Below are 128393 nucleotides of genomic sequence, written 5' to 3'. Positions count from 1 at the left end.
TGGCATTTGCATTTAAAAATGATATACATTCAATGGTATGTTGCCCTGTGTATCATCTGTATTTCTATTTATCTTTATGTGCATTTGGTACTTTAACTTATGGACAGAACTCTTGTGTTTATGTATGTGTGTATACATGTATAAAATATTTGTCCTTGAATTTGTGCCATACCATGGGCTGTTGTTACAATTGACTTCTGTCTGTGAGAGGTGGACAGAGTAATAATATGGTCGAGTGTATCGTGCTAAATTTGATGAAATACCAAAGAGTGTTGTGGGCCATTATTCTGAAAATAAGTAGGATGAGCTGGTTGTTTTTCAAACTGTTTAGCTACTTTGTTTCAAAATGCCAACAATATATGGAGGAGGGCAGTGAAGAAAGAGGTGGCACTGAGGCTTTTCAGATTCACAGATACCCTCTCATTTATCCGTCTGTTGGTATTCTTTCCAGGAAATTAGCTCCTGAAGTTGAATTGTAAAGTTTTAGTCCGAAAACCATCAAATTCATTACCATTGCTGTTGTTCATATATCACATAGCTTGTATCATATTATACTGGTTTCTTCATGTCATTTAGCTGCATTTGAATGGTGCCATCTAAATATCTAATTTATCCTTGTCATGCAAATAATGGGGTTTTGTCTTAATTGAAACGACCAAGCATTCCTTCCCCTGCTTTTCCAGTACAGTGTGTTGTCAATTTGTCATGTATGGTGCACAACACTCCTGGCATTTCTACATTGAGAAGAGTGTGCTTACAAAGAGGGGATTAATATTCAATGATATGCTAATGGTAAATAGTTCTAGCACTTTATGTACATGTTAAAAGTCTGGTGGATACTTTCACACTGTTCAACATTTGTGTATCTTTTGCTGCTTCTTCACTTTATCTGGAATGATAAACATTACATATTTTTTTTTGCATTTGCTGACATGTAGATTATTGTTGCATAATCTAAGCTACAGGTAGTTAGCCATGTGAATTAAAAAGTAAGACTACTAGGAACTGTGCAATGAAATTGTGATACTGCTTGTAAGATGGAAACTTGGTGTAGATATATTTCATAATTCATAGCATTGTCTATATCTGCAGTGTCTGGAACATTTTGCAATAACTACATGCTGTAAGAGAACAAAGTGGAGATGATCTACTTCCTTTGTTGCCATGGTGATCCTTAAAGTTTTGACAGCCCAGTATAATCAGGATTAGTATTTTAATTCGTAGCAATAGCATTTTTTTTTATGTGCGTGTGTTCTATTTCTTTGTACATGTGAAAGAAGGTTATCACGCATTAGAAATTCTGATATGATATTTGCTAGAAAATCATGTCACAAATTTATTACAATGAAACAATAACAATTTTGCTCTGCATCATGCTTTTTGTTGGGAACCAATCGGCAATTCAGTTATCAAGAAATATTTTTATGTGTGTGCTTCTCTAGTCTAGTTTTGTTTTTATTGTTCCATATTTTAATATGTTATCTCATTCTTTCATATGGCTGTAGCTGCTGGTTGTAAATATCTGTTGATAGATATCTAAGTTTTACTTTGCGAGGAAAAGTATGGACTCTGAGGAGATGTTTGGGTTAAAGGGGAATTCTGTACCTGTTTAAAAATTAGACTGATAAGAAAGAGTAAAATGTTCGAAAGACAACAGTGAAAGTTTTATCATGATCAGGTAAAAATGAAGGAAATTGTGAGAATTCCTCAATATTTTTTGAATAATGCCTTCACCTCACAATTTACCATTGCTTATATCGCATTTCACTGTTGTATTTATACAATTGCACTCTTTCTTATCAGACAAACTATTAACTGGTCCAGAACTCCCCTTTAAGAATTTATGCGAAGTCTGTGCGTAGCATGCATTTTATGTATGCATCATTGAGCAGAATGAGGGGAAGTTTGTTTCTGTGTTGTGGAAACTGATGTAAGTTACTACCTCAGAAAAGTGTGTTTGCATAAAAAGTGATGATGTATTGAAATGATGACATAAGCTGAAGATGGCAAAGAAATGGCTTCTGTAGTGTATCAGATAATTATGTTCCGTTGTTTTTACCGCATGAATTGTTTTTGATGGGTAATAATCATGCTTTTTGATGGACCAATGTGTGAATTACTTAAGAAACTAAGTAATATTCATAATTCAACCATACAAAGACACCACCTTTACCTTTATCACTTCACAGAGTAAATTTGTCGTGTGTTCTTCAGTGACACTAATGAATTGTATAAAACTGTGTGTGAAAAGAGCTAAGAATGTGGGAAAAAATTGTGGATGATCAAATTTTTAGGGAACAATGTTATGGAAGATGTTGAATCTTGTCAAGACAGTGTGACCAAAAATTATGTTTTATGCCTAAAGTGTCATCTGTATAATAACTTGGATATTATATTTTTTCCACTTACCGGTGTTTTCATATTTGCACTATGTGCTATTTTGACCATTTTGAAGGCAGATCACTCTACATCTGCATGTCTTCCTGGTGAAATCATGTCAGTCAATATGCCGAGTTCATATTAGTATTTTATCATTGGGTATTGTTCAGGGGCGGCGCAGCCGTGGGGGCCGTGGGGGGCCGTGTGGAATACATAAGGTGTCATCTCTTTGGGCCCCCACAAGTGGCACTAAAATAGAAATAGATAGAGATCTTGAAGTATGGCGGCGGTAAGGTTAAGTGTTTTCTCTGAAGACCTTTTTTTTTTTTTTTTTATAACACCCGGAAATGGGAGGGGAGAGAATGAGCTGAGGACCTTTTTTTTTGAAAGAGATCACATTTTATAGTTTTGCAATTACATTTTTATAATAAAAAATGGTATAAGTAACCAGTGTCTGCTTTGTGGTATTCTCTGGTGGTGCATGAGATTCAGTGATTTTCTGTATTTAGCTGAACATTAGTGTTATGTCCAGACAATGTAGGCCCATACCCATTTGTGTTCAGTCTAAAACAGGATGTAGGTTGTATGAAGCTGATGGCGAGTATCCACAGTTCCATACAGGCTGTTGAATATGAAGTACAATGATTAAGAGACTTTCACTACAGGTATTGGTGTGATCATGACAAAGCAAAAGATATAGCAGGAAGTGCCATGAACAGCTTTTCTTGTGTGTGTGTGTGTGTGAAATTTCATTCTCATTAATCTGGAAGTTAGCCTACATATTGTATCAAAATAACTATTTAATCTTCACTGCACATGAAGAGTTTGCCTGCAAAATAAGTTAACTCCATCTTGCCAATTTGAGATATTTACAAATAAACCTGATAAGAAAAGCAAATGAAAGAAAATATGGGATATTTCTAATCATAACTTCAAGAACATTACTTCTATATGCAACAATTAAAGTGATGTATCATTGAAATTATTTTTTCTTTTGTCTGTCTGATGATGGACCTATTATATGTTAAAGTGTTGAAATGGCACTTAAACCATTACACACACACAATACGCACACACACACACACACACACACACACACACACACACACACACACACAATACATACACAGAGTATATGCATAATCAATGTGTGTGTATACACCCTCTACAGATGTTGAGATAATTTGATGCTATGCATTATGAGCACCCCATTGCCCGGTGTGAACAGTTGATTCTGGTGTTGTCTGATTTGATGATCCCCCGGGATCAGATATGGCACATGGGGATGCAGGTCCTACACACGATTTCAAGCAAAGATGATCTTAAAAGAATGGTTCAAATTCTGCTCTTCTTCTTCTTCTTCTTCTTCTTCTTCTTCTTCTTCTTCTTGTGGTTAAGTCTGCCTCCTTCAATAAGCTGAAGATTCTTGCAGATCTGTGTTATTTACATTATAATACAGTTAATTTATAGATATTTACAAGCACATAACAAACATGAAGAACAAAGACTAGCCACTGTGATCAACCATTAGTTCTGCTGGTGCACACAGCTTCCCCAAATGTGCTTTCTTTTTTTTTTTTTTTTGCTTGTCAGCTGAAAAACCCCGAAAATGGAAGGGGAGAGCTGAGCTGAGGACCCTTTTTTTTACTTTTTTTTTTTGCTTGTCAGCTGCAGAAACCCGTAAATGGAAGGGGAGAGATGAGCTGAGGACCTTTTTTTTTTTTTTTTTTGTGCTTGTTATAGCTCATGAAACCCGGAAGTGGGCCCCCACACTTCTGAAAATGCTCCACCGGCCCTGTACTAAGAATATAAACATTCATAGTTGAATCTATACCAAGGTAAACTGGTTAGCTGTATCCCTGCGACATTTTGTCCAAAATCCAATCTGCACATGTGAATAATATCTTAGCAAATATCAGGGCCAGTGGAACGGGGGAGGGAGACCCTTTCTCACCATACAGAGGAATACATAGGGTAGGGTACCTATCACCACTTTGTTTGGGCCCCCTCACTTTTTTTACCCTGGAAGTGGCACTAGAAAAAAAAAAATAAAATGAAATTTATAAGTGTGAGCGCCCTTTTCTTTTTTTTTTTTTGTTTTTTGTTTGTCAGGTGAAGAAACCCGGAAGTGGCATCAGAAGCTGCGCTAACCTATTGCGCCCTCTTCCGTCTGTTTGAGAAAGAGAAAATGGATTGTCTGCTTCTTCGACGCTTCCTGACATTTTCCACGTTATTAATGATCCAGTTTTGTCATGCACTATCAGACAAAAATACCTTCCGTGTGTCACTCGACCAAGATGTAGCTACTTTGCATCACTTTTGGAAGAGCACTGGATTTTGGTGCGTATACGGGCAATATTATTCTGATTTGTTGAGTGACTATGTAACGTTGCATCAAGCAAGTTTTGAAATAACAGTCCCATCTATTTGTATTGATGTTATGTATGCGGCGAGCAGGGTAGACCGACCGCGAGTAAACAGTTAACATTCAATTGTAAAATTTAACTTGTAGATCTAAGCCTGTACCTGTAAAGGTCTCTGTTTCGTTTTGGGTCTTTTTTCGTTTTTATTTTTCTTTACATTTCAAGTAAGTGTCTAGATTTAAAAACTTTGAGCTATGTTTAATATAATAATAAACACAAGCAGTGACAAGGTCAAGGAAGGTTAATCAGATCAGAGGCAAAGTAGCTACGTATATGCTACAAAGATAGGCTCCGCCTGTGTTGAAGGCCCCACTTAGTTATAAATTTAGTTGAAATCTATATCAAATTCTATCTGTGATATTCTCAGTAAGTTTTGATGCAGAGGAAATAAGCATAAAATTTTACCTTGGCTGGGCATCTGACATCTGTAAAGAAGCCTAGGGTTCTTTTTTTTTTAAGCCATCTATGCATTGTTTTTAACATAATTTCAGTCCACCAGCTCCCCATCAAGATGACTACAAGTACTTCTTGAGTGAAGATGAGAAACAGAACTTGGCCTTCATTGGATCTGTCCCAAGAAATGGCATCGAGCAAGTCCGAATTCACTGGCTACTTGATCTTGTCAAAGTTGAGTGAGTATCTATCAATTCAGAATATTTTTCACAAGACAAATTTTAGGTAAGGCTGACCATTGTACAGCTAAGATATTTTGTAAAGATAGATTCCGATTCTTTATTATACCACAGATGTGTTATGGTGTCGGCTCAAGTTTAAAACAAGGCAGAATAATTTTTTATGCTTAAATTCACCTCTAAACAATCCTTAAAGAGACAGATTGAATACCTATGGTGGATATCCTTGTCTCCAACTACATCTACATGAATGTTGCAATGAAGTAGTGATCTCTTGTGAACTTTCAATGTAAGCAGTAACTAAGAAGATCAGTTTTTGCAATATTTTTGCTGTATTTACTTTGGTCCTTTTATTTGATGACAATTTCTAATAGGCAATGTGTAGCTATTAATGACCAGATAGCTCTCACAAAATTTGACCTTAGCTGCTTCTCCAAACTCTCTGAAATAGGTCTGTCAGTGGGTCAAAGGTTAATTATAACTTTACTCTGCTGGATGAGATGGTGGCGATATTGCATTCCAATAATCTTCGGCCTGGCTTTGAGCTGATGGGAAACCCATCCGACTGGTACACTGACCTTGAGAATTCCACACAGGTGTATGCTTGGCGAGATTTGGTGCAGAGTTTGGCCCTGAGGTACATAGGTAAGAGACTGCTCTTTCACACAAACTGTCTTGGAAGCTTAGAATGTGAGGAGAATTTTTATTCTGTGTATGTCTTTCATTTAATCAGTTTACATTTTAGTTACCTACTTTGATTTTTTTTATTCTGTTAATGTATCAATGTCAATAATCTTAATAGAAGCGAGTTCTTTAAGCACTGCCCATTGTAATCCTGATTCTGATTTGTGTTCCTAAACTTACATTGTTCTGTTTTATTCTTTTTGTCAGTACTACATATTATGAAACAAATATTTTAAAAAAAAAAGATATTTGCTAATGCACAAATTGGCAATTATGTGCATCAGCAATGAGTGAATGAGATATCTTTGTTAATCAAAACATTCTCTGCAACAAGTAAACCAACAGTGGCCAGGAGGAACTCTCAAGGCATATCTGCTCCCGTATTCAAGACATTATGAAAGATGTAACCGATACTGACATATCACATGATATCTTTTTATTCATGTCAAAAGGTAGCTATGTCAGAGGAGAATCCAGCTGAGATGTATTAAACTCGTTTAACACCACCAGCCTGTCATGTTGTTGCCGTATAACATTTTCATGTTGTCTATGGAATTCCAAGAATTAACATTGTAAATGAAACTTTGCCACCCATCCAGGCTTTGACAGCCATAAAATTGTGTGCATTCACAAGACAGAAACATGAATCACAAAATATGTTCTCACCTTGCTTTTCTTCTCCAATCAGATTTATATGGCCTTGATTATGTCAGCAGCTGGAACTTTGAATCATGGAATGAACCTGATCATCATGACTTTGATACAATGAACTTCACAGCACAAGGTAGTCATCCCCACCCCTCTGATAATCTGAAATCACCTCTTTTTTTTTTTTTTTTTTTTTTAAATGAATGGGGCCATACATATCAATTACAGTTTTGTGAGATGCTATGTATAAGTCTCCATACAGGTATGATCAGCATGTTTTGAAGGGGCAGTTTCCCAGAAATATATGCAAATTTGGCAACTGAAGAAAAATTATGTGAAACGCTGTGAAATTTTGAGGGAAAATCGGACAATCCATTAAAGTTTGGCTAATTTTATTTGCTGTCTTTGCTCAATGGGAGCTCTATACAGCAATTTGTGAAGTCACAATAGTAAATGGTATAAAGAAATATTGAAGGAATTCACCAGTCTAATTTCTTCTTTTAAAAATACACATTCCCTAGACTTGTTACAGAAATGTCCTCAGGTAAACATACATTTTGGAAGAGCTAGTTCAAGTTCAATTTTGATATTTGTTAGTGTCAACTTTATGTCTCCTTCTACTACTCTGCCAGGTTTTCTGAATTATTATGATGCCTGCTCTGAGGGTCTCCTTGCAGCTCACCCCAGCCTGAAGCTTGGGGGTCCAGCAGACAGCATGAGGGAACCTGACCCAAGGCACCCAAAGAAAAGCTGGTCCCTCTTAGACCACTGTGCCAATGGGATCAACTACTTCACAAAGGAAAAGGGAGTTAGGCTAGACTACATTTCACTGCATCTCAAGGTTAGTTTTCAACAGTCTTTTTCTTTCATGAAGCAAGTGTGTTATATCACTTCTCTCATTTGCATTTCTGTTTTGGTACTTTTCTGCTTTGGGCTGCTAGATATATGCTACTCAAGTATGTGCTACTTTTGTTATTTCTTTTCCTTAACCCAAAGATTTTTTCCCCTATCCATGACATTATCTATGTTATATTGTTGCCACTGTTAATGAAGCATTGTGGGAATATGTTTGTCCTCAGGTTGTTATTTTTATGTTTCCCTTCTGTTTAAATGGTTTACTTTACAGCAATACTCTTAATCAATTGATCAATTTATTCCATCCTTAGTAGGTGTCAAATGAGATAGAATACACAGAATTTAATTCTACCATTTCCACATCATTATGTTTTTGTTTTGTTTTTTGTTTGTTTGTTTGCTTGGCTTACATATACAGTTACTTCCAGATGTTGTGTGATTTTTTTCTTGATGGGGTTCCCTTTCCATGTATTTTGTTTTTGAATGTTCATTAGTTAGGCTCATCTTTTTTTTAATAGTCAAATGATGTGAAAGTGGTATGTCTGGTATTCTCCTATTGTCATTTCAGGGAGGTGGGCATTCATCTACTATTATTACTGATGAAATAGCAAAGATTACTGAGATTCTGGAGAAGTACCCACAGTACTCGAAAACTCCATTCTACAATGAGTGAGTAATAGCCTGCTGTCAATACTCCTACCTTCATCGTTATGTAGATTCATGATAGCAAACATAGAACATAAAAGCTTTCCCTTCAAAGCCCATGTAGATGTCTAGAAATATCATCTCAGAAGATTGCAAATGACATTAGAATACCATGTTGCAATATTTCAGACTCAACTGGAGCATTACCTTGTGGTTCAGTTGTCCCTGTTAGTGCCATTTGCAAGCTATGTGTACGAAAAAGAAAGCATTGGACGGAGTGTACACACGCATGCTCAGGATAGTTCTTAATGTGTCGTAGAGTGACTACACTAGATTTCGATTTATATGGTATATTGCCACAAGTGTCTGACGAAAAGTGTGAAAAAAAACAGAAGGATGAGATTAGCGGGACAGTGTGCTCGGCACCCTGAGCCATCTGCCAATTCCCTCGTTCTCTGGGAGCCCAAACAGGAAATTGCAAAAAGAGGAAGAAGTAGGGCCACTTTCATCAGTGTAGTGAAGAAGGACGCAGGCCTTGATATCATTAATGCACTAAGGACAGCCATGTTAGATAGACAGGTTTGGAGGTCCATCTTTGTTCATGGAACCCGAGATGGCATAGACTGAAGCTGATACATGCCCTCAGATTAGTAGTAGTTGTAGTAGTAGTATCAATGTTTCAGGCTTTCTGCTGGGTGGTCCTAAGAAGGTCACCCTTTATGTGCCCAGGGTGAGCTTCACATGCCAAGCTTTTTCATCAACATTCTGTAGTCCATCAAAAATTGACCTAATCATAAATTACCAAACCCACTGGGGTGTAGCAACGTGCCTCTGTCTAAAAATAAGGCCATGGTTACTCAATATCTTTTTTTTATTGACAATTACTTTCCAGACATCTGTGGCAATCACCAAAGAAAGCACTCCAGTGTTTGTGCAAATCGGTGAATAAAGTATTTTAGGGTCGATTCAGTGTCTGTAAAATAAAGTAATTTAATCCTTGGCACACATGGATGTGTTTGCTTTTTGCATTCATGTTTTTTATCTTGGTATTAAGGGATGGATCTTTATAGAAGATATCATAACTCAAGCAAAAAGATTATGATATGCTTTGCTATTGATCCCTTCTCAGTGAGGGAGATCCTCTGGTAGGGTGGAGCAAGCCGGAGTGGTGGAGAGCTGATACCACGTATGCAGCTGTTGTCGCCAAGGTAAGTTCATGTTCTCTTCCAGTAGACCAGTAATAACCTTTCTGTCAAATTGCAGAGCTTCTCTGCTTTAAATCAACAGCCTTTTGTCTTACTTTTTCTCTCTTTTTTTTTTTTGAATGTATCCCTTTAAAAAGACAGAGAGGTTGCCTTCACACCATGTCAAAGATATTCAAAACCTTGGCCATGTCCATTGTGTCATTCAATTAAGTTGCTATGTTGTTAGATTTTCTTTATTTTTCTGAACAAGAAAATGTTCATTTTGTTATGATGGCGGATGTATGGGATTACGGTATCCAAACAATATGATTTGAGCAGATTTATCAAGAATGTGGTCCCCCCCCCCCCCATAAAAAAAGAAGATGTCATGACCGTGGTAATATTTGGTGACTGTGATGAAGACCAATTGTAATTAAATGGGATAGGGGCTTGGCCAAGATGCAATGTGCTCTTCCATTTCAATGCCACATTACTCACATGTTTGAACAGTCTTAGCAGTGGTATTATCTGTTTGGTCTTGCTTTAGCATTCTTTTGAGATGTCTCTGGCTATTTACGTCTCCAGTTCAAACCAAATTGTTCTCAGTGAAAGAAAAACCATCAGCAGGGGTTGGACGTCTTCATTCATCTCACCATTTCCATCTAACCTTTAACCCCAGGTCATAGTTCAGCACCAGGACCAAGTAATCAGGCAGCATCCAGACTTCCTGTTCACTCTCCTCAGCAACGACAATGGCTTCCTCAATTTCTACCCCAGTTACTTCGATCAGCGTACCCTGGTGGCCCGCTTCCAGATGAATAAGACCACGCCCCCTAGTGTCCAGACAGTCAAGAAGCCAGTGCTTAGCGTGATGGGGCTACTCTCTCTGCTTGGGGAGAAGCAGGTTCTGGTAACTAATGTCACAAGCGGCCAGCAAGGTTAGTTCCTATGAAGAAGGTTCCCTCAATTGTATGCATCATGGGAATGAGTATATTTAGAAGAGAAACCTGCTCATCAAATGTAATCCTTTGAGGTTAAAAGTGCTAATCACCTTGAACTGCATCAGTCCCCTATGATACCATATCCTGGCAATACTTCTTTGACTGTTCATTCACCTTTTCCCATAACACTGTTCAGTGTCAATTTCTTAATACACATACCGGTACTTTTTTAAAGAATTACTATGTGATTAATGATACAATTTTTGTATGTTTCTGTCAGTCTATTGTAGAATTAATCTTGAATTTGAGTGTAATCTAGTGTATTTGAAATAGGAGGTATTGACTGGAATGTTTATTTTCCCATGAGGAAGCTTGAACATTCAGCATGCTTTCAGTTGGGGAAGACATGCTGTATTTAACAGCTTTTCCCCAATTTCTTGCCTTTTTTCCCCATTTCAAGCCAATGCATTATGGAGTGATTTAGGAGTCCTGGCCTCTCTTCATACTCCGTCACAGATGTCAAATTCAGATAGGTAGGAATGATATTCCAGTTGACCTTCAGATAACTGATCATAATACATAATGTTTATAGAAGGAATAATTCAACTGAACTCCTGCAGAGCTTACATGAAACTAAGTGAAGAGAGCCTAATGCCATTACATTGCCCACAATTTTCATTCAGTGAATAGATTTAAAGCAGACTTTTTTAAGGGCAGATGCTAACCCAAGTTTTCCCTTGCATCGCTGTGGATCCCATACAGATCTTTTCAATTTCTTTTTGAATTGCAGCATTTTCATATCTTTGTGTTTGCCTGGAAATACACGTTTCTATGACAGCATTCATAATATAATGACAGCAATATGGTTTGGTTAAAAGTTGGAGGATTCACAATTTTATCATAATGGCACAAGCAGCAAGGATATTATAGCACTAAACAAATTCAGTGAGTCAACATGATGTGTTACATGCCTTGGAGCTCTAGGATATCTGAATCTAGAATTAACTTGGGGAATGCCCAGTTCTCAGTGATATTTCATGATGCTCGTGAACCTTTTGCAAATCTCTGTTTTCTTCTGAGCTGATACAAGATATATACTCAGATTAGTGTATGTTTATCCTCTTGGCAATGAAATGGCATACTTCCTTCTTCCTGCATTGCTATTATATACCATAATGACATTCAACAGAAATCACTCAGAATTATGTATTTGTTAGTTTGTGAATGTGTGCGTGTATATTCAGTTTGTATGTTCTTCTTATTCCGTAGCTGGCAAGCAGCAATCCTGATATTCAACAGCGCAGACACTACTAATGTGACAGGCAGGGACCGTGTCCAGCTTCAAATCACTGGGATTAAGTCGCCTATTTTCTCCAACACTATAGGTAAGCCAGTGAGACATGTACCCATCAAGGCCTTAAGAGTGCTTTCTTTTGAGTTATCATGGACAGTCAGATTTTGTTTGTTGTTCATTTTGCAACAGAGCAAAAGAAAAGCACAGAAAATTTGGAAAGAGCAAGTACAGTGTATCTTCAAAGTAGCCATTCAGAAAGTTTCTGATATACTGCAGTGTTCCATGCACTTCTGCAGACTGCAACTTTTCCACTTCTGCTTTTATTTTGGTTCATGGTGTTATGCAATAGAAAAGAACTGTTTTCAGAGGTAGACAACAATTCAACATATTTGGTCATTGTACTTTATTTGCTGCCATACCAAGGGGAAAGTTTAGACTCAAACTGCCCTTGTACAGGCAACTGTAAACACTGAAAGTTCTACCTTGCCTAACTGTACAACAAGTACTTTTTGAGTGATATTTCAGTTATTGTCCCGATTTGAGTTAATAGAGTGTGTAATGCTATGATCGAATGCTTCTTGAATTTGTCATCATCAAGTCCTAGTAGGAGCTGTTACCTTGGAAAACATTAATGAGGTTCTATTTTCACAGTAGGCCTTAATAATTCCATCTGATATGACACTTTGATCTGTAGGTCATTGGGAATCAATAAATAATGACTAAACAATTGAATAAAGCATGCATAATAGAAGATCGAGTAGCAAAATATGAAGTCGCTAAACATTCATTCCTTGTTGAACTTCACCCACCTCCTCCTCCCCCCATACACTGTAGACAGTACTGGCGACATTGTTTACACTGAGTACATCCTAAACAATACACATGGCAATCCAGCAGGAGTCTGGACACAATTTAAATCTCCAGTCTACCCAACTCGAGAGCAGTTCAAGAAGATCAGGCAAAACCAGGTTTGTATCTTTGTGATACCTTCATTCATGATGTATTTGTAGTCCTCATATGTAAATTACACAAAGCCTTTGGCATTGACAGACTGGTAATGATGATTTAGAATATTCCTCCTACTTTTAGAGATACTGAATCATTGATTTTTTATGGCCTGTTTGCAGATTTGAATATCATGTAATGGCTTGTGGAAAGCAATTCAATTTAACTGACCTTGCTAAAGCATTCCACAGTGTCTTATTGATGCGTAAAATGTAATTGCTTTATAAATTGACAGAATAGCATGCATCCCCTCACTGAGGATTTGTTCAAAAGCTTATGCAGGAAGTGATTTGAAGCCAGAGGTCATTTTATCGCATGCAGCAGGAGCGGATCCAGGAATTCTGTAAAAGGGGGTGGGGGGGGGGGGGGCGCAACTAATATTTGTGGTGCCACGCAGTCCGGGTTTCATTTCATTTTTTTCTTTTTACTTCTTTTGTTTTTAATGAAAAATAAAGGGGGGGCGTGCGCTGGTTGCGCCTCCCTCTGGATTTGCCACTGTGCAGGCATTATAGTTGGCGTGTTTAACATCAAAATTTGAGATTGCCATTACAAGGTGGATAAAAGCACCAAATTTAGAGAGATAATCCCTCAGGACACACTCGTTAATATTAATGTAGGATCCCTCTAGAATTTTTCATTTGTATGGCATAAATGCTGAATTTCACTTTCCAGAAATTTTCGCGAGCATGAAATCGTTGCAAATTTCACAGGGAGCCAACATCCGCGAAAGCAAAATGCTTGTGATTTTACGCAATGCATTGAATACCGGTGACAATTCGCGAAAGTTTCATGCTGTGAAAAAAGCTAAGGGCTCCTACTCTAATATCAATGAGTAGGTCTTGAGGGGTCATCTCTCCAAATTTGGTGCATTTATTTTATGCCTTGTAACAGTAATTTCACTATGCAACCTGACTGTTGTGTTATTGTTCAGTCTGACATAGAGTAATGCCATCTTAGTGCTGTTATGCAACATGAATCTTCTGTTCTGCAGTGCATTAGATAACAATTAGGTAACAATACGGTAATGCCTTTTGAGAATGTCAGAAGAGATACATATGTGGTATATGAGTGAGCTGTCTTCAATGTCCCTAACATTAATCTTAGGTGAACTGTTTCTCCATTGAAAGTAGACCATCATCAGTGGGGACCCTACGACTATTTCCAAGCCGTTTCTTTTATCTATAATTTATACTAATGTAAGTATAGCTGCTGTCGTAATAGAGTTTTGATGTGTCTGTGCAACACAGGAACCGGTTCGCATCAGTGGTCCAAAGTCGGTCACAGGACCAAGTTTGACCCTTGACCTGTCTATTAGCAAGCCGGGAGTCACATTGCTACACATCTGTGCAAAGCCAGACAAAGTACCAGAAAAGGTGATAACAATAATTGTGATCTTTTCCATAGGCATTATTTCTTGACTATGAGTGATGTTGGAATTTCATAGAGCAGTTACTATTATTTATTCGGAGTTGAAATAGCTCACTGGTAAATAGATAATTGCTTCAACATTATTTTGACAGTTACTATTCAGAGATTCTTCGTGTTCATTGTATGCTGATTATGCGGGTTATAACGAAAATTCAACGTATTTTCATTTTTCTGGCATAATGCAAGCACTTTACTTTCCTCTTTTTAGAAAACAGGGGGAATGATATTAACCTTAACATATGTTAGTAATAAGTCAAGGGAATGTGTACTTTTCACAAGAAATTAGATTTTGTGGAATTCTCTATATATTTTCTTTGTACTGTTTTTCCATATACGATGTCTGAATGAAACTTCAAAAATTTATAACGTTTGAACAGATTGTCCGATTTTCTCTGATGTGTTCTACTAATATTGCAGCGTTCACTCAGTCCACATGTATATTTGCGTTTCATTCCCCTTAAATAGCTTGTTGCCATCTCTATTCTCCATTTCATCTACCTTAGCAGGCCAAACAAAAATGTCAAACACTTGAGAAATTGATATCTGGAGTTGACTGCAAATTCACTATCTTTTGTCATAGGTGACGAGTTTGCGTCTGCATCGCTACACAGCATCTGATGTCCTTGTCATCTGGGATGATAGCGCCATCTCCTGTCGATGCATTCTGACCTATCAGGTGGAACACGCCATCCAAGGTTCACAGGGGCCATATCAACAGATAAACAACGTCGACCTCATATTCACCACATTTGTGTATTCACCAGATGAACGGAAGAATACAGGTATATGTGTATTGAGCATTCTTCCAAAAATTATATTTTAAAGTTATTTTTGCCAGGTACTTCTACTTTGATTGTCCATGTTGTGTTGTTACTGTTGTGTCTTTGATGAGCATAATGTTTTCCCAATGTATATAGTGAATGTAAATATGCATGTATGGCTGCATTTACAGATTTTTCCTCAAAGGCAAATGGTCAAAGTATTTCATTATTACCAAAAGAAGTGCTGAAAGTGTGACATTTGTTACAATAAACTTGTCAAAACTTGTCTAGGTGGTAAGACTTGTGAGATGTTCAGAATTTAGGGAAGATAGTATCTTGCCCTTAGGTCAAAATAATGATAATGCAGTAATTGCTAATCATTACATATTGTCTTTGCTATTTTTTAATTGGTGTAATTGTCTAAACCCATTACTTGAACTTTAAGGAAACACTGATGCATATCATGTATTACATTGATATATTGTGGCTTCGAAGTGTAGTACCGTATATGCCTTACATTTCTTTAGTGTAATATTTCCTGAACTGGGACTTGGAAGACAATTTTGCGAGTGGTCGCCGTTGCGATTAAGAACCACTAGGACAAAGAAATTGTTTATTATTCCTCTTCAAGAGAAAAAAATAGTAATTTCCCACATTGGTGGTAGTGTACAGCCCATTTGACTTGCAACATTCCTAAAATCAAAATGCTGCAAAATTGACTTCAAAAACAGTATTGAAGCATTGGAAATGTGTGTGGTCATTAGGATCATTATTACTGTATTATTCTTTGGACAGGAACAGGCAAAGGATCAGCTTTGGATGGATGGTATAGAGTGAGAGCTGTGGACTACTGGAATCAACCGGGGCCATACTCGACACCAGTCCAGCTTTAGAATGCATGAGCCTTTTTATCGAAGCAAATGAAATCTACAGGTTAACTGACAAATATGAATGTATGAATGTATCCTCTAAACTTGTGTCTTTTTACACTTGCAACAGTAAATGCTTTCATACTGCAATTGAAATTCTAATGATGCTACTGCAGTGTGCTACAGAATGAGAGTACCACCATGGTTCTTCCATGGTTACAATTGCAAATTTACATAAAACGGCACAATTTACCATTTAACCTTGGTGTCGTAGTCCCATCTTGGCCCTAACATGGTTATCTTTATTCCTCCATTGCAAGGTATCTGATCGTAATACATGTACCTTCTTGATGAGGGATTAAGTAGGTAAAACTATCATATCTAAGGACATAAACATCAATTGGGGTTTGGGACTATGAATCTGGGCAATCTTCTTCAAGAGTTTGGAGTCTCATCCATTGTACTACCATGTTCTCACATATAAAAGTTGAAATTGTACCTTCCGAACTTCGTTCAGTCTCTGCCTGAAAATCAGTGTCATTGAAATGGTTTTACAGTCAACCTTGGAAAAAAAAAAAAAAAAACTTGCCTAAGTTGAATCTATTTGGACTAAAGAAATAGCTTTGACTTAGAGACAATTCGACTTATGAGGGATTAGAATATGATATAAAGAGAAGAGATCTTAAAAAGACCCTCGACTTAGGCGATCATTCGACTTATGTGAGGTCGACTTAAGCAAGGTTGACTGTACATAACTTATTGAGGGACAATTACCTCAGTTAATGTTTATTCATAACTTTTCACAATGATTTTGTAGCAAGATCATAGTTTCAGATATATGATGCAATTTGAGTTCAGGGAAAATATTATTATTTTGTACAGTACATGCTAACTCATCACTTGAAATCACAAGGGTATGAACACTATGCAAAGTCTTTGAAGTTGGCACCCTTCCTCTTATGCAACAACAAAAGTCATGGAAATATGCTACCACATGTATGACAAATGGGATTGAGAAATTATATTATAGGATGATTTTAGATCGCTGTATTTTTGTGTTACTGTTTACATGTGTATTGTCAACTTTCTGCTGTCACTGCAGATTTGTGGGGCCAGTAAATGTGCACTGTTTGACAGTAAAATGTTATTGAAACAATGTTCTATTCTTGCCCAAGACAAATTCACTTAGGCCTACTTAAATCTGCTCACCTATTTTGGAATGTCAAAAGAGAGAATGATTAGCTATTGTGGCGTACCTAGATACCCTGGTAACTCAGAAGGCATACAAGTAGCCAACTACATTGATGTTTATTTGTACTCACTTATCCAACACACTTTGTATGTTTAAAGAACTGCATTACCTCAATCTATGCATCTCACTTTGGACAGTTTAAAATATGTGCAATACAATATTTTCTCTGTGTATCCCACAGGATTAGTTGACAAACCTCTATCCAGTGTCTCAATGAAACAGCAAAAAGAAGCAAATGAAAAAAAAAAATCTTGCAGTACTGTCAATGTCTTCTTAACACCTTTTTATGTTAATTCGTATGATGATGTTGTCCATCACATTTCTAACAGACCAGACAATATTTTTGTTATCATTGGGAAGTGGGATGTTGGAGCATAATTGAGGCTGTACTATAGTGAGAAATATATGCAATTTACTGAATATTTGTATATCTTTATTTTATATTACTGTACCATTAAAAAATCTAATATGATGAATCTCTGCAGATCTCCTCTGTGGCCTTTTGATTTTTATACTTACAAATGTTGGTATAAAGGTGTGCCAAAAAGCAATTTGAAGTGGTAAATGAATGTACTGTATTATTTTAAATGAATGTTTTGAGGGTTTTTTGTTTTTTGGGGTTTTTTTTTTAACATGTGTATCACTGTGATCATATACAATAACACATCGTAACCCAAACGGAAATACATTCATTGTACATGGTTTGCAACTAAGAAACAGCTGAATATTTAACCTGGAGTTGGTGTTGAATCTACATGTATGTATGCAGCAGTTCTTAATTGTAGTGTTGCTATTAAAGTACCGTTAGGTAAACTATCTGTACATATAAAATACTCATTAGAAAATTACATGAGACCATATTTCAACTATTTTTTTTTCTGCATCAAATTCCATAAAAAAGAAAACAAACACACAAAGTAACTGCCCAATGAGTTGCAGTGATTGCAGCTAGTGTGGAAACAACCATCCAGCTGTGTGTGGTTGCCACAGTACATGGAAGTAATAAAACTGAGTACAAAACTTCAAACAAAAACATGTTTTGAATATCACACATGATTATGATTCAAACTGTCAATGACACTCTTTTTGTAACATTGAGGTCAGTATTTAATGATTAATCCATTCATCTTCATAAGTTGTTGAGAACTCAGTTGTCACATGTTGTTTTGAGTGAAGTACGTAAAATGTATCTCACTATAGTTTGATAATACTTTAGTGAAGTGATGATACATCAGTTCAGAAACTGCAACAAGAGGCCATCAGATTTCATTTCAATAGAATGTGCAAGTATTCTGTGAATGGTAAGGACATGATAAAAAGGGAATCAGGCATTTTCCTGCTTTTAGTTCTTTCTTAGTACAGTTTAGTCAGGTAGACCTTGATGGGAATCAACCTTTGGCAAGAAAAGTTAAGATATTATTGTTTGATTTATTAGAAAGAGGTAAGGTTGATACATGTAAAAACATTTCTTCTAAGTGCTCTCTTGTCAAGTTGGTCACTTTCAACCTGACAAACTGCATATCCGAGTTATGTAATAGGGAAATCGATCGCAAACTTTTTGATTAGACTCTCTTCAGTATACAGGGAATATATGCAACAAGAGATAGATATGAGAAAGTTTGTTCAGTGGGGCATGAACCAATCTGCGAGTTTAGCCATCATCCTTCTCCTCCATATCATTATAAAACAGTTGTATTAGCCCTAAGTTTAGAAGACTTGACAAACATATAAGCCATCATAGGCATCATGAAATTGCATGTATGACTTTATATATCTCATGTGCTTATGAACAAAATATATTTTTGATTAGAAAGGAATTGTCCATCATGTGATGGACAATTCCTTTCTAATCAAAAAAAAAAAATCTCCTTGAAAGTGGTATATAGCAGAGCTTCAAACTTACATGAATGGGAAAAAAAAAATCAGAAACACTGCAGAAAATTTGAGTAACTAGTTTTCATTCAATAGGCCTACCATTTTTTTTTTTTAAATTATGGAGGAATCTGACAATAGGTCTACCATGGACTGACAAGGGTTGAAATCAGGAATTTCTCCTTAACTTCAAATGTTTTAACCAGACCGAAAGATCTGAATAAAATATTATGCTCATCTTTAAATTGAAAAAGCCAATTATACTGAAGATGCCGGTATAGACAAGGCCTACACTTTCCCGTTTCACACTCCCTAACAGTTGTGCGTATTTTGCCTTGCTTTGATAATGACAGTTTTTAGCATCGAGAGTGTACTCTGTTAAAGTCACATTTATTTTATTTTAGTATTCATCTGTGAAATTATAGCATTTGAGTAAAAGTTCCTTGGGTTTTCCTTCCGTTGCACCGTCCGTCTAAAAAGAGAGAAAGGGAGAAACAACACGAGAGCTAGCCATGCGCTAAAACATGATATATTCGCGGCATGAAATTTTCGCGAATTGGAGCCGAGAGCCTTTTTTTTTTTTTTAGGCGTTAAATTTTCGCAAACTGCCACAGGCATTCAATGCATAATACTGAGTAGTGTAGACAAAAACTTTCGCGTGCATTGTAATTTCGCACGCGAACATTCCTAGTTTTACAGAGTAACTACTCATAGTCCCAAAGTCGCGCGATATGGAACAATGATATCCATAATCCATCCGACAAAAGGCTAGTAGGTCATTATGCGGGAATCATTTAGGCTTATCATAATGGGAGTTACTGAGTTTTGTGACTGATATGAGAGCTACCGGTAGGCCCATACCGCGTACCGAATTACCGATCGAGGGTAACCGTCGAGGCACCGGCCTACTGTATGCCTAGTGACATAGTGAGCTTTTTTCCCGCCACTTGTCTTCTGTTTACAGTGATGCAAACCGCGGGAACTTTTAGTCGGTTCGTGATTGGTCAAAGTTGTTTCGTAGGCGTGGCTGTAGATGTAAACCTACCGATGATTGGACAGATTGCGACGCGATAGATCTTCGTGGTTGATCAACATCTATCGCGTGTGTGATGTGATGATGCCCCCATCATTCGAAGAGCTACAGTAGTCTAGAGAAGCACGATATTGCAAAACGCTCAACGTTGACCTGATTGTGGTAAGTCACTAAATAAAGTGGTACTTTTCTACCTGGTATTAATTATCTGAATTACCTATGGCTATGATGACGCCAAGTGAATAGGGGGTCATTCAACGGATCCAATCTCGACTTGACTAATTGAGCCTGAACTCGAGTTCTGTGATGTTCTATTACGTGTTACTGGTACTTAAACTATATCCACGCCACGGGTACCGGGTGGTGTCTAACGTTAAAATGCAATCTGAGTGAATGAGAAGATCTAACGTTAGATTCTATACTACTGTTTCCAGTGATCATTGAGCTCAACATTTAGACTTAAAAGGCATTAGGCTAACTGTTGAGGTACTATGATTTGATTAGAAGGTCTACTTTTACCTTTTTATTCACATCTAATTCAGTTATCAGACGTCAGGGCAGACAATTGATTTTGTTCTCTAAGGACAAAAAAAAAAAAAATTGCAGGTGCATTCCATTGAAAACGGTCAACGGACAATGGATTTAACGTTAGACTAGGCCAGATATTAGTAAAGTGTTGACCAACCAAGTTTCACAAGCCGGTCAGTGGGCTCATCACTCAGCACTGACCTTTCTAACACGTATTTAACGGCTACTATTAATAAATAGAAACTCTAACCATGTTAACAGGTCTAAGTAGTGACACTAACGTTAGCACTACAGAACAGAACTTGGCTAGGACACTACACTAGGTAGCCTGCTGCTTTGACCGAAAGATCGGTCTGTATCTGTCCGTCGGGGAATGTTCCGCGGAGACTGCGTCTGGCTTCACGGATCCCCTCCGTATACAGACCGAAGTCAATGATTGCGGCTCCTGTGTGGAGCAGTCGCGCACAGATCAGACGTTACGATAAACCAAATTTCAGACAGCTTTTGTACATTCAAACAAGTATGACATGACATGACACATTATGCAGCAATATTTGGGATAAATTTCTCACATTGTGCAATCGAAATACTCACATAACCTCGGTTATAATGCAGAAATTTTATCGATATCGCAACATCGCCGTTCGCGAGCAGTAAGTCGCCATTTTGAATCTGTAACAATTGCTAAGCCAATCACATGCGAGGTACGTGTTTTAGTAAAACAAACACGTAGAAACTACCTCGCATGTGATTGGCTAATAGATTCATAGTGTATGTTTCTGCAGTTTGAATGTGACGACGCGACAGGCTGTGTTTTACGTTGAAAATTCTCCTAAAATGTTGAATTATTAATCTGGTGAGTGTAACGTATTCTTGAAAAAATAAATTCACCATACAAGCTTAAATTTGCCGACCTAGGGCCGTGAATTAGATGCAATCGAGAAGGGTGAGGTACCTCACCCAATTTTCCATAGAGACAGTGGTTAAGAACATCCACACAGCAATGGGTACTGCAACCTTCCGTCTGTCTACGGAGGACAGCGTTAATGGCAAAATATATAAGAGTCCTCCGGACAGACGGATCTTTCTGTCTACCTGCTGCTGTGCTGGAGATGGTAGTTTAGTCTGATCAGTTGATTGGCTGCTCCTGAAAGATGGATTAATGTAATGGACCAAATCTGTATTTTGCATTGCAGACTGACGGAAATCAGGCAACTAGCTGCTAGTTAGAGTGTGTCTACCCAAGAAACAGAAGAGGCAGCCATGTTCTACGCACACGACATTCTACAGAAGAGAGGAGGGAAGTTTGGTGTCATTTGGTAAGAAACAAAATGGTAGGATGATACAATTTGTAACCTAACGGTTAGATCTATAAAAAAGAATGATAGGCCTATGTAATGTTAGTTATGCAAAGCTTATGATTTAGGTCTACTTTTTAGGATGATTTTCTTTTGGAGTGGAATGTATGTTTTTTTGGGTTTTTTTTTTTGGGGGGGGGGATTCTTTCAGATTACCACATACAGTTGGTTCAACTATAACGTAAGAACTCTATTCTTGTTTTAACTGTGTTGATATAGATCTGTGGGAAGCTTAGTCTCAGGGTTGGATTTTGTCTCTTATGTTTTCTAGATAGCATATGTTTCAGATTGTCTTGGTTGTTTGATGTTTGTAGAGGTTCTACACTTCTATGACACTTTTTGTCCCGTCCATCTGTCCCTGACATTGTCTTCACCTTTTTGTCACTGCTCTTGCCACAATATCTTAGGATTGCTGCTACCAAGGGAGTCTCTCTTACAAAGCGGGACTACTGCAGTGTGTGTGTTCCAAAATCCTGGTGAGTTTTGTTTTGTTTTGTTTTGTTTTGTTTTTTATGTGATACTGCAAACTACAGCTATAGATAGTAAAAAGAATTATAACCATACCTAAAGAGATAAAAATTTATTTTCTGTCTATGTTTTTTCCAGGACTCTGTAAATTGCTAAACTTTTCCAATACCCTGTGAATGGTCTATGTAATAATTAAGAATAAGAGGAAACCATTAGAAAACACTTAATATTTCCAGAGGAAACTCATGTATGGAAACTTTTTATTGATTAAACTGGTGCAGTGTTCGTAGGATGAGATTTTAATGATTTCATATCTAAGCCTGATGACTGTAACAATGAAACCATTTTATAATTCTAACTTTCTTCACTGTTTTGTTTTCATTTTTTTTTACATGCTGTTCCTTCAACAGCGAAGACATCATCAATTACATCACCCTCAGAGCTCCGCCCATCGGACCTAAGGGGTCCCGCCCACGTTTCTCCCTCTACCTGTCTTCACAACTGATGGTGGGCGTGGCCAGGGTCTTTGAGAAGCAGTTCAGTTACTTCATTGGTCAGTTCACACAAACTTCAGGACACACAGCATCAGAAGCATTCAGATACTTATTTGCAATGAACTATGTTCTGTATAACCAGGTGTATGTGTTCAGTCAGTGTCCATAAGCTCTTGCGGCTATGCATTTCTCATGCTTGATTAATCTTTCTGCAGTTTAAAAGATATCTGAGTGTCTTCATAAGATCTTTGTCGTCATTCTCTCTACAGAGCAACACATTGACACATTTCGTAAAATTTTGTAAACCTGGAGACAGTATGTGTGAAGTATTTCTGTATATGTCCAGATTGTTATTCAACAAGCACTACATCTACAATAGTCCAATCTGACTTACCATCAAGATCTCAGAATAGATATGATCCCATGTTTGACATTTCAGTTGATGTTCATGAACTCCACAAACGCACTTGTCGTCTGACCACGGGGAGCTTTGAAGATCCCCTCTCCACTCACATTCAGCTGAAGAAATCCGCAAGGTTAGTCACTTGCTTAGATATCTCACCACCACCATTACTTTCTTCACCATGCAGAATGACTTTTAAAACCGAAGAAAATGAAATGTCCCATTAACCAAGATTTAGGTTCAATTATTCTTACGAGCTTTTATTTTGTTTCACTTGCATTGCTGTTTCAAAAGATATTGCAATATGCTGATGCAAATTCTTGAATATTTCCAGAAATATTCCCATCCAAATTATTCTGTCTTCAAATGGTATTTCTTTTGGTAACAGATATTGTTTCTGTGAATAACCAGTAAAAGACCATTTTGTGGAAAATTAAAAACTATAAAACCTCTGTCTGTATCTGATTTCTTTATCAGAAAATATCAATGTGAGAATTTTTGTTTCAAAATCCCACTGATATTTATGCAGATCTCTGATCACACATCTCTGATTTGTTACCAAAAGCATACCTAGCCCTGTTTCCGATGCCATGTATGCAGGGCTTGATGCTAACTTTATTGTCTGGTGGCTTCTTCAGGACACTAAAATCTTTAAATCTGAAATTGTGGTGGCCCAAAAAAGATATACAGTGGACTCCCATTATAACGAAGTGCTCGGTACCGGCAGTTTTCTTTCCTTGTAACCAAACAAACAAACAATAAAGAACACAGAGCTGATAATGTTGGAATCTAAATTTTTATTTTGTTGTAACTGGAATTTGTTGTAACCGTGTTCGTTATAACGGGAGTGCACTGTATAGTGTCCCAAAATAAAAGCAAAAGTAACAATCCATTTATAATCTTAGTTGCCCAATCAGGCCACCAAAAGGCACATTTGATGGCCTGACACTAATCTTTAGTGGCCTCGTGCCACCATTAATGTTGAGCCCTCCCATACACACACACACTTCAGAGAAAGTTCAGTGTGTTTGCTTGTTTTTCCTGCTCAAAGAACTATTTTGTCTTCTCTTTGCTATAATCCATCAGGTCGGGTAATTTCTGCACCATGCCAGAATCCGCGTTGTTTCATGATGAAGAGTTTGGGGTCATGCGTGGGTCACTCGACGTCAGCCCTGACCCATTACTCCTGCCAGAAATTGTGAGTTCTGAAAGACTGCCTACTACGATGTGTGTTGATACGCACATGCAGACACGCAAAAAATGCACACAGTACTCTACATGCGCATATAGTATACACAAAAAGGCATGCAATACTCTAAAAGCTGTTATTTTCGTGTACAGAACTATTCATGAATGAGGAGATCACAGACAGATTCGCGATATGTTGTTTTGTCTCAGAGGCTATCGTAGGTGCATGCCACTTTACTGTACATGGTGATATTTTCACGTGTTGAATTTATGAAAATTAAACCCTCACAAAAAAAGCAGCTTTTAAGGTACTCTGTACATTTTGTTTTGTTTTGTTTTTTTGTTTTGTTTTGTTGTTTTTTTTAAGGGAGGGGGAAAATTGAGCTATGGTATCATAGAGGAAACTCTTCATTTGACAAATTTTGGATCTACATCTCTTGACAGGGAGTTGATAGTAAGTTTTCTGGGTCGTACTTGGAGGTGTTGATAACTTCCCTATAATTCTTATTTAATCTAACTTAGTTTTTCAATAACAATGTGGGGAGACAACTTCTCTTTCACTTCTTGACATAAATCAAAAACTCCTTTCAGGGGAAAGCCAGTGTAACAAGTGCAATAGATAATAAATGCAGCCCGACCTCAGTTATTGGCCCTGTTGGGACCAGTGGCCATCCGAATAGGTGATACTGCAGACCTCTCAACCATTCTGAATTTGGAGGAGAGAATCGGAAATTTGACCATTCCCAGCTCTCGTTTCACTAGGAGTTTCCTATTTTTCTTGATAATTTTTACCACACACTCTATTGGAACAGTTCTTTCCATCCTACTTTTGAGCCATATCATCCTTACTTTTCAATCAGAAAGGTTGGGAGGTCTGGATCCTGTTTGATAACTAAGTTATGCTCAAGTACAACACTATCAGGTTGCGTTAAGGATATACAGAGGACTGTATCAATGGACTTTGGTGATACAATGATCTACTTGGTATTTTTATGTGTTGCACTTGAAATGACGTTTAAATAAAATAAGATATGACTATAAATACCCCCTGGTTTGTGTAGCCAATCTACCTTTGAAACATTCTCTTGCAGTGTTTTTGTTTAACTCCTCAGAGATGAATAAAAGTGAGTCCATAGAAATGAATAGATTGAAAATAACCAGTACTTAAAAAGCTTAACATATATGTGAGATCCCGATGTCTTTCTTACTGTGCAGGAGCTGATATCTGTCAGTCCCTATCGTGCTGCTAAACTCTCAACTTCTCTACTGGAACTCAGCCCCTCTCAGATGGAGAAACTTGGTAGGCCTATTAAGAAGTCAAAAATATGTTGTGGTTGTCGCTGTTATGTTCTATTTTTTTTTAATTTCAACTTTAGTAAAGTCCGGTTTAATTGATAATCATTTACCAAAATAATTTCTGGACATTGCTTACAAAACTCAGTCATGTTTAACATCACAGTAGGTGTAAATTTTTGTATGTTTCACACAGTTTTGTTGATGATGTGTTGTTCATGTGTTGTTGTTGTTTTTTTTTTTTTGGGGGGGGGGGGGGTTTTCCATACTGTTGGAAGGAAACCTCCCATAGCTTGATCTTTGGTTGCACTTTGCAAGGAGTAAGAGGTCTAGATCCCTCATATCAATGAACTCCTGGATTGTATTCAAGTAAAGCTTTAGGGTCTACCATAAATATTGTACACGATGTTTTCCTGGATTTGGCTTATGGTGAGAAATACCTCACAGGAGATATATTTGTTGTAAATAGATTATGTTGCCTGCACTAGATATGCAGCATTCACTGAACTATGAGTAACATCTCCATTTCTATGTTTCTTATCTATTTCTTGATATGTCTATAGTGATAGAAAGCCCATCACACATTGTATCCAGTGCAGCCGAGATCAGCTTGAAAGAAGAAACCTCACATGAAGAGGAGGAAATTCAGGTAATCCTTGTATCATAGACATGCTAGCTATATATGGTGAGGACGTCTTAACTAAAGAAAAGTGTGCAATTTTCTTAGAGTTCTGTTTTCCTGCTCTGTGTTGGCATTAATATGACATTTGATACAATGTTGCACCATGAATTCTCTTTTCCATTTGTATCAAGCATCATGTATCATACATGATACATACATACATATACAAACAATGCATTTATTGTTTTATTTCATTGTACTTGTACCTAGAGAAAAATGGTGAAATTAGTCAAAGATCAGCTCAGAATAAAAAGAAGTGAAGGAAAAATGTGGTCAGCAGATTTGTACATTCTAATACATCTGTTACCTGAAGAAGGTTGAGGAAATGAAAAGTTTTGCAACTAGCACACAAATGTCACAATTTCAGACCTTTTACTCTAAAAGTTCACTGAAGTCTATGGCTTATAGTAAAAATGTGAAATTTGTTACTGAGAGGCCTGTAACTGTTTTCAAATATGAAAATGTTACATAAGATTTCGATGAATTAATCAACATGAAAATAGAGTAGTTTCGGAGATCTAGGGGTAGAACATTGTTCTTAGATAGATTATGGCCATTTTCAACATGAAATCAGGCCATATCTCAAGGTAGCATGAAGCAGCATCTAAAAGGGGCCTACTTCATATGAAAATAAGCATTTGTATATATGCTCATGTATTACATAAGAATTTATATAGATATGATACCAGTATATATGTCTGCATGTGTATACATATATACAGAGAGATTTAAAAAATGTAGGCCCTATGCTATGCATGAGTGTGCATTCATATGGATTTATATAGTATATCGGCAATATTCCTTCAGATTGACTCAAGCTGTGAAGTGGAAAATTAAATATGATACTAGACTTGGAAACTTGATCTGACTGATGCCCCGTGATAGGTACCAGAGGTTGATCTTCCCCCACTGGATGGCATCCCAGACATCATGTCCGAAATGGAGGAGCAGCAGATGAGAGACAGGGAGGATGAGATGGTGGAAGAGTCAAGAGAGGACTCAAAACAAGACAGAAACAGGTCTGTCAAAAACTCACTGCTACAAATCTATGCTGTATGTCTATAAGGGAGCCATAATCCATTTGGAAACAAGGATTATGATAATGATAGTAGTAGTAGTAGCAGTAGTAATAGTAGTAGCAGTAGTAATAGTAGTAGTAGTAGTAGCAGTAGTAATAGTAGTAGTAGTAGTATTAGTAGCAGTAGTAATAGTAGTAGTAGTATTAGCAGTAGTAATAGTAATGATAATTATAATAATACTACTAAAAGTTTATCACCATTAATGATGATAATCATAATAATTGAGAAATATTGTTCATGATGCTGATGGCTAATACATGACAGCAATAATGATGATGATTATTACCTTTAACTGGGCCTTCGAATCTTGCAGCTTTCAAGCCAATCGCTCACAGTTGACTGAATATAAAGAGGCTACTGCTTGAAACTTGAAATTTATTATTTTAAATAGTTGAGAGTCTGAGCTTCATGGACTATTTGGCTGAGTAGAAATTGTAGGAATAGATTTTTGCATTTGGGTATTTATAGGAATCTTAGCAGTGGACAGAGCACATGGATTTTTTGGATTCATTTGTACTGGCGACAGAGGGGGTAGATTACTCTGAATATTAGTTGATGTGTTGCTCCACAAACTTGACCATCTTCATTGTGCTGCAGAGATGACCAGCTGTGGGCCCTGGATGAACAAACGGGTGAAATCCTCCTCTCCCCGACCACCAAAGGCTCCCCCGGAGGGTTCCTTGCACAGCAGGCCATCCTGTCACCAATCCCATCTCAAGAGGAGCTCATGCCATCCCCAGAGAGGGCAGAGTTGGTAGGAGATGCTGATGTTCAGATGGAGGAAGTGGAGACGGGAAAAGCCACTTCGCCCGACAAGCACAAAGATCGTGGACTGGTCACTCCCTCAGCTGGAGCTGTGAGTATTAACTTCCCATCAAGATGAATATTTATTCTTGATTTGCAGATCTGCATACACTATGAACAATAGCCTTATCATAAGAGGGGTGACGAATTGAAAGCAATAAGTTTTTTATCCCTGTTTGATTCCAGGTCATGCTTCCAATCCTTCGCCTCTCGCCCATTGATTCCGTCACCCCAAGTCCAGCTCACCGAAGAGGACGCAAGCGTCGCCTTGTGTTTGCTGACACCACAACGCAGCTCAGCAAGAAGGATATCCGCCACAACATGGAGACCGCAGCCAGCCTTAATCGGACGGAGGTTAGATCTTCCTCACGTTTGATGGTCATGATCTTGGTGATGTTTCCTCAGTATTCATGTCATCAGGGCATATATATTTTTCATTCATGTAAGAAAGTCTTGCTTCACTGCTCTTTGTCCTCAGCATTGATTCATAGCTTTATATAGACAGCAGTTGAGTTCTGGATGGCATGACAAGTGAAAAATGATAGCCTTGGTAAAGGATAAGTACCGTTTAGCCATGTGGTATTCCGTAATAACTCACCACATATCTATTAGAAAATACTTTTTATAACTCTACTAATCAAATGAAATTCAGGAAAAAAAATAACTTGAGGCAAAGAACAGCATGACCTCTCGTATGAGCAGCAATCTCAATTTTGAAATGTACAACAATAATACAAAGCTGACATGATTTTCTTTTTTTATTATAAATGAACATCTCGTGATATTGCAGTCTGTAGCTACCATCACCTATCCATCTGCTAAGGAGCTGTTTGAGGAACCAGCAAGAAAGGGTAAGCAATGCCTTCTTTCACATCAATGTTTTTAATGACCTATAGTGTGGTTTGACTAATTGGCTATTATAACAACTCCTGGTTTGGCATTGAAAAATTAGAAGAAAAAAGATACATGAATCCAGAGACTCCAACCCTAAGCACCTTCTGATCTGGAGATTCTCCCGCCTGAAACCCCTAGCAAACGGGAGACTCCAACTTGATGTGCGCGAAGCGCATATCACGAGCGCAAAGTTCCTTGCGGCCGGGGTCCAGGGCCTGCTTGGGCCCTAGAAGCTCTAATATAGGGTTCTTGATGCTCTCTCGTGCTATCTAAGGCTTATTTTCAACATACGAAGACAAAAAGTAAGAAATCATTTCAAACGGGAGACACTGAGCCAGGGCAGGAGAAATTCAATCTTAAACGGGAGAACGGGAGATTTTGCAAAAGTGGGCTTTCAGCGGGAGATCTCCCGTCGAAAGCGGGAGAGTTGGAGTCTCTGTGAATCGCTTGAATTGCTTGTATGCTTATACAGCGTATTGTGTCTTCAGACAGTTTTTAGTTGAAACTATGTTGAAATGTTTCTAACAACCAATAATCAACTGATGCAATAGTTTCAGTAGAATTGCCCTTCTATGAATATGGCCATTTGCTTATTCAGAAGTTAAGGCTGGTAATGTTCACGAGTAATCTGTAATTGAGCAAAGTATTATCATCAAGAATCTATGTAATCCATTGCCCATGACTGTATATCAGTTGAAATTGAGGCATCCTGGCTCAGCTCGATATTATAGGACCATTGTATCTCATGCTTGCGGTCCCAGATTTGAGTTAGCTGGCTCATCAGCAGCGTGCAGTTACACCCTCTAGCGAGGCACTTTATCCTCATTGCATAGTCCATTGAAGGGGAATTAAGCCATTGATCCTGTGGTAGATTGCTCACTATTATTTAGTGGCTTCTTAGTGGCCATGGTTACAAAATCCAAACATAGTCCATAAAATGTCAACTCCAGTTAAAGAACAGTTGATATACATCAGCAAAAAAAAGGTACTCTCTAGTAGGGTCGACACTTGGGATTTTTTATTTTTTTAAATCGCTCAGCACTGAAGCGAAATCCCACACTGCATCAGTTGTGGAAGTCTCGTGCCCAGCTGCGGCAGGCCATTGTAGACCCAGAGACAGAGGACTTGGACGCTCCGGCCTGGAGTACGGCCTACATGAGATCCCCAGTCATCCAGCATGGATCCACCACAGAAACCACCAGTGTGGAGGAGGAAAAGAAGGAGGAGGAGGAGGATGACGAAAGGATGGAACTCGTCAAATCAGTGCCAGAGGTGATTCAACACTTTCTGTTGTGTGTGTTTACTGGAAAATACAATGCACTACCGTTTTAACGAACACGGTTATAACAAAATTCTCATTACATCAAAGTAAAAAATCAGGTTGCAAAATTATCCTCTATATACCTTTATATACTTTACTGTTCGGCTATAACGAAATCTCGATATAATGAAAGAAAACCTCTGGTCCCAAGGACTTTGTTATAAAGGGAGTGCAATGTATATAGACATTGTACAGATGTCCTGTGAAAAGTGAGTGCCTTGTTGTCACAATCATAAGAGTTGTCATTAGTTATACAGAGCCTTTAACCACTGTACAATGGTGCTCAATACTCTTTACAAATTTACAGCCAGTGAGGCTGCAACTTTATGGTAGCAACATGCTGATAAATCCAACATCATGAATATTCAGCTTCCTTTCATCACCTAAACATAGAAGAAAGAAGCATTGCAGATTAAGGGTTTTAATCAAGAAAATAAATGGTGGGGCAGTAGGGCTTTGAACCTTGGACCTTCTCACTGAAAGCTCAGAGCACAATCCACAAGACCACAGCTCCTCTTTGACGTATTGACTCATTTACCATAGAAAAACAAGTCATGAAATATAACAATACAACTATATCTTGCTCAATTTAATGTATACACTTCTCTATAATCTATATAAACTCTTCATTTTTTTTGTTCTTCCCTAAGATCTTGCGTCATGAGATCTCGGCTAGTCCAGAGCGTCTGAGAGACATCTCCCTGGAAACCAGCCAACCACGGGCTAAGCTGGAGGAAACACCCCAGTCCTTTGTCATATCTGGTAGGGTTCTTCATGTTTGCAACCTTATCAATATACATCCCCTAAGAGTGAGGGGCAGTTAGCATATGCAGCCAAATATGCTTTTGATGTGAACTTAACTTGCGGATTACTGTATACGCCATATATTTTGCGAGTCCAAATTTTCGCGAATCGGGAATTCCCGACGATTTCGCGAGTGATTAAATTGGCGATCGTGGAGTCCTGTGCTTAACAGAGAAATGTACACATGTACGTCACATCCACATCGGGATCAGAGTCAATATTTTCGTGTGTCTTTAATTTCGCGAATAGCACCTGACTCGTGAAATTAGCGAAAATAAAAACCTCACGAAATATTCGGCGAATACAGTAATTGAAACAGACAGTAGTTGAGTTACAGTACAGGCTGGATCACTTGGTAAGCATCACTGCTTCACACACCTACTTTATAGCCCATGCTTCAAACTTTGGCAGAGAGACCAGTTCTTTGCACATACACATACGCACCTTCCATGCTGCAAAGGAGAAAGTCTTTTGTCTCATGGATATTACGTGCAGCTCTCCGGTGTTTTATAGAGCATAATTATACCTCTATGTGTACATTTGGTGTAATCTATCTCATCAATCCTATGTAAGTAAATGGAGAGTGCAATATATAGCCACATCACATGTCTTTCTGGTTAAGACAACAAATATTAAAGTAATTAATCAGTATGTTGATGAAAGTTATTATTCATCCAGTCGATGTAGATTTGAGACGAATTATGCCAGATGAAGCTGATTGTGATTAATCAGCGAAACGTTGCCAAAAACGTAAGTTAAATTCCAGTTCTTCGATTCATAATTCGTCTCAAATAATTAATCAGTAATTCATAAACAATCAATGGAAGTATGCCTTCAAAGCAACTTTATATAGCCACAAAGCTATATGGATTGTTAGGCTTTTTGCATTGACTAGGACAAATGAAACACATTCAAGTAACTGATATGATCCAAATCATAAATTGATGCCTCTTCCTCATCTTCACATACAGACACCAGCCGGCTGTCGGAATCAAGGGATAGCTCTAGACAGAAGAGTTTTCACTCCGACACATCTCTTCAGAGGTTAGAGACCCCCCGAGGAAAGGCTTACCCAATTCTTATCTTGTATTAAAACGTTTGCCAATGAATGATGTGGTTGACATTGTTATCTTGTCTTTGGGAAAAAGCACTCAAAACAATGACAGCAATGTGTTTGCCTAAATTGGTCCATCTCATGCCTCCAAACTCATGCAGAAGCTGTCCTGGCTCTCTTGTTTGATTTGTTTTGATAGAATTTGTAGAATTTCGTCAAATTTCATTTGAGGGTTAAGTATGAAAGGTCATATAACTGATCTAACCATTTATAAGGAGCATGATAGGCATTTGTGTCAAATACCTCTACATGTACCTTTGAAGTCCAGGTCATATCCAACAGGAGTTTGATGTAACACATCAGTAGATTTGTGAGATGTACTTTTTGGCAGATGTTATGAGATACAAATTTGGGAAGTATATGATCAGGGTATGATTTTATGATTTTGTATATCATGCTGTAAATCATCCTGTGCAAATTAGTAACAGCAGTGGAGAATAAAAGGGTTTGAGTGATATGTAGTGACAGTTGGATGCACACCTCAAACTACATGGATGAAGTACAGCAGGAATCAAAACAAAATCCAGTATTTCCTTTAATACCGGTATTTGCATTTGCTTTAAATACTGTAAAAGTGGAAATTTTCGCGGTGTTGAAATTTTGGCGCATTTGACGCAACCAGAAACTAGCGCAAAAATAGAAGCACACAAATATTTTTGCTTGCCATATGTTTCAGTAGTCGATGTCTTGATTCAGCAGAATTAAAAACACACGAAACTCATCTTACCTGGCTGAGCGCGAAAAACTACTCATGCGAAAATATCCACTTTTACAGTACAGCTCAAACTGAAAGTTATGATGCAGAAGATGACTTGTCACTTAAATTTCCAAACTGGCACACTCCAGTTTAACTTGTACTTGTGATACTAGAGAAATCTTGAGGCTTTCTTGCATTAATTTGTGAATGTTGCAGTTCCATTCAAAGATTGAACTTGATATATTTTTTTTGTGACTGGTTGGATCCCCTCTGCAACAGAGGCCAGCTCCGCCCCACAGGGGACAGCATCAAAGAAGTGGAAGAGGCCATTCCAGAGGAATTGCTTGACCTTGGGGAGCTTCCATTGTTGCCAGAGGAGGAATTAGTCGCCGTGGAACCCTTGGAGGGACTGGGGGCACCCACCGTGACGGAGACCAGCACCTCGGAGGATGAGGAGGGAAGGAAGAGGAGGAAAGAGAAGAAAAGAGTCGAGGAGATCATCCCACATGACAGTGTGCTAAGGTTTGTTGGACATTGCAGTGTTAGAATAACAGTGCGTTTTGTTAATGAACACAGTTTTAACAAAATTTAGTTGTAATTCACGAAGTGAAAATTAATGTCCCAAAATCATTACTGTAAAGCAGGACATTTCGAGGCATGAAATTTTTCCAAATTGCTTCTGGCATTCAATGCATATAGTGGGGACAAGAACTTTCGCAGGCATTTTATGTCTTGGTTCTCGCAAAATTTGCAAAATTGAAATGCACAGGAACATTTCTGGTTTTACAGTATCTATATCTTTCTATACTTCATTTTTTCAGCTATAATGAAATTTCCTTATAATGAAAGAAAATTCAAGGATACAAGGACTTTGCTATAACGTTAATCACATGTATACTAGTGCTGATACAGGACATAGAGTGACAATATTTATTATACTGCACAAGTATTGCCACCAATAAGAAGTACATGCTGGGCGAATACATAACAGTAATGGTACTACTTGATAACTGTAATAACAAGAAAACTTGGCACAGTAATAGCTGTGATCTTAATGATTGAAATTGGTATTGATCTGGTAACTGCAACAATAATTCTTGCTGATATTAATTCATATCTGTGGAACTATCACATCGTTTCTGAATGCCTGATGTCATTGCTTTTCACTGCAACTGCAATATAAATTGAGTTGCTTGTATCAATGGCATAAACACTTTCAAAAAAAAAATAAATGAAGATGTCATGTGCATGTATTGAAGTGCAACACAGTAAAAGCTATGCAAAGAATACTGGTACCCTGAGAGAAGCCACAGAATTTGTTCATAAACTGAGACTGTAATTGCATTCCCACTGACAAATTCTGAATTTTTGGGAAAGCATGTAATAGATAAATTGCTATATCTGTGTTTTAAAGACTCATTGTCAGAATCAGTAGCTTTATGTCAGTAAAATCTACGTTTTATCTGGCGTGCACTCTTTAGTTGGTACAATTCATCAGTCAGAAGCAGTAATTAGATTTGTACATTTGAAAAATGGGTCATGATTCTCATTTGCTGCCTTTCAGGGGGATCGGAGAACTGACAGCAGAATACGGTCAAATCACATTCAAGGATCTGGTTCCCGTAACGACATATCGCTCGGTGGCTGCAAAGATCTTCGCTGTGTGCCTTGGTAAGTCTAGAGATGATTTATCAAAAAGATCAACAAAGAAGTTCACAGAATTAACATATCATGTATCATGTATATAGGATGAATGCCCCATGACATTTGAAGTGTTAAAACAGAAACAAATAAAATTGCACTAATTTGTTATTATGTAACTATATCTGTGGACTCTTTGTTTGAAGTTTTGTTTTCTCCATTGCTTCATAGGAAGATGAATGGTAAAAATTGATACACCTTTGTTAACAAAGTAGCAAAGCAGAAGCTGTACTTGTCATGAATCTGATACACATTTTATTCAGCATAATGAAATGCATTCATGCATGCAGCCATGCTTGGAGACCTGATTAGGTCTTGAAGGAGAGGTATAGATTGCACAGTTCTAAGTCAAATTGATCAAGGCTCATTATTTGGTTGAGATATTGTGTAAGTCGAATCTAAAGGGATAAAAGAGGGAAAGCCTTGACTTCGGCCCAAGTAGTTTTTGGGAAACCAGGCCAAAGATAAAGGAAAGTTTTTCTTCCATTACATCAGTCATATTACAGAGGACATGATGAGTATGTATGGGAATAATTGATATTGACTGAAATTTTATGAGAGCTCTAGTTTCCCTGCATACTAGTACTGAGTATGATATTGCTTGTGAATGCTATGAAGGCCTGTATTTACAACAAAATTGTTTGAAAAGGTCATCACACCCAGACATATACAATTTCTTCCAAGTCATGATACACCAAATATACATGACTGTACAATATCTTTATCTTTCCTCTCCTGTCTGTAGAGTATGCAGCAATGGGATTGATCACAGTGCACCAAGAAAAACCTTTCGCTGACATCTACATCGGAAGAGGGAGGAACTTCTGATCATTCAGAAGGAATCGTTTCATCAATCTACATCCACCTCTGGAGTGTGGGCTCCCAGTATCACTGCTACTAAAGTTGCTGTTAAAAAAAAAAATCAAAAAAAATCATAAGTCTGATATATGATTCTTCCATTATCGAATGTCTTGCCAGTAATTTTCAGGGAGGTCCAGCAACCAATTATGACATCAGACATGATGAAAAAATTTCCACACTGAATCCTGAGAATGAGGGGTTGGAAATGAACTGAAGAGCCCAGGTTTATCTTAGAGCCACTGAGTACTGCCTATGTGGAAGAAAATCCTGATATGATGAGAAACATTTTTCATTAAAGGCAATATTGGCAGTTGTAGTCGGATTTTTAGTACAAACAGACAGGACCAAAAGAAGCACATAGCAATTATCTAATGAAAGTGTCCGTGCATCAATCTGATAAGCAATTTGTTAATATTGTAATTCTGTGCAGTTGAATCTAATTTTAGATTATTTCATTGGGATTATGTCTCTGACTGTAAGCTGTGATATATAATCTTTTTACAGAAATAATCAATTGTACAATGATTTTTTTTTTAAATCATAGCAAATTGTGCATGGTATCATTGGCCTAATCTTCACAAACAGAAGAGCCAGGTTGCACGGAGAAAACCTTTAATAAAATCAGGCATTCAAACGGATTTTTGGGAAAAATCAACAAAGATAAGGTTCAAATTATTGTTAGACTTTGCAGCATATTTTATGCACTTACTTGTTCTCTGTTCTACTGCAGTACGTTGTGATGTCTGTTAAGTCAAGCTGTGTTCTTAGCACATGTCTTACATCATATCTCTGTCATATTCAATGGTTTGACTGGTTAACGGTTTATTGCCATATGCCATGTTTTGCATGTTTCCAGCATGTTCATATTGTGTCTAACTAAGGTGATTTGAGATACTTTGAAGCAAAAAAAAAAAAAAAAGAATGAAAAGAAAAAAAGGGTCTTTACAAATACTGAAATTTTGTTACGGAGAAGTAGGTGTGGGTGATGATGGTATAGTCGGTGTGTGTGTGGAGTGGGGGTGGGGGGGGGGGGGGGGGGGGGGGGGGGGGGGGGTGGGGACTTGTTCATGTTTGCATTTCCAAGAGATTTCTTTGCCACAATGTGAATGTTAGTAGGCTCTATTCTCTCTATACACCTCCCTCTCCTCTCACTCCAGATATCCCTCTCACACTCTCTCTTTCTCTGTCTTTTGGCACGACTATCAACATCTCTGTACCATGCTCTAAGAGGATTTACTCTTGTAACTTTGTAAGTTTGTTGTTTTTGATCAATACATTACTGAGTACCCCATTGAAGACGTCCCGAGAATACTCGGGCAGGTGTCTATGGGAAATGTGTTTTATAGCAAAATTAGTCCGTCCTCAACGGGTTAACAGCTTTAAAATGGGAAACCTTATGAGTTTATCGTTAGTCTACACAGCTGCTGTAGCTAGTGAGAAAATCTTACCTTGGAATATTGTAATTTCTTGGAATTTGAAATTTGTCAGTGCAAGTGAAATTCAAGAGAATATATCTCATAAAGTAACTTATGTATGAGTGATACAATATTAGGCAAATCTATTCAATTCTAGTGCATATTCAACTTCTTAATGTTTCCAACACAACCTAATTTTGACATTTTCATTCTTTATGGCCTGGAATACATAGTAACATGACGTGTGTAAACCTGTGTTCTAAATGTTATTCCTGTGTGGCAGGTTCACTTGATGTATTGTTTTCATGTGATGAGAGGATTTTGAACAAGTTTTGTAAATTATTGACATTTTAGACAGATTAGATGTTTTGATTCATATTCATCTGTTCATGTACATAAGAAGTTTTACAAGGTTCATGATTAATGCCTCAAATTTATTCCTATTAAATTTTTAGAGAGATATTGGAAACAGACCTGTCTGCGATGTGATTCACTACGTCTTCACTTGTGTGAGCATTGTCGTTAAAAGATTTCTTCATGACTGTGTAAACTGAGCCTGAAACCATATTTGTCACACCACTTCACTTCAAACATTTAGCTTTCCATAATCTCAAAATTACTTAAAACCTCCATACTCTGACTAGCTTTCCTTCCTAGTACATTTTGTTCATGGTTTCTCAGAATATTTTGAATGGTTGGAACAGAGAATAAAGCCCTGGTAGCCCTGGTAAGGGCTGAAATAGACATTAATAAAGTTTGAGTATTGGTGAAGTCAGACAAGGTCAAGGGTCAAAAGGTCAATAAACTTAACACTGAAAAACACTACTGTAAAAGTGGAGATTTTTGCAGTGTTGAAATTTATGCTTATTTTGTGTAACCAGAAACTAGTGCGAAAATAAATAGTCTGGGTGCCAAAGCCACTTTTTGGGCCTAACCTTGTTTTACCGTCCACCCAATGTGTTTTGATGGCTTTACCCTATTTCGGGGGTGCTGAATCCGAATCTGGATGATGCAACTCTTGCATCCTTGAGCGTTTTTAGATATTCAAGATGGCCGCCAAAATGGCCGCCAAAACCGGAAATTCCCACGTATTTCCTTCTAAATGGTGAGATATTAAAAACAATTGATGGATTTACCCTATTTCGAGGGTGCTGAATCCGAATCTGGATGATGCAACTCTTGCATCCTTGAGGATTTTGAGATATTCAAGATGACCGCCAAAATGGCCGCCAAAAGCGGAAATTCCCACGTATTTCCTTCTAAAAGGTGAGATATTGAAAACAATCGATGGTTTTACCCTATTTCGAGGGTGCTGAATCCGAATCCGGATGATGCAACTCTTGCATCCTTGAGGATTTTGAGATATTCAAGATGGCCGCCAAAATGGCCACCAAAACCGAAAATTCCCACGTATTTCCTTCTAATTGTTGTGAAATCGGAAATAATTGATGATTCTCCCTATTTGGAAGATGCTGAATCCAAATCTGGATGATGCAACTCATGCATACACGAAGTTTTTGAGATATTCAAGATGGCCGCCAAAATGGCTGTCAAAATGGCCGCCAATTAAAACCGGAAATTCCCATGTATTTCCTTCTGAATGGTGAGAAATTGAAAACAATTGATGGATCTACCATATTTCTATGGTGTTGAATCCGAGTCTGGATGATGCAAACCTTGCATCCTTGAGGGTATTGAGATATTTAAGATGGCCGCCAAAATGGCCGCCAATCAAAACCGGAAATTTCTATGTATTAGCTTTTAAATGGTGAGAAATAGAAAACAGTTGATGATTTTACCCTATTTCGAGGGTGCTGAATCCGAATCTGGATGATGCACCTCGAGATAGTCAAGATGGCCGCCAAAATGGCCGCCGAAACGGAAACTCCAATGTATTTCCTTCTTATAAATGGTGAGAAATTGATGGTTTTCGTCAATGGCACAGTTTGAACTTGCTGTATATACAGTGAAACCAGCTCTACTGGATATCTTTGAGTTGGTACGATACAAGTGTGCCAGCAATTAACCCTTCAAGACTACAGATGCGGTTGAATAATTGCAAGATTACACTGTTTCCTCCACATATAATGGATAAGTTTTGAACACTAACAATTAATGGACAAGACATGTTCATCTAAATCATATTGTGATAGTGATGTAGAGAAGTGTACTGAAATTACCCAACATTACCTGCCTTAATCCATGAGCAGTTTTAATCTCTTTATCCATGAACACTCAAATTGGTTATTTGGTTTATATTGGTGGTCTTGATGACATTGATGAAGACACGAGTGGGAAATTTTTATTGTTATGCTTCAATTTTTTCTTCAATATGATGTAACATTATGTATGTGTATATGTATATAATTATGTATATATAATCTATTACAAACACACACGAGGGGACGTACAAATCACCAGGTAACGCGCCGTGAAAAAAAAAACTAAATAAAAATCAAACAACAACATGGAAGGTAATAGTTGATAATCCAGTACTTATGAATATCATAATCGCGCAGAGTGCTTTTGAAATTACCCTTATTGATATCTGCTATATAGTGGTCATGGATGCAACCATTTCCAATGACCTAATCAGAATATGCGACAAGTTTCACAAGAATACGAGGCGAGACTCGTCAGAATACAAGACAAGTTTCAACACCAAATACCAACATGCCATAATTTAATTTTGCTCTATTGATAGCCGAAAAGGATTAACTTTACATCTATGGAGCCATATTATTGGCGACCACAAGCATTATTTCATAACAATTATGCATAAAGACATTTTCAGTCGTATCTTTCTTTGCGTTTGTACGTTTCAGTATGATGTCAATATCACTTTTTTTTCCAGTACGTGTTAAAGTTCCGTTTGAGACATATCGGAATGTCTCAGTATATTACAATACCATTGTGACAGTCATTTTGACTGTCAATAAATTTTGGCTGATTTGACAAATTCGCTCAACTGAGTTGAATTCAAGAATACGAATTATTGGTTTTCACCCTGCATGGGTTTAATATCCCGCTTCGCGTTGGAGCACAATACTGCACCATTTCAGTATAAGAACATGTTAAGGAGTTTCTGTTCATACAGGACATTTATAGATGTCCGAAAACCTTCAAAGACCTTCAGCACCCTCGAAATAGGGTAAGACCATCAATTTATTTTAAAATTTTTACCATTAAGAAAAAATATATTAACATTGGAATTTCTGCCACTTATTTTGGCTGTCATCTTGGACGTCTAAAAACCCTAAAGACTGGACGAATTTCAACAACCAAGTTTCGAGGGTGCTGAATAGGGCCTAAAATTTACCAATTTTTGACAGTTATTTTGGCGGTCATCTTGGACATCTCAAAACCCTTAAAAAAGAACACGAAAGTTGCATCAACCAGGTTCGGATTCAGCACTCTCGAAATAGAGTAAAACCGCCAATTGTTTTCAATTTTACACCATTTAGAAGGTAATATAGGGCTTACATGGAAATTTTCGTTTTTGACAGCCATTTAGGGGCCATTCTGGCGGCCATCTTTATTATCTCAAAACCCTCAAGGAAGTAAGAGCTTTATACTGGAGCTTCAAATTCAGCAAACTCAAAATAGTGTAAAACCACCAACTGTTTTATATTTTACACCATTTAGAAGGAAATAGGGGGTCTACATATGAATTTCCGTTTTTCGCGGTCATTTTTGGCGACCATCTTTATCATCTCAAAACCCTTAAGGATGCAAGAGTTGTATCCTGAGCTTCGGATTCAGCACACTCAAAATAAGATAAAAACTAGCAATTGCTTTCAAATTGTCACCATTTAGAAGGAAATACATGGGAACTTCCGTTTTGGGCGGCCATTTTAACGGCCATATTGAATATCTCAAAATCTTCAACAATGCAGGGGTTGCACCATCTAGATTCTGATTCAGCACCCTCGAAATAGGGTAAAACCATCAATTGTTTTCAATTTCTCACCATTTAGAAGGAGATACGTGGGAATTTTCGGTTTTGGTGGCCATTTTGGCGGCCATATTGAATATCTCAAAATCTTCAAGGATGTAAGAGTTGCATCATCCAGATTCGGATTCAGCACCCTCGAAATAGGGTAAAACCATCAATTGTTTTCAACATCTCACTATTTAGAAGGAAATACGTGGGAATTTCCTTTTTTAATTGGCGGCCATTTTGGCGGCCATCTTGAATATCTCTAAAACTTCATGGATGCAAGAGTTGCATCATCCAGATTCGGATTCAGCACCCTCGAAATAGGGTAAAACCATCAATTATTTTTAATTTCTCAACATGTAGAAGGAAATACGTGAGAATTTCCGGTTTTAATTGGCGGCCATTTTGGCGGCCATCTTGAATATCTCTAAAACTTCATGGATGCAAGAGTTGCATCATCCAGATTCGGATTCAGCACCCTCGAAATAGGGTAAAACCATCAATTGTTTTTAATTTCTCAACAGTTAGAAGGAAATACATGGGAATTTCCGGTTTTGATTGGCGGCCATTTTGGCGGCCATCTTAAATATCTCAAAAACTTCAAGGATGCAAGAGTTGCATCATCCAGATTCGGATTCAGCACCTTCCAAATAGGGAGAATCATCAATTCTTTTCAATTTCACACCACTTAGAAAGAAATACGTGGGAATTTTCGGTTTTGGTGGCCATTTTGGCGGCCATCTTGAATATCTCAAAACCCTCAAGGATGTAGGAGTTGCATCATCCGGATTCGGATTCAGCACCCTCGACATAGGGTAAAACCATCACTTGTTTTCAATATATCACCATTTAGAAGGAAATACGTGGGAATTTCTGGTTTTGGCGGCCATCTTGGCGGCCATCTTGAATATCTCAAAACCCTCAAGGATGCAAGAGTTGCATCATCCGGATTCGGATTCAGCATCCCCGAAATAGGGTAAAACCATCAAAAAACATTGGGTGGACGGTAAAACAAGGTTCAGCCTCTGGCACCCAGACTAAAAAGCACACAGATATTTTTGCTTGCCATATGTTCCAGTGATTGATGTCTTGATTCCGCGGAATTAACACACAAAACTCATCTTACATGGCAGAGCGCGAAGAATTAGTCCCGCGAAAATAATCCACTTTTACAGTACATATATATTTCACATCCAAATATGTATGAAGGTATGGGATTATTGGTGTCTCATCATATTCTCTCCTCTCTTGAGCAGCAAGATATCTGAATTCATGTTCTCCTCAGCACACCACTGATTTCTCTGGCAAAACACAAAGAGTCCGAGAAACATTTGGCAAATAATGCCTCTGGCGACACTTCGTGGCGGAGGCATAAAAACAAAGAGTCAGAGAAACAATGTGGATCATCATTGCAATATCAATGTTTTATTTTTTGTTAGCATTTGTTTACATATCATGAAAATGGCTAATATGCACTGGAATTTTTTCCGCATCAGTAATAAACGCATTTTTTTTTCCTTTTTCCTTTCAGTTCCTGTATTTTCTAAACCACACTACAAATTTATCGAGGGACAGAAGAAAACTTCGAGCAGAACTCGTCTCGGCGATTCCCTGATCTTGCTATGACCCAGGAGAACCAACAGGATCCGCATTTCCGTCACTTCACAGATACAATCCTTGCATTTTCTTCACGCAACAAGTAACAGAAAAATATATAAATGTTAACACACTTCGACCACACCCAAAATGGCAAAATTTTCCATGCCACTGGTAACAATCCTCCGTTCTCTTCAACTTCCTGCATAGCACAAAATGACAGCTGTCAGAAAACGACAAGTCCCACCATAACACTTCTGAAGTACTCCAACACAATGCAATCATTGCTTTCATACTCTACATGTTCAAATTTTTCATTAAATAATAAGATGCAAACATTTTATACTTTTTCTTCTTTTCGAACATTTCCTTTTAAAATCCACCCCACTTCACAAAATAAGAATAACTGTTTTTAAAAGTTGCTTCCAAAGTTAAGGGTTTTTTTTTTCTTCCATTACTTTACTCTCGTCACATATTTAAATTCTCAAAAAAATCATGCACTTTTCATGTAAAAAATAATAAATACCAAACGAATTCCTCAGTCTCATTACTGAGTGATGCCAGATTGTAAGCCACTGCGAAAACTTCAAATTCAAAATCGAGCCCGCATGAATAAAGTTGCATACATCCCGCAAACACACACTGCCATCTTTGCAAAAGACAACCTCACATCACGGATCAAACTGTACAGTCCAACACAAATCCATCACTTTTCTTCCATGAAGTCCTTTCTGTTTATTGTAAATCTCGGGAGGTTATAGACATTTACCTTGCACTCTTCTCGGAGAAGCCTTGCCGATCTAAATCTTCAAGTCAATGAATTGCTCCTGGTCATCTATTCTTTTTCTGCGCGATTTCTTTGACAGTAAAAGTGGGTTGATCAGATATTTGGAAAGCAGTAACAAAGAAAGGTCTATCACCCCATACGACAATGCAAGCAGCCGTATACTGCGTTTTGTAACCAGTAACTGCAAAATTACTTCAAACTGTTGCATACATCACTATATGGTCTAGTGCAGCCCAAGTTCCAGATGCCACACCACATGAGATGCTATCTGCAGTATATTCTTTTTTTCACGTAACAGGCAGCACACCACACCCTGGCAACATTCACAAGCTCTGCTTACCAATGGTTTGAGTTCTTCCAAACTTCCCTCTATTTTTTTTAGTCCCCCCCCCCCTCCAAAAAAAAAAAAGGTACAAGTATTCTAATCAAAGCACAACTTGAATGCATTGGCTTCAAGCACTGTTACGTAAAGGGAGATAAAAGGAAGAAATAAAAAAAGAAATCCAGTTGTCACAAAGTTCAGTGCACATGTGTATTCACATACACTTAACATTCAAATGGAACATCAATTTTCCCTACTGCAAATACGAAGTCCCATTGAGCACTCAAACCTGGTCTTGTGAGTGTGAGAATCAAGATTTGTCCTTGCCGGTGATTTCATTCCTTTTAATTCTTCTTCCTTTCAGTTCTTCTTCCTTTCAGTGAAACTGCCATCATTCCCACAAGCATCCTCTCATACTTTACTGTTTCTCCATTCCTACCCTGTCATGACATCAACTCATCATCATCAATTCCACGTATCATTGCAGGCTTTGTCTGTTGGTAACATCTTCATCTCTGCAATATTTTTTTTTTTTTTGTGCCTTCACACAACACAAACACAGGGCACACCCATTTGCAATCTTCTGGACTGTGATTGTTATGGGACATGTCTATCTGACTTGCAAGCTAGGAGACTGAAGGTTACCTGTTGAAAAATCCTTAAAGTTCCCTTCCGTGAAACTCTTTTTACCACAAAATTCATGTTACACTTACAATTACCACAGTAATTCGCCAAAGTGCTCCACCAAAAGTGTATAACTGCACTATTGTCAAGTTTTTGGTGTTGATCCTCAATTTCAAATGTCATTGCAAACTAATCTCTTTGGCCATGCGCAAGTAATTCATAGAGACAAACGGTGCTTACATTCATCTTGACAGTGATAAACATCCTATTCAGACTTCTAACACTGTTGATAGCAACATCCACGCAATTAGGCAGCTTTGTATTAATTTCTTGAGGCCTGTAATCTTTCGATTTGTATGAGCAGACACAAAAGTCACATCTAATCAGATAAGAACCCAAATCATATGCAAGTGTTGTGTATGTTACGGGAGTTTAGAGTTCTTTGTGTCACGGTGGACGTGGAATGGTAACACTCGGGGGCTGGGCTCAGTGGGCCTGTAGGCTGCTCTTCTTCAGCGCTAGGTCCTTGACATTGAAGACCACTTTCTCTTTGTGCTGCTGGGGAGTGGAGGCCAGGCAGAATCTGATAGAGAAAGAATGAAGAAAGAGAGATGAAAAAAAAGTGAACATCTTCCTTAGTTTGGTTCTCTCCATCACACACAGATTGCTCACAACATAACCTTTTTGATCTATGAAGACTGCTTCAGCAGAGCACAAGAAATGAGATACTTGCTGACTCGTTACTGCCCTGGAATGTTTTCATCCTCGTAGTTAATGAAACTGACTCTTGCAGAGGGAGCAAGCGGGGTTGTATTGTGGCATTTTGTAAAGTGTAAACAATATGCTAAAATAGTTCAAAATCATCCAAGGAATAACTTCCACACTTGAAATTCAATATGGCCAGCCTCCAAATCATTTCCTGGCATGAATGCTAAGTTTATTCAGTGTATTCAACAACAACAACAACAAAAAAAAAAAAATCTGGCACATATCCACAGAACTTTCCACATCTTGATCTGATATGACTTTGGGACAAAATCTTTCAGCATCCAGTGACAGTCGGCCTTATTAAGCACGACGGCCTCTATTCACACATCAAATTGAGTGAGATTCAGAGATGCAACCAGGGAGACACTTCTGTGTTACAAGAAGTATATTAAAAATACCTCTGAAGTCGGGGAGACTTTGTGATCTTTGTCAAAATGTAAAGAGATTGTCTCTTGTTTTTGTCTTTTCAGGAAGCCTCCTGTATGATCATACAGACTTGGCAGCTCTCGTGTAGGATGTCTTCATAATTGAATACTTCCACAAAGCAAATGCTCACGTAAAAGACAGGGTCCAGATCAATTTGTTACTCAGAAAACTGGCAAACAGGTTGGCTAAATTTGCAAGAAAATGTTCTAGGTTTTTGAGAGACTTGTTTTATTGCTTGGGCAAACATTATTTAGGAATTCTGAGAATTCTCACCTCTTGAATGCCTCCAATTCTCTCTCTGTCTCATCCATTTCGTTCATGTCCACATTCTCTTTTGGGAGAAAGATCTCATCTGTTGAAAGAAGAGGCACAAACGCTTGTTAAATTACATCTGGGTTGAGAGGCGGAAGCGTGCAACATTCACAGATTTCATGCAGGGTTTTATTCCCTTCTGGTTCAGAACTACCATATATCATAACAATTTACTTCTATCTCTAGACATTTTTTGAGAGCTTGGCATGTGAGAATTTAACCCTTAGAAGTCTGAACACCTGGGGTAGCATATATTTCAACAAGACAGAAAATATGACTGCCTGCCCGGTTGTCAAACAACGCCAAGGTCATACGATATACAATTAAGTCACTAAAACAATTCCTTTACAATGAATTCTTACAGCCACAGAAAGTTTGAGGTATCCCACCCATTCAGGGTTCATATGAAAGACTAAACATGCTTGTCTAAAGTCAATATTACTAGCATCTTCATTGGATTCTAACTGAAGAATATTCAGGTCTGTCATGACCTTCTAAGACAGAGAAGTCAAGATTAAGGATTCTAGTGCTCTTAACCTGCTGATGATTTCATTTTGCCTTTCCTGTATTTTGAGATGAGATGAATACTCACCGATGGATGCATTGGGGTTGTCAGAGGAGTTCTTCTTCTTCTTCCTCCTCTTGCTAGTGGTGCCGTTGCCATTGGATACAGCAGTCCCATTGGTCAGTGGTTCCTGGCTGCTTCCATTCTGTGAAGGCTGCACGTCCAGCTTGGTGTGATGGTTATTTTCAAGTTTCTTGCCCGCGGACTTTGCCTGTATTGCATCCCCCTTCTGCTGCACCTGCTCCCTGGTGGTGTTTGACAGGGAGCCAGTGCTCGCCCTCTTGGCAACGGTGGCATGTCCCGTCTTATGGTTGTGCATGTTTGTGCCATTCTGGGAACCTTGTCCCTGCAGAGATTTGACGGCGTTGGCCTTCCTCTGTTGAGGGTCATCACTCCTGGCAACGCCGATGCCATTCTGCTTGTTTTTACCATTACTGTTCTTAGTGCTGACAACGTTGGAACGGTGATTGTCGCCAGCACTGCCGTTGAGACGCTTTTCCTGGGCAGCAACAGTCTTCCACGTACTGCTCTCCTCTACTTTGGTGGACTTGTCACCCTTCTCCCTCTGTGCCTGCTGCTGCTTCTGCTGCTGTGGCTGTGCCAGGGGCTTGGGTGGCTCCTGTTGCCCCACTTGTTTGGTTCCGTTGCTCCTCTCGCGCCTCACTTGGGACTTGATGCACTCTTGGTTCTGGATCCTTTCCTGCTCCTCCTTCGCCCGGTCCACAGCCATCGATAAATCAACCGCCTGGACTAACGACGGTCCTTGCTTTCCTGCCCCATTCTGCTTTCCTTTGGACTTGCTCTCCAAATTCCTCGTGCCTGCATTTGAGGGCGTGCCGGCGTCGCTCGACGACTGGGGCGCGGTCAAACCTGTACCTTTCACTTTTTTCTTGGAATTGTCTGTTTTGGCTTTACCCTGACTTTCCAGTGATGGTGCAGATGGGGCTGGTTTGGTCTTGGAGGATGCAGCTGATGGTCTTGGCAATGCCGAGGATGTGGTTGGTGTGGTAGATGACGAGGCTGTAGGCTGGTGGAGAGATGCTACCACAGGTTGGTGAGGTGCAGCCTGCTTCGCTGCTTGGTGTTGCGGAAGTGGTGATGGTGCCTCTGTCTGTTGTTGCTGCTGCTGCTGCTGTAGTTTGCAGTTGGTGTTGTGACGTACAGCATCCAGCTGCTTCTCTCTCGTCACCTCTACATGGTGGTGATGGTGATGGTGGTGATGGTGGTGGAGAGACACTGGAACATGGACTGGGTTTTTGTGACCATTGTCGGGCACATGCTTAGCTTTCTCCTCAGCCTGTGACAAAGAGAGACATTTAAAATTTACAGACATGAGAGTTCATATCGCATGATGTAATGGACATGTATTTTTCATGCAAGTTATTCAGGGAATCAAATTGGGCAAGTGCTTAAATATTAATCAAGTCTTAAAGAATCAATCACGTCTAATCAATCAAGTGTAGCTGAGCATGTTGTACATTATCATGCCATTCCCTCTTTTAGGGTGCAAAACACTCCACACCTCAGACAGGAAATGAACACAATACACACACATTCCCACTTCACACCCATCAAACAGCATGGTGATGTGGTGCATCCCATACGCATACATGTTAGAACAAAAGGCAAAACAGGTTTATCCCAATCACCCTGGCACATTAAGTCATTCCAGATGTACATCGTTACATTGGCAGTATAACCAGTGGAGAGTGGTCAGCGCAGAATTCCATGACACTCACAAAGTCTCTACATCAACAAGACACTCTTCCTGATGTATGCGCATGTGAAAACTGTAAGACTCGTCTCATGATATTAAGTAGAATTCCATACTAAATGGGTATTTGTCCATGGTCTCCTGTAACTCACCTTTCTCTGTCTCTGCCTCTGCCGCTTGGCCGCCTTAGAGTTACTCTTGCTCTTTTTGGCGCCCTCAATGAACGAGAGCAAATCCTCCACAGTGCGGTCGTCGTTCTGCAGCAGTTCCGTGGCCGGTGGAGGCCTGACGGGTTCGTGAGAGGGTGAATGGTCCTTGGGTTGCTATGTGGAGAAATTGGTGAGAAAGTATGACTTAACATCTGTACCTTTGTATTTCAGAACAATCTTCCAAGAATTTAATGTCTGGCTGTTAACCCATCTTTACCACAGAAGATAATCATATAAATATACAGTGTATATAGATATCATAATTCTAATCTGTATACAAAAGGAGTCAAGACATATATACTTAGAAGTTGTCCTTTCCTGTTTGGGCATCAGTACTACAAGAAACCTACATATTGAATAGATATTGAAGCCCTGTGAAGAATATCAATCGAGCCCTTGATGAGTTGATGCATGGAGCTTTAAAAGGAGAAACACTTCCACACATCTGATGGGCTGCTGTTGAACAATATGCTGTGAGCTGTGAGCTAAGGTGACATTGGATTCTATCAGTAAAATCTTAAAGGCTCTTCAATCTCTACTCTGCTTGTGAATGCACATTGCACTTCCATTGAGAACTGCCCTCATGATCGAAATTTCTATTACTCCTCACATGGACACTCAAGGAGTCAAAGACTTGTGTCAATTCAGAACCCATGGTTATTGAACGCAAAATTTCTAGTTGGCACGTGGCATCACGCAGTACAAATTATCCATGAGATGGTGCCTCCGAGAGCTCCCTAGACTTCAGTGCATCACTCCCATGACTCATTTACCTTTCTCTCCCTCAGCCTCAGCCGGAGTCTGTCCCTGATTTCAGTGTAGTTCCGACTCGTTGGTGCAGGTTGGGGCTGCAAGAGGGTAGAGCATTAAAGGATGTGTTAGTAACAACTCTCTGATAAACTGAATAACATACATCTACCCAGATCTTCCCAAATTACATTACATTAAGTTATTTGATGTGCTAATTATCATTTCTTAAAAGAAGGTATACGTGACATGGCTCATTTCTAACAGGAAACACTGTTTTATTCCAATGCCTGTCTGTTTTATGACACTAAAAATTGCACCGACAAGTGGGCTTCCGATGATATATTGTAAAACCAGAAATTTTGCATGCGTGAAACTCTTGCCAATTTTGCAAAGAAAGATTCATAAAAGTAAATTCGTAAAAGTAAAATGCATGTGAAAGGTTTTTCCTACATAATGCATTGAATGCCAGTGGCAATTTGCAAAAGTTTCATTCCATGAAAAAGGCCGTCGGCTCAAAATCGTTTCATTCGGCAAATGTTTCCAGTTTTCAAGTAAGCCACAAATTTCTTTCTCTCCGTTGATATCTGTGTAAGACTTCCCTGTACGGGACCACTACAGTAGGTTGAGCCATGTTGCCGGAAATATGACGCAACCAACAAGTAACACACAGACACTAACGCTGAGTGAGACACATAGCTGTGCAATGTGATTTCCATCTTGGATTAAATGGAAATTTATGCAGTGAAGTTGAATAGCCACTAACTCAAACATTCGACTTTGGGGACAATTTGGTGACAATACATTGAAGAATGGCGGAGTCAAGAAGCATGCCAGTGAACCACTTGATTCTGATGACACATTTACACAGGTCTGGTAAGCTTTGAGAAAGATATGACAACATACACCAGCCGAGTTCAGAATATTGCACAGTTGTTTGAGGACAAGAAGGGTGCAGAGTCATCCACGCCACTTTACTTTCATTACTACTCTCGTCCCTACACCTCACCGTCCCCATCCCACTCCCTCACCACCACCGTAACAAAAAGGGACAGCTACAACTGAAGAGTCTGGTATCACTCATGGTTTGCCAATGGGCACACACAAGGATGGCCAGATAATTTATCAATACAATTGCCTCACACCATTTTTACTTCGTTAGAACAATATTTGATAGTGGGCAATGACCAAAGACGCAACCTACCCCTTGCCCGAAGAATTCACAGTAGCAGCATTCGCAGTGCTTGGACTCTCGTTCTCTGGTGGTGCTGGAGGCGTTGGAGTCTTTGTCATCGTGGATGTCCTCCTCCTGGGTGTAGTTTGGAGTCTCGTAGTCTGGCTCACTGCTGTGGGTGGGAAAGAGCACGAAGGACGGGATCAAGATATTTTAATCTGGGTTCATTGCGTCAAATCCTTGGGCAGCCCATGAAAGCCCAGTGAGATACATCATCAGTTCTACAGAGGTTTGCCCAACAAGGTCTGCTTAAGCACTCTCTACCTTAACATAGAAAAACACAAAAGTAACTATTTTCTGATTGAACAGAATATGACAATTTTATTCTGACTAATATACATAGCTTTGGAGAAAAAATAAGAATCCTCCCTGCTGGCCAAACCTGACGTGTGACTATCAAGAGTTCTGCTCTGAAAAACATGCAAACCACAAAACTTGAGCAGACAGTTTTAATCCAATTACATTGAGCTCTGGTCATTTTTGCAAATGAAATTACTTGTCTGAAAATTGTTGATAGTAAACTGACTATTCTGGTAATAACAGAAGAATCTGCACTTCAGGAAACTAATTTATTTTGATGCAGGAGAATCTTCCTTCTTCCACTTCTGTGCTCAAGCAATATATCATCATTACAATTTGCAGGCGACAATCATGAAATACTTATGGACCATCCCACTCTTATAGACATTTATTTGAACAAAGATCTCTACAGAAAGTTTTTAGTAACATCAAACACAAATTTCTTTTGGATGTGGGCAGGAGACAGTGGGGAGAATGCCTTACCTGCACACACTAGCCGAGGTTGGGGTGCTGTTGGCGGTCTGCATGGAGCTACTACATAACCCTGCACCCGAGCCCAGTATGCTGGAGGAGTGAGAGATGGGGTTGTGGTGGGAACACGGCTGAAGCTGCTGCTCGCTCAGGTAATCTGCATGACATCAAAGAACCAACAAACATCAGTAAAAATGTTTGCAGATCATTCATGCTAAGTCGTCTCATGTTCAGCAACAGACATTGTGCACATGAAAATGGACAGCTGTTGACAGAAGACTGCAGTTTGTATTCTGGGCAAATACTGTAAAGCAAGATATTTCGTGTCATGAAATGTTTGCGAATAGGAGCCGGTGGCTTTTTCGCAGCATGAAATTTTCTCGAATTGCCACAGGCATTCAATGCATATAGTGTAGACAAGAACGTTTGCGTGTAATTCAATTTTACGAATCTTGGCTCTCGCGAAATTAAAATGCACGCTAACATTTCTGGTTTTAAAGTAACCTATCCTGTAGTTGTTGCTGTTTCCCAACAATTAAACATCCATTCTGGGTGCAGTATAACCTTGTAAAAGATGCAGGACATGAACTCACCAGGTACCCTGATGACTGGCTCCGCAGGGAGTGCTTCTTCCCCACTCAGACTCTTCTTCTTCTTTCCCCCACTGGGTGCCTGTTGCTGCTGCTGTTGGAGGTGGTGTACATCAGCCATATGAATGCCAGCATTCTGCAGCTGCAGCCCCGCCCCCGGAGCTGCCAACATGTTGGGCGTCACCAACCCCTGCTGGGTCAGTACACCCTGGCTGAACTGCTGCGCCAGCGCCTCGGAAGTGAGTGAGCCTGCAGCTATCGCATCAGCCTCCTGCAGTAAGGGTGGGAAGAACCGGTTGTTGTTTGGTATCTTGGGTACTGTGGGGAGATTGTGCTTGGCACATAGCTCCTGCGCCTGCCCAAGGATCTTCCCTTTCCCGATGCCGTCGTTGTGCAGTTGTTGGCCGTGTGGCAGCCGGTGCTGCTTCGTCCACTCGCTGAGGGGTAGCGAAGAGATGCTGCCCATCACTCCACTGGAGTCGTGAGCATGCTTCCTGCCCTTCTCCTCCTTAGTTGCCTTGCTCTCCGCCTCGTGATGTGCCTGGTGTACTGATGCTTGCTTGGACTGGAGTGTGGCCTTGACACTCTGGACGAGGTCAGGCGCATCCTCATGGCTGTAGTGGGCATGGGAGTGTGAGTGGGAGTGCAGAACCATCTTCGCACTCTCGTAGGCACTGTTCCAGTCACTGTAGGCCTGGAGGCCGTCCGTGGTATCCAGGTTGAGCTGGAATGCTTGCTGGGAGTGGTTGGGAATCTTGGTGGGCTTCTGGGAAGCCATGTTATAGAGGTGTGGGTGGATGAGAGGGTGTTTGGCAGTGATGCCGTGATGACTGAGGTCTAGTGGTTGGTGGTTTGGGAGGTTTGGATAGAAGAGGTACGAGGGCTTGTTGGGCAGGGTATTCTTGTCCCCAATGTTGGCCGTCATTGTGGTAGTAGCAGGGAGATGAGAACTGAGGTTGGCAGTACAGGCGTGACACTCACAGGGTCGACTATTGGAAATGTAAGAGTCCTGCACAAAGAAACCCAGCAAATAATAGCAGTCAAAACCCCTGAAGTAAAAACAAATATGGCCTTACTCTATTCAACAATACATTTCTTTGAAATTGAGAGGTTTATCTACAGATGTGAGAAATCCTTTGGCTGGCATAAAAACACACCCTTGCACAGGTTTCACTGCAGGAAGTATTGACAACCTCTTGCATGAATGATCAACAAGAAAACATCTTTTCACTGATATGGAAACTTTTTAAGATAGATTTGTAAATGCGAAGACAGATTTGTATTGACTGGTTACCTGAATATTTAAGTTCTAAATATGTAGTGATACTAATTTTGGAAAGGGTACAAAGACACAATGTGGATTTGCAATAATCATCAGCTAAATTTCATGCCTTCATTGGTCAAAATTACAGTCACTCTAGAGAGACCAAGATTATGCATTTCCATTAACATGATCATGAACATGATAAATCTGTGATGATTATTTCCATAAGTATACAATTTTTAAAACTCACTGAAATCCCAACTGGGCGGCTTAATACATTCTGTAATTGTGTTGGGGACCACAAGTTAATCTTCTTGGACATAAAAATTCCTCAGATTGTGCCACAACTACAACATCTGCTTGAGATTGCCTCACTTGTTCAAGAATTCTGGAGTTGTATCGAGAGAAATTCTCTGGCAGAAAAAAGTGACAATCAAAAGCTTGAAATGCAGAGACGCACTGGTCCCCACATAAAATTAATCACAAATTTTAAATGAAAAGTGGCATTAAAGGCCTGGTAGCATGGGGATTCATGGGTGGCCCATTTCATTCACTGCCCACTGGGATACATTTAAAAACCAAGAATAGCACTGGTCAGTAAATATGTGCATCAAAGCATGCGCTCATCTGTAATGGTCGACTCCAGTCAATTCTTTGGCTGTGTGTATTGATACACAGAGATTAGTAAACTAGATATATCGCTACGGCGACTGATATGCCTCCGCCATAATGCATGGTTCTCCTAAAAGGTCTATACACTGTAGTACAATGTCTTGACAATGTGTGATGACAGTTTCACACAATTGGCAAAATATTAAAATGACAGGTTTGACACAAATGTGCTGAATGTTCACTTTCCTAGAACTAGCTTCAATTGGATAAATGATTAAAATGTCAGAGTGCAGGTATTTGGGGAACTGATGATTTTTACTTGACTTTTGACCCTTTTATAAGTTTATGCATTGAGTAATTTTCAAGGTATTGAGAAAAAGTATAATATCAGTATCAAATGGGAAAATAGCATTATCTAAACCTGGCCTTTGACCTTTGACCACACAGTTCCAAAGAGAATCACTGTTAGGTTGAACATGCATAAATATGTAAGTTTCATGACGATACCTTGAGTTACTTTTGAGATATGGAGGAAAAAGTGCAATTCAGCACTTTCACTTGACCTTTGACCTTTTGGCAAGAAACTTCCCACAAAATATATATTGGGTAATACATGCATACATCAAGTTTTAAAAAAAACCTTCAGGCATTGCATAAATATAAGGAAAGTAGTGATATTTTGAGGAGTTGACCTTGACATTTGACCCCCTGACCTTTGAACCATGACCCCCAACTTCCCTAGATAATCACTGCCCATTGGAACAAGCATATATACTACGTTCCATGAAGACACCTTGAACCATTTGCGAGATATGGAGAAATACATGAATTTTCAACCTTTTTTTTTCACAAAATAACCTGTGACCTTTGACCTTTGACCCAATGACCGTAAAATCCAAACAAAGTATTATCCCCCCAGGATATACCCTCATACCAAGTTTGATGTAAAACCACCACACGGTTCTTGAGATATCGACAAAAACAAAACGGGACGGACATACGGACATACGGACGGACGGACGGACGACCCGAAAACATAATGCCTCCGGCCACTTCGTTGGCGGAGGCATAAAAAGGTGTATACAATTTGTTCCGGAGATTCTCGAATATATCCAAGTCAAACTAGCCTTCCCAGTCCATGGTATCCCTACTCTACCTGGGGGGTTTCATAAAGCTGTTCTTAAAGTTACGAATGACTTACGAACAACTGGTGATCAGTTCCTGTGCTTAATTATTGAAATTCTGATAAGTATAGCACATCAGAAGTGATCACCAGTCATTCGTAACTTTGAGAACAGCTTTATGAAACACCCCCCAGGTCTTTTAACTCTTCCATACATGACCAAACTATCTTGCATGGCATGCAAACTTTGATCAGCATTGTGGAGGACAGGGCTGGTGGCTCACCTTTTTCAAGTCCCCACCACCAGTCTGCCTCTCCCCGACTTGCCCCGGGGAAGCCGCTCGGCAGTCTGGCCTGCCCCTCCCTCTTGACTGGTTCTGGCCATGCCGTCTCTCCCCATCCTCGTCATCTTCCTCCTCCTCGAAGGCGTTCTCGTGGGACGGTGAAGGGGACGACTCTGAGTCGAGGTCGTCGGAGTCATCCGAGTCTTCGCTCCGCGGAGAACAGAAGCTGTATCGTGAGTGAACAAGGTGATACAACTACTCTCTTATCTGCTCTTTCAACACCCTTAAAGGTCCTGTTTACCTTTGGGAGCAGTGATTGAAAAAATGTTCAAGATATCACATTTGATGCATAATTGTAGGTCTGTCGTGTCACAAAACATCCTACCATACAAAAGTTTTGAAATAAAGCCTAAAATATAAGGAGATATCAGTATTTTTCTCACTAAACCATAACTGTAGACGGTTTATAGTCTGGAAACATTTTTATTATAACTATTGTTCACATTTTGTGTATTTAACAATACTTATCATCGGTTATGCGGATGTAAATTTTTACAGTGGTTGTTTCTAGCCATTTCTCACATTTTAGATTTATTTTAAAGCAATAATGCTGCATTTTTGTTTCTTCTGCAAATGGTAAATTATGCCTTTAACAGAATGGCGAGTTGTATACATCTCCAAGAATTTGCCACTCGCCGTAATTTCGTTCAATACATATGAACTATGAAGTTTATCACCAGAATGACACTCAGTAACCTCTCTGCAGCATAGCATTTCTTGTTTTTAGAATACACAAATTGTACATCTTTATCTGCTCACAGCTGTTCTTTTTTCAAACGCTGTATGTGTAATGCGGTCTCTTTCATTTCCACTAATAGAAAACACACAATCACAAAATTGATAACGATAAATGAATTAAAAAAAAAAACACCTAAAGTAATTATCTCTCACATTGCAGAAAGCAGTAAGCTCATCATAAGCGTTACACTCCATTTGCTATAGGGGTGATTTGGCATATTTTGGCTCCTACATGTGTGGATCCACTGAATCGGAGATGGCTAACTCACCCCGACGAGATGAGATCGTTCCGAGAGAAGATGGGGATGACTTCCTCGCTATCCTCCTGAGAGGAGCACTCGGAGGAGGTTGTGGAAGACAGGTCGGGGGGATTGATGGACTGGAAAAACGTGTCCAGGGTCGACAGCTGACCGCCGGGAGCCGCCTCGGTCAGCCGCTTGAGGCCAATCTCCTCGTAGAGGTCGGGGGTGAAGAGGCTGGACGTTATGCGATTCAGGCTGCAGTCATCACATAGGCACCTTGGTGAGAGAAGAGAGACAGAGAGCGGTTAGTTCTTGACTGCAAAAACTTTTGACTGTTTACTCATGACCAAACATAACACAACATGATGAGAGGGGCCTGCCTTGACATAAATAAGCACCGATTAATCAGTGTTTTCATAGTAGCCATGATAAAAAAGCATGGGTATACATACTTGGGCTTGATTCCAGCCAATAATCCAGTGAATATGATGCCTGTCCAGTCATTAGGAAATCGTTGGTTCGAATCCAGCCTGAGTATGTATGCTTATGATTTTTTTTATTATGCCTACTACTAAAACACTGATTAATCAGTGCTAATTCACATTGATGAAGGGCAGTTTGTCAATCAATTGCAAGAAGAACAACCTGATGCAAGAATTCATAAATTCCTGGATCTGCCCCTGGTAATAATAATGCAGAGAGCACTGAAACAGTCTAGATGAAGTTAACATCTAGGTATCACAATGTATAAACTGGTTGCCATTGGACAAATAGCAGTCTAGCATATATGAATATACTTCTTCTTCAGTATTAAAATGACATTCCTTTAGAACTTCTCTTGTTTGATAAAAATTCCTCTAAGTACACTTTGAAGACAAAATGCTTAGGAGGTATCACGAGAATATCAAATCGAGGGATCTCATGCCCCAAAAACCTAAAGGAGTCCAGGTAGTTGACACTCACTTCTATCAATGTATGCAATTTCACTTCCTGATTGCAAACTCACTTTTTCTTGGTTGAGCCCTTGTGGTTCATCGTGGCGTCGTGCGAGCTGCCTCCGTTTCCCATGTGACCAATCAGAGCTGAGTGACTGTGAAACATGCTCCTGCTGTTTGCAGCCTTGGAGGCATCAGAGAAGAGCGGGCACGATTTGGATGACGACACACCCACATCCCACGAACGGTTCAGTGCATCCTTCCCTTTATACAATTCCTGTTTTGAGTCACACACAAAAAATAAAATCACATAAATTTACAGCAATGTGCGAGGCATACCTATATAAGAGACAAACCGTTCTTCAATGTCTAGCACTGAGCCCTCTGAAACTTTTAATATCCTACCCTTGCATGCTCAAATCATTCTACAATGAGTAAAATTTATATCACATATGCATAGCCTATTTGGCACACTACATACAACGTACTAACACAACATTGCAGGCAGTACAAACGTTAAAATAATAGGCTAATACCTGAACCTTGAGCGAGTACCAAAGTGTGATGTCATAGCAATTCATCGCCATGAGAACTGGTTCTTAACAATCTAACCTAGCCCAAATATCTGTGAGCACTATTGCTGCTAACCATGCTCACACCTGGTTCCAACCAAAGCTAAAACAAAAGATTGTGACATCATCCCTTTGGTACACTCTACTATACAGTTCAGCTATGTACATGCAAGTAAGAAACTCGTCAAAAATTTTGAGTCCAAGTTCAGATTTTTCCCATCCACGTAATATTCATTCAAACAGGAGTGCCACAAGAGGTAGCTTTTAATCTGCAAATCATGGAATATTCTTTTCGAATCTTCAGAGCTGACAGCTACGAAATATGGCAAAATGCCACTAATATCAGGACAATAAGGATAGAGATTACTGAAAGGCAACAATGTTGATAAATTCAGCTGTCATAAAGATGAATGTAAATGTTGTTTGGGGAAGAAATCAAAAGATTTCTCACTAACTAGAGGCAAGTTAATGGCTGTACAGTCAACCGGAATGTCTCTGCATTCTCATTTGTTCATCATATATATCACCAAAGTATGGCCTTTCATCAAGATGCAAAAATGAACAAAGTACAGTAGCCTTCGACTTAACCACTGCGACTTACACGGCAAATAATCATTCATTTTTCACTACCCTGCCTGCCAAATCACATTATCACTAAACGTTTCCACCTGAAAAATGGCTGGAAATGACCTCTTGTGGTGAAAGTACAGTAACCATTGCTTTGACCTAAAACCCTAACAACCTATGTAGGTAATATGTTTGTACCTTTTTCTAACAAATCATATTACCAATGAAAGTTCCCAACTGAAGTTGCAGCTGAATAATGTAATTTCTAGCCAGAGTTTCAGTGACCTTTGATCTTTGACCTTCAGGGATTGTGCACCATGTTCAATTAGCACAGAAACTTTATGTGTACCATACCTGGACCTGGTATCACAAAAACACACTGAATAGGCTTTTTTCTTCCTACATGAGACCAACGTCTGGGTGGGACGGACGGACAGATAAAGGAATGTTTCTGTTACCCCTCTCGGTAGGGAGTAATTCCAATATTGATAAGCTTTTCCCATATCATATGAAAGGGATGGTATAGTTTTGGTTGAGATGGAGCTTCAGGTTTCCAAATTTTTTGTGAGATGAGGAAACTTCTTACGAAATATAAAAGAGCATGTAATTCTTAGAGGAATTCAAAGTTTATTCGATGAAAATTGGTTTTGAAATGCCTGAGATATCCATAAAGAGCGATCCTAATAAAAGGTGGGACCCATCTTTTATTAGGATCCCATTGTTTCACTTTGTTTTTGGATATCTAAGCCATTTCAAGACCAACTGTCATAAAATAATTTTTGAATTCCTCTTAGAATAAATGTATGCTCTTTAACATGTCATCAGTGTTTTCTTAGTATCTCACACAAAGTTAAAAACTCAATCCTCATCTGCACCAATACTATACCCTCCCTTTAATAAAGATGTGGGGAAAGGGGTGAAAGAACTGAGATAGCGCACCTGTTCGTCGGTATAATCCTCGATGAGCTGCTGGCAGTCCCTCCACACCACGCCTACCACCGACATATCATTGTCAAACTGAAGATACCTATTACAAGAAGAGTCGGAGAGAAGAGAGTGGAGGAGCCGTCATCAGCACACACATTCAGTGCATGATCCTGCTACAGCTTCCCAAATACATTGTATACTTCATGAGCATAAAAATTTGTGAATTAGGACTTCCATAATCATGATTTTCATATACTCTCATGGAAATCATGGACCACGAGCATTGTTCTTTTTTCAAGAGCGAGAGAAAGCAATTTCCTATATTGGAGATGATAAACATTATATTTGTGTTGGAGGGATGCAGTATTTTGGCATATTGTTATTTCAGGAATATCACTCACAACTCATGAAATTCATAGAAATATGGCCACCATGAAATATATGGCGTATTGACCGATTCTGTGACGCGCTATGTGTATTTTTAAAATGGGCAGCGCCATTACGCGGTGTCTTAGCCGACCCCCCCCCCCTCCCCTCTCCCCCACCCCTCTACCTACGTTAGCACGCGCGCAGAATGAAAAACTGATGCATGGTTGCTTTAGCCAATGGGCGTCTCGTACTGAGTGCGCGAATGCTTGCTTAGTGCGCGAACCTTTGTTACAAGTGCGCGATAAACATGTTGCCCGGGGGTGGGGGAGAGCAGGGGGGTCAGCTGAGACACCTCATGGCTGCGCCCAGTGCCATAAAATGTCTGCTGCCCTCAACGAACCCGAATTGGTCAATACCCGTATTCACATTGCATTCTTGACCAAAATAAAACTATCTATTACTTATTCCAAATAGAATTATACTATGTCTTGAAGGGGGAAAAAAATTATCAGTGACACCAGTTTGATAACACTTGGGCCATGGGACATTTAAAACAACAGAGTTTTGCTTGTAGGAGTAAAAGTGACAATTCTTGAAGAAGACCCTTCGGTCACAGTTCATGTATGACACTACATAGTCAGAACATGTCCTGCCAACCTTGCTACATTTTGGAGCCTGACAAGTCACAAACATACCCTACTCCACATCTGCACTGGGCAATCATTCAGAGCCATCTTGACCCCCTTTTTTCTACTCACCTCTGGAGGAGGCTAGCGTAGCTCTCCTCCAAGTATGGCTCCTTCTGATTGGCCACGGCCCTCAGCTGCTTGATGAGCGTGCCCAGGTTGTCATGGAGACCAGGCTCCATGTAGATGAGCGAGTGAAACAGGTGCTTGTTGTGGAGCGGCCATGTCAGGTTAAACTTGTGCAGGTGTTCCTTTTCCTGAAAGGGTACACAACAATGGTATTTACATCAAGAAGCAAGACACAGCCAAATGCTGTACATAACCACACCAAAACAAGGCTTATTTTGTTCTGTGATATTAAAGGGTTGACCCTAGTTTGCTAAAACTAAGGAAATACTTCAAACAGAAATGGGTTCCTTGTAAAAGAAAATGATGAATCCTTGCCATTATCATCATCCAAGTACTGCCAGAGAGGCATTTTATGAAGCATTCTGTCAGATATTTTATTTCTGATAGCCTGTTATAAGCTACTGAAATCTTTACACCTGATAAGCTAAGAGCACATTTGCTTCCTGAAATGTTTCCCAGGTATCCACTCATACACCTAGGTCACAAGGGCTGGAGTTCATAATGCATCCTTGGACAGAATGTAGGCTTGGCTAAGATTCCAACCAAGGGTCTGTGAGATGGGTGAATGAGTGCACCACCTAATTGACCATATCCCAGTCCTCCCTTCCATGTATGGGGTCATAGGAGCTTCGTAATATGACTGCTAGCTCAATGCCACTCACCAGTTCTTCGAGAATAGCCAGAAGGGTCTGGGCGGCCGAGCACAGGGCCGCGTACTCCTCCAGGAGCATGGTGATGAACTGCTTGGCCAGGGGCGGGGTGCGGAAGCCCCCTTCCAGCTGCTTGAGGAGACGCTCCCGCATCTCCTTGATGAAGTCCTCCACCTCGGCTTCCAGGCAGAGGTAGAGGAGGTGTGGGTCGTGGGCGCACAGCCGGTGCACCAGCTCCTTCATGCGTGGAAGACTCAGCTTGGTGGTGCTCTCCTCACCTGCACATTGGATTTGGGTTGCCAATATCAGATATATATAATTCATCCACCACATTAATGATGACATGAAGACACCCACATCTCATCCACTTGAGTGGCTCAGTAACAAGTAAGTTTCCCCTGAACATGCACCGAGATTAGTAAACACTCTGAAAAAGTGTGAGGAATATTGCACAATTTAAAGATTTTTTTTTTTTTTTTTTAGTTTTGGTTAATTCTGTATGCTATCTTCTCTTGATGGGAACACTTCAACAATATGCGATGTTACAGTAGTAAAACAATATATAAAAACAAAAAGAAACAAAAAATACAGAAGGAACCCTTTTCTTCAATTTTTCAAAGTGTTACACAAATTTAAATGCAGTTTATCTGCCTACCATGAAAAGAATTTGAAGGCAATATCATGATATGGGCTGGCCTTGAGGGGATACAACATTTACGATATTACGATTCTATGAGGGCAATGTCGTATTCCCCGAATGTAGCCCATCCATATCATTATTATTACCAATTTTAAACGTCTTGAGCAATATTAGAATTTAGTGCTAGGTTAACAGTTTACATATTCCATATAACATATTTCCACTCAGTCCCAGTTCGAGCTCTACACCACTGCGCTGCATCCATACCATGCATGCACACATACACAGTTTAGGCAAGCCGCGGCATGCATACGTGTACGGTGCACACAGTCACACAGAAGACAGCTGCAGTGATTGTCTCCTTTTTAACGTGCTAACATATGAGAAATTGCCCCCTGTCGCGAAACTCTCATCAACCACAAACCTTCATCATCCAGTGCTCAAGTGCCCGGATGCTATATTCCCCTCTCTCTTTAAAACATGGAAATCCCTTAGGCTTTCGTACAAAGAAGAATACAAGAAATATGGCTTTTTCTCACAGCTGGCACTTAATATAAGGGGAAACGATTTTGCAAAACCACAGCTCAGATGTCTGATGTGGGTAACAATATCTCTTTCTCATCCAGGTGATATTTCACAGCTGTTCCATCCAGTTCTCACAGGTTGTGTAACAAATACCAGAAGTTTCTTACCACAGGCCTAGCACTAAATAGAAAGGTATAACAATGACCACATCCTACTTTCTGTTTTGACACAACTTTCTTAACATCCTTTCCATAAACATTTGAAAATCTTGATTGGAGTAGTTTACTGCAGTCTTTCATTATGCTGCGTGTATATTTGGTGGCTGTTACACAAATAACATAATTGAGAAATTCCATACAGTATGGACTACAATGCTCTATCCATCACTTGTAGCTAGAATCATCATCATGCATGAATTGCAATAGGAACAATGGATGGAATGCAATGAAGTGAAGCCATGTGTTCCTCACCTGTGAGGGAGGTACCGGCCTCCCAGTACACACATCGAACCAAATGACTCAGCTCTGTCCAACACTCCCCAAGCTGCTGGCGCGAATGCTCCTGCTCCGCTGCGATCTCCCTCCGCTCCCGGCACGGCTCGCACTGGCACGGTCCATCACCTATGCCTCCTGCAACAGCACTGCCTCCTCCTCCTACTCCTCCCCCACTCCCAGCCCCACTTCCCACCTTGCTGGTCACAACTGAGGACACAGAGTCCCCTGCCCCAGGGGACGTACTAAATGTCACATCAAAATTCTGCAGACCGGGGTACAGTGGGAGTGTAGGTGGTAGCAGAAGCTCCTGCGATGTGGACAAATTCAAAAACAGGAAACACCATATTATCGTATCATAATGTGAACATTTAGTCTTACGAATTATGTTGCTAAATGATGATTTATTGATGAGGATTAATACCATAATATCCTGTTCCTATTCAAATTCAGTTCAAATTTGAATCAAAATAGCAGAATGCAATACATCAGCTCAATCAACTACACTGTATTTATTCAGAATGTACAATACCAACCTAAGTCATCATACTCAATGCTCTTTGTATGGATAAAGTCTATTTCTCGGACTATGTAATTAATATAAACGAGTATATTATTACGCAATAGAATCAAATTTAAAAAGAGTCACATCTTTCTCATACTGTCTACAACAGAGCTGTATAGTATCACTTTATTTCATTTAAATGTGCTAATAAAGCCAGATTCCTTCATAGAAGTACATGTAAATAATGCATAGAGCCAGTGTTAGTGATGCTTTGCATCATTACGATACAGAACACTTATCACTGGAGTACCATAAGCTACAACAGATATGATGATCTGGTCTTGTTTACTTTAAAATCAGCTCAGTATAACAATTTGCAAATGCATTTCACCACAACTCATCATACATTCTATGTTCAAGAGCTGCTACTTACACAGTGATGGGGGGAAAAAAATCTGAAAAGAAAAACTTTCAGCCTCTGATTTTTAAGTAAATCCATGAAGTCACCCTTATGTGGATATCACTGTTGGATAGCTTTGGCAATATTGATTTAAAGCACCCTAAAATTCAAGGTCTCTTCATACCTATAAATATACATGCACACACAAAATATATATATAGAACCACAAACTCAATACAAGGTCAAAATGACCATTTGTCTGACACTAAAGGAAATTATTCCCACCACAGAGCTATTCAAAAGTGCAGTACAACTTCACAGGAAAGAATGAGGAATTCAGGATATAGAATCATACATCACTGACCAAACTTCATAACAGTTTGAAGGAAAATACAGCACAAGCTTTACTCAAACCATTCACCATTTCACATGACATGATTTTGGGAGAATTCACACATGGAGGCATGCTCAGAAACATGATTGATTAAGCCGGTAATTATACCAAGTACTTGTATGTACCTTGCACCCTTGCACTAAAGCACTTACAGATGGTATCAACCATTATGGAAAGACGTATTTGAAGTTTGCATCAATATTCGAGCACGAGTTCTGTGAAATTCAGTGACCTTTGGAGTCAATGCCATTAAAGTGTGTGCCATTTTTCTAGTGAGTCTAATTTGTCACAAACCGGGACTTCCCAACACTTAAGCGTGTGGTTAAAGTAGCGATTGTGGAGTACAACCTGAATGGAGAAATGTATACATGTATGTCACATGTATGTCCGGCTCAGAGCTGATTTGTGTGTGTTTTTGAATTTGCAAAAATAAAAACCGTGTGAAATATTCAATGTTTACAGTAACCCATAAAAACTGGGGACTGGGGGAAGTTTGCTGTAGAAAGTATTACCTTGTCCATTGTTAAAAAGGAACCTGTATTTCACAGCTATTGGAGGAAGACTAGATGGAAGCATGGAGCTACAAACGTTTGTAGCTCCATGATGGAAGCGACCAAATTAATTAAATATGCACAAATTCAGATAGAAATTTACAAAAATTTGCCGATAAGAGAGGGAAACAACAACTTGAATCTTCTTAATGATGTCATTTAATAGTCGACTACAACATTAGGAAAACATGAGACTCCTCTATAATTCTGCAACTGTAACAATCAAACGCACAACACAAGGCTCATCGAAAGATAATTTCACCACTTTACCTTATGAAACACTAAATGGATAGTTTGAAAACAAATAATAAAAAGATGAAGCACTAAAAATGGTTTGATGGGATAAGGAACACAGAAGAAAGGGTCAAACACTCACCCCTAAGGTTGAAGGATCAAAGCTCTTAGTACCAGCATCGCCCTGTTGTACAGTCCGCTGACAGTTTGGACACAACCACAACGGCATCTGTGAAATGAGATACATTAGTCTTATTTCACATTTAGTTTTCACTTCAAATCCACTATGAATGACTGTACATAGAAACTTACTTCAAATACAGATGCAATGTATAAACAAGTGTTTAAAATGAGTTTTGTAAAACTGATTTTTAAAAGATATATTCTTAATGATTAATTCTCTGTTTTTACAGAGTGTACGGACTACAATAGAAGCTATGAATAACATAACCAACAAATATTGTGACATGTAAAGGCATAATGCCTTGCTGATACAATGGTATCCCAAATTATTTGCCATACTTTAAAACATGATTTCAAAAACACTCTAATGGACCAATTCCATTAAAAAAATTGATTTTAATTTGGCATCGTGTGAAATTGTGATGCTTACCATGAAAATTTATACATACTACAGTCTACCATGTGAGAAAGTTTTCTTTCTTGAGGTGTGAGAAAGTTTTCTTTCTTGAGGTATGCAAAGTTACAGCCTTGTTTGCTTTGCTTTACTGTTGAGATCATTCGTTTTATGCAGTCCCTAGAAACATTGCCTGGCCTGACAACCAGCATTTACACTGTGGCTTACTAACTCATCTGCAAAAGCATCTTGTCCCTACTACAGTATTTATAAGATGCGTGTCTTTGAGAATTAGATGCAAGTAGCTGTTATTCTTAGCTCAGAATTTTTAGCACATACAGTAATTTGTACAGGGGCTTCTTGATACTTCTAACTTTGTGTGTTTTCAGAAATGCTAATCAAGAGCAAGTCATCAATATGGATGATGGCGGAACACTACCCAAACACATTATAGCACTGATTAGAAGTGATGCATGATCTTCAAACATCTGCGTCCAATCTGGATGTGGGAGGGGGGAAGGGCTTCACAGGCAACAAAAAGGGCACGTTTTCAAATGATCCCCCAATTTTCCTGTTACTCTCTGGCCAAACAAGCTGCAGCTTCCTGCTTATGGCTTGCTCTCACGACTGTCAAAACCCTCATAGCTAGTCTTCCACTTCAGACTCGAATCTTGTAAAGTGCCAGAAGGTCATGTCTGTGACTGGTGCTTTGCCTCTGTGATTCTTTTCTCTTTTATCTGAAATCATATCATCCTTAACAGACATCTAATTAGTGTTTGTAATTAATAAAATCTTTGAATATCTTTTCTTGTTCACTATTGGAGATCTGCAGCCATTCCATATCAGACTACATACACATTAAAGCACTGCAATGCACTGGATATTCACTTCCTATTAGTCAGCCCCATCCAGATTTGGTGAAAAAGGTTTTCATTAGTTTGCAATAATAAAAAGATGCTACAACATACACATCAGTTGCTGATAGTGAGCACCTGTTTTCAGCTACTATTTGTATCAAGATATATTTGTTAGCTGTCATGCTAATCTATACAAAAAGTACGAAATAGTAGATGGCTGTGTCATAATAATTTGTTTCTCACAACATTTGGAGTTCTGACCTGATGACTACCTGGTATGTACACACAGCCACAGTGCCCCTTAATCATTGGGTCACCATTCGTGGACTCATTTGTATGAATATGGCCGAATGAAACAAGTACAGTGTAATTCTACTTTTCTACACCATCTGCTACTGAACAGAGTGTAGTCCATGTAGAAGACAATGAGACTTGATTATGCAATTTCCATGCATGCATATACTGGTTTATAGTGAACACCCTCACAGTACATACTGTATACGCCGAATATTTCGCGAGGTTTTTATTTTCGCGAATTTTGCGAGTCAGGTGCTATTCGCGAAATTAAAGACGCGCGAAAATATTGACTCTGATCCTGATGTGAATGTGACGTACGCGTGTACACTTCTTCGTTCAGTACAGGACTACATGATCGCGAATTTAACCACTCACGAAATCGTCGGGAATTCCCGATTCGCGAAAATTTAGACTCGCGAAATATATGGCGCATACAGAACTGTTCACTGTCTTCATCATTTGTTATGCTGATTGCCAACTTCTCCTTGGGTGAACGACAATCTTACTAAGTCAATGTGAGGTTCAAATCTCAAATATCACTCTTCCAGTGACTGTCCGGTTCAGACTTATGGTCTCTGTCTATTACACACATCCCCGCTGTTTTCCCCTTTCTTTACCACTCAATTGAATGAATGAACCTCTCAATTCCTTTTATAATAGAGGATTGACTTACACTAAGCGTCATTATCACTACACTGCATTATACCATCTGCTGATCCTTTGTTAATAAACTACAGCTAGAGAGACAGTGCTTACATGTGTGGAGTGTGGCTGCCTGTTGTTCTCCTTCTCGTCGCCAGACCCTAGAGGGATGCGGTTGCCGGGCAGGTCAGGGCGCTCCTGGTGACACAGCACGCAGTGGTCTCGGTCCAGGTAGGGGTTGTGGCTACGTGGCATCTGACTCAATGGCTGCACAAATGGAAATGAAACAGAAGTTGGTCAAATCAACTACAGAGCAAAATATAATAATGATAATGATAATAATGAAATCATGTTACTCGTTCACTATGAAATGAAATTTTGTTTACAAGGTGGGAATAGAAGACTAATCCTTAACCAGCAATATAATATAAAGATATTTTTATCATGTTTACATGTCATTGTAACTGTTCAAACAATCATCAGTCTCATGCTTCTCTTTAAAACAAAACAAGAATGGACAAATCCACTTTCCATTCCCATCTCCCACATCCAACCCCCCCCCCAAAAAAAAAAGTAAAGAAAAATGCACAATATTCAAAAGTTTTGGAATGCACAATATGAGACACGAGGCACTGAAATATATTGCTGCATCGTGCCTTTAACATCCATGAAACCTCTACATCTAAACAATTAGACTGATTTCACTGACCAGTCCTCTGTTGATTTTGTATTTTTGTTGCATTCTACATAAATACATTGTATAGATGCACTGCCACATACTGATAATGCAGTAATCATAAACAAACCATCAAATATTTGAACTTAAGCAACTGTTCTCAAAGGATATGAGTTTAAAACACATTTGACATGCCATCGGGGTGCCAAAAGCAAAGTACATGTATCATTTTGCATGTGTGAACATTGCACAAGGCAAACACGGTGAGGCAAGACAGGGGACCATGTATGAAAGGCTGTCACTCATAATCATGTACTGTACTACCCCCTCGTATTCTCTGACTTCCGTGCCCACTAATGACTTTCTTCACAACTAATACATGTTTGCATCAAAGACATATTCTGCTAAAAGTCTTATTCAACAAGGGGGTAAAAAAATAGACATGCCTTCCAGAACCAAAATATCCTGATTCTCTGTCACCTCCCTCCCACACATGCACACACACACATGCACACAAAAGGGGGGGGGGGGGGTCAAGAAGAGAGGAAAAAAAAAGTTCAACACTTTGGCACAATGTTGATTCATCCTCATCTCACCAAAAGAGAGAGAAAAAAAAAGAATATGTGCTTGCCAAACAGGAAATTGTCTGGAGGTGACAATTTTAAAGGTATGAATCAGATCTCAATGTCAATACATTAAAAAACATTATCAATAATTCACTAGGCATACCCAATGTGTTATATTTAGAAGAGGTAATTAAAGGCACTTGTATTGAATATAAAACTACATAAAACTGTGAACATGCAGCATACATCATAAGATTGATTATATAATGCATGTGCTTGGGAAAATTATACTGTCATGTGGGGCGTCATTTCTGTTCAAAGAGCATTCAAAATGTCTTTTAAAAAATTAACTTATTCATCCTTCATTGTCTTGAAATGGTCCTGTTCATACTTAAAGAAAATTCTACTGGGCCCATTTCAGAGATCTTCAGGTGTGTATGATTTGCAGAAGATACAATTTTCATGTATCATTTAATATTTCATAACGAAAACTATTCACATGACACTATTATCTCTGTATGGAGCACCAAATTTGTCCAAAAAAAAATTACAACAAAATATTACACGTTTACTGGAACCTATCCAGTTCTCTGAGAAGCTGACCTGGTGTTAGTCTGTATCATACTACAAGAATACAATGTTGTTTGTTTGTTGTTGTTGTTTTTTTTTGCACAGCAAAACAGTCAAATTCAGAGTTTATGTTTCTTAGATACAATTTATATAGGGCCTAGATACCAGGTAAGACAGACTTACATAATTATTCTCCATGACATCTTGAACATTTACTTCTAGAATTCCAGAAATTCTATGACTAAATCAATTTGTTTTGTTTTGATCTGTACATGCCCCTTTTTTTTGAACCATCACAAACATCCCCCCCCCCCCCACAGGAATCACCACGGTACCAACCAATGACTGGTTATTGCCATTCCATTAGTTATCAAAGTGATTGGTACAAGCAAGTCTTTTAGGAAATGGGGCCTACACCATCGATCTGGCCACAAATTTTCATCCCCTAAAATAGCACCTTAACATTTCTTTTAGCTGGTATTCGGAAATGTTTTTTTTTTTAGCAATCTTTAATGCATAATGCCTGTCATACTATTAACCCGTTGAAGACTACTGTAAAACATGATATATTCGCGGCATGAAATTTTCGCGAATTGGAGCTGACAGCCTTTTTCGTGGCATGAAATTTTCGCGAAGTGCCACTGGCGTTCAATGCATATAATGTAAACAAGAACTTTCGCGTGCATTTTAATTTCGCAAATCTTAGCGCTCGCGAAATTCGCGAAATTAAAGTGCACGCGAAAATTCCTCGTTTTACAGTAGTCCTCAGTATACTCGGGTGTGTGTCTATGGGAAAAGAGTGTTATAGCAAAATCAGTCCATCCTAAACAGGTTAAACACAGTCATTGAGTAATCACTGGCTGGTGATATGCTACACCCATGTAGCTTATATAATACTTTCTTTATCATTTAGATACATTTCAATCTTATTTCCACCGTAGAGTATGCAAGAGATATCGAGAGATAGAGACAGAGTGAGTGAGTGAGTGAGTGTGTGTGTGTGTGTGTGTGTGTGTGTGTTTTCTATGATAAAACCCAAGGTCCTTGAGCAATTACGTGGGAATAAATCCGTATAACAATCTAGAAATATCCTTCTTTCCACAACCACACCTCAGCACTTTATATTCAATTATCACAAATAAATGCTATGACTAGTCATCATGATTATTAAACAGTATCACAGGCCATGGGTATGCCATAAGAGTGCAAAGCCCGTCTCAAAATTCAATTTCGACTCTGTCGATCATTCAAGGAAGGCTATGCACTAGCCCAAAATAACCAAGGAGAATATATGCAAACACAAGCTAATTATCCACTTGAAAAAAAAAAGAAGATAAAATAAGTGTGTGTATGGTAAAGCCTTGTAATAATTGATGAGGAGTCACTGCGATAGTGTAAAAGGGTAAAGCAGAACACGTAGATCCATGGCATTTACCGTCCTCACCACCAGAAATGGAAGGGTGTCGGAGAGAGCTGGGGCTGGCTGCAACAAGGCCCCTGTGACATTTCCACAAAGACCACCCCTGCCAGCCGCCTGCCTCTACTCTACTCTATGTTATTCATATCATTATGGCTGCGTTCAATCGTCTATCCTCATTCACACTGAATCTTTTTCCCTCACACTGGATTTTTCTCCCCACGCACTGAAAATGTCACAGTCAAATACGCTAATCATTTGGCACGGATATAATTAGCCACATTTTGTGAATTACAAAGCAAAGGGAATGAAAAAAAAAAAAACTCACGATGAGAGTTTACCACCATCCTTGAGGCAAAAACACACAAACAAGTGGAACTTATAACACATGAATGTTTGAGTTGTGATCACACCCACATTAGAATACATGGGGCATGTACATTGTACATATGCACCAGTGGGAAAGTCAGTGGCTGAAAAAAGATTGCCGAAATTAATGTTTGTTGTTGTTTTTTTCATTTATAATCTCCAAATATTTTTTAATCATGACTGCTGATTAATTTTTAGATTTAAAAGAACAGCAACAAATACCACTAAAAATTGCAAATACTCATTCATTAAAAAAAAAATTAAAATCTTACTAATTTCATTTATGTGTATTCAATTTTCCACAGCCAACTTGGGTGAATATTGCAAGAGTTTGAAGTATGTATGTTGTACACTTTAAGAGAAGAAAAACAAGTCAAGTTTCAGTAATAAACTATTTGAAACAAAATGTCAAATTTATTCTGAATGGCTGATGATTCATATTCCTAGAATTCCAAATTGCAAACTGACAAAAAATTTACTACATTCTTTGATTACTGATTTAAGCAAGTAGAAAGGCCTAGAATATTTCAATACTGCAAAGAGTGTGAGGGACAAAAAAAAAAGAAAGTTTTTTTCCTCTCTCTAGAAACAAATTCTAAGATGTATGGGGCAGCTGCTGGCAGTTGTAACCTTGACTTTCAAGCAGTTTTCTTAGATAATGCATACCTGCAGTTCTGATACAACTGTAATTTGGCTTGCCACAAGGCTGCAAATTATACAATTCACTTTACAGTCTGAACTCACAACTACAATAACCAGGGCAAAGATCAATGCCAGCTTTTCACATTCACTACCAGTGACTACAGAGGCATATACCGTTTGAAAATCAATACAGACTACAGTACAGTTAATATAGCACAGTACTGACAATGTATACTGCACGCTGATGACTTAACTGCCAGAAAGATTTGATGAGATGTGTGGAAAACTGCAAGTAATTCTGTGTAACCTAAGAGTAGTGACCAGGCCAAATATTTTGCGAGGCTTTTATTTTCGCAAATTTTGTTATTCATAAATTCAAAAACGCACAAAAATATCAAATCTCATTCAGACATGGATGGACATGCCAGCATATATTTCTCCATTCAGTACTGTACTCCACGATCGCAAATTTAACTGTTTGCAGAATTGTTGTGAAGTCCCTATTTGAAAAAAAAAAAAAAAGACTTGCTAGATATATTGTGTATACAGTACCCTGTATGTTAAATTATGAGTCATTGGACCTCAGAGTCTTCACAGAGATACAGGGTATGTACAATTTTCCTTTTCTAACAACAAAAACCTGGAAAACACTGTTTGTTAGCAACTATTCGGAAAAAAAAAAACAGCTGTGCCTCAGCAATTATCCATAATCTTCTCTATCATACTCCAGAAAAATCAAACCGGCTGAGGTAAACAGTAAAATACATGTATATATATATATCATTCAATCGTATGATGCTTTATGTACTTTGTGGTTATGACAAATTGCTGTTTCTGTAAAGATGTAAAAATTGTCAAATTCCAAAACTTGTCTTATTTCATGCAGATTTGCTGAAATCTTTACTGCTTAGGTTTGGTTTGGTTTTTTTGGCTGATTTTACATGCTTTACCAATGTCACCTTGAACATCGCGTGGACTTTCCCTTTAACAATTCAGGTCCCCCAATAACAGGAATCACCTTGAGACAGAGGCCTTGAAGTCAGGGGTGAACAGACAAATTTTTTTTTTTCTTAAAGAGGCTGACACAAATGAGATCACATCAAGATGTAGTCATTGTCAAAGCAATAGCATTGCATAACCATGGCCTCTTTAAATACTGCAGACTTCCATCTTTAATGGGAGCCTCTTTGGCCGGAAATACTTTTTTGCGCGGATGGTCAGACTGCTAAATTGCCCATCATCCGAGCAAAATATTTTGAAGTCTCGAACATGAGCATGCATTTACAATATGGTGTAAGAGATGTGAGAAACAAAGGTGATCGAATCTGCGGAGGAAATGGATACACTCTCCAATAGTTTCACTTTGTCTGTACCTCACCATGTCTTCATGCAATGCAGTCTTTGTGTTCAAACTCCTCCTTTTTGCCATACCACTGAGGACATCATGTTAACTGGAAAAACAGTCAGCGAGAATTAGCTGTCAGAGGGCAGAACGGCGATTTCACGACTTTCACATTTCTTGGTGTTACCAAACAGGAAAGTTACCACACGGCCCTCGCAGTGGAGCAGGGTTTATTGTTGCAAGTCTGCGCAAGCTGGTGAATGGAAAGACGGCGGGGTCACCATGCAAGGGCAATTAGCGGTTGTCATCCGCAAACAACCTATCGATTTAGCACGGACGGATGGTGCTCAAATTCTGGCAAACAACATTTTTATTTCTGATAGGAGACTTCTGACAAAATATTAATCCTGCAGAGAAGATTTGAAAGTAGTCACAAAGGAGATGAAACTGTACATGTACAGTAAGTGTTTCTTATTGACAATTGGCAGAGATCCCACTATTCGTGCAGTAGTATCATGAAGAATACACAGTTAAAAATATGTCACCTTCTACACATCCTTATCGAAGAAAAAATACACGCAAAAAGAATAACTAATGGTTTACTGCAGCAGTCTCACACATATGAACATCTGTGTGTAGTCTAATCAATGTCAAGTGTGGGTATGTATGTGTCTGTGTGTATGCTTAGAATCATCGGCCCAAAGTCACAAAGGTGGTTTAAATCAGATCACGGTTTCAATTTAATTCAAGGACCAAAAACAAGCGCTGAATAGAAGCAATTTTCACATGCACGTATCAGCTCACATTCATTATTGGACGCCTGTTACCATGCACAATCTGTCACATACATTTAATACACAGACAAAATTTGCATAATCCATGGGCAAAATTTAGACTACCTCTGTGAAATCGGGCCATAATGTTTGAATACACAAGGTCTATTTTCATTACTGAGTGCCTGGATCTTTCTGCACAACCCCACTTCAAAAATTTAGAATGATCTATTGCTAATGACTCTGAAAGTAAAGTGAAAATGCACGCTATACACTGTACCTTTCGTACAAGGATATCAACTTCATCGTAACTGCGACTGCTGATCAAAGCAGATGTGTTGCGATGCTTTTACCGCAACGGATGGCCCAGATACTATACTCTTGGTCATTTCCCACAAATACCTCCAGTTCTGATTTAATACAAATTCTCAGGAACCATGCAAACCAACGCTGCATCAAAATTCATTACAACTTGTCTTAAATGTGTTCAGGAGTGGAAAATACATTGTACACTTGGTTGGACTACCTGGTACATATTACGAGCTATACTATAAACATAATATAAAATGTGCGCATTGTTGATAATAATAATAATAATTAACAGTGCTTAGAATAGCACATTAAATACATAAACACATAATGCATGTGTCCCTATGCCCTCAAATAACTCATACAAGGTCTGTCTGTCTTTACAGCAAAGGGCTGGTATAATATCAATAGCAGCAACAGAGCATATCATGTTCATAATCCTTCATTTTAAAAAATGTGTGCCCATGGATTGGTCAGGGATGCCCTGAGTAACACAGAATAGTTCCTCCTTCACTTCCGTAGTGACCATAATGCATCACGATATGTGTAATGTCGGCATTTTTGCAAAAAAAAAAAAAAAAAAAAGGTGCAATTTCATTTAATCGTAATGTCATGGTTTTACAAGAAAGCTGCACAATTATGGAAAACTCTGATGCTATACATTTCAATTACCTTACAATGGGTCTGCTTACTACAACGTATAAGCAAATATCCACATTATGACTGTCATATACGTGTATGTGTGGTGAAATCTCATGGCAAATATTCAAAACTACTGTAACCAATCCTGAGCTGCAGTTTGATTGTGGGAACTTATGAGTCTTTGGATTTTGTGCAGTTCTGGATTTCATGTTTATAATGTAGGCCTACTCACTACACAGCACAGACTTTGAGTGGCAACTTTAAAATAACTATAAACATGATGTAGGGCCTAAAATAGAAAATCACATGATAAATATGGATGTGCACAATGTACATTGGAATGAAATGGTATAAAGTAAGGAAATTTTTGACCCACTTCTCCTTTCAATGTTTAAAAAAAAAGTTTTGTTTTTTTTTTAACGTAGGCCTAGATACAGATATAAATGATATGAACCACATCCTGATGTGCTCCAGTAAAAATCTGAATCACCTTTTGGTGACTCCATGGTACTATTTTCTTTTCAGACTGTGTCACTCAGAAAAAGAGAATAGGCCTACTCTGTAGTCACATCAAACAATCTGTAATTTATACCACGGCAGGTGCAGTCTCTTTGCCTAGCTATCATTAGTATCAATACTGATATAAAATCTGAATTGCAGTTTCTATTACCAACTGGTTACTTGATGCATACCAATACATGCAGGTCAAATCTTATTAATTTTTCATTTCATTCCATTCATGCATGCGAAACTTCTTTTTTTGTTTCAACCCATAAAAGAGAGAGCTATTCAAGGTCCTCAACGACCATATAGAAAGTGAAGATCTAATTTAAAATCAAAACAATGGTTAGTCATTGATTAAAAGTGGTTTAACCTGTATAACAAGTGTTTGGAACTTCAAGACTGTACTGGAGTCCATGATGTACACATCCAAGGTCAAAAGCCCAGCATGAACCAAGTTTTGGTTTCAAGGATCCTGCTCACACAGCAGGGTGTATACATGTATACCTATGTTGACTTGACCAGACATGGGGGAGGTCAAATTCCTACCCTCCCTGTTGGTAGACAGGAATTCAAGCAGCACTCCCTTTCATGTACAAATGTACTGCTTGCCAGAAGTAATATCACATACCAAATTCAACTAACATCAGTAAAAATGTTAGGATGGGATCTACGAATACTGCGATCCTAGTTCTAGAATCAATTATTTAAAATGCTGCTAGGACTTCTGGCTGTTGAATGCAGTCATAACAGTGCCAGGGGAGCAAATAGATTGGCCAAGATAAATTGTGATCACATCATAACCTGCATTTCCTACAACAAGGTTGGGCCTACCTGAAGATAGAAAAGAAGAAGAAGAAAAAAAAAAAGACAGCCCAAAGGGTCAAAACTGTAGGTATTTCAAGCTGTCGAAAGACAACATATGATACAATTTTGAATAGCCTGTCCCAATAATGAATCCCAAGTGGGTGGACACCATACTGTAGGTAAAGTTTGTATCTCTGTAATCAGAAAGCACACTGGTGCAAGTATGATATTAGGCCTACACTGGTCAAAAAAATAGGCCCTACCCTATAAACTATAGTAAACAACAACCAATACTGATGATTTCCTTTCAGTAACAGTTTTATTGTACAATTCTCATTATGTTAATAATCTACATTATATGAATTAACAATAAGCCCCAAGACCAATAACAAAGCATGTATCATCACACATTCTCATTTCAGCTATCCACATCACTAAAATGGTGTATTACACTGTACATCAGAATAAACCCAATCTCATTCAAATACAAATTATCTCAATCCCTTGAAAGATTTCTAAGTCAATCTCAAACGCAGCTCTACAAAGTAAGCTACAATGTAACTCTGATCTCTGCAACATAGGAAATGATGTACGATACAATAGGCCTGCATGTTGTACATATATTGTACTGTCTTGTACTACAATTTCAGAATGCTGCACCAACAATAAAAATGTTTTTCTTCTTCTCTATTTCATTTCCAAATGTGCCCCATTCACAATTTTGTAAGATCACAAATTTTTCTAGTGGGTCATATACATACCTGTACATACTGTACCAGTATCACAGGATGATGTCTTGTTATGTCCAAACTACCTTCTTTGTTGTCTATTCAATCCATTTCCTTTACAAGCACCCATAGCAATTACTATGATAGAAACTCCTATTTATTGGGCTTCCCCTGTTTTATAAAAATGGCTCTCTTGTAGGGAGTGCACTTGCTCGAGGGAATTCCCTCTACTCAAAACTATCTGAACATACATTGTAGGCTACACACATCGCCATATGATTGGGTGTGCATGTATTTCCTTACAGGGAATTCCCTAGAAACCAACTAAACATAGCAGTCTATTGACTGTTGTATACTAAGATTATACAATACATCACATTGTACTGTAGTTGCTGAAAGGGGGATTGTACAGCCTGCATTAAAGAGGGTACATATTCCTTTGTTTTTGCTGCTATTCCTGATAATAATTAAACTTGTAGAAACTAGAATGTACTTGTATACTGCTATGACAGCTAGCTACATGCACTCAGAGCAGGAAAGAGAGAGACCAAATGCATACCACAGAACTCAGTAAATGCCTGGTACAGGCCATTACTACTTTGTAGGACTTGTGTCAATACCCTTGCAAACAAGCAACACACATGGAGCTCAGGCTACTACTAGCAGAACTAAAGGGGGGGGGGGGTATTTGGAAGGGTGGCTGTGAAACCATACTGAACCCTGAGCTCCACAGTACAACAGAGAATGCAGTCATATAAATGTAAGCACACACACAAAAGCACACACACACACACACATACACACACACACACATACACACTGCTCCATCAAGAGGAATGTCTGTGTCAAAGACTGCTATGTGTGTGTAGCCCTTGGGAGTAAGAGGAGTGTGTGTTCGTGTGTATGTGTGCATTGTCAGGTCGTGGGAAATCGTGATCAGGGCTCACAGTGTGACTATACTCAGTGTCAGACTGGCACAACACAGTGCAGGGTTCGTTTACTGCCTAGCCATTCTCTACATTATATCTCACTTGCAGTCAGTGCCTAAAAAGCTATTCAGTGGTTAACAACATCCTACATATTGGCAACAGTCTCTACTTGTGCATGATAACTTCCTAAGGCATTTCCTGGTCACACTTTTGTCAATGAAACTGCAGTTGATGATGTTGCCTAGTTCGATAGCCCTACTGTACATGTAGGCCTACTTTATCTTGTGAATGCCTTCTACCAAGAGGATGTAGTCGTCTGTAATGTTAAACGGACAAAAATCATTCAATCATTTTTCTTTTCATTTTCGTTGTTGAAAATGTAGCTGTGGAACACTATGTAGCATCAGGGGTGCACCATCCTCCCCCCCCCCCTTTTGGCAACAATATATGTCATAATATCCACTCCCTCTCACTCTAAACTCTCGCTCAAGGTTGGCAACCCTGCTGTACCTCCATTACATGGACATCATGCAATTTGTTGACCAAACCCAATGGACTGACTCAAATGTCACACAAAATTTATGAATACTGTAAAACATGATATATTTGCGGCATGAATTTTTCGCGAAATTGGAGCCAATGGCCTTTTTTGCAGCATGAAATTTTCGTGAACTGCCACTGGCATTCAATGCATAGAGTGTAAACAAGAACTTTCGCGTGCATTTTAATTTTGTGAATCTTGGCGCTCGCGAAATTCGCGAAATTAAAATGCACGCGAACATTCCTCGTTTTTAGAGTAGGTGATACTCATATTCTAATAGACTCGGTCATTTATTTATGTTATGATATCTATTCATTACTATTTTTGTACACCAAGTGAAAATAAGTTTTAACGGATAAATATCCGTAAAGTTCCGTGTATAAGACGCACCCGTGTATAAGACGCACCCCTACTTTCGGACCTAAAATATAAAAAAAATAAAAAAACACGAAAATTTCCACGCAAATATTGCGTGTGTCATACATATTATTTCAGCTCAAAATTTCCTTAGAATGGAGCATGTATTTGCTCTATTTTTCGTTTCCTTTTATACTTTCTTTTATCGGTATTCATCGGACATCGGCAAAATATGGAAGACGCAAAATGCGAGACATGTCTCGGTACTCACTTGCTATTGTTTCGCCTTTCAATCGTGGTACATGTGTCATGCATATCGTACTCATGAGTGTACAGTACGATCTTTGCTGTCATATACTGTATACGCTATATATTTCGCGGGGGTTTTATTTTCGCGAATTTCGCGAGTCAGGAGCTATTCGCGAAATTAACAACACGCGAAAATATTACCTTCCAAAATGAATCCCTTGCCTTGATGATACGAACATTTCAGTACTAAAATACCATGTCACGGCTTACCAAACAGACCATACTGGCTAAGCTTGTTTACGCACGTCCACGTCTACTTACGAATACTGTAGAGAGCCAATCCATTATCGCAAGGGGACCACTCGTCAGAAATCTAGCGTGATGGACTTAACCACTTCAAAAATGTTGAATTCTAACTTACTAGTTCACAGAGTTTGGCAAGTCTTTTTCTTGCAGTATATAACTAGTATCATTCTTATATGCTAGTAAGTTGAAAATTCACACTTTCTTTGCCACTTCATATCTTCTCTGGTCCCCCAATCGCGAATTTAACCACTCGCGAAAATGTGTGACATCGGCAATTCGCGAAAATTTATGTACGCGAAAATTATAGCGTATACAGTATAGCAGAGGGTGTCTCGCATATTGACGCATGTCATACTGGAAGGTTCATTACGAAAAATAAGAAAAACATCAACAAGTGTAACAGAGGGATCATACGGCGAGACGTACGGTGCGTACGGTAATTACACTCACTGTTGTTTCGCCCTGGATTACCAGTAACATGACAGTGTCTCTTGTACCATGCTTGTATGCACAGTGCTAGCCTTTTGCAAAAGGCAGCTCGCTATAATTTCAGCACACGCACACAGAGAGCAATGGACTTGCACACACAGCGCGCAACGGGCAAGCGCGCTATGATCCGATCGCTGTGTGCACGCGAGTCCATTGCAAAAGCCTCTCTGCAGCTGCATGCCTTTGCCAAAGGCTTGCTACATTGTAGCTAGCTAGCTAGCAGTGTAGCTATGCTATCCTAGCTGGCCTCGTGAAATGAAGAGCAAACGAACGACATGGATATGCATGCATGCTTCACACATCGTTCATATTTACGGTGACATAGTGTCGATCCTACTCCGTATTTTACAGCTTTTGTCTATGGCCATATTGATACTAGTACATTGGTAAGTTTTACGGTATCGATAATTTAGTAATGATACCTGTACATCGCGTATTCCAGCTACTAGGTTGGCTGTTGGTAGCTTGGTAGACTGACATTGGTAGCATACAGCAGCAGTGCTGTTACAGCTGTTGTCTATGGCCAGATTGATACATCGTTATTGCACAAGGCAGATCGTAAGTTTATCTCGTATTTGCAGCTTTTGTGTGTGTCCAGATTGAAAGATCGCTCATTTATCCGTAAGTTTGAGTGATTGCTTACCTTCCAAATGTCGATGGGCATACATGGCCCCAAGTTGGCCTTATAAAATTGGGTGTACATGATGGATTTTTTTCCGTGATTCGACTGTACCCGTGTATACGACGCACCCCCGATTTTCAATGTTTTCCGACGAAAAAATAGTGCGTCTTATACACGGAACTTTACGGCAATTTGTTACATTTTGTATCCAATTTCTTTTATCTGTGTACGGCCCTACATATCTAACAAAACCTCAATTACATTTTTGTTTTTCCATGAATTTTAGATTATCGTTATATATTAACTTTAATTCTGTGTGTAGTAATTACCTTTATATCATTTTCACATGTACAAATACCTTTTAGTTTACCTTTTATCTTTACCAAGTTAGATTTATTTGCTTTTATCATAGGTTTGAATTACTGTTATTTTAGAGTATTGCAATATCAACTTGTACAAATGATTCTAATTGTAAACATGTACAATTCAGCCATTGGCTGCAAGATATGATTTTGATAAAACCTGTATTAAATTGAATCCAATATAGAAGAATCAAGCTACATTATCTACAACTTACATAAAAACTGACTAGACATGATGAACTGAAGTGACACATTGTACAATGTACTCATCTGGACTCCCAGCATACAACTATAGTTGCACTGTACACTGTAGCTCAATATTGGAGAAAAGAAAAAAATTAATGCCCCAGCCCTCCCTTGTTTAAAGGAGACGTCCGGATGATTTTCAGATTTTTTAATTTGAACAACTATAAATTAATTATACAGAGGACAGAGTTTTAGAATTTGTGATAATTGGGATGAAGAATAAGAATATTTTCAAAATTTGGAACAAATCGCAATGAACAAGGATGACGACATGGCAGAGTCACCATAAGAATGCATGAGCTGGGGCGCAAGGAAGCAGAACAAAAGAAGAAGGCATGCATAGATTATACACAGGTGAACTCGCAAGCAAGCGGTATTGTAATGGAATTACTCTGCTACATTTCTGAAATATGTGAACCTCCTATGTCATCATCCTTGTTCAGTGTAATTTGTTTAAGGTTTTTCAATGTATTGTTTCTCTGCTCAAGAATCACAATAAATTCCACAAATCTATACATGGAGTTGTTGATTTATGTACTACATGATGTGAAATTATGAAAATCGTCTGGAATGTCCCTTTAACTTAAGGAAAAAGATATGAAGAAGGGACTATACGAGTGACTAATATTGTAATTTCAGTTACACAATTTGTTTTGAACTCTCTTTATAGTACATGTAGCCTCAGAGAGGTGAGCTGGTAGATTGGTAAACTGATACGGTTTACATGCATCTTCTGTCAAAATCTGCCATAAGGTACACAGGCATACAAAGTCTTTCATATCTCACAATGTGTGATTACAGGTATACAATGTATGTCTTGGCAATTGCTTATGCACACACACACATCATATGCAACATACACATTGCACATACAGACTAGCACTCAAGCAGTTTAAATGCACAAAGGCTGAGCAATCATTCACAGCACAGCACATGCATAGTACAGACAAGCTGTTCATCAGGCCCAAACACATCTATCTATCACACACTTCACTGCTCCTGAGGCACCAAAGTCACCCAGTTCTCTGACCACTTTCCAGGGAAAACGAGGTGTTCCATACACAAGGAAACAACATGGCATATGTATTGTACCATCACAAAAATGACTTTGAAATCACAATCGATAGGCATACCATCCTTGTTTCATGATGAAACCTGCTATTACAAAACCCCACATGCAGCACTCACACGCATCAATACCGGTAACTATGATGTCTCACAACATGCACTTTAACCGAAACAGCATTTCAAGTTACACTGTATTCTTCTTTTTTCCTAATTCCCAACGTGCAATACTTTTGCGCCATTATTGCCTCTTCTCAAAGATAATCACATCGTCATCCTGTTTATTTCTTGATGTGCTGTCTCAGCAGACTCTTTATAACGCAAGTAAATGTAGGTTCATGTGAACATTTTGGTAGAATACATTCCATTGTATGTACAAATGTAAGTACTATTGTAACATTACAACACAGCTACCCATTGTGGAAGAGGACTTCATGGTTGCTTGGTTTTGGTTGATTTTTTTCCTCTTTAGTGTATAGGATAACTCAATATATAGGGCCTAGTATATTTTTGTTTCCACGTATGTGTGTTTTTTTTTCATATGATTTACTGAATATCCATTTACATTGGTATAGATTTTTACTTCTTACCAAATTCTTGTTCTCCTTTTTTTCTGCAATAAGATATATCAATGGGATTCACATAATGTGGCCTTTAAAAAGAAAAGAAAAAGAATAGTTACTGCTCACACAATTTCAATCATCTGTTCCTTGTGTCATTATTGACTCTTCCTGAAAATTTCATTGAAATCCATACATAACTTTTGAGTTACTTTGCAAACAGACAGACAGACAAACACCACAAAAAATATACCTCCTTCGTGGAGGTAATAAGCAAATTTACCTTCAAAGAAAGATTGATAAGGAATGTATTCCATGGTACAAGACTACTCATGGGGAGCACTTGGAAGGCATTTATTAGATGCAAAAACCACATCATGGTCACCCAGTAATATACGGCAACACACAGTGCCCAACAGACCATCCGTTGGAGCATGCCGTGTACTGTAGATTCAACCCAGGAAGTGGAAAGAAGAGGTTTCCACCTGCCTGATTCAGCAGAGATACACTCATCAAGACATCACTCTCACCACTCTTTGTACATTAAAGGTGAAACATACATTTTCATACACCTGCACAAACTGTCAATATTTGCTCTAAAATGGACACATAAAAGTGCATTCAAACAAATGTGTGAGATAATGCCGTGATAACAAAATTTTAGTTGGGTAGGTATATGTAGATGAAAATTTGAAATATTAGCTTTTAAAAACGGTACACGAACTGTATTGGAATCTGAGAACTATTCACTTGTGGTTGCTACGTCATGTTTTATAACTGACTATTGATAACTAACAAAAGTATCCATCGATCTTCTGTGCGAGTATAAATCGCATGCAGTTTGTTGGTAAATACATTTGCTAGGGCATGATACATTGTAGATCATTATGAAACATTCTACAAACCCACTGCTGAACAGGAAGGGGTCTCCAGGAACAAAAGTCAAGTATACTTTATTCTCATTAATTTTCACTATTTATCTCAAAATATTCCAAAACATATCATTAACCTGGCAAATTGCCGCAGCCTGACAAGTTTCTTGGTACTTGTAGACCCTTTTGACATGTTGCAAGCAACTTCCAAATGTTGTAAGATGAATTTGAGCCCTTCTGAGAACCGTTTTACCTTCTATTCATCATTTTGTAGCACCACACCAAAAGTGCAGGAGTACTTACGTGTACACAACTGATGTGATCGAATGAAAAAGATATCATGGATCTCACCACACCACTTATTGCAAGACTACACTGTACTGCAATGCCCTACTCTTTCTTCCTACCATACCAATGATGTACATTAGAACAGGAAACTTAGAGCCTCCTGTCCAATAGTGACGATGCGTTGTTACTTGTAGCAACCCTACTACACAAATGTTTGTGCACAAGGCATTGTTTGATGTCCACAGTACTTGCCTATAAGTACAATACGCATGTCCCAACGCCAGTGTCAACAATAATTAAGTAGGCCTACAGGTGTGTGTAACATGCCATGGTTATAAATCCTACTAATTTCACACAGGCTTGAAAGACACCTGAAGTGTAAAACATTTCCTTCTTCTTTTTTTCTTCTTCTTTTTTCTTCTTTGCCTCCAAGAGCCTACATCTTCCTTCCTTTATGCAAGACAGCTTTGTCTTTTTCATGTCACCACCCTCTTCATGCAGCAATGTCTACCATACTCAATATGGATACACAAGTTCAAGTAGAACTCCACTCTATGCTTTAGTTCACTTTACCCAGGATGTAAGCTCAAACAGGCCTGGGCCCTGTTTCACTAACATGGGAACTACAGCTTGTATATCGAGCCGAACAATGAACCTAAAGTTGGGACAAATTCAGATAAGAGCTAGTTGTGTAGTTGGGAAGGATACATAGACATTCAATATGTATTGTACATGTAGAATGTGGCACGGTAGGCACAATATACTGTTCCCAGTGACTTGTTGAAACAGTTCCTAACATCTGAGGACTGACTGATCCCAAAATTGTCCCTAAGATCAGTTGAATTGAACTTGGGACTGATTACAGTGCTAAATAGTGAAACAGCCCCCAGAGATACTGTATATGCCATATATTTCGCAAGTCTAATTTTTCGCAAATCGGGAATTCCCGACTATTTCGCGAGTGGTTAAATTTGCGATCGTGGAGTCCTGTACACTGAACGGAGAAGTGTAAACCCGTAAGTCACATTCATATCGGGATCAGAGTCAACATTTTCGTGTGTCTTTAATTTCGCAAATAGCACCCGACTTGTGAAATTTGCGAAAATAAAAACCTCACGAAATATTCGCCGTATACAGCAGTTATCAAAATAGAACCCCCCCCCCCCAACAAAAAGGAAAAGATGATAATAGAGTATCAACAAGCTATACATATATATTGTTACAAATACTAATGTACATCATGTATCATCAGTCACACTCACAACTTCTTCACTCAATCCCATCAATGTCTCGATTCAATCTGGTATTGTGAAAGGTTTAATTACGTTTTGCACTGCAACAAACTGTACCTGTACTTGTGACATTTGTTTGGAGAAAGGTAGCTGCAAATCAACAACAACAAAAAAGGGGGAACATTTGTCTTACAGTGTGACTGAAGTTATGTTTATATGCAAGAAGTGTAAATTACAATCATGGAACAGTGGACTGGTTTAGTAAAGAAAACGGATGAACGAGCTGACACCATGTCAAATACTGTAGGTACCGATTATAATCACATACATGTATTTGTGAAAACACATTATTCACGAAAATGCACTTGTAGATTCCTTTCTTCTTTTTTTGGGGGGGGGGGTTCTTTTTGTTTATAACTGTCATGACAATCATAAAAGCTTTACGGTATTCCTTTTAGATTGTAAAATTAGATGAAAGCTATTGTGATAATTCAAGATGATTCTACAGCTAACCAAGGCGTCTATTATAGTCAAGACCTGACCAGGTGTAAGCCTGCAAGAAACCCTCGCACTAATACTCTGCATACTCAGAGCTCTATGTCTGAACAAATGACAAACCAATCAGAGTATGAGAGCAGCCATGTCAGAGGAGTTTGATCAAGCTGCACTGTGCAGGGTTCTCATGTGACTAAGGGATGAACACAGCTTGTTTAAAGTGAACTCACTTTTAAATCACCTGCTAGCCTGTTCTAACTGTCATATTCTTGCCTATCCCTCACACCACAACAAGCAAGTACAGTGAAAAATCTACACAAATTTGAAGTTGACCACAAAATGGTTTCCACACCTAATGCATTGTATTCTCAAATGCTTGCTCACATAACAGAAGATACTGTTTTATGAGTATGGTAAACAGGATATCTAAGAACTGGAATTACATGTAGAACACCCCAAACCCCTCGAAATTCTCCAGTAATAAATGTGGCATTATTTCAAAGACATCAGTCAAAACGAGGATGCTTAAAGATTAAAGGATAAGTTCACCTTCATAAACATAATGATTGAGAGAATGTAGCGATATTAGTAGAACACATCATTGAAAGTTTGAGGAAAATCAGACAATCCGTTCAAAAGTTATGAATTTTTGAAGTTTTTGTGCAGTACCCGCTGGATGAGAAGACTACTGCAGTGTATGAATAACTTAGATGTCACATGCGTACAACAATATAAGGAAAATATAAAGAGAATTTCACAAAATTCCATCTTTTGAAAAAAGTACACATTCCCATGACTCGTTACCGACAAATGTTATGGGTAATATCATTCCCCCTGCCTTTAGAAAGAGGCAAGTCAAGTGCTCTTTTATTATGCGAAAAAAGTGAAAGTATGTTGAATTTTCTTTTACATTTCTTTATACTGTTGTACGCATATGACTCACAAGCTGTATTAGTCTCCTCATCCAGCGGTTCCAACACAAAAATTTAAAAAATTCATAACTTTTGCATCGATTGTCCAATTTTCCTCAAACTTTCACTGATGTGTTCTACTAATATTGTTGCATTTTCTCAATCCTTATGTTTATGAAGGTGAACTTGTCCTTTAAGTTCATCATGGAAAAAAAAGAAAAAAAAAATCAAAAGTGATTTTCCCACAGGCATTATGAATGATGTGTATTTCATCATAATCATCTTCACTTATTCAAGTACATCTGTATGTCCTGGCACATATTGTATGGCGATTAACATTTTGAGATAGTGTAGATTTCCTCTTGCTTGTCAAAGTAATACTTTGAAAATGTTGCCGAACAATATCTCTAATGTAGATTTTCTCTGCAAATCACTTCCTCCTTAAAAAAAAAAAAAAATGATAATGAATACAATCATGAAAATCTTAAAGACATTTTTTTCTTGAGACTTGAGTCAGAGACACTTTAAGACACACAACATTCAACATATTTCTGTTTGCTTCATTTTCCTCTAAAGAAAAAAAAAAGAAAGAATGTGTGTGTGTGTGTGTGTGTGTGTGTGTACTTTGCATGTAGAAATATGTGATTCTTTTGAACGACCTTCAATTATAAGCTATGTAGCTCAAGCGCCTCATAACAACAAGCAAAACACACAAAACCACAAACGAATCAAAACCAGAGTGACCTATCTTGTACCAGTTTAGAGTCCCCCAAAACATGGCACAAACTCCGCAAGTTGTGCCGTGTTTACCCCAGCTGATGGGGACTCTACATGGTCATGGCACAAAGCACAAGTCTAGGGTGAGTCTGGCGTAAGTCCGAGGTAAAGATTGCGCTACACAGCCTAGCACGAGTCTAGCACAACCTCCAAGGGTTGTGCTAAACTTGTGCTAGATGAGGCCTGAGGGGACTCTAAACTGTCTCGGGTGAGATGGCACACACTTCCTGTGACCAGCGCTGTATGTGGCGGAGTGCTCATACAGTATGTACACACAAGAAACTGCCCACTTCTCTCGAGGAGAAACGTGTGCCCACTTGTTTCCATAGAAACGTATACCAACCTCATGCCAGACAACCAGGGGACTCTATACAGGGGTCTCTCAGAAAAAGCAAATATGGTACTTTTAAAGTCATGAAGAACTAGAAGCAATGAAGATAGAAGCAAGAGCTGTAAGAAACAGCTAGATTGTACAATTGTTTAGTATAGCTAGATAAAGCTACATATTTAAGAATTCTCCTGATATTTTCACTGATCAGTTATCAGCTGAACAAAACTGAACAAAGGGACTTGCCGGCAAAATATGCCCAATTCAAATAAAATTGAAAAATTTGTCCTACAGGGCAAATGAAAGATAACTCATAGTTTGGACGGGGCAGAGGAGGCAATGGGAATAAGTGTTTCATTATGTAACAGGAAAGTGTCATTCTTGCTTGCCCCACAAATCAATATTGTTTCTCAAACTCAAGCAAGAGCACAGATTTTCTCTTTTAATTTCCATGCCATGTCATACTAATAGGTATACTAATAGATTCCTGGCAGTCTCACAACTTATGGTACACAGTGCCTCTCACCTGAGGAATGTTGTCCAAGTCCAACTCAGAAAGGGTATTAGAAGCAGGCATGGATGACATCATCTAATCAATTAAGATGTAAGATAATTGAAAGGACCAATAAGTTCATGCAAACAATAGAATACTAGGGAATAATCATTTGGTAATACAATCTTACAAAAATAAAGAAAAATAATGATCAGTATACTGTGCAATCTTCCTAGAGTAAAGTAATTCACAAAGAGTTTTAGCAATTTATAACTGCATACACAATGTACTTGCACAAATGTCCAAATATGTGAGCCATCACTGAAACATGTTTCAATACCCAACTCAAAACGCATTTGCAAAGGCCTTTTGGATCGCGTTTCTCGAGTTGTTGCGTTTATCATCTCCATCGTGAGTCAAGAGGAAGGCAGCACCAGTGCGCTGTTTGACCCCTAGGAGCAGAAGTCATGTAGTTGGCATGGGCAGGTCCGAGATACAAACGCCTTTCAAAACAACCTGCATAAAAATTTATCATCTCTACAGAAAAGCATTTCTGGCTCAAACTCATTCGAGATTGCACTTTATCCCATGTTTCAGAAAGCCGTTTCTAACCCCATATGGTAATCAAACCATCTTTGCGTTTATCATCTGCCCAAATCTTCCTGAAAGTCTTTTGGAAACCTTAATTCTATGCCAGAAGTGAGTTGATTTCCAATCCAAACGCACCCTTTCAGAAGTGTGGGTTTCAAATATCCAGTCATTTCACATTTACACAACCTTTGAGCAGTTATGAACAAACAGCTTCAGCAAATGTCTTCTTAGCTTCCCAATATACGATACAAGATTTGGTTCAAATTGATGAGAGTGATTGAAATACATGTAAGCTACAACCGCAACTGTCAGACTGTAGCAAGTACTGTATGTGTACGATATGTACAATGTACATCCTGTGGGGATTTTTGGTGCAATTTGGGTTTGCAGATTTTGAGATATTGACATGGATATGAAAGTATATCGATTGATTAGCAGTAATATATAGCAGTTTAGCACCACCTACACTGTACACTGACATAAAGAAAGCAAGCCGCCCATTTATACAAGTAATTAGATCTAACATTTTTAGACCATAACGATGTCCAAAATTTGACAAACTAATCGACTACCGGTACCGGGTACATGTAAAAACCTAACCGCACCAGCTACCCCAACCCGTACAGAGTCGGGGTCGCATGGCAGCCCTATGGCTATCGAAGAAACGCCTGATATGGCGTAGCATTTTGGTGACCAGAGACCAAAATACAGGGTTTTACATTGAAAATCACTGCCGTACTGTTAGATAAGATACTTACAATCAGAGCCGCTGAAATCAATTTACAATACGATCTGTTTTAAGAGCCCAGTGAAAGATTTTATGCGAGGTTTTAGTCTTTCCGCACTTCGTATCATAGTACAACTTACACAGTGCATGCGCCAACAGCCTTGCTGTCGATCGGGTATGGAGAAAACGTAGCACATATTATAATACACAATGTATGCCTGTGGAAAAAAAAAACAGGACGGCTTGCTGAGAACTGACATGAATATTCATTCGCGCATGCGCAGATCATTTTATTTACGTGATATGTTCAAAATGGCGATTCGCATCTTGTGGAGATGTTCTCAAAGATGATGACTATTAATCTTGTATTCGGAGATTAATGGCGAGTGATACTATAGATCTAGTTGCCTATAGATTCTAATATTCAACAATAGGATATTACAACATATGGCTTTTCGTTGCAAATCCAAGTGTCGTTTTGAACGATGAGTTGTTTACTGAATTGCAAGCATCACAGTGTACTTGATTACCTCCCTAATTTGCCTACAAGTCTTCGTTCGGGGCGCCGTTACTGCATGGTTACACTACACTGTCACTAGTCTTACAAATACAACTACAAATTACATTGTAAGTTACAGCGCGGCGCCCCGCGCCGGGGTTAGTAAAAACCACGCTTTTGTGCGCAGTTGAATATTGGCACGAACCTTGGTGCGGGTTTTTTTACAAATGTTATGAAGGATGACCAACTTATCAACGAAGTCCAAGACATGGCCAGGCCGTGTCATGATGTCATGGACACGGGTCATGGACTGGCATGGAGTTGACCGTTTTCTAACATTGGATTTGTAGATGTAACAATGCATTATCCACTCATAGTACTATACTTTTTCTACATGTACACCTTCTTCATACGGTATAGTTTTATAATTTTCAGTGTATCTGTCTGCCTGGATCAAATGCATTTTTGCTGAATGAATGTTTAAATTTGTAAACAAGTTCACTTGCCACATTCATGCACTCACACATGACACGTTCAATCAATAGGACACACACGCACGCAGAGCCAAGACAACGCAACTCCACACACACGCTCGCCCCTTACCTGGCCATCTGTCTTCGCAGACGGTGCACTACTAACGTTAATCGCGTTGCCATTGCTGCTAACAGGGCGAGAATTGGCCTTTCCACCACCCCGTTTATTTCGCCTTCTTTTGGATCGCCTACTGTCATTTGAACTCATTTTTAAATCCAAATTTCTTCGGTCACTAATCAGTCACCACCAGCGACTCACTGGACATTAAAATATACCGGGTTAAACCGTGTATTTTAATAACACTTTCCGAACATGCGAGGCACTCCTATACATTCTCTCCAATATGGCAGCCTAAGGTTAGCCTGACATCCAGGCTGTAACACTAAATATTGATAACAGCAGGCCGTTGTTTAGTGCAATGACACGGTGTAATTCCTGCCTGGTACGCAGTCTTTCAATATTGTCAAACGAACAGACAAAATGCAAAAACAATAACAACAACAACAACAACAACAACAACAACAACAACAACAACAAAGAAAATGCATGTGATCAGCGATATGGGTTTCCACCCTCATTTTACATACTTCAATATCATAAAATGTAATTGCTGTAATTGCTATGGATCAATATTGTATTTTTAATTGGTATATGTTGTATTCTTTATTTGGTATATATTTGTTTTTGTTTGCCATTTTCTTATTTGTTGAAATGTTTGAATATGTATATGCATGTAAATATATGATATCTTTTCATTTTTGAAGCGCCATGAGCACTGAAAAGTGGACCTGTGCGCTATACATACAAGTAGCCACTATTATTATTATTATTATTATTATTATTATTATAAAATGTCCTGTATTTGGCGAAGACAGTTATGGTTTGCATAATAACAGATCTTGCTCCTTCACTTTAGAATTTGTACAGACAAGCCTCTCGGGAAATTATCATCTGTAAAGACAAAAGTCGAGTTGTATCATCATTAGGGCCATTTATTTGACTTATTTAAATAGGTATTTTACTCTCTTATAGTAAGTTTCCTCATGTCACTCAAGTAAAAACTGTTATGTGATACACAAAATATCAGAAAAGAACAAATAGGCTATTATCATCATTTTGTGTGTGAACCTGTCGAAACAAGCATAGGCATATAGGCCCGCAATCATGTGATCGGCATAGGGTTTAACTTTATCAAAGAGATATAGGTAGGGCTAGGCCCACACACTACATGCATACATCACACAGAAGCCTACATTGCTACATTATAGGCCTAACGTTAGAGATGCATTGTATGTACACATGTGTAGACACGCATACACAGGCCCTACATGCATACACACACATACACACATACAAACATAGCTAGTTACATACATACATACATACATACATACATACATACATACATACATACATACATACATACATACTGTAACGATACACACCAACATGTCCCCTCTAACAAGAGGCAAAACACTCTGTCCCTCGGATATAGGACATAATGGAGGTCCCGTGTATGAGAGAGTCACAACTCATGCACGTAAAAGATCCCGCTTCATTCATCCATCGCAAAGAGCAGGGTGTCTCACCCGGTGAAGTGGTCCCCACCTCACATCCAACTGGACCCCATGGAAGACCAGCTTAAAGGGACTGTACAGTACTGGTTGAGGTAGGGATTCATGTTTTGAACATTATGAAAAATTATGAAAAGCCTCTTATGAAATATGAAAGAGCATGTAATTTTAATAAGGATTCAACGTTTATTTGATGAAAATTGGTTTTCAAATGGCTGAGATATCCAAAAAAGTGCTAACAATGATAAAAGGCGACATGCCCCAACTTTATTAGGATATCTTTGTTTCACCTTGTTTTTGGATATCTCAGCCATTTCAAAACCGATTTTCATCGAATAAACTTTTGATACCCCTTACAACTGCATGCTCTTTGACATCTCATATGTAGTTTCTGAATATCTCGCAAAACGTTAAAGGGATCGTACAGTTTTGGTTGAGACCTAATTTCAGGTTTTTAATATTTTTTGGTGAGATAGTGAGAAACCTTTTACGAAATATGAAAGAGTATGTAATTCTTTGAGGAATTCAACTTTTATTTGATGAAAATTGGTTTTGAAATGGCTATGATAGCCAAAAAAGAGCGATTCTGATAAAGTGTGGGACCCACACTTTATTACGATCGCTTTGTTTTAATTTGTTTTTGGGTGTTTCAGTAATTCCAAACCCGATTTTCATCAAATAAACTTTGAATTCCTCTTAAAATGGTATGATCTGAACTCTATCATAAGTGTTTTCTTGGTATCTCACAAAAAGTTAAAAGCCCAATTCTCATCGCCACCAATACTGTACCATCCCTTTAAAAGCTAAATCTTCACCACGACCAGAACTGTACACACCACACCGTTTTAACGTAGCTGAATATGGGCTATCCAGCCATCTTCTTAGATGGAAATGAACAAACAAACAAACAAACATACATACATCCATACACATACATAGGCCTACTTTATAAAGAAGGAAGTTCGAAGCGCATAACAATAGTTATGATTGTGGAAACAGAGACTATCAAATCTACTTCATCGCTGCCACCGATGTTATTGATGTTTTTTCCATGTAATAAGCTTTAAAGAACGGGGACGGGTATCAGCGAAATAAATTGGGCCCCCAATCGGTATCGACCATCGACTCAACGTAACGTCAGGGGAATGTGCTAGATATACTGCGTTCCTCGAAAGGCATGGAAATGCATTTATTGCTGCTGCTCGTACTCGGTAATATCTGTACACCACACACAATCTTGCCTTTGCGATCATTATCATTCTCTTCTGTTACTGATTTAGTTCTTCAAATTTGCGTTATAATATCTAAATGTTCTTTTCTATGACTTCGCAAACAAGAAATCATGATCCTCGTATCAAATCATTCTGCAGTAATTCTTTAAATAACTTAGCAGTGCATGCCTAAAGGGAAATATATGTTGCCACATTGTTATGACTATAGATCGCATAATGATCTTCATGATCATTGTTGAGTGTATACGAACTATAAGAGTTTAATAATCACTTCATGTAGTTTGCATAATAATCGTTACGGATATGATTGAGTCATGACAACGTGTGAAGTTTTCTTGTTTGTTCAAGTATGATTCAACGGTGCCAGGTAAAAATGGCAGAGGTAAAAATGGCAGGGGTAAAAATGGCAGGGGTAAAAATGGCAGAGGTAAAAATGGCAGAGGTAAAAATGGCAGAGGTAAAAATGGCAGGGGTAAAAATGGCAGGGGTAAAAATGGCAGAGGTAAAAATGGCAGGGGTAAAAATGGCAGTGGTAAAAATGGCAGGGGTAAAAATGGCAGGGGTAAAAATGGCCGGGGTAAAAATGGCAGGGGTAAAAATGGCCGGGGTAAAAATGGCAGGGGTAAAAATGGCAGAGGTAAAAATGGCAGAGGTAAAAATGGCAGGGGTAAAAATGGCAGAGGTAAAAATGGCAGGGGTAAAAATGGCAGAGGTAAAAATGGCAGAGGTAAAATGGCAGAGGTAAAATGTCAGAAGTAATGAGAGCGATTTCGTCAGATATAAACGTATGAAGAGGTCTTGAATGATATCCTAGTCAGAGCAAAATGTATTTCTCGAATTAACAAATCCAAATTGCAGATTTGAAGAATATTGATTTAATTATGTTTTAAAAAGATTAGAGCACTCTCATTATTCTGAGTTTGATTCAAGTGCAGTGGCGTAATCTGTCTGTGTGCAGAGAAATAATAAACCAGCTAAGAGCCTAGTAGGCCTATGGGAAATTATTTTCATTATTCAGTAATATTGTTATTATTATTATTATTATTATTATTATTATTATTATTATTATCATTTATCATTATAAGGGCGTTCCAACAATGATGCAAAACCCTTAAACAGTATAATCCTACGTTGTTTCGCCCAATGAAGTTATCACACACACACACACACACACACACACACACACACACACGAACCCACTTTTGGTATAAACATATACGCAGATATACATACTCTCACATACACACTCTAACACAAACGAATTCCGCTCACGTCCAGGCTAGTATATTGTCATTACTTTTCATTTTTTTGAACTGTTTAGTGTAAAGAAGTGAAGGAGACATAGTCGAAGCAAACCACTAATTTTTCACCTGTTCAATATTATTTTCTCACATTCAGGTTTCGTAGGAGCCTGTTTATCTCACAAGGCCTGATCACGACATAATGTAGAAGTAAAAATACAAAACGCAAAAAATAAACTACAGCAGATGTATCGGCAGACATAAGTAAACTCTTGCAAAATATTCTATTACATTGTTCAAGTATCACATGGCGCAAAAATAAATAAGCTCTTGCAAAATATTTTATTACATTGTTCAAGCATCACATGGCGCAAAAACAAATATCTCGAAGTTTAATGAACACTTTGTAGTCACTTTACAAACTTATGCCTATTAAAACTGGAGACGAACTTTAGCAATAAACTGTTCTAGTGAGAGTAAAAACTGATAGTTTGCCACGGGATTTCTTTCAATCATTGTTGAATGAATCCGCAGGCGAAAAAAATGGAAATGTTTGATGCCTTTCAAACTTAGCTGTTGCTCCAAAGTCATATTCCATTATGTTATCAACATGGTGTGTTGCTAAAGATTGGTAGATTCAGCCACCGAAAATGACGTTGTTCCCTCCTATTGCAACAACAGTAAGAAAATCCAATCCAACCCCATCCAGGTATAGATTGAAATCACCGCCTATGACACTATGATCGCGATTCAATTTACACAGGGATCGCTGAAGCTCTGCAAGACTCTCTTTACATGTGCCGCGGGGAGAAATGTAACACTGCCCTTTTAAATTTCTCCCAGTGGTAACAGAAACAGTAAAAGATCCCTGCCAATTTTTCATACCTGCATGTCTGTTATCAAGCAATTTTATTTTCAGAAGTTTGCACACTTTTTAAAATACTTATTAACCTAGTATAGGACCTACCAGATCTAAAGTAAGTTTGATATTTTACGGACAAGATACCTATAGAGCTGTATAATATTTTAATATGTCCATTTTAGGTGTATACCGAGGCTCATCTTTTACTGATATAATTGGATTGTTGCCTGGCCGAGCATTTTTCAAGTTACATGAGTGTCCCATATTTCTCCCCGTGTCCCATTTCTCCCCGGTCTCCCTGTGCTTTATTTCAGGAGAAGGCACGAAAAGCGCGTATTGCGAGAAAGGTGTCAGAAACATGAAGAAAAAAAAATTCTCTGTCACTTTTACCTCGTCCTCTTGCATTTCAACGACTAAATTTTTATCAATGGCATGTTTTATCTCTAGCATTTTGACCACTGACATTTCGACCACTGACAACTCTACCTCTGACATTTTTACCACATAATTATTTACCTCTGCCATTTTTACCGCTGCCATTTTTACCTCTGCCATTTTTACCTCTGCCATTTTTACCTCTGCCATTTTTACCCCTGCCATTTTTACCCCTGCCATTTTTACCCCTGCCATTTTTACCTCTGCCATTTTTACCTCTGCCATTTTTACCTCTGCCATTTTTACCCCTGCCATTTTTACCCCTGCCATTTTTACCTCTGCCATTTTTACCTCTGCCATTTTTACCCCTGCCACTTTTACCCCTGCCATTTTTACCCCTGCCATTTTTACCTCTGCCATTTTTACACCGAACCAAATGTATATGTTGGCTTTTGGATTTCACTCTCTCAATCCAAGTCAACGTTATATGGAGTAATATGTTGCACTCAAAAGTGATAGTTATAATGACAATGATAATGATAGGGCCTAATGATAATCACAATGTCGATCATCATAATAACAATGATTATAATGATGATAATAGCAATATTCATGATAATATAATAATAATAATAATAATAATAATAATAATAATAATAATAATGATAACAGAAAAGGTGACGAAACACTTTCTTACATTGAGAATGAGAATGGATTGTAATTCACATAAGTCAGAAGTCCATATTCGAGAAGAAACTTACACAAATATTAAACGAAAATGTCATGATAAAACTTTCGCCATAAATGTGAAATTTAGGAAGTAAGTAATATCTAAGCTTCAGGAAAACCTCCAATCTATCAAAAAGTTGCTTTGGAGTCAAAAGGGGCATGGGCTTGGCTCGCCACTACTAGTATTGGATAAGCAGTTTTCAAGAGCTTTTATTTATTTATTTACTTTTTTTTTGCTACACTGCTATAACAAGTTCCTGTGTTAACAGACGTGACACTGACGGCGATCACGTGGTCATTAGGCGCGGTCAGACTGGCAAAAGATCGAGAAGTTTAAGATCGCGAAGTCTTCGCGATCTTTTGTCATGCGGTCACACTGGCAGTCAAACTTCTGTGGATCGAGAAGTTTGGGTCATCGGTGCGCGCGCGCAAGAAAGAAAAAAGAGCGCGCCTTCTGATGACTAGTGATTGTGACATAACAATGCACGCTTGTACATGACAATGGCCTCGCGCTTCGGAGACACTGCCCGCAAGCATGCAGGTGGTGGACTGGTCACGTGACGCAGATCGCGAATTTCTCGCGGTCACACTGGCAAAAGATCGAGAAGTTTGGAGGGAGTAGTGGGAAAAATTCCTAGTTGACGTGGGAAGTTTCGTGAGAAGTTTTGCGGGAAGTTTTGCGGGAAGTTTGCGGTCACACTGGCAAAACTTGGTCACACTGGCAAATCTTTTGCCAGTCTGACGGCGCCTTCTCTCTCTCCCCTCTGTCTGTCTTTCCCTCCATCTCTCCCTCCCACTCTCTCTAGTCTGCCCCCCCCCCCCCACTCTCTGAAACGTTGTCTAATGTGTGTTTCCATGGATCTGGTGTGCAGATCAAGTACAATATTCAACAAATCAATTACATGTGTATTTTTTTGAGAGATAGAGAATCCAGTAAAACCCTCTTGGATATATGGCAAGATAGTTATTCATAAGTCAATAGGATATCAAATGACAAAAGAGTTATTTATTAGTCAAGAGACCTATTATGAGACTGGTTAACCCTCTATAAACGAAACACGAATTAACCTGCCATTATACGTTTGATTATAAAGGCCTACTTCTTCTAATGAGACATGATGTAATGAAAGTGGGCTGCAATGACGAGTGATTCAGAAGATTATTTTGATTAACTTTGATTTCTTTTGTGCATAAAATGAATGTTGACTTCTTCTCTTCTCTCCAACTTGAATGTTTATTTTTGTTTATTAATGTCAATTGTTCTATAAGGCTCACTGATTACTAAAGTGTAAAAATGGTCTTCATTAAAACTACTTGAAATAGAGTGTGAGTTTTCTCCGTTGGATGATCTGTACTTCTGTACATGTATTTACAGCATTTGGTTTCGAATTTTCTTTAGATAACGTAAGGATGCATGCAGTGGGAGGGCTGGCTAGAATTGAAAATGACCCGGTTTTAGCGTGGGGATGAGAATGAACAGCTTTAATAGGCCCTATCACTTTTTTGGTGCCACTTCATGTCAATCGGCTGACAAGGGGGGGGGGGGGGATGGGTCCCCTCTCAACGATAGGGAGAGTTTTTCTTTTTTTAATATTCGTTGGTCATCGTGCGATTTCATAAAAGGGGCACGACCCCTTTCATTTTTTCTTTTATAAAAAGAAAACAAATTAAAGAGGGCGCCCCCGTGCCCCCCCTCCGTGCCCCCCCACCCCCCCCCCCCCCCCCCCCCCGATCCGCCACCGACGTAATAGTTTTAGCTTGTGAGATCGACAAAAATGAGAAAAAAGGCAGAGCAGAGTGTTGTTGTAGGTCCATGGTTGACCCCAGTCTGTGCTCCGTCCCTTTTTACTTGGTGCGATATTTTGCCAGTTGCGACAAACCAAGCTCGGGGGGGGGGGGGGGGGGGGGGGGGCAATTTTTCTGATTGCGACAATCGTGAGACTGCGCGCCGCCCGCTATCGCGCATCGCAATCCTCGGGTGTCTTGTCACGCCCTCTTACGGCTTGTCGCGTACACTGAATCACCGCTAGTAAAAAGAGTCCAGAAGCTAGACTAAGTTGACCCTGCTCTAGCACAAGGAATGAATGTTAGCATTCAAAACTTAGCACTTCACAATTTGGTGCATAAGCAATATTCTGTCCAAGTACTAATTTGATATTTAGCATATCCACAACAACACTGAAAACCGTCTGAGTGTGCGGTACTACTAGGCCAGCTGGGTCGTGTTGTGTAGCTAGCTGCAGCGCAAGGGCCTAGGGTGCGCTTCCAGAATTACCTTGGCGAAGCAAGTGTTTAGCCGAAGGAAGAATCCAGCGGCTCTCAACAATTTCGTTACGATGGAGAGGGTATGTTCGTTTTTTAAGTTTATATTTCATTACATGGAAGCACGACTTACAACATTACTTCTAGAGTACTAGATAGATCATGTTGCCCGTCTGTTTGATTTCTTTTAAAACCATTTCGGACCACCTGATTGCCTGATTGACAGCAATCAGAAAATTGACGTAAAATGAATGAAGTGAAGGAATGAATGAAGGCAAGTGACTAGTGTAGTGTTGTGCTAGCATGCCATACTAGTAGTAGTTGCAAATTGCACTGCAGTAGATTGTAATGTCTACAGCATGCATGTTAGCAGTGTGGTAATTATTCCTCATCTGTTGAATGATCTTTCAAGTTTCCTGAGCATTGCTGAAGTCCCAGACAGACTTTAGATAGCAGAATAGTCTAACTGTCTGTGGTCAAGATAATGGTAGATTAATATAGGTCTAGGTAATGTAGTTCTAGTCTACTGTGGCATCCTTTGTAAGGTTATCTAGCAATTAGACTGACACAGTGAGAGCCCTTCCCACGCACAGGAACAGAGGGCTAATCAACCAAGTATCCAAGTATAATTAGGATACCCATGCATTACTATTTGCTAATGACCAGTAGACGATGCTACAAGTTGCAAATATCAAATAAATAGAGTTCTATGTTAGAGTTAATATGTAACGCAAACAACAATATGTGAAATACTGATATACTACATATAATGCAATTATTATATTAAGTATTATACTAGGGTCTAACCTGTTAGTAATAGCAACTAGAGTTTGCAAGAATCTTCAAGATCCAACAGTCGCAGGCAAAGATAGCTTCACTTGGACTGACCACCATATCACATTACAAATCCACTTTGGATTACTTCCAATTGTTGTGCATGCAAAAAGAAAGGAAAACAATTTTGAAAGTTTCGTCTCTGAATTTTTGTAGGATTCATGAGGCACCCTTTCCAAATATTGTGTAAACATATTGTAAAATGTGATATTGTTGATAATTACTTTTGATAGCGACCATTTTGCATGTATTTGTAGGAGACGGTAAATCTATGTGATACATATTTTTTGTGTGGTCTCTGTAATTTGCAGCCACTACCATTCACGAGAAAGCGTCGGCACTCGTCCCGCCAAGGCGCCAGCACGAGCCAGGATGAGGAAGAACAGCCCCCTCGCTCACGCCTGCGGACCGGAAGGGCTGCCTCGCGGACAAGCTCTAGCTCCATTGAAATTGTGGACGTTCTACCTGATAATTCAGATGGTAAAAATGCGCCAGCTGCAGACCCTTTCTGTGATTGCACAGACATGCAATGCAGTGAAATCTGTGATGTTTTCATGCATGCAGCACACACTGAGTGCTAGTCCATGCATTGGTAGTGAATGCAGAAATACTGCAGTGAAGTATAACATTAGATCTTGAAAATGCTCAGATTTTATCATTAGATGTCATATACATCTAGGTGATGCTCTCTATCAAGTTTTTTTATTTGTTTGTTTGTTGTTGCTTTTTTGGGGGGGGGTATTACAGAATACTAGGGCAGTTCGTCATTTTTTTTTTTTTTTCACAAGGGCTTCCATTTGTTCTTTGGTGAAATGACATCTGACTTTCTTTTGTAACCAACTATTGGATTGGTAAACTATCATTTAGATTATTCTTACAGACATTTGACTTTTCCCTTCCTTATCCATGTGCCTGGCTAAAAGGCACACAAACTTTCATTTTTCATGTACCTGTATATTTATATGAGGGAAAAAATGATTGCATTAAAATGGTACTATTGGTGGGGTTTTTTTTTTTTTTTGTAGGTTTGTTTCAAATATATGCCTGGAATAATGCTTAGTTTCCTAGTTTGCATATTTGGCTTTACTGTTAGTTTTGTGCTGTCCCTATTGCATTAAGAATGGCAGCTGATATTTTATTTGAATATCGTACATCAGGTCATGAGATATATAATACTGTAGATATCAAAAGTTGATCTTATATGGTTGTTTTGAGTAATGATCATACCTGCCACAGGTTTCAGATTTTTGTATGGTGTTATACATTTTTTTTTTTTTTTTTGAGACCAGTGCCACATGAAGTGTGCAGAGGTAACATTCTATACTTGAAAGCCACTTTTCCCCCCACATTTTTTCACCCATCTTCGTCTTCTCATACTGGTGAAAGTTTTGCTCAGTTTTGTATCTGCGTGCATTGTATTTGTCATTCTTGTCCGCACAGTAACCATTGACCTGTCTGCGCCGGTGTCCGTATGCGTTGTGGACTTGACAGACGAGCAGGAAACGGCACGGAACCCGGGCTTGAGACGTGCCATCCCAGAGGATGTGGTGGATCTGACAGACATCCCAGACAACCAGACACATACAGACAGAGGTAGCTCATAACCCAGACAAAATGCATGTGATAATTAGTCGTCATATATAACATATTTCTGAGCATCTTGTAACATGCTCAATTCTCTCTATTGCATCCTTCGTCGCGAGAGGTCCAGTCTGTACAATACGTGCAGCAGCCACGGGCAGGGTGTATATGCAGTAACCCTACCTAATTTTTTCCTTTTTTATCATGACTAAAACATTGTCACTTCACAATAGAAATGCATTTTCAGAGCTTATAACTGTGATATTTCTTTTCCCTACATGTAACAATTGGTGAGAAAATCTACAAAACTATGCTAGTGAGGAGATAGAGATATTTTTCCATGTTTGTCGTGTACAATCAAATAAACTCATGCTGTGCACCGGCACAGTATCGTCATTACATTGTTTCTGAAATTGAATAGCGCCACTGCTGTTCAAGTTTTTACAGAACATGCAATGGGGAGAAGTGAGATCACAACCTTGTGTGATAGTGTCAGCATGTCTTGATTGCTCAGAGTACACTGCAGTGCTTTGTTGGAATAGAGTTTATGTGTCATAGCCTGTGCTTACTGTAAAAATATATATATTCCACTATGGTCTTGTCTTGCGCAAATTTCACAAGTCAACTGATATTCACTTAAATGAACAACCTACCAAAATATTGCCTCCTGACACCCATGTGCAATGTGTATTGTCTCTGAAGTTGGAAAATGCTCATTTTACTTCTTTAATAGGGATGGTGCTCTAATCCCATTCCTGTGGATCTCAGTTGCAAATTTTACTGTTCTTGAAATTGTTTGAAGTTGCGAACTATTGTGCTCGAATACTGTAAAGGCATAAGTTTTTGCGGTACATTAATTTTCTTGTATTTCGCGCTACTTCTGGCTAGTGCAAATTCAAAACCCGCATAGATATCTTCAAAATTTTCTCTGCACAGTTTGAATGGGATGACAATTGTGCATCGCGAATTCAAGAACCTGTGAATATATTTTTGAGCCGCTCAGCACAGAAAATTAATCATGCGAAAATCAATCAACGTTTACAATCTATGGTGTAAACAGTATTCCTTTGTCTCCTCGTTGATTCCATTTGAATTCCTTCTCATCATTTCTGGAGAGTTGGAATTCAACATTCTGGACTGTTTGAAGTCAGCGTATTGCCAAAGCTTTGTTCCTCTGACTGCTTGTGTTACTTTCAAATCGGACATTACGTTCTACTGTACCTTGAAAGCATGTTGATGATTTTTACTGTTAGTCTGTTTCCCTTTTGACTCAAAAAAGTATCAAGCATTGCATGGCTTTTTTCATTGTAGTGAAGTGCATCAATAAACCTCCCTTGTGCAGCCAGTTATATATCCCAACCCCCAATTTTTTTTTAAATTATTTTTCTTTTTTTTTAAAGATTCTAATGTTAGCGTATTCCTGAAATTACAAAACAGCACAAAAACACAACTCAACGTATAAAGTAATTTAGTGGCTCTTATTGTATCTCAGGGTCACTGCCTCATGTTTGCAATTTCAATGTCATCACAAAATCATGTACCATTAAGTCTGACTATATTTCATCAACTTTCATCTAGTTTAATAGATTTCATCCATGTTTGAAAACTAACTAACATTTTACAATAATGCCTGGTCTGCCTGCTGCTTGAACGAAGGCGATAAAAAAGTATGTAATACGTATGACATAAAGTTTGTAGAAAATTAGTCCTATTTGTAATAATCAGCTCTAAATTACAAATGACAATATTACACTTGTCTAGACAATGTCATCTGGATGCTGTAGTGAATGTGCTAGAGTAATTTCTTAATGTCTAATGACCCACTACCTTTCTGCAGTAAACCATAGAAAAGGGTGATAGGGGGATAGCTGCAAGTCCAACTGCAACATTTTCTCACTTTCAAGACACCATTGTTTGTATTCAAAGGAAGCTTTGAAGTTTCACCCCAACTTGATTTAATTTGTCAAGCAAGTTCAGAATTTTCCCATATTTAATCCAATTTTGTGTCCGAGAATATCTCTTAATTGTCTCTCCTCATGCAGTTGACATTTTGCTTGTTCAGAATGGTATCATATTCATTTCAAAATTGACTTAATGCATCAACATAGATATCACGTTTTGTCATGTAGACTTAAAAAAGCCCCCAGCTCTGTTCATGGGGAATTTCTTTTTACCCATTTCATGATAAATCATTGATTTGGGAAACTACAAAAATGACATCATGTTAACGGTAATTCATTGGCACACATATTTAAAAATTTTCAATCATTCATCAGTGAATGGATGTACAAAGATTAGCTGTTGATGTTTTTGTCCCCGCCGAACGAGTTCGAGCAGGGGACTATGAAACGGGCTCCGTACGTGTGTGTGTCCGTGTGTCTGTGTGTCCGTCTGTCCGTCTGTCCGTCCGTGCGTCCGTGTGTGATCAAAATGTTCAAAATGCTACTCCTTCGCCATTTCTAACCCGATTTTGATTCTGTTTGCTTTATATGATAGCACTACATGGGAGCTTTGAAAGTTCTATACAGAATTTCAGTTGTGACCTTTGACCTTGACCTTTGACCTATATTGTACATTTTGCTTCAAAATGCTACTCCTTCGCCATTTCTAACCCGATTTTGATTCCGCTTGCTTTATATGATGGCACTAGGTGAGGGCTTCAAAACTTTTACACAGAATTTTGACCTTTGACTTCTTTGACCTTTGACCTTGATTTTTGACCTATATTGTACATTGCCTACAAAATGCTACTCCTTCGCCATTTCTAACCCAATTTTGATTCCATTTGCTTTATGTGATGGCACTAGGTGAGGGCTTCAAAAATTGTACACAGAATTTTGACCTTTGACTTCTTTGACCTTTGACCTTGATTTTTATACCTATATTGTACATTGGCTACAAAATGCTACTCCTTCGCCATTTCTAACCCGATTTCGATTCCGTTTGCTTTATGTGATGGCACTAGGTGAGGGCTTCAAAACTTCTACATAGAATTTTGACCTTTGACTTCTTTGACCTTTGACCTTGATCTTTTTACCTATATTGTACATTTTGCTACTAAATGCTACTTTCGGCGGGGACATATATTACGCACCGCGTAATTTCTACTTTTCCTTGTTGTGTCTTTTCTCCCACCTTCTTTCACATTGAAAAGCGCCCCCAAGGAGGAGGAGTAGGAGAGGGCGGCCAGCGAGGAACTCACAACGCTCCAGCATCATCCCCATCCTCAGCGACGACAGCGATGAGGAGAATGACATCATGGTCCTCCCCGAAATCAACATCTGCAATAGCCACCGGAGGTACGACACCACTGCAATAGCTTGGCTCCTGAAGATGCATGGTTGTGATATGGCACAATTATGATGTTATCATATCATAATATATAGTGTCATAGGATACATGTTAAAGAATGTGAAAATCCTTTACCCAAAAGAATGTAAACGACTTCCCGACAATAATGTTTAGTGAAAGAAAGATATCATTAAGAGGGGTGAAGGTTCTGGTGCGAGTTTCTTCACTTTGTCTCCCTCTACAAATTAAATTTGTTAAGATCGCAACTGCTGATCTGTAAATTAACAAACATGTAGGAAAAATAGAACCAGTGGGACTCGAACCTGTCATCTACTGCTTTCCAGGCAGCGACACTACCACCAGGCTGTCCCTGGTTGCCAGCAGTGACACAATATCTTTCTTTCATTTAATATGCCTTGTCCGCCTTAGACTACTTAACATAACAATGTCGGAATTTCGGAGCTTGGGTATTTGTTCAATGTTTATCGTGTCACTGCCGGCAACCAGGGACAGCCTGGTGGTAGTGTCGCTGCCCGGAAAGCAGTAGATGACAGGTTCGAGTCCCACTAGTTCCTTTTTTCCGACATGTTTGTTAATTTACAGATCAGCAGTTGCGATCTTAACAAATTCAATTTGTAGAGGGAGACAAAGTGAAGAAACTCGCACCAGAATGTTTAGTTCTTGTTCTACTCTCTCATCATCATCATCGTCCAGTTTTGATCCAGGTTTGTCCCCGATAGCAGGGGTGGCCAGATTCTACTCACTCTCACAGCCAGCAAGCGCTCTCACATCTTCTGGCAATTCTGTCTGATTTAGGGGTTTTCCTTTGTCAAGCAAATCTTTCCAAGTTCCTCTTCCATCTGTCTCTTCCATGTCTTCTTCAGTAGTCCTTGCTTTTGTGGCTCATTTGCATTAAACTCTGGCACTTTTCTTGGGTCTAGGTCAATTACCCCCTCGACTATTACGCCAGACCCTTCCCCTGCCCCTAATCCTAATCCTGAGCCTAATCCTAACCTAACCCCAATCTGTACTCTAACCATATCATTAAGGGGGGGGGGGGGTAATTGTCCTCGGGGGATAATTGCCCTGATACGCTTTCCTCAGAATATGATCATCATCATTCCTCGGTACATAACATGACTTGTTCTATTCAAATTAATGAATTCGTGCATCAAGTTGTTGGTGTGGGGTTTTTCTTGGTCAGTCATATGTGACCCTGCACCTCAAAACAAACAAAAAGTCGCCAGACATGCATTTTTAGTTAAGACCGTATTCTGAAAGAGCAGACTTTAAGCTGTAAAATGATGTATAACTCAAATCAAATGGACTCTCCTAACCTATCTAAATATTGGAAAGAAAGCACAAACTCAGGAAAAGTGTAAACTGAGAAAAGAGGCTCTGAAGTACAGTGTCTATTCAAGCGCTTAATCTTTACCAAACCGTGCTGGCTGTGCGATGAATGGGACAAAAAACAGGAAGTAAACCACCAGAGTAACAACAATGAAGGGATTATCACATTAAACTGAAATCAAGCATGCCTCATTAACACATTCTGTCCATAATTAATGCCAACTTTCAAACAGTAGCACTATCCTCTCAAAAGTTATTAGAGTTGAAAGTGAAGAGTGTAGACAAGGTTTTTCAGAAATGAAAAAGGGATTCTAAAGACACACCTAATCACACTATTCTACCAAAAATGTTCAAGATAAACTGCTAAAAAAACACACTTTCCTGCCCGTTTTATGATACCAAATTTTAGCATAATGTAAAAGAAGTCCCGCTCTTTCAGAAAATATGAAAAAGTCAAGTTCGGCTAGGTTGACCCATTTCACTTATTTTCAGTCCTCACGCAAAATCAGTGTGTGCGACTTTATGTTCGTTTTGAGGTGCACGGTCACATATGAATTTACCTTGAATTTACCTTGAATTGCCACACCTCCATCTTCATGTCGATAGATTGCAAAGTGTGGCAGGGTTTAGGGGGCTTCGTAGCCCATTAGTATTAACCCAAGTTGGACAGTTTCTTTTTGAATGTGAGGAGTGTCTGTGAATTTGATGACATCTTCTGGGAGTTTGTTCCAACTGTCTACCACTCTCAGGCTGAAAAAGTGTTTTCTTGAGTCCAATCCAGGGCATGTCTTGGCAAGTTTCTGACTTGTTCTACTCTGTCTTTTGGGTTTTTATCTAATTCCTTGTAAATTTGTTACTGTTTTGTTTTCAGGCAAAGGGAGGAAGGGACACTTAATAACACAGATGCTGCTCACTTAAGACACAACGGAACCACACCCAACAAGAGAGCCATCACATGTCCAATTTGCATGGAGGACGAAAATTCAGTAAGACATCATCTCTTCCTCCCTTTCAGAATTTTCCCTTTCTGTGTGTCACATGATGCAATTTTTGGTACACTGGGGTACCAAATAGAAATCCATCATTTCGTTGAATTTTTTTATTCCTTAGAGCTGTAATTACGATTAAAAAAGAATAGAAAAGGAAAAGAATTCACAACAGGGCTGAATAGGCATTCCCATCATTATCACCGACTGCTAAAATTTGGCATGGCAGTATGTAACTGTACATCTTATGAACATGAGATGGTACTACACAACTGCATAAACCAAGGGTGTTACAATACCCCAGGTAGTGGCGTGGTGCATCATATACAGTGTACTATTACCACCTTATATAGTCTCCATTCTAAGTGTACCATCCACTAGAGGTCATTCCATTGCTAACACTAAATTGACCTTCAGATTCTTTTGTTCCTTTTTTTGTCTAAAGGATCTGATATTATTCCAGTACAGGGATTTTTTTTTTTTTTTTTTTTTTTTTGGGGGGGGGGGGGGGGAGGAGTGACAATAATCTTGCGATCATGTTGGTTGGTGGCTTTGGTTTATGGGTTGATGGAAATGACATCCCCTTTTTTCAATGAAAGTTGACTCATTGAGTGTACTGATGAAGAAAAAGAATGTGGTAACATGAGTCCATCTGAAATCAAGTGGTTGACTACAAAGGGCTTGGAATAAATGGTTAGGAAGGTATGAACTACCCCCATGAATCTGTCTAAACCAAGTGAATTGATTTGCTACTCAGTAGTCTTCATCAAGGTCATATCATGATCTGCTCTTCTTTTCTTGGATTTGTTCAGCCAATATTTGACCTAGTTGTAAAGTTAACAAGCCCAGTAAGGCATAACAATGTGCCTCAGTCCAACAGGAAGTCCATATTGACACACAATAAGGATTAGGGGGATCACATAATCTCTATTTACTGACAGTTACTTTCCAGACATCTGTGCCAGTTGGTGAAGACAGCATTCCAGCGTGTTTGCCAGTTGGTGACCGAAGCACATTACGGGTTAACTATAACCTTTATGAGTCTCACAAGGGTGTTACCCGCAGTAGATTACTGTGACAAAAGGAGTACTCAACTGACTCTTTTGAATTAGATAATTTGTCTATTATATATGTTCACAAAGCAAAAGGTAAAAAATACTTTTGGGAGCTGCCACATATGATTCTTTCAAATCAAATGAAAGCGGAATACAAATCATTCAGAGACAGAACAAAGGGTACAATGATTGCATTAAAGGCCTGAAGACAAATACTTGGCCTATTCATTTTTTTTTTTAAGCAATAAAGGTGGAGTATGAATGCACTTAAAGTGTAAATGTTACTCAGATCCTATTAAAGGCATTGTTTACCATTTGCAGATTAAACAAAAACCCAGATTTAGTGCTTTAAAATAGTTATAAGATGTGAGTTAGGGATAGAAACAACCAGTGTAAAAAAGGTAATCAGTATAATCATTGTTAAGTATTGTTAAATATACAAAATGTGAAAAAGATTGTTCCTGGACTGAACCGTCTGTAGGTATGGTTTAGTGACAAAAATAGTAATATCTCCTTGTACATTGTATTTTAGGCGTTATTGCAAAAAAATTTTATGGTAGGATGTTTTGTGATACAACTGACCTACACATATGCATCAAATGTGATAACTCGAACATTTTTGAAATCACTGCTCCCAAAGGTGAACAGAACCTTTAAGGATTTAAGAAGGTACCATAGAAAACAACCCAATCTGTGAGGTTACAGTCCCAACATACAGTTGGCAAGCCCATACACAGTTTGCTAGCTTTAGTGGGCTTGCTAACACTACAACTTGGTCAGGGTGTTGAATGGCTTACTGAATGCTCAGTCCTTATGATAACTGATGATATAGTTTTTCTCACTTTCTTTGCATATTATTATATACCTCTGTGTCTGTGTAGTGAAGGCCCTCACTTGTGTTACATTGATGTTCATTTTAAAAGTTTATGAAAAGTTCATCTCCATCTCTCCCCCCCCCCCAAGAAAAAATGGAATAAAAATTGACAGAATGGTGAAAGTTTCATCACAATCGAACAATATGCAATGTGAATGCTGCCATCTATTGCTCAGTTATACCCAGTGTCATTTGTCTGTCTGGCCGTTGAAGTGTGAAGTGTCATCCTAGTCATGCAGGCTGCATAGTTTACACTGTCCCATAATGGTTCTCTGTTTTTGGTACAGTACATTGAAGAACATTCAGAAACAATTGCACCAGCTAACACCAAACAGATTTTTATGGGGGGGGGGGGGGGGAGGGTGAACTCCTGTGCCGTCAATATACTTTACATGGGAGGGAATTAGGGAATGTAAAAAGAAAAAAATGTAGTCTGTACATGCCCTGAATGAAGCATGACTGCTGCCATCTGTTGTTCAGATGATACTAGTGTCTGCTTTTCAAAGCATGGACATATAACCTGCAATGATCCATGTACCCAGAGAACACTCATGTGCAAGCTAGTAAAGGAGCTTGTGTAAGTGACTGACAGACACACAAACATACACACACACACTGACAAGAAAGAAGGACAATGCCTTTCACTTGTCACCAAGCGCTCCAAGTTGGTCTCAGTCAAGTGACCCCTCACCAGAAAATTTGATGGCTTTATCAGGTGCCAAAGGAGGACATCTCCTCTTGTTATACCTTGTAGTGTGGTGCACCCACGATAGGAATGGAATAGTGGTCCAGGTCAAGTGGTTGATAGAAGTGGGACATGTATGAAACTGGGTCATGTGTAACTTAAGGTCATATGGTCATTCCTGATATTGAGCCATGGATTGTGTGATATTGGGTCATACAGCATCAAACCAAAAATGGGCCACATATCTGCCAAATGTCAATCTAGTCGCTGTAGTGTGTTTTGCATTAGGTCTGTTGTGCTTGACTAATGAACTCGGGGCATGGTAGATCCACTGTGTCAAATGTGTGAGATTCATAGCTTAACAGATACTGTACATTCACAAAGAACTCTCATTCCAGCAACATAATGCATGGTATTGATTATAAACTAAATGATTCACTGATATGCACTTCTAAACAATGATAGTATGTGATGTTCCGTACGTAATGTGGGTGGTGTCTGGTGGTAACTTGACTGGATAGCTCACCAGGTAGGGGAGTGAGTGTACTGTAGTAGGTTCAGGTTTGATCCCACTGACTGACTTTCCATCATACTTAATGTTATAAAATATGTTTTGAATTTGTTTAGGGATATTGTTATGTTTTAGAAGTATGATTTGATCATTTAGTCACATCAGATCATTAGAATGTGTACATTACATAAATTTCATTGACAATATGGGCAAAAAAAAATATCATTTTGCCCAAGCTTTCATCAAAGTTATTCAAAGCTGGAACAGTTTATTCTCAGATTCTATCATTTTTGAGAAAAAAAAATGAAAATAAATAAAAATAATCTTTTGGATGCCATATGTATATAAAAAAATCTCTTTTGTAGTGATATAATTCCATTTCTTTTCACTCCTGTATTGACACTCTGCCCACTCTTTTAGAGAGCCAGTCTTGTATGCTGGTTTAGTGTGTAATTGAGGACGCCATTGAGTAGGCAAGTGCAATGTTATAAGTGGTGTTGAAGGTATTTTGGTCATTTCTGTGCTAGACCTATGTCTTGAGATGTTAATGTAGACTATACCCTGTGAGAAAAGAAAAGTGGAATTGAAAGGAGAAGTAGTGCTGCAAAAAAAAGATAAAACCTTTAAAAAAATAAAAAACTGTTTGTGAATTTTTAATAGTAAAATCTTCCTAAAGTTGGAGCATATGAGTGTCAGTAGGTGTCAAGTTATGTAACATGGCATGTTGAGAGCAGCTCAAAGTAGGACGCCCTCTGTTGATCACAGTAGGGGAGCTTCTCTTTTGTCTAGTGTCACATTCATGGGAAGTCTATGTCACGTCTCAACTGACGAGCATGGGATGGGATGGAATGGGATGGCACATCGCAAGTGTCAAGAGGAGAAGCGCAGAATTTCTTGAGTTCCCGTCTGAAATAGACGCGCCTGACACCGCGCTCAATCACGCCACCAGCCCGGAGCCATCTTTTAGCTGTCTCGTCTTGGCACTTTGCCCCCTTCCTCCGGTGTAGACTCTCGTCTGGCATGAAGTCCCCAAGGTGTGAAGTGAACTATAGTCGAAGCCGTCCTGGTGCGACATTCCGACATTCCAGGGAGTGATATGTTGTCAATTATGAGGGAAGATGCGTTCAAGCAGCAGGAAATTCTGAGGGATGGGCGTTTGGCGTAACCATGCTGTACGAGTCAATTTTCTATGGGATATCCTTCCACTGCATGCAGAGTATGCTAAATGTAATTGACATATCTAGCCACCTTTTAATATTTGTCTCTCAGTCTCCAATTGAGATAACAGTAACATAAGAAAGATTTTGCATAGTCATGCAAAGTAGTTTTATGCCATCGTAATGAGTGAAAAAAAGACTTAGATCGTGAAATGCTCTGGCTTCGAAAACCAGGGTTAGACTTTGTGTTTCGTATCTACTGACAGTGCCTCAGCTTGTAGCAGCATGGAGAAGCATTTAGCGTGAACATTAGACGTGTGGGCACAGCCCTGGTTAATGTTAATTTCAGACACGTGTTACAGCTGATAATCCGATTCTATATGGTCACTGTGGTCATTGCTGAAGTAATTTGATGCCTGGACAGCACTGGCTCGGCTCTGTATGAGCACTAATCGTGTCCAAGCATGTCCGCAGCATCACCTAAATTCTGGTATTCTGGGTACACATAGGACTGCTATAGCTGAAGCATGAAATTAATATTCCTCGTGAAAGGCCTTGATCTCATGTTGAACATGACTCGCATCACTCCTTGATGCTGCCCTCGTCTGGCAAATTAAGACCAATGGACGCCTGGTGTCGGATCGCTTTATTCCCACCCCGGCCCAGATGCTCCATGGCGGGTAGGCCAAGGTGTTGCAATGGAGGGGCTGCATCCCGCGACCCATCAATCAATCTGTCGCAGAGTCGGTCTCATCATTGGCACTTTGGGGAACGGGTCTGGGGGGTGTGGGAGGCAGGAGCCTGATGTCCTGGCCTTCGTCAAGTCTGGACCAAGGGAATGGTTGGGAGGTGACAAGTGCGAATGGAAGCAAAGGTCAAGGTTACATCCTACAGTAATCCTTCTCTACTTGCCAAGGCAGCTAACTGGTTAGAGGTGCAGGCAAGGTGCAAGCAAGATATTTTTAGAGTCACTGTCAATAACATTGGGGCTATCTTTTCTTCTTTTTGTTAAAGGAGATACTGTATACCTTACACAAACCCTTCCAACGTAGATACAAAGTGTCTTCAAAAGAAGGCTCTTTGCTTCTGATTATATTTAAGCTAAGAAAATGAAATGTGACAATATTTTGGAGATTTCTATTTTTTGGTGGTTTTATATAGATGTGAACCTGAAAAGCATGTTCACTGCAACCTCCCTTTTGCAGGATGAATATTACGATTGATACTATTTGTTTATAAATGTCATCTGCTTTTGTACACAATTACTACCTGGAAATTGGAAGTTGGCTTTGTTTGGCATGCGAATCAAGCTCTGCAATGAAGTCTATGTTCATTTTTTCTTTGAAACAAAATCTACACGAAATATTTAATGTGTGGGACTTAAACACATCATTTGACATTCAAGTCATTTAACCTTGAACTGCTTTTAGCTTAGCTCAAATGATGTAGTAGGTACATCAGATGGAGAAGTGTATTCTTATCACCAGCTCGTCTTGCTTCCAGCGACATGGAAGCTGACATTGGCAGATACTGCTTAAACTATCAGATGGTTTTGTCGTCTTGTTAAGAGATGGTGCTATGACGTATGGGTTGAATTTATTGTGATGTCAAAATATCATGTGTCAACGTACTTTAGTGAAGTTTGTGAGTGATGTTGTTTTTGTCTTTTGTTCAGGCGAAGAACAGTATGAATAACCTTGTATGCCCAGTGCCAGTTTGTATTTTCATGTTGAACGAGTGTTCTAGTCTACATGACATGGAATTCCTGGGACATGCGACCTATTACTCTAGAAGTGTCAATTTTCGTGGTGTTGAACTTTTTGCACATTTCGTGTAACCAGAAGCTAGCGCAAAAATAGAAGCGTGTGAATATTTTTGCTTTGTATGAACCACTATTAAATGTCTTGATGTTGCCAAATTAAAAATACACAAAATTCATCTTTCCCAGCCCAGGGCAAAATAATTACTCACGCTAAAATATCCACTTTTACAGTACAGTCGCTTATTCAAGCAGACGACATATGTGAGCAATCACAAGTAGACTCGTGCACAGCTTTTTTTTCCCCCTTCATTGACAGCAGACATCCCACTCTAGTTGTGGATGCACTATTTACCATCTAAACATTGCAATCCTTCCCCCACAGTACGCTGGTATGGTGACAGGGAGGTGTGTGAACATGCAAGTATGTGTACAATATCAATGGGAGCACTTAGCGTAATCTTCCGTCACAAGCAGATTATGTGACAAACGAATGACACTGCTGTAGCAAGAAACACTGGTGCAGTGCCGTGAGAGAGACCCACAATGCAATTTTCATTTTGAACCGTGAACTCTACCAGACATTTTGTTTCCAAACCGTGGATAACTTCATTTTAATGTAGAAGATTTATAAAGAGGAATGAAACAATAACCTAAGAATTCAGTTTTGCTCTATATTTATAGTGTGCACATGTAACACCACAGAATTGATTAATGAGTGCTTATATGTCTGTCTGTTAAAACAGAAATTAGATGTGATAAGTACTATGTTAGTCTTTTTTTTCAGACAGTTAACTGCATACTTCCTTGTGTGATCTTTCTTTGGCGGTTTAAAGTCTGATTTCTCATAATGCATTGTTAAAGAAAGGAGTATTTCAATAACCATTAAAATTAGCACACATACAGCACAGATGCCTGCATACAGACAGGTGTAATCCAGCCTCAATGCTTACACTTCTAGCATTAGTGTGGACAGAAGGGGTAACTGCCCGACTAGGTTATCATTGAATGGGCTCGCTATTTACATTGCATTAAGACAGATTTGCCTGATCCCCCTGGCTTGACCAACATCTGACGACTTCAATCAGGCCGTGTCAGGCCAGCGGGCAGCCAGCGGGCAGGCAGGCAGGCGGCGGGCGGATGCAGTGAAAGTCTCACAGTTTAGAACACTGTGTGCATGCACAACTTCTTGCTTGGAATTCAAGCCCTTTTTCAGTCTCCCTTGTCGTAGTTGAGTCTGGATTAGTCTTCATTTACCAGGCTTTTGCTGCGTGTCCACAAGAGACTGTGGCTTTCTTGAACTTGGGTACATTTTTAACCTGTTGAAGACTAGTTCCCCCCCCCCCCCCCCATACTTGGGCTTCGGGCAGGTAACAATGGAAAATAAGTGTTATAGCAAAATCAGCTCATCCTCAATGGGTTAAAGTTGTAGAATGTGTCTTCAGTTGGCACATTCTTTATGTCGTTGCCATGGGAACTGCTTGACTGACATTGTTTAAAAGTATGTAGGATATACTGCACAGGCATGCTCTATGGATTTCGTATGGTTTTTTTTTTTTCTTTTGTGAGGAATACTTCAATTAAACATCAAAGGACAAGAGAAAGTGAAACCGAATGCTTTTGCTTCTGAAGATCCTTAGGGTTGAGCGGTGGATCAATGGATAATTTGAGAATATGTAAGTGGTTTTGAAGTCACAAGTCATGGGGCAAAATCACAGGCTAGTAAAAAGCATGATATTATACATTGTATTACAACATGCAATGAAACTGATTGAACTAGTACTCTCTGATAAGTTAGCTCCTGTGTTTAATCTTGCATCTAGATCAGGTAGAGATTATTATCAAAACCTTGGACAAATCATGAAGTGTAGCAATTATTCAGCAATTTTAGAAATACAGCATGGAATTTTAGCAAACTTGGTATAATGTTGTATTATACCAAGTGTTATGTTACATTACAATTTTGCGCCCCTCTGAGAATTATTTTTTACTTTTAATCACTGAACCATTATGACTTCTCATCCACAGCAGCTCCTCATAAAGTCAATAGATGCATGTCTGGGGATGAATCTTTGATGTAAATCTCTTTTTTTTTCTTTATATTGATGTGCCTGTCTTTTTTGTGCCTTTCTTTTGTGGTCTGATCAGAGTAATATCTACCTTTAATCTCCAGTATGTCACCAGCCTTTCAGTATGTGTGCCATCTGTTTACACTATTTTTACTTGATGCGATTCTTGATCCTCTGCATGTAGCTGCAACCCAAAACCTTTTTATGGCATACAGCCTCATGTCAGAGTGGGTGTGATTGCAGAATTATTTCAGGAGCAGAGATTTGATGTGCCGTCATGTAAACAGTCAGAATTGGATTTTGTAATAAAGGCTGGGAGAAGTAGATATGTCCCATTTCATTCAAGTCGTATAAACATCTTCCTTGTGAGGGCCTTTGGCAAAAGTTATTAACCTTTATACTCTATTTTGTCTTACCACAATACCCTGATGAAGTTGCAGACATCGAAAAGAAAAAACAAAACAACAACAACAACAACAACAAACAAACGAAACTCTATTTAAGGTGATCAAGTTGAAAGACAGGAAATTTGATGTTTAAAATAAATCATTAATTTGATATCCTAACTACTTTTTGTGTGAAACAAGAAACTTATTTCTTAAAGCATATTATTTCAAGCTGATTTTCCTCAAAACTGTGCACACTTGATAGCCAGCTTTCTTACTTTTTCTTTGTTAGCTTTTAGGGCGTAAAGTGAAAAGAAATCAGCATATCATTGACAGCAGTAACATCAGAGATATTTTATAAAGCTAAAATCAGAAAAGGTGTGTGGCAACTTTATCAGGTTTAATAGTGATGCATCACAGATCCACTAGCTCAGAGAAAGTTTCCTTTTGCAGACTAGTTGTGTATACTGTTGATACCATATTCACAATTGACCACTTTTCAGCAGTTATACAATGTAAGTTCCATTGTAACTGACAGTTACATGCAGCTGCATTTCATGTCAGCATGATTTCAAGTAAAAATGTCAGACCTATCAACTAAGAATTGAGGGAAAGTTGACCTTCTACTTACATGCAATGTGTGTACTGGTAATTTGAAGTCTCTAATATTTGTTTGAAATCTTTGCATACAGTGTATTTTGATGGTATCATGCTGTTAAAGTTGTACAATTTGTACGTCTGTTTTAATTCATGAGACATACAAGATCTGTGCCCTTTCTGTACCATTATATCCTTTGCCAATCTTCTGTCAGCAATGAAATTAACTTAAGGTGGTAAACCTGTACAAAGCTGTCCAAAGAGTCAAATATAACCATTCCATGCAAGGGCTTCTTTTTATTCATATATAAAAGTACATAGATGTATGCAATGGAAGTACACATAGTTTTGACCTGAACATCCCTGTGTGGTTGAAGATGGGGAGCACCAAACACATCAACAGATGCCTCTATCCACAGTCTCACTCCAGTGTATCACTTTGGCTGCTGACACATTTCCATCAACCCCACATTTGTCAGTCGTCCCATTTGCCCGGCCCTTCCTTGTCTTCTACTATTCACAATACACTTGCCCCTCCCCATCCCCCCCCCCCCCCCCCATCCCCCTCTCCTCTTCTCTTCCTCCACCTCCCCCATTAAGGCATCCCAGTCTTCTTTTGCTGGTTACATGGTGATGTGTTTCTTGGCCCGGCCTGGGTATTCAGAAGGGCATAGCAGCTGTGTCCCAGGTGCTACCCAAACCACAACCCCAAGAAGAAGAAGACGGATTATCCCAAATAGATTTCTCCTTGAAGTAGTGGGCATACATGCCATGATGGAGCCAAGCTCTGATTGCTCCTCCCCTCAACCCATCCTTCCTCCCCCCTCCCCCCCCCCCCCCCCCCCCCCCAAAGAAGAAGATAGTATGGAAAATACTAAAAGAAGGAAGATGAGGGAGTTGTTATGCCGGACTGGTTTTGGAATGAAGGTAGCTACGATGCCAGTAAGTCTGCATTCTTGTCTAGAGAATGAGGTCACGACAATTAGAGAATGTTTCAGCTTGGTCTCGGAGTCCTGGATTCAAAGTGGACAGGGTTGCTTTCCTACTACATGTACTGTGCTATTCATCCAATGTTCATATCAGCAGTAGATATGGAAAGGGGGATGTGTGGGAATGAGGTATTTTCCCAGAACTTTGTGAAATATATATATCAGTTTGATATTGTGGGATATATGCAGCATGAAGGAATCGATGCATTATAATTGTCATCATTTTATATTGAACAGACATTTGCTGTATCCTGAAAGTTTTGCATTGGGTCATAATCTGACAAAATAATAGTGGCTACATGTATAGCGCACAGATCCACCTTTCAGTGCTCATGGTTCTTCGAAACCATTGCTATCATATTAAAATTTTGCAATCATATCATTAAAATTATGTGTTTTAGATACCAATATTAGAATATCAATTTCAAGATTGACCTAATGATATCAATTGAATCTTTGACAGTCAATGAAAATGGGATGGGCAACATGATGTATGAAGAGGAAATCTTTCAGCTGGACTAGTTGAACCCCTGTATGAATGAAGGAAATTGGAGACTTGACTTAGAGATTTGGTTTGAATTCAGTGACACAAAGCTGGTTTTGACTGTCATTCAGTGGTGGTCTTCATCCAAGCTACATCCAGCCCCTGAATGCTCATCATGCATTTCTCCTGACCTTGGGGACTTGAAGCAACGTGTTTACGTCGAATATCACATTCAATAGTACATGCGATATACCTCAATAGCTGAGCCGCGAATGACGGATCGGTCTGTGGCATGTCAAGCCCTCTTCACCGCAGTCAAGACATGACAACGTCCGTCAAAAAAAATAGTCACTGTACCCCCTTCTCGTCCCCTGCACTTTGTCAACCTCCGGGACCCGAGTTCAAAGTAAATCATTCTCCAATCGGCTCGTGTAATCGCAGCGCGGCCAGTCAGATCAAAGTACCGTCTGGCCGGCTTATGGTGCGGCATAGGTGTGCAAATTAGATTGTGGCTTGTCGTCAGGCTGTCTCGCTTCACTCACGAGAAAGTGTGACATTCTCGGCAAATGTCAGCATGGCAGGGCAACGCTTGGAATAGGAAGAGAGAGACACCAACAGAGAGAGACAGAGGCAGAAAAAGAGAGAGGGGGAGAGGGAGAGAAGGACTGAGAGAGAGGGATAGATAGAATGTAGGGGAATAGATCAAGAGAGAGAGAGAAAGGTAGACTGATTAGTCACTGAGAGGAAGGGAGAGATAGGAAAAGGTAAAAATAATAATTTCAAAGGTTAAAGGTCCTGTTTACCTTTGGGAACAGTGATTTATAAAATTTTCAAGATATGACATTAATGCATATGTGTAGGTCTGTTGTACCACAAAACATCCTATCATATACTTTTTGCAATAAAACCTAAGATATAAGGAGATATCTGTTATTTTCTCAATAAACTGTAACTTTAGACGGTTTAGTCTGGAAACATAAATTATTCTAACTATTGTTCACATTTTGTATTTTTAACAATACTTAACATTGATTTTACAGATTCAAATTTTTACAGGGGTTGTTTCTATCACTAACTCACATTTTAGAAGTAATTTAAAGCACTAATGCTGAGTTTTTGTTTCATGTGCAAATGGTAAATTATGCCTTTAAGCTAAGGTTTGTAGACTGATTTAGAGAGGAACTCTTTTCAGTTATTATTCATACTGTTAAGGTCCCTAAAACATCTGTTTTGTGACTGGAAGCTGTTCTTGTAGATGGTTCATACAGGTATTAAAGCCACGAGCTTAGGTGTTTGTTCTGTTGCATCACTTTTATGTGTGGTATTGTCATGTTTTTTCCTCATCTTAGAATTTAATCGGTATAAAATCAGTTTCGCTGTATTTGAACTTTTCACCTGCTTGGAATCATTTGTTGATAACGAGCAACAGAAAGGGCTCAAATCTAGCTCACTTGTAGATCATCAGGTTTCCCTTTAAATCAGTCAACTTGACTTGCTGAAAATGTTTTGGACTGAAGTTAAGATATTTGCTGACACATGCTACAGAATGTTGTAGCCAGAGGAGAACATTGCATTCCATATGTGCAAAAGCATTTTAAAGGGACGCAGTCCTCACGAAATTTAAAAAAATATGTTGTTGTTGGTACCTCCAATGAACTACTTTCATCAAAAACAAACTTTCATATCACCAAATAAGCTCGTACATTTAGGTTAAAAAAGTGTGACTCTGCAAATGAGCAAGTCTTGGCGGAGAGTCATACGTCATCGATGCACAACTCTTTCCAGAGGTGTTCTGCTCGTCATCCCTAGTTATTTATAAATACATGTTTGCTATTTATTTTTATATTAATTGTATATATAAATAAGCTTGAAATATTTTGTTTGAAATAATAAAACCACATATTGTCACATTTTATGAAAAAATCAGATATGATCATTTTGAACACTTAAATTGGTTTTCTGAGGCACGGCTGTCAACTTGAGAGTAGGGCATCAATGACGTTGCACCTTTTGGCAGGCTCTTACACGATCGCTTGCAGGAATTATTCTTTAAAAATCGTGTCCGGAGACAATTTTTGATGTCCACGCGTATAAATTGGTGAAAGGTTATATTTTTTACTCTTCTTAATTATCAGTACAGTGAAAATCTCAGGACTGCTTCCCTTTAAGAATAAGTAAATAGATGGAATTAAACATCTTCTAAAGCCATTTGAATATTGTTCATCTAACAGAGCACACAGTTAACCTCTTTAAAGCCTTATTGGTCTTGTGATTGTAATATGGAGTTTGTAATTTTCCACACATCTCTAATCTAACCTTTATCTGATGAAAGGCATTGTGTTCATGACTGTGCTGTTGACATGTCAAGAAATTAATATCCTTTCACATTCTCGACGGCGAGGTGATTAGATTCCTTCGGGCAAATTTATTGTATTTAGGCCTTGCCTTTTTCTTAGAGGAAAAATGACAGAATCCATGCATGTGATGTGATGTGAACATGACTATGAAAACAATCAAATGTCACCCGAGAATGACATGATATATGCCTGATATTCAACAGCCCGAAGACATAAAACATCGCAAACACATCACAATCTGACTCGTGGCCATAGCTGGATATTGAGATTGATTTAAAAAAAAGAAAAATGATGGTAGAAGGGTGTAGCTGCTTGAATTGTACCTTGGATCTCAAGGGAGATGAGTAAAAAAATGGGGAGCATTTTTTAATCACTTTGTGTATTTTTGTTTTTAGCAATATCCTGTGACATCAAAAGAACAAGACTTTTGCTGAGTATCATGTATGTAGCCAAAGTTGAGGATAATGTGTGTGTGTGGGGGGGGGGGATGTTACCAAGAATCATTCAACACTTACAGCTCCCCGCTACAGTCCAAGTAGTGGGAGTTTGTGGAATTAAATGGCTAATGACAGGTACAGCTGATGATTAAAAAGCATCATTTACTAGTCACTTCAGTCTCTCTGTTTTGCCTTCATCCATCAACCACAAAAATTACGCTCCCTCTCCTCTCTCACCTGTGCTCGGCCCTACAGAGTTGCCAATTTAGAGATCAGAGGGGAGTAGGTTCATGTCCGGAACAGAGCTTTAGTTAGCAGGACCCTGCAAAAAACTTGACCAGCATGAGGCTGGAGGTGAAGTCCTACTGTTTGCACTCAATGGAACTGTTGACCTTTCAGATTCATACTGATTTGCAATCTTTTCTCGCCCCCAGTGGCTGCCCATGTTTCCCCCCACTGTTAAGTACTTGTCACTCTAGGTCTTACATAACATGAGAATAACCTCAGGTGCAATTTCAAGAATGTAGACATGCGAAGAGCTTGCGTCAGATATCTGTCAAATTCCATTTTCGTTGAAATATTGGGCAACAGATTCATATCTCATATCAACATTGTGCACAACTCATCTTCTAGCATAGAGCAGTTCTTGTATGAATAGATCTGGGTGCTTTATTGTAGTTGAGATGCATTTTAGTGATACAACTGTGAAGAAAACAAGAAAAGCTTCATGTACACATTAAGAAGTTAAATCTTTGTAGGTAGATGATTATAAGCCTCATCAGTACCTGCAATTCTTTTTTTATGATACAGATAAGTTTAAAGAAGGATTTAGCATTTCTGTACAAGGATTTAGACATGTTCCACATGCCCTGCTAGGCTCTTCCTGTAGTAACATACTCTCTAGATTTATCTTCATTCAAGACACAATACTCTTTATTCTTTATTTATTTGGAAGAAATGAGACAACTACAGCTACCGATATGATCGCCTCACCTTTGGGGGCATGGTGACGTTTAGCCTTTTGAAAGCATTTAAAAAGAAAAGAAAAAAGGGGTGCGTGCCCATTCTGGCAAACGGCCATTGCAGAGAAATATTGCCTTGAATCAGTGATGTGATTAGCCTATTTTGACAACCTAAAGTGGACGTGCTCTTAAAGGGCCTCTCATCACATATATGTCGTAGGCAGTATGGTCTTGTATATTAAGTGTCCACAAAGTGTATGTCCCCTTTAATACAGTAGATGCCAAGGGACCCTTCTCTGTCATGAGTCAGTATTCATCGTGACATAACCTTGGGCATGAATCAACCTGCACTTCCAAGAGTGCATGTAATAGGAAAAACATTTGATGTATTTCTTGTGAGCATGTCACTTTCTTTAGAGACATACAAAAGTGCAAGTTGGCAAGGTGAATATTGTTAGTTTTGTCTGAAGTGTCAAATTTACATTTTTAGTGCCAACTGACATGGTCATAGTGCATATAATCACATCATTCTTGTAATATATCAACATTGTCAGATGTAAAATTAAAGAGGAGTTCCTGTTTAATCAGGCCTGTAGTGTTTTTGTCTTTTTCTGTTGAGTTTTGTGTGGTGTTCCCCTTTTCAGCTGGCTATCACCATACAGTGATATTCAAATTATGGTCGTTTTATGGCTCATTGTAATTACAATGGTCATGCATTCTCCCCCCTTTTTTTTCTGACTAGTTGAGAGAAAGAGAAAATGTGATTTTACCTCTAAAGCAATCAGTGTGAGATGCTGATGGTTCGCTCAATCTGTAATGTCAGTAGCTTGCCCTCCAACTTTCTATCAATCACTTTGTACCTTGTACACTTCACACCACAAACCACAAATATCCATCAACTGTAACCCCTACTCTGATGAGCATGGGGTGCTCTGTGTACCTTCTCCACAAACACCATTTAACCCCACACCTCTGTTGAAGAGTGGTGCAGCCCCTGTCTGTCACCACATCCAGATGGGAGCAGCGATCAGCTCGCGTGTTGCTGAAAATTTAGCCAAGCGTCATCAGCAGATTTCATAGCCTTCTATCTTGTATGCCTGTTACTCAAATGTATACAGAATCTTTCAGTGTTTCTTTCCCAAGAAACATGGGCAGGTGCTGGAGGTCTATTATGTTCCTCACCTGTTAAATACAGAGTACCCTTCCCAAACTTTGGCTGATTACATTTTAGTACCTGTGCACATGTGTAGTTTAATTGCTACTGTACATGGCGCACGGGAACACCATACAACATGACTCGGGTTTGAGGAGTTTGTGACACCAGGCGATTAACACCTGATACTCAAGAAAGAGAAGGGGATGGGGGAGAAAGTTATATATTATGGAGTGCACACATTTTTTACCTCCTGCCCCATTCAGTATCTACCAGCTTCATCTGATGATGCTGTTGATAGTCATCATGGACTTATGGTAGTTACAAACCCATTCACAGTTAGCACATGCCATAGTTGATCACAATTTTTGTATTTTTAAACAAACATATCCGTCCAAGACCTCCCATTTCATTCAATTTTTTTTTAAGGAAAAGATGAATGGTCTCAACAAATGGAAATCATGCATGTTTGATTGTTGCCAGTTTGTGAGTAAAGTGAATGAATGCAGATGACAAAATTATGAGGAACTGATGTTGTAATTTCATTTGTCTATTTACCATTTCATTTTCTCTTTCTTTTTTCTTTTTGCAGATAAGGAATAACGGCCACCATCTAATGTCGACAAACTGCGGCCATGTCTTCTGCCGGCCCTGCATCCGTGCCAGCATCCAGTCGCAGCACCGGTGCCCGACCTGCCGCAAGAAGCTCACAATACGACAGATACACCCCATCTTCCTATGACACTTGCGGGCGTCCTCCGTGTCAACGCTAGTACCGCATCTCAGATACTGCTGCTAGCCGACCCTACCCACACCACCATCAAAGTCACTACATGTGTGTGGGTGAGTCATGCTTCTTGAGATGGCTGTGCTAGGAGTTTCAGACTGTCAAGTAATATATTTTTTTTTCATAGTTCTTTTTTGTCAAGCTCAAGGCCCTGCCCCGTCTTCACTCTTTGCCAAGGATTTGTGCAGTACTGTCGGGTCGTCTGTGATGGCGCCTCGAGGAAGAAATCATGCTGCCCTCTTCTGTCAAGACAGGGACACAGATCGTTCAGCCCGTATCAAAGTCTATATTGACAAGTTATCAGAAACCTGTGTTTTGTTTGTTTCTTTCCTCCTAAAATAATATATCAAGGAGACACCTTAGTGAGATTTACAAATGTAATATTCAGGCTCATCAACATGTCTTTTTAGTAGCCCTCCATTTATCAGTTGCACATTTGAATATAATGTAATTAAGGTTAAAAGGAATACCTTCAGAGATGTTAGTGACATGGTGTTACACAAGGTACTGTATACCCTTCTACTGCTTTATCATGCCTCTGCCTCAAAGTGTCCCTGAGGCACCATTTACATACACTGTAAATGGGATGGGCAATGCTTTGTGGTATTGATGCTATGAATCCTATGGACACTTATCTTTGTGTGAGCTAATCACTGGAAAGCCATCTCTTTCAGCATTGAAGAGACACCATTCACATTGTCTGGGCTTTTACCACTTTTATTTATGTATAGTTAACTGTAAACAGTTATGACAAAAAAAATGATGTACTGAAGTTAGCCAAGAAAAAGTGGAGTTTCTCATGTAAAGTAGCCTTTTGTCAAGGCCCTCTCGCTGTATGGTGAAGAGAGCCCAGCCGAGTGGGGTTGCGCGAGGGCCTTTTGAGATCTGCTTCGCATCCTTTTGTTAGCCCTTTGAATTACCGACTTTTGCTCCCCGATTTCGGGGGCAAAAGTCGACCAATCAGCATGTCTGTCTGCCCGAGCCCAATTTGCATACAGCGAATGCATGCCACAGGCCTCCACTGGGGTGGTAGGTGACTCGTGCGAACAACACCAAGATGAAGGATGTGGGCAGCGCGCCATTCCATTGGTCGACCGGAATCCATTAATATGAATATTCAGTAGGGTTCGTGTGTCATGAATAATAATGTGTGAAGCAGATCTCAAAGTGCCCTCATGCTGTCATACTCGGCTGGGCTCACTTCGCTCACCCATTACAGCGAGAGGGCCTTGACAAAAGGCTACATATAAGGATGAAAATGTTTCCCCAATCAAGGACAAAGAGAGAACTTGTCAAAGGCATTTGTGGATGTGTCCTTGTCATAGAATCCAGTTGAACCTTGTTATAACGAGCTGCTATGGACCACTGAAATTTCCTCATTATATCGAGTATCTCATTATATCAAGAATGAAAAGAAAAGAATATCAAAGGACTTGGAACTGGAAAATAACCTTGTTAATTCAGGTTTCTCACTATTTAACAAGGTTCTACTGTATGAACAGTATAGTATGCCATGATGGATGAGTCATATCCTTATGATTATTGTTGGAGAGATGTGCGGGCAAATAATGCATCATATCACCCTATTCCAATCCATTTGATGGTGTAATAATTGTATCCTGTGATACTAGATTTATATGCATTGCTAAGTTTTCCTTACGTTTTCTTGTCATATTCCATGTTCATGTGGAATTTCCATACTAAGTCATTTTGGTTAGATTTGATAAATTATATACAGTTTCCCTTCATCTTTCTCATTTTTCTTTTTTGGCTTTTATTTGTATATTGTCCAAGACAGATTGGGGGCCAAAAAAAAAAAAATAGAGAGAAAATGTAGGCATCCAAAGTTCATACACAGTTCATTGACATCACAGATTCAATAACAATCCCTTCAAAATTCAATTTTGATAATTGATTCAGTTTACTTGCCAATTTGTTAGTTTTTGTGTTCATCCTTACAGTATGTGCCATTCAGGTGGATATGCTGTTATCATCATTTATGTGTTCTGGGTCTACAAACGTTGATTACATTTGTATGTGATTGCATATTCTGATGATTTTTGTTGTAATGCTGATTTAAACATTTGATTTGTCCTACATGGTATGATTTTTGGGAAAGGAAATTTCTGCTTGTGTTATTTGCTGCAGTAGTGACCATCAAATTTAAGCAGAATCTGTCTAACATTGATTTTGTAACACTTGGCTCTCCATACTCATTGAAGGTGGAGAAATGAAGCCGTGATAGAATCCAGTTCATGATATACGATGAGTTCTTGGGCAGTCACTGGTATAACCGTTCTCTTTTTGTAAGAGAAAGAATAAAACATAGAAACTAGCTCTCCACACAATATATTACGTGGATGAATGATATGTGTACACGAAACAGAGATTGTATAAACTTTGATTGACATGTTTGCACACTATTTATGTAAATTCATGAGAGAAACAATACTGTATGGAGTATAGGAATACTAATTTAATGTTATTTGCAATAACCAAGTTTGCTTCCAGACTCGTCATGGAGTAGGGAGTATACAGATTGTAAGTGAATTACAGAACAGAGAAATTACTCCTACTCCAATGAAAGTAGGAGGTTCACTGCTGTACTAAGGATTTTTCTCTTTTGTCTTTGTCTTTATTAGTCCAATTACTGCAAGAAGTTTACATAATACTCATGTTCTGTCTTTTAAATCTTGAATCCTTTGTATTAGGCATATTCAAAATGACTTGTTTATTAAAATGAGAGAATTTTCTCCATTATGATGTATTCTGGATGTTAATACAAGAGCACTGACATGTCTAGTAGATATTTTATTTATTTCCCTTATCATACCATACCTTCTTTTTCTTTAGTATGAAAACTTGACATACTGTGTATGTCATGATATTCCTTGATAAGGATAGGTATTTCCTGTTTATATATTTACCTTTATGTACCAAGAGCTTGGTGGATGGATTTACCAAGAAAGGCCAGGTGTGATATACGATCCAGTACAGGGTTTGCGATGTGAATTTTGTAGTCAATCGTAAATGTGAATAATCTGTAAGGTTCACATAGGACTAATGATTTGCCACTTTTCGATTTACATTTGTTTTATATGTAGAATATACTTTGTTAAACATTCAATGAAACATGTATCTCAGCTCAGGTAAGATAGATTGAAGTGAAGCTCCTTGAGACTTTCTTGATTTTCATGATGTCAGCCAAGGGCTGACCACTCGCTTGTTTTTCCCCTGCTCATTTGTGCTCCTCCCAGTTTGGAACCAGGTTGCAGGATGCCCTCCTCCCTGGCTCCTCCATCCTCAGCATCCATCACCATGGATACACACATCATCTTTCTCCTCGTATGAGCTTTACTGGGTACCTTCCATTTTAGATGCAAGACACGGCAGCTAGGCATTAACAGCAATAATCTAGGATTTTAGTCACTGCTATGGGGCAGAAATCTAAAAACAGATCAGTAAGAGTTTTCCCTCAAATGCATGTTTTATACAACACTGAAGGGTTGAGTATTGTATAGAAGAGTAGAAACACCAGTACTATCCTTGCGTTATTTCAAATAGAATCTATATAACAACAGGCCCCGTACCCCGTGGCTCATTACCAGTTAAAAACGGAAGTTTCAAGTGAGCCATGTTGCAGTTTGTTAATGTCAGCGTTAATGTTACTCAAAACAGCCGCATGGTGAGGCTACAGTAGAAAGATGCAGCTCTTTACCAAGAGCACTTTCAAGTGAATAAACTATTTATCTTATCCGTTCCTCCTGTAGACAGTGTCACCATGTTATTCATTTGTTTCTAGTATATATTGGAAGGAGAACATTTTCATGAAATCTCCAAATAGCATATATTTGACACAGGATGCATCAAAGATGTAAACATTTCTTGTGTTCCAAGTGAAAATATCCCCAAAGGCTGTAATGCTTACCCAAAATGTATGTATATATGAATAAAATTCTATAGATGTTGATGACATGAGAAAGTATCATTGTTTTATTTCCAGGAAAAAGAAAACTGGGCAAGTTAGTGTACTTGTGTCTGTAAGAACATCATGAAGATATGAATACCAACAGTGTGGCCAAAAAACTACAGCATTTGTTGTAACTTCCGTGTATGAACTAATGTGTGTATTGCATGTATGTGTGCATGTATGTACAAATGCATATTCATTCATTCATTCATTATTTCCATTTGAAAACATAACATTTACAAAATCAAATACAATTACCTTGGTACAATTTATACGTTTTGAATGGAGGGATCATAAAAATGGAGGAATCATACACATGCACAAATGGAAAAAATTGAAAAAATAAATTAGTAAATATATGTGTCTGTGTGTGAGTAGTGTATGTATGAAATGAATGCATGTATGTATGTGTGTATGTATATGTGTGAGTATATATGTTTGAGTGCATGTATACACAGGTGTATAATGATGTGTATGTGTGTAAGCTTGCGTGTATAGAGGTTATGAATGAAGATATTTTGCAGATGTTTATGTTATTCACATGTAAATGGATACACAGGTTGTAAAGATAAGTTTGAAAGCCAAGTATGCCTCAGCAATAAGCACACGTCACTCTAGCTTCACTTCATATCACACACACACATACACACACACACACACACACGCACACACACACACACACACACACACACAAAGATTACTCCCTTACAGTGACTTAACCATGATTTAACGAAGATAAAGTCTCATTTGGAGAAATGTGAACTGAACGTGCACTTTTAGTGTAAAAGTTGGTTGAACTTCTTACTTTGTACCCTCGTGATGAAGGACAGAATGCATGAAATGCTAAACCTTTATTTTACAGTGGTATAGGAAATCAGTGCATAAAGATATTGGAGTTCATTACTACCCACAAACTGTAGAAGTACGCTTGTAGAGTTAAGAGCGCTCTTTTTATGTACTTGGGCAGACTTGAAGGGAGACTATGATCATGGTATAATGCTTGGTGGTGACTGTATGATGTCTGGTTTGAGTAGACCTAGTTTGTCCTGGGTAAGTCGTTTGTTGATTAGTGACAATGGTGGTGCAAATGTTTGTTTGTGTCTGAGTGTGTGTGTGTGTGTGTGTGTGTGTGTGTGTGTGTGTGTGTGACTATACTATTACTGGTGATGTCTTTGGTTTGAGTAGGCCTAGTTTGTCTTATGGGTAGGTTGCTCGTTGATTGATGGCTATGGTGGTGCAAATGTATTTGCCTGTGTGTGTGTGTGTGTGTTTGTGAGTTCGGTCACATTTTTTTTTATTATGCATGTTGCCGTTAGTAGGTAAACGAATCATGATTGCCTTTATGCAACACCTAAAAAAAATGTAGCTATCCGATTGCCCATCACGTGACATAAAGTTTAAAGTTCTATTGCACGCTGTCGCTGTCATCAGCCGTGGAATTTTGCTTTAGAAAAAATGGATACCTGTATCGCAAGGCTGACGTCACCAATTTCCATTGACTCGAAGTTTTTGTTCCATTGCACGGCTCTGATGTCACAATAAACAAACCTTTGAATGGCTTGTATTCGTGACTCTTTATCGCACGCTGCAACTCATCAACACTCGAGCTGTGCAATACTCTCTGCAAAGATTAAGAACGATAAGTGAATGTGGAGAAGAAAAAGATGGACTCTATTTGAACGATCTGTTATTTTATATTTGTCTATCTATTTATTTTATGGTCGTCTCTCTCTATGCAGCCTTGATGAAATGGCAACTGTTCTAATGGCGTATAGGGAAATCGTTTTGTCCGACACGTACGCCATCGGTTCTGGTATATCTACTGTACATTCTTCCATGTTGGAATGCAATAAAAATAGTGTCGCCATGGGATAAGTACTGCTCTGATACTAATGCTCCTGAAACATAGTTGACAACCTGCCAAAACAGCTCCTCAAACCATATCAAATATTCTATTAATGTTAAAGACATTCGATATAATTATAGGGTATTTTAGACACTCTGAATCTCATTTCAACACTCACTGTTATCCCGAAGGACATTCTGTGGTAGTGTCGGTGGTCTTGGGCTTTCAAAAGGAAAGAAAGTCCATTACTTTTATATTTACTATATAATCATCATAACTGTAATACAGAATATTATCT

General features: G+C 38.9%; 3 protein-coding genes across 3 annotated transcripts; 2 read left to right on the top strand and 1 right to left on the bottom strand.

The window, feature by feature from the left end:
- The first annotated feature begins 4583 nt into the window (after positions 1 to 4583).
- On the top strand, positions 4584 to 15772 carry LOC139708733 (alpha-L-iduronidase-like). The gene is made up of 14 exons (XM_071620667.1): positions 4584 to 4719; positions 5294 to 5434; positions 5886 to 6079; positions 6807 to 6902; positions 7399 to 7607; positions 8190 to 8290; positions 9396 to 9474; positions 10130 to 10388; positions 10852 to 10924; positions 11661 to 11776; positions 12520 to 12653; positions 13938 to 14063; positions 14699 to 14906; positions 15693 to 15772. Exons 1-14 carry the CDS (start codon positions 4616 to 4618, stop codon positions 15770 to 15772), a joined length of 1920 nt encoding a protein of 639 aa, XP_071476768.1. The 5' UTR covers positions 4584 to 4615.
- Positions 15773 to 44434: 28662 nt separating this feature from the next.
- Positions 44435 to 90025, bottom strand: LOC139708750 (uncharacterized). The gene is made up of 19 exons (XM_071620684.1): positions 89770 to 90025; positions 87383 to 87445; positions 67000 to 67152; positions 64655 to 64741; positions 62408 to 62738; positions 60785 to 61050; positions 60066 to 60250; positions 58951 to 59038; positions 56944 to 57149; positions 55965 to 56213; positions 54898 to 55123; positions 51618 to 52623; positions 51037 to 51181; positions 50224 to 50365; positions 49046 to 49120; positions 48216 to 48386; positions 46377 to 47646; positions 45746 to 45824; positions 44435 to 44861 (listed from the first exon to the last, which is right to left on the bottom strand). Exons 1-19 carry the CDS (start codon positions 89905 to 89907, stop codon positions 44765 to 44767), a joined length of 4977 nt encoding a protein of 1658 aa, XP_071476785.1. The 5' UTR covers positions 89908 to 90025; the 3' UTR covers positions 44435 to 44764.
- Positions 90026 to 97994: 7969 nt separating this feature from the next.
- LOC139708732 (E3 ubiquitin-protein ligase RNF4-like) lies at positions 97995 to 122276 on the top strand. Its single transcript, XM_071620666.1, has 6 exons — positions 97995 to 98058; positions 99121 to 99289; positions 100250 to 100402; positions 103545 to 103689; positions 105903 to 106017; positions 122085 to 122276. Exons 1-6 carry the CDS (start codon positions 98050 to 98052, stop codon positions 122232 to 122234), a joined length of 741 nt encoding a protein of 246 aa, XP_071476767.1. The 5' UTR covers positions 97995 to 98049; the 3' UTR covers positions 122235 to 122276.
- The last annotated feature ends 6117 nt before the right edge of the window (positions 122277 to 128393 follow it).

This window comes from Diadema antillarum, unplaced genomic scaffold (assembly GCF_040938485.1).
Source record: "Diadema antillarum isolate AM-2024a unplaced genomic scaffold, OU_Dant_1.0 seq00001370_RagTag, whole genome shotgun sequence".
In the NCBI taxonomy this organism is placed as follows: Eukaryota; Metazoa; Echinodermata; class Echinoidea; order Diadematoida; family Diadematidae; genus Diadema; species Diadema antillarum.
The sequence above is the reverse complement of the archived record's forward strand: the minus strand, read 5'-3'. Positions and strand labels throughout refer to the sequence as shown.

Coding starts and splice junctions, on each gene's coding strand:
- LOC139708733 (XM_071620667.1), top strand. CDS start 4,616: ATGATCCAGTTTTGTCATGCACTATCAGACAAAAATACCTTCCGTGTG. Junction 7,608..8,189: donor ACATTTCACTGCATCTCAAG/GTTAGTTTTCAA, acceptor TTGTCATTTCAG/GGAGGTGGGCATTCATCTAC. Junction 14,064..14,698: donor CAGACAAAGTACCAGAAAAG/GTGATAACAATA, acceptor CTTTTGTCATAG/GTGACGAGTTTGCGTCTGCA.
- LOC139708750 (XM_071620684.1), bottom strand. CDS start 89,907: ATGAGTTCAAATGACAGTAGGCGATCCAAAAGAAGGCGAAATAAACGG. Junction 67,153..87,382: donor ACTTGGACAACATTCCTCAG/GTGAGAGGCACT, acceptor CCATTTGTGCAG/CCATTGAGTCAGATGCCACG. Junction 59,039..60,065: donor TACGCTAGCCTCCTCCAGAG/GTGAGTAGAAAA, acceptor TTCTTGTAATAG/GTATCTTCAGTTTGACAATG.
- LOC139708732 (XM_071620666.1), top strand. Junction 99,290..100,249: donor TCTACCTGATAATTCAGATG/GTAAAAATGCGC, acceptor TTGTCCGCACAG/TAACCATTGACCTGTCTGCG. Junction 100,403..103,544: donor CCAGACACATACAGACAGAG/GTAGCTCATAAC, acceptor CACATTGAAAAG/CGCCCCCAAGGAGGAGGAGT.